This window comes from Typha latifolia, chromosome 1 (assembly GCF_019914945.1).
Source record: "Typha latifolia isolate L0001 chromosome 1, TyphaL0001v2, whole genome shotgun sequence".
Classification (NCBI taxonomy): domain Eukaryota; kingdom Viridiplantae; phylum Streptophyta; class Magnoliopsida; order Poales; family Typhaceae; genus Typha; species Typha latifolia.
In genome coordinates this window covers 22,180,786-22,300,714 of record NC_133086.1, presented here as the reverse complement: position 1 = coordinate 22,300,714, position 119,929 = coordinate 22,180,786, and the positions used below count along the sequence as shown (strand labels likewise).

The window sequence follows — 119,929 nt, the reverse complement described above, 5'->3', positions numbered from 1 at the left end:
GAGGCAGCAAGGAAGAGTAGGAACAATAGATGCCCTCCTTGACTTGAGACAAATAGCTAGGCTGCAAAATATTCCATAGTTTTAAGTCACCATCTTCTCTCTACTCCACCTCCTTTTCCCTCTCGCCACACTCTTCTATGGAGCAGATGGAATAGTGATGGTGATGATGATGGTGATGATGATGATGATGATGATGATGATGATGATGGAGGTGGTGGTGGTGGTGGTGATAGTGGAAGGAAGAGCATCATGAATGATTGATGTTGGCCTTGGAAGGAGGAGAGGGAGAGATCCCAATATGATTTTGGTGGTGGTTGTACTACCTTTGCATCCTCCAGTCACATGGAGAATGATCATGGAACCCATGACAACCTTCTTCTCTCCTCCTCCTCCTCCTCCTCCTCTCCTCCTCTAGGGTTCTCTCATATGATATGAAAGATGCGTTAAGATATTGGTCTTATGATGGCCTGTGGCCAATCCCTAAGAGCACGGGTACTTTCCCCTGGCAAAGTTACAATCTCCTTTAATACACAAAGGTGTTCGTGTATGAGTTGTTATTATGGGAGGCCTAAACAAAACAAAATTCAGAAAAGGGAAAGTAGACAGGTGAAGGGGTGGGAGGGGGCTTCAGGAAAGGAGCCATGTGTCTGGAACTAGAACAGTGATGTAGATTCCTTTGGCTTTTTCTCTGAGACAAAGTGAAAGGGTGTGCTCTGACGAAGAACATCGGGCTAAGTGCTGCAGCGTAGCGTTCAAATTTATCACATGTAACGGCACTTGATTTGTATTAGAAACTCATGCTGCAATTAGTACAAAAAGAGTTTATATATTGAGTCTTATTAGTCTATAATAGAGTTTATATGTTGAAAATGTGAAGACAAATACTAGGAAGAGTTGACCCACTTAAAGTAAGCAGAAGAAAAGCTCCTCAAGCGTGCCTGCCTTTTCTACTTCTTAACCTTTCTCTCTCTCTCCCCCCTCCTTGTGGCTTTGTGTTCGGCCAAGAATAAAGCAGTGGGTGAAGGGGGGTGGAAAGGCACAAGCCCTTGCCCCTTCTCATCATTGTACTAACTACCATGACATTAAAAAAGAAAAGTGAGTTTCTTATCGTCTTTTTATCGATCCTTATAAATGTACTGCGGTAGCCATACGCAGTGGAAAGCAATGAAGCAATGCATGCACCATTATTTGGTCCTTTGCCTTCCTTTTCTTTTTCCTTCTTCAGCACCCGCTAAATAATGCGAAAACGTTTCATATATCATCAGTAAAAGTAATTACAACACAAGCGTGCTCAAAATTTCGCCAGCCTTTGACAGCAGGCCGTATACTGCACCAGTCTTATGGCAAGCAACAGTCATACTGCCACGTCCCTCTTGTTTCTTGCATGCATATTTCTGGGGATATCGAGGACGACGAATTCTTGGTGCATGCCCATCTAAGTGGGTCCGACGTCGAGTCGTAAGAATTGCAGCCGGTGTGACGAACCTGCACAGGATTAGCAAGGTTGTTTCAGGATTATTATGGGTTGATTTACTATTGAGGGAAGTGTTCTTAGGATACGTACCCATCTAATTAGTACCTTATTTTATAGCGCTAAGCATGAAGAGATGGAAAGCCTAATGGCAGTATAAGTTTCTTGTTCTCCTCCCCCTTTTACTGGACGGAGAAGGAGCTCCAATGCAGAGTTATTTTTACAGAGTAGTGGGAGGGCAAGAAAATCTGGCAGGATCCCACAATAAAATGAAGAAAGAGCAAAGCTGAAGGCTAGATTAGTATTCTCAGCAGTATAGGGATCATTAAATCCGACAAATTATTGCTCAGTTAGATTTATCCTCTGTCCGTCTTTAGTATTCTCAGCGTTGCTTTCAAAAACTAGTGTCATGCAACTTTTATTTAATTTAGGTAGATATCTGATTCTTTCAAAGATTCCATTCTAAACGCACTTAAACTAAATTTGAATTAAATTGAAACACAAAACCCAAAGCCCACATCACACAGCGGAAAGCTTAAAGCCCCAAACTCAAAGCCTACAGCCGAAGCCGAAGCCCAAAGCCCGAAGCTCATGTCCCCCAGGCCACATCCACAACCCAGCAGATCACAGATGAAAGACCAAAGCCCATATTCTTAGGCCCGCTGCCGAAAGATCGCAGCCCAAAATCCAAAGCTGTCGGCCCATAGTTCACGGATAGAGATAAAAACGAATTGGATAGTGCTCAATCTATATTCGGATGAATTTAAATAATAAATTTTAAAATTATATTCTAACTAAATAGGATATGAATAATTTTTGGATAGAGTATCAGATCTAAAATTTTAAATAAATTATGATATTTTATTTGGATATAATTAAATTTTTTAAGTTATATTAAGATAGATAGACATTAACTAAAATTGTTGTTCGTTAATTTACTTCCAACTAAGTATTATGTTTGCAAAAACAAACCAAAAAGATCTAATCACGTACTTCTCATACGACTCTGTTCATATAGATTAATTTTAAAGTAAAATTGGTTCAGTTTAAAATAATTACAAAGATCCGAGTGAATCAATCAGATCAGCATGCCCCAAATTAAATTTTTTAAAAGAGTCCCTCCCGTGAGTAGCTGCCACGTCAACAGCAGCACAATTACCCTTCCTACTTCCTTGTTCCTAGTTTGAGTAGTTTCCTACCAACAAAAGTAATCATAGAGAGAGTGATCTTCCTATTTCTTCTTCCCTCCTTCGCGGCCTGCATTCTGTCTTATTATCCCGCCTAACCCACACCTCTCCAGGACTCGCATCTTTCCTTTTCTTCTCCAACCACCATCCATCACCATGCGCTCTCTCATCTGTTATAAGACTCGTCCGAGTCTCTCCTCGATCTCGCTCGCTCGCTCGCCATGTATTCTTCTTCGATCTACCACGGCCGCCTCCTCTTTCTCCTCCTCTTTTGCTTCGCCCTGTGGATGGCCAGCTCGTCCCCGATCGAGTTCTCCCACCTATCTCGCGTTCTTGAAATCCAAGAGCGAGAGCGAGAGACCGCATCCGTCCAAGAAACAGCCGCCCGCGGACTTCTTGATCGACTCCTCCCTTCTCACTCCTCCAGCTTTGAATTCGAGATCATCTCAAAGGTGAGTTGTTTCAATCTTTCTTTGTCGTTATTAATTGATTTTAGGGTCGTGGGGGACGTTCTTCCTAGGGTTTCATGAATTCTTGTTTCGTTGTAGGACGTCTGTGGTGGAAAGGCATGCTTCATCATCAGCAATCATCCGCTAGTGGGCAGAAAAGGGTCTCCGGAAATCATGTATGCTTTACCGGTTTCCTGTGGTTAATTTCAAAATTTTATTTTACTTCCGCCGTTCTTGGATTTTATTTCCTTAGATGATATTTACTCTTTTTAATCTATTTATATTCTAAGATATATTGAAATTTGTTCAGAAATTACCAAAGAGTGATGTATGCTCATTCTCTTGGGTAGTTGGTCAAATCATAGGTTAGAATCTGGATAGTCATGTTTCCTCCCGCCACTTTGATCTGGACATTGTAGAGCCATTAACTCTATTATGTTTTTCCTTGCTCTTCACTGGTTGTCCACTTATAGTGGAGTAAATTTTATAGGTGATCTTACTGTTTCTCAATTTTTGTCTAGAATTCGTGGAGTAACTGCTGTGGAAATTTCAGCTGGTCTTCATTGGTATTTAAAGAACTTTTGTGGGGCACATATTTCTTGGGAGAAAACTGGTGGGGCACAATTATCCTCGGTTCCCAAGCCAGGCTCCCTTCATATTGTTCCTTCTACTGGAATTTTGATTCAAAGACCCATTCAATGGAGCTACTATCAAAATGCAGTTACATCTAGTTGTAAGAAACTAAACTTTGTTTCTTCTTGAACTTTTACTTTCTAAACTTGAAACAATTATTTCTTTGTTGTTCTTGTTCTTTTCATCTTTCATATGGATGCTATCTTCTGCTGTTAATATAGGCCAAATTCATTTGATAGGTATAAATATCTCATATTATGCTACCAAACAATAGCAAGATAACAAAGAGTCAATCATTATATGGTTCACGAAAAATTTATTGTAGACTGGCAGAACACATCACCTATTTTGCTTTCTTCATGAGACATGTATAATGTATTTAGATACTAATAACTCAATCTAGGTTTCATTTGTGGTCCCCTGAGTTATGTCTAATTGTCTATCTATGGCATTTGTTGACCATTTTTAACTATGTATTATTTTATTACATGGAACTACTTGGAGGAAAAAATAGCATAGCAATAAAGGAGCATACCGGGCAATAAGAAAAGTTGTTATAACATAAGATGAGTATTCAAGAAATCTAAGTTGAGGGCATATGGGATTCTCATCCTGTAGCTGCTAAATAATTTTAGATTAATTGCCCTGCAATTAAATGCTCTTTTTTCTTCTTACGATGACCTAAATTTGGTTATTTTTTGTTTTATCTTGTTTGTTAGGTGACGTGTACTTATATCTTTACTTTCTGGGATCAATATCTATAATGTCCTGTGAAGGGATGGCTCATATATTAGGCAGGTTTCATGTTATTTGCCCCAAATTTTCCTTGGTTTGTTTCTAATTCCATTCATACTTTTAAGATTCATTTGCTTGGTGGGATTGGGAAAGGTGGGAGAAAGAAATCGATTGGATGGCTCTTCAAGGTATCAATTTGCCTCTTGCTTTCAGTGGACAAGAGGCAATTTGGCAGAAAGTCTTTCAGGTATTTCTTTTCCTCATTTCCCTACATTAGCATGTTTTCTCTGAATCTGGTCACTTCATTATTTTGTCCGAAGAAGCTGGTGTTGTCATTTCCTGTTATCAGGACAAACCCCTTTCTGTTGGAGATGTAAAGGAAGATGTCTGAGAAAATCATATCGGGTTTCTTTCTTCATATATTTTTCCCTGCTCCTATTTGAATGACGATTAAGTTTGCCTAAGTCTGATGCTTTGATCAGTTGTCTTACAACATCTATCTGTTGTCTATTAAAGCTTTTAGAAATCTCTCTTCTTTTGAATGTATTTTTCAAAATGTTTCTTTCTTTGTACTAATAATGCTTCATTCATGCCGTAGAACAAACTTAATTATGTGTAAACAGGTTTTTTTACCTTGTTTATATGTTGAGTTGTTGACATGTACCACAAATGTAAGTAGTGCTCGTATATGTCTTAGTTGAATTGACAAAGTTTATTCCAAGTGGAAGAGGGGATGCGAGAACAGTACTTCATACAAGGCAAATGTGATTCCACAAGTTTCTTATAAGCCTAAGTTTGAGTTGCATAATTGCATGGCTACTTTTCACAGGAAATGAATGTTGACCACAACTACCATGTCATGGCACGTCCACAATATTTAGTTCTTCAGGCAGATGCTTTATTAGTTTAATGACATTTGCAGGTTTAGTTTTTCTTATATGATGGATAACTTAAATCCTTATTTTGCTTATTATCTGTTGCATTTCTTACTTCTTCAGTAGAAACTCTTCCTAGTATAACTCTCGGCTAATAATGTATAGATAATAAACTATTGAGAATTTTACAAATCACACCTACATTTTTTACCTATTTTATTATTCATATTCCATCTTTGAGGATTCTGTAACCTAACACCTATTTTTTTCCTATAATTTTTGTTTAACACCCTGGATTAACTCAGATAATACTAGCAAAGAAATATTCTGTTATAGTGTATTGAATAATTTATAAATACCTAAATTACTACTGTCTTATTTATCATTTCCTTATCTCCCATCTTCCTCGTCATCCTCACTGCCTCATCATACCCAGGTTGAAGGTTTTGATCTCAAATTAGAGTCGATCAAGATGGTTGGCTTGTTCCATCTTCTCCGGCAAATCTCTGATTGGAGCAAGGATAGGTAGAAAAAGAACAAGAAATAGCAGCAATAGCTTTCGCATGTAGTCACTCACATTATCTGTACTTTACGTAAGCCTGTTAGTGCAGCTCAGTTGGAAGAGATTTTGCTCAACTCTGATGTTGGTGGTTTCGGTTGTAGATATCGATTTTTTGAGAATATGCCGTGATGAAGATGAAGATGATGAAGAAGAAGAAAAGTAAGATGAGGAGGAGAAGGGGGAAGATGAGGGAAGGTGGTGGCGGCGACGACGGTGGGAGGAGGTGATTGAGGAAAGATGGTGGAGGGTTAGAGAGGAGGGGAGGGGGCGGTGGGGATATTTTAGTAATTTAATCAACGTTAGTTAGTTAAAATAACGTTAGGATGTTAAATAAAAATTATAGAGAAAAATTAGGGGTTATGTTATAACATCCTTAAAGATGAGATTTAAATCACAAAATAGGTAAAATGTAGGGTGTAATTTGTAAAATTTTCTAAAATATTTTATGATTGTTGGACTAATGTTGTAACAACCCGACTCTGTCACATGACTCATACCCTTCCTTGTGAGCATCACGTGGAGGTTAGGAGCTCAACAACACGCCACAAAGAACAAAAAGACAAAAAATTAAACAGAAACAAAAAGGGGTTTACAAGCCACAACAAATCCATCCAAATACAATAAAAGGGTGAGAACCCTTATAAGAGTACATGCTCAAAGTAAGATACAATAATGAGATAATAAAATCTCTTAAACATAAGTACGAAAAACATGAAAGGAAATTTCCTATCGCCTTACGAGATAAACTGTTGCCAAGTATTTCGTTAGGGTGTTAGTCAATCTGCATCAAGTATCAGCAAGGAATAAACCTAACGCTCAACAAATGACACTATCACTAGTTAAGCATCATAGATAATAATACACCCAGTATGGAAAAATGCATGTGCAACTATGTAATTGAACATAACGTAAAATGAAACATGCATGTCATGTAATTGGCTAGCATGGGCCAACAAGACTACAACTAGTTTATCCGTCACTTATACATATCACACCTTTCACATAGGCTCTTGGTCACCAACCCATGCTCAACAATCATAGTTGCCCCCCAAGGGAGGGTAGACCCTAGCAGTAGATACGCCTGTTCATTACCCGATGAATAGCATAATCGGTCGTCCACCACTGCAGACTAGGGACCCCGGTCGTAAGCCCACCACATAAGTTAGTATCGCATATCGATATGATTATCTGAGCCCGCGGCTCCACATCATCACACCACCGTGCGAAAACTTATGAGCTGTCGCTCATGGACGCCCTTATCCTACGTTATCGAGTATCGCTAGGTCTACATCATCCTACTCTTACTCTCCATCTTAAGTATCCTAAAGGGGTTGACTCTCGCCAATCAATAGTAAATCACATATCACCCGGTGAAACGACTGCCTGATTGTCTAGGATCCACAGACTAAGACCTCAGGTGTGGGCCCTGCTATGCAATAATATAAATATCCTCTGCCTCTAACCCTGGCTGAGGAGATGCCAGGTACTATCGAGACGAAGAGATCATTCCCTTTATGATGGTGCTCTAGTGCTAATGGCATGATAAGGTAAACATGATTAGCATAACGTAATTGTAAGAAGGGTAATTGTATCTAAGCATGCGGATGAATGCATATCACAATTAAATTTATAAAAGTTGTGTCAGGCAGTATGTTAATCGAACATGTTTTAGTATGATAAACGAATTAGCATATCATAGATACTCATGTTGTCACCTATCACATCAAGCGATAAATACAATAGTTGATAGACCATTTGCATGGATTTGCTAAAATTCCTGGCGATGAGCAATCCCTACTTTAATCATGGTCGGCTCCGGAGTGAGTGCTAGTCCCAGCCTCCCAGGGTGCTCTGCGATAGAATCACCATGTCAGCACCTATTTTTAAATTTAAAAGGTAGTGAAAGAGGGGATAATTAATAATAATAAAAATAACAATAAAGAGAGGAAGAAAAACTGGGCGCAGGCCTTGCCTAACCCAATAATAATAAAACAAAAACAAGAAAAGGCTTAAGCTGACGGGCTCAGGCTAGCTCCACCCACTCCAAGCGTGCAGTCCCCAGCTTGACTGGATAGGGCGCTGCACTAGAGGGGAGGGGCTTACCCTCTCCCCCCCAAGCTTGGCATCGTCCTCACGTGGGGGAGGAGGACCCACGCCGGTGGCCAACTGCTGTTGGACCACCGAAGGCGAAGGGAGGAGGAAGACGCGGCGCCCTAAGCGCCATGCCAACATCGGCTACAAAATGAAGGAGCGTAGGAGGAAAACTCACCGACTTTGATGACTTTACCGGCCCGACCATGACAATGACAACCACAACAATGGTCAGATAGAGGGTGGAAAATAGTGGGATGAGAAGAATGGTGAGGGGAGTGAACCAAGTGGAGGGGAAAAAATAGGAGAGAGAAAAGGGAGGGCGGCGGCTCACTGCCTGAGGCTCGCCTATTGCGCACGCCTCTTCCTCACCCTTGGCTTGACAAAGGAGTTAGGTCGAGCATAGGGGAGGGAATAAAGGGAGGGGTGAGGGTGGGCACATGCAGGGCACGTGCCTCGCCCCTCCCCTGCTCTCTCTCTCTGTATATATATATATATATAGTTTTTGTTTTGGTGTTACAAATGTAAACTTAATTCAAATGATGGATATCAAAACATGTTTAGCTTTGTTAGACAAGAATTATTGTGAGTTCTTAGTCTTTGTGTTTATTGTTTTGTTGTACTATGCTTTTTGTAATTGGTTTTTTGAAGAATACATATATATCTATATTTTATTTAAAAAATTTGAACTAATTAACATGTATGCTAGGAAACTTCATTTTTTATGGAGAACCATTTAGATTGAGAATAAAGAGCAACATTTGCTTATATTACTATAGGCTCATTTTGTATGGAGGACCATATCAATATCTTGTTTGACTATTTATGTTGAGAATAAAGGGCAACATTTGCTTATATTTTCATGTGTTGATAATTCTCATCATTTGATTACCACACTTATACTATATCTATATCTGACTGAATTTTCCCTATTGGTACGCCTTTCCAGAGATTTAATATAAGTGGAACTGATTTGGATGACTTCTTTGGGGGCCCAGGCTTTCTTGCATGGTCACGCATGGCCAACTTGCATGGGTGAGCACTGAATTATTCTTATGTTTGACATTTTGATTTCGTGTAAAAGTCTACACTTTTTGGTTCTTTTATATTTTGCTAAATATATCATGATATGAAATTGGAAATCATGACATGCAATATACTCCAATAGACTTGAGATACATGAAATGTTAACATTAACTTTCCAAAATCCACAATATGAAAGAACTCAATATAAATTAATAACTCCAAGTCAATTAATTAAAACTCTCAAGGTAATAAAGATGCTCAAAGTTAGACAAACAATGCCTTTCAAAATAATATTAGAACAACTGATGTGACTAAAAGAGAAACCAAATACCAAGTATAAGTAAAAAGGTCTTAATGTACAAATTTCATTTGCCACGTTGAACAACATATAAAATATTAAGAGAGTTTTATGAGCGAACAATTTTAGCTCAGTGGGTGAATCTACCGATTAGCAATTGAAAACCATAATTCGTAAACCATGATTGTAAAATCCAAATTTCAATAATTTATAAAACATTGATAATACCAAGCATGCTTATAACAACAATAATAATGCAAATAACAATCGATAACATTTTTAAATTTTATTATTTGTACTTCTCAATTTCAAATAAATGCCATATATCTAATTTTGGGTTTGTTCCCAACTTCCCATAGATCCATGTTAACTAAAGGTTGCCCTTAAGATGACGCTCATATTTTTTTCTCGTAGCTGCTCTGATTAGAATCACTAGGAGATGTCATTGGGAGATGATGCTCACATCTTTTCTTCTAATTATTGAGAAAGAGATTAAAGTCATTGCATGGAGTCTTTTAGTCTAGCTTATGACTATTCTCTAACTCCATTAGAATCATTTAAAAAAAGTCATCGCAGTGATTTAAAATAGGTTTATTTTCTGGACTTCTAGATATAATTGAGTCACTACGGAAAGTGACGGAGCTATTTATATCAGAATTGTTCTCTAGTCCTACTAATATTATAGTTTAAGTTCCGCTAGCTACTGATGATTAATATACTTGCAGCTTGCACAAAAGATAACAATGCACAAAGATAATATGATAGCTTATAATGTAAAAGCATATATAAGTTTTCACAAATACATGATGAAGGAATATATTAGTGAATCCACTCACCCGTGGTCCATGAGAAAAGTGTTAAGATAAAAAATTCTAGGTACGGGGGAGAATCATCATCTTTACTCATAGAAAATAACTATTAATTTTTATTTAATCAAGAGAACTTTCTAATTGGATTTTGGTTAACATTAATTGTAGAAGTCTATTCATAATAGTTCATAACTTGGTTTACTTTGGTTTTGAATCATGTTCAAACTTATTTATGTTTGAATTAGTTTTAAATCTAAATAAATTTTAGACCTGAATTTATCTCAAATATGGACTTAAACTCATACTACATTAACTCTACACCAAATAACTTAATTCAGATCTAGATTAAATATGAATTAATTTTAAGTTGGATTAGATCGAAAAAATTTTAAAACAGAATTTTATCTCATATTGTTTCAGATCTGAAACGATTTCTAATTCTCATTGATTGATTTAATAACATAACCGCAATATAGAGACTGAGTCACTACCTCTCACGCTAAATCAAATTATGATTTGGTTACCTGACAGAGAGATTCTCGAGGTAGAAGATGGGGTCGTTTTCTTATTCGCTTTCTTCGACACTGTACCAAAGCTACAGTGCTGTCACCCTATTATTTCTTTTTCTCTTGACTGCTGTGTAGAGATAAGAAGAAAAAGGAGGGTCCACGACTGATTTTAGAGTGAAGTGATTGGTTTAGGTTTATGAATCCAACTTGAGTGAGACAAGACCTCAAGTTCGATTAGGCTATCTAATTGACCCAAATAGAGTTCGGGTTAAATCATAACTAACATATATGAGCCACAACAACAGAAATTTCTGAATTAGACTCTATTGAACACAACTGAGTGGATGATGCAAAACGTAGCGAAGAAAGATGAAATAGGGAAATAAGAAGGGAAGGAATGAGATTTCACACCTCCACCCTAAGAAATGGTTTCACACCAAAATCCTCTAGAGAATAAATCATATAAACTTTCATTAAGTTCCAAAGAAAATATAACGGGTCTATATATATACCTACAATAGAATTAAGCAAAAAACACCCTACATAGAAAATAAACAAAAGACACCCTAAATAAATAAAAATCAGAACCAGATCCTTATAGGAGGGATCATCAACTGTCGGCGCCTCCTGCGCTGGTACACACGCCATCGTGTCCTATCAGTGATGTCCGCATCATTCTCCCCGGGTGGGAGAGAAGTCGACTCCGTCGAGTGTGCTGCTCTCATACTGCTATAAGGTATCAGGGTGATGCACCTCCAAATCGTGACGATCAAGCCACGTGTCGTCAGATGTAGGCCGTCCTTTCCAACGTACTAGATACCGTTGGGATCCACCTTCTCTAGTTGAAATAATTTCATCATCTAAAATTTTATCAATTTCGTCTGCTGTGTTAGGTGGAATATTGGGAAGTGGAGGTAAAGAAGATCTCTCATAAACAGGCTCATAGGTAGGCTCAGTATCTAGTGGGTTATCTGGAGTAAAATATGGACCTTTATAAGCTACTAGATCCTCAATATTAAAAACAGAACTGATGCCAAAATCACTGGGGAGATCTAGAACATAAGCATTATTATTAATTTTTTTGAGAATTTAAAAAGGTATGACACTTCGTGCATGCAACTTTTTGACAGTTCCAGGTGGAAACCGCTCCGGACGTATCCGGACCATCACAAAGTCTCCAACATTAAATTCTTTGAATCTCCTTCTTAGATCAGCTCGAATTTTATAATTAGTATTATTTTGAGCAATTACATTCTTGATTTCTTTATGCAAGTCATGAATATGTGATGCGAATGCAGATGCAGACTCAGACAACCTATGATAATGGGACATAGGAATGAGATCTATAGGTTGTCTAGGTTTGTAACCATATACTAACTCAGTTGGACTCAGACCCATGGATCTATTAACAGAATTATTATATGTGAATTCAGCAGTTGGCGGTTTTTGATCCCAGTCTCTTAGATTCTCGCCGACAAGAGTTCTCAGTAAGTTACCTAAGTTCCTATTGACTACTTCAGTTTGCCCGTCAGTTTGTGGGTGGAAAGCAGTTGAATACTGAAGCTTAGTTCCCATCTTATGCCATAGGGTTTTCCAAAAATAACTAGTGAATTTTACATCTCTATCTGATACAATAGTTTTTTGTAACCCGTGCAACTTAACGATTTCGTCAAAATAGATTTTAGCAACTCGAGAGGCGTTAAAAGTTCGGGAACAAGGTATAAAGTGGGCCATCTTTGAAAATCGATCCACCACCACAAGAACGAAATCATGCTTTCGGGTAGTCTTTGGAAGTCCAAGTACGAAGACGATACTTAAATTCACCTTTCTTAAGGCATTCTGTTATTTGCTCGTTGTACGCCGGATTTCTTGACGTTCCGTGTTCGTGGAGCGATTGGTCGTGCGAAGAATAAATGTGGAGTGGCGTAGAACCTGAGAGGAGAGACGTCCATAAACTAGTATTCTTCGCTCTGATAGCAAAATGATGCAAAACGTGGTGGAGAAAGATGAAATAGGGAAATAAGAAGGGAAGGAATGAGGTTTCACACCTCCACCCTAAGAAATGGTTTCACACCAAAATCCTCTAGAGAACAAATCATATAAACTTTCATTAAGTTCCAAAGAAAATATAACGAGTCTATATATAGACCTACAATGGAATTAAGCAAAAAAACACCCTACATAGTAAATAAACAAAAGACACCTTAAATGAATCAAAATCAGAACCAGATCCTTATAGGAGGAATCATTAATTGTCGGCGCCTCCTGCGCTGGTACGCACGCCATCGCGTCCTATCAATGATGTCCGCATCAGTGGATCAAATGAATTTTATCTAACTTATGTGGCAAATGGGTATAAGATCTAACCTCATGTTCAAGATTGCGGGGTGACCAATCGAATGGCCAGGACTTCATGTCACTATTTGATTTCCTAATTAAACCTATGTGATGACCCATTTACCCTTATACTAGCATTTAACTAAACAGTAGAAAGATAAATAATTAGTAAACTTATTTAATGTTATGAAGATAAATAATTGGTAAACTTATTTAATGTTATGCTAATAAAAAATAATTCATAATTGAAGAAATTTTTGGTTATTACAGGATAGTCAACGTAGATAGTCTTACTCTTTTTTGTCCTTGTTCCAACTAGATTAATTATGTTGCTTTCTTGTACTAAAGAAAAACAAAAGGATCACAGATTTACAGATAACTTCTTGTGGACATCGAGGTGGATTAGTTACTTTCTTGTCACTAAAGGGCTTTAAGTTCTTTATTCTGGGATCAAGCTACCGTAGATATATGTGAAACACCCTTCGGCAGATAGTAGCAGTGTTTATGCTTGACTCGGGAGTTACGCCCAACGTAACCATTCTATAGTGGAGAAGAAAAAGAGCAAGTTGTCTAGGCTTACCACTTTTAGCTTTAGTATCTACTAGTGATAGGCCCTGTTTGTATGCACAGAATCTAAGAGTGACATTTTTCTTGCACCAACCGTGACTGTTGATGCAATTTGTGTAATATACCAGTTATTTTTTATTTATTACAGTTTGGCAAATATCATTTTTGTTTTCTTTGTCTTGTTGTCCAATGCCCTTGAGCTTATTAGCCTGTAGTTCTATTCTAAGAGTTCTTAATATGATGATAGAATTGCAGGAGCTGCCTAAGTAAATACCTGACGTTCTCATTATCAATGGCAGCTCAACATTTTGTATCATCATAGAATTTATGAGGAAGATGTATTTATGTACTTATGTTTGCATCATAGAGGAATTATTTATATCTTCAGCAAAGATCACATATTTAGTTGCTCTCTCTCTCTCTCTATGTCCAATCTATTCATTTTATGTTTGACATAAACTATAATTTTTTCATTTTATTCAGTTTATTTATCCTAGTACATGTACCTTTTATTTTCGTACTTAATACATAAGATGGTTTATCACAGATGGGGTGGACCACTTCCTCAAAGCTGGCTTGATGATCAACTTTCTCTTCAGAAGAAAATTCTTGCTAGAATGTATGACTTTGGGATGTCTCCAGGTAAAGTTCATGCTACCATTCATTCTTGAGTATAGACATGCAAGAATGCATAATTTTGGATGTTTTAGTAACTTTTGTACTACCATTCCTTCTATAGTGCAGTCATCATGGATTAAAATAGATAGAAATTGACAAAGTGCCACTAAGGATCCCATGCAGGTGGCCTATCAACACAGTATGTGCCAAACACAGTGTTTTGCCTATGTTTGTTAGCAATAACAATATGCTTATTGAAATGACTTAACATGAGTTACTAAATCCATGCAATCGATAAAGATTACTAGTCACTATCCTGGAACATGCTAGTTCCTAACGTATCAAGATAAGTCCACACAGATATAAAGCTTGATACAATCTCTTATTCGTACACATCTCAATCATAGTGTTCACATGTTATGTATAGCAATAAAAGAGTAGTTTAGTTATCTCATGCCTACCAAAGCATTAATCATACTTATCATCGCTCACCGAGCTATTCACCATACAGGATAAATACTCTCAAGAAACAATCATCCATCACATAACTATGCCTTAACCCTGCGTCATCGGGTAACGCTAGAGTTATATCCCCGTCTCACAATCATATTCTTCTATCATCATAATCTAGTCCTGACTATGCAGTATAACTACCTGAATGCCACATAGGCTCCCGACCTCAGGTGTAGGCCGCTAATAGTATAGTCATATAAAATACACTCTACCCTTAACCCTGGGCTGAGTAAGTAAGGGTGCTGCCTAGTCAGAACCCGACTACTAATGATAGGTGGAAGTGGTGCAGTGTCTATGGGTGTATAAAACATGTCATAGTCATCATGATCGTTACATTCTATATTCACAACAGATATATATGCAAGGGTATATCATACAGGATATATGTAGAGCATCATCACACTAATGCTTATGCTACATTAACAATCTCATAATATCATGATGAGCAAAATATCAATAACTGCATATGTAAAAATATAACGTGGTACACTAAATGCATATATTAATACCGACATTTCCTACAGTGTTATGACAGGTATAATGATTGTAATTATATTTATTCTAGATTTGTATAAACTTTACTCGCCTAGGGGGTTTCCACAGTATGCTAAATCTCGTCAGCTAGCTGGCTCTTCCGGAATCCCAAAATCCTCCTCACGCGGTGTTAATCCTATTAATTCACGCAAGTAATGCCATACGTAAGATTAGCGAACTAATAGAATTAATTATCTTATTAGAGAATTTATATTTAGACATATACATGAGTCGGAGGTCTCCTAGGGTGAGTTCTATGTTATCCTAAAATTCACATGATAATGAATTGTCATTACGGGGGTTAGGCTAATTAAATCAGGTGGAAATGGATAAACGGGGTGATAGGGTCCAAATGGGCTAGGCTAGAGGTATTGGGTTAGGCTCAAACCTAACCCAATAGGCAAGAGGGCCTTGGTTAAACAACCCCCCACCCTCCCTCAGTACTTCCCTTCTGAGGGAGGAGACGGAGGGGGAGTGGGAAAGCCCCTGGGGCTGTGGCGCGGCACGAAGCCGACGGTGCCGGCGGCGGCGCAGCACGAGGCCGAGGAGGGTAAGTAAAAGGGGAGAAAAAGGAGAAAGGGAGGAGGGCTTACCGAAGGGGGGGTTGGTCGGCAAGCTCACCGGCTCTCGGTTCGGGGCTTCATCGGCTCCGACATCGGCAACCTGAGAGAGAGAGGAGAGGGAGAGAGGTAGTGAGGGGAGGGGAAGATGGGGATAAATGGAGGTGGGGGGAGGGTAGCGTGCACGACAATGGAAGGGGAAGAAGAAGGAGAAGAGAGGATAGGGCGGTGGCAGGCACCTGTGACGCACGCACTCAGGGAATTTTATTTTTTTAATAAATTGGGGGTGTTGCATTAATTTTCCTGTAGCATTTCTGTCATTGCACAACTATATTTTTCAATGTTGGCTATCCATTTATATCCTTAATTCACTATCTATTCGCATGACTGTATGCCTCAGTTTCCTTTTTTTTCCTGTATTACTATGTAACATGATCCTTAATCAAGGTGCTGTGCTTTTTTTTATTCTTTTTTTTATATATTTCTTTCGGTTTGTTACTTGCTTGACCTTATTTTGATCAAGCTTCTAAAATTTAGTGAGTCCATTTCCTTTTTGGCTTGATATATCTCAATCTTTTCCCCGGAGAGTATACAACACAGTTCCTTAATTTATGTAGAAAAGTAGAGGGGCAGCCTACTGCAGAAGCTGAGCAGAGTATTTTCATTTTTACTTCACAGAAATAATCAGATTCTGTTTGATGTTTTGCTTTTGACCAATTCTATCAATTTAAGTATCTACTCTTTTCAAATTTTGAGTTTCAGCCTTCAAGTACTCCTATATGTATTCCTCTAATTGCTCCTCCAGAGATATTTTACCATTTTTTCCTATATATATATAAGCCTGAAATATGGAAAGCAAATCTGGTCATTTAATGTTCCTTCAGAATTACTTTTTGTTATATATCATTTGGAATGATGTTATATAGTGGCGGATGTGACTGCTCGAACATCCTTTTAAAAAAGATTTATTATGCAGTTCTATATTGCACTACAATAGGTTTCTTATTTATCTTCTGCTTGCAGTTCTTCCAGCCTTCTCTGGAAATGTTCCTTCCGCACTAAAATCCAAATACCCTTCAGCTAAAATTACCCACCTTGGTAATTGGTAAGGGATAAAGTAAATATTTAACTATAACTTCATGAGATTCATATTATTTATCTTTGCATTTTAGTAGATTATGCAATTATAAACCTTGAAATTGTCTTTCAAGACACATAAATTTAACTTAAAATGTATCGGGACAACACTTTAGATCTGCAAATAAGAAAAATAAAGAAAACAAAGTTCTTTATAGTTCAACTTGTATCCTTCTATTCTCTCCTGTAAGGGTCAACCTTCCTCTGGAGGTATCTTGATAGAGCCTTTTTAAAGCTCTCTTCTGATTAGTAAATCCAAGCTTTGGCTTAGTGGCATTGTAACTTCTACTAACTTGTTGGTCCTTGTACCACTATTTTATCTTTACTCGTGATTTGCAATTCCCACTTCCCTATGGAACTTGTCTGCTGGTTAATATCTTACAGTTTGATGCATTTTGAAATAAAATTTTAGCCTTTTATTATTATCTTGTTGAGGTAAGCATAGTGTCTAAAACATGTATGCTGAACTGTTGATGCATGCATTCACAGACTATTGACAAGATTTTGTAAGACCAACTATTTCTAAGATGATATTGTTTTTTCTGTTTTAGATAGCAGCAGTTAACACTCTTTGTGCTTTATTGTATTGAACCAGCAACTATTAGGCAAACGGCGAAACCACTACCACTGGGATGTGACTTCAGTAAAATGTCTAGATATTCATTATTGTGGGAGAGTTTGTCAAACATATCCTTGAGAATGCAATGGAGCAAAATATTAGGCAGATTTTTTCCTCAAAATTTTCTTATTTCAGGTAAAGAGAAGCTGCGTTAGTTTCAGGAGAAACCTTCCTTGATAAAACATTGCTTAGTTACAGTACAAACTCTTTGGTCTTTTGCTTGTGCTCCTCCTATGCTTAAATTAATCATATTAAATATGATGTAAAGTTTAGTGACATAAATCTCTTTGGGAGAACTAATATCTGTGGTTTAGTAATTGAGTCTTATTTTTTATTCATCATGAACACAAATTGACACCTAATTATGTAGTTACATTGTTCTGAATTTTGGTATGTATCATTTCTTCGAGGCTGCTCATGCTTGGGTCATTATATTAGTTATTTTGTTCTGAATTGATTTTATCTAACTTTTCTAAGATATTTTGAATGTCTATGCTTGTCTATAGTATTAAAACTGATAGCTACTTCATATTCTCATTTCATTTGTCTACTTTTCTTTTTTAATGTTTAATGTGCAGGTTCACAGTTCACAGCGATACAAGGTGGTGCTGTACATATCTTCTAGATGCAACCGATCCTTTGTTTATTGAAATTGGGAGATCATTTATAGAACAGCAAATTAAAGGTAGAAGCTCCAATTGCTGCTTATTATCCATTAGTTTCTTGATTCTTGGTATGGAAGATCGAATTTTGATGCTAGAGGTAGATGCTTTCTATTCTTGGAACAGTATATATAATATTTAAGAACAAAATGAACAATTAAAATTTTATTCTTTGTATTAAAAATAGTTTAAAAATTTAGAATTAAGATAACTGTCTATATTTGATGTATATATTATGAGGAGAAATATATACATTATTGTAATTAACTTGTTTTCACCTTAGTCCATGTTACTCTTATTAACCCTCCTTTTTTTTTATTTGGCGCTCCAAACTGGGCCCAAACCACTTCCCCTCAAAAAAGAAAAAAAAGTTTGCATATATACCGTATATAAAGATCTATACAAAGGATAGTTTCATAGTTTGCATTGTCGACGTTTCAGGCTTGAAGTAGATCATGAGAAATGACTGCCAACATGCAGACACACTTGGCTTGCATGTATTAAACTTTTACTGAGGGTCAAGAACAAAGAAAGGTTTCCATCAAGACTAATTATTCAGTTACTATTCACTTAATAGTTATAGTTCTGCATTTAGTGGATGACTCCTTTATCCTATTTCATCCAGTAAGCTAGCTGGATCTTCCTTTCTTGATACTCCTTTTGATCTCAGGCTTTGCATCAGAAATTGTTATGTTGTTCTTGAGGACTGATGCTACACTCATAATGTTAATGGTATGCTCTGGAGTCTGGAGTAGAATTAGTTAATGGAGAACTAGAAAGGGAATTAATAATTGTTAGAAATTAAAGATGTATGACTTTCTGTTAAAATCCAGTTATGTTCAGTTATGATAAAATGGGAGATGTAAGGGATTCTAGTTGTAGGGAATGGAGGATGACTGTTGACTCCTGGTTCTGCCAAAAATGGGAGGATTTAGGTAGTTTTACTTGGCGTGCTTGAGCTTGATGGTAGAAACATAGAACTGAAGAGTGCAGAGACTGCAAGTAGATTTAGAACTTCTGAAAGTAACATGGAAAGGTTTTGAACTTTTGATGGATTTTTATACATTTTAAATTTTCATTTTAATCATGATATACCTATGAAGGTCATTTTTCATTTTCAAGTCAGGTCAGTTCACCTGAGTTTTAAGATTTCTTATTTTGACTTATTGAGAGCTTCATGACAGATATTTTGCCCATCTGAGATTGTACATCTTAATAAAAATCAAGGCAGAGAGATCCATTAACATTTTATAGAAGAACTTATGAAGGTATTTATAGTTTGAACCCTAGATAAAACTGGTAAGTTGCTCTTTTTCTTTCATATTTTGTTCTATCTCTTTGCTTCTACATTATGGTCTAGAAGTTCTTGTACTGTTTAAGCATGGTGACATAAACAGCTTGCTAGTGACTTGCTTGGTATATCCTCTTTCTAGAATATGAATATGCAATCAGTTAGATGTCTAAAAAACCTTTTGTGTTTTATGCAGAATACGGTAGGAGCAGTCACATATACAATTGGTATGGATTTTTACCCTTTTTACTTCAATCCCCATGCAATGTTTTTGCTTACTAATGTTGTACTCTCCTACTTGTCAAAATTGCATAAAAATGGATTTTCGTTGTTTTCAAGATGCTGTTCGCTTTCACCAAATAGATCTAATTCGTTGTCACATGGGAGCTCTATCTCTTTCTTATTTGGCTCTCTTCCCATGACATTATATTTATCTGATAATCTATCTTTTGATTTTTTTTTCTGTAAGATTGGAAGCTGGTTTTTAGCAATTACTTTTTTTCTATAGCTTGAACATATGATACTTTAGGCATGTGGGGCAAGTCTGCAAATATTTCTACACTTGATAATTTTTATGTGTAGGTTTCAACCCACTGAGAAGTGAGAACCATATCAAAATTATCCCAACTTTTTTGAAACATGAATTCATGCAATCCAGAAAGAAATTAATTGGTCACTTGACTATCCGAATGATTTGATCTTGAAAGTACTTGGGCTCTGATACTAATTAAAAGAGCGAGAGAATTTGAAAAGCTCTGATATCAATTGAAAAATTCTCCAAGCCCACTAGATATAATGCGAATTAATCACATATACATAGCGAGTGTGCAAACCTAAAGATTTGTCGATTTCATAAATCACAACTAACAAGAATAATTATGGAACCTATTCATACTAGTTAATAATGATTCATGGAAAGTAACATATGTAAAATCTAAAGCATAGTATGCAAGATAAGGCAACTTTATCAACACAAGAATCACAATGCACACACACCGATTTTTACATGGAAATATCTTCCTCGTAACAGAGAATAAAATCACGGATCCAATCAAACACGGATTAATCTATTGCAATAAATCATAGTTGCAAGAAAACTTACAACCCCCATTGCTAAAATACATGACTATTGATCGAAGTACTTCTTGCTCGCTGGACTCCGTGATGCACCACTCCAATTTCAAATAGATTGACTCCAATTGACATCGCCTGACTTGGATCTCGCACGTCTCGTTGTGTCAAGACACTGAACTCACAACAACTATTGTGGATGATAAAGTTCATTCAAAATTCTGACAATAACCAGCGAAGTAGAAACAATCTTGGACTTTGATCTCCTTACTTAACTTGATAACTCTTTGAGAATACTTGCACTCATGAGATCTACCTTGAAAAGCTTTTAAGGACCCTTAAATAACTGTAGGAGATCATCCTCAATTCGGACCAAAAGATGTACAAAAGGACATACCTGTTGGAAACTAAATATTGCAGCTTCACAAAACTGAAATCTACTATGTCCGAATGCCGAGTATCCTGTTCAAACGACCATAAACGATCCTTTGTAAATCTATGCCAATTTTCAAATGCATTATGTGTCATTCGAACGTTGTAGTGTATTCTCTTTACTTTTGCAACCTAGCGTTCAAAAGCTCTTCAAACACTTTTCAAACAACCATACAACGCATTCTGAAATATCTGTTTGAAACAACGATGGTCGTGCCACAGGCACGTGCCAACCATCGGCCGGCACGGCACCTGCGCGGCACGTGCCGTAGCACTTGTCGGCCGTGCCGTAAGAGAATGAGAGAAAAATGTATGGGATACTCACTTTTGCCTTTGCAGTCGCCATCGCTCGCCGTCACCGATCGCCGCCAGCCGTCGCCATCGCTTCGTCAGGTGCCCTAGCCCACCCGAGAGAGAAGAGAGATCGAGAGAGAGAGAGAGAGAGAGAGAGAGAGGGGGGGTTAAAAACTTCTTATATTTTTACATCTAGGATCCGAACTGTATCATTGATAATAATAGGAACTGAACATTATATTATGGCAAAAAAAGTTTGATTCAGAGGGAGAACAAACAGCAGAAATTGGAACAGAAATATCATTTGATTCGTCGATCCTCAAAAAAAGAAGCAAAGATAGTTGAGTGAAAAATGGGAAATTCATGGAAAATTGCAATCCCCACCACGTAATAGTGCACCGAGCTAACTATCGAGACTTTGGGCTCTCTCTCTCTCTCTCTCTCTCTCTCTCTCTCTCTCTCGGGTGGGCTAGGGCACCCGAAAAAGCGACGGCGACGGCGGGCGGCGATCGTGCCATGTGCTGGTATGCCGCCGGCACGGCCATCCATGGTTTGAAGTCCATTCGAACGCCCTTTGAACACTTTAATCTAGATAAATTGTCAGTGTTTGAATGATCCCTATCTGATAAAACAGTTGAAATGCACTAACTTGACATGTCTTCACTTCTCTGCTGATTTGATCCTAAGTTAGTTTGTGCCTTAACCACATACATGCCATCTAATGCACAACTCAATACAAGTGCTTTTGTTCATGAATTTGCCATTGATACATGAAACTAATGGACCTTGACATTCTGATAATTTTGCTAAGATGTTTCAGTTCCATTAAGAATTCATATGACAGGGAAGATGATAATGTTTGATAACAATTTTGTTTGACTTATAGATTTATAGGACATAAAATTACTTGAAGAGCTGATGAATGCATTTTTCCTCTAATTAGGCCCTAATATTTTGATGGGCTGTATGTCCATCTCCTCAAGCTCTCTTTAGTGCAAGGTTCTCTATCTGTCTATCATATTGAGTGACAGAAGAATTTTTAATTCTAAAATGTTCTTTTGTAGTATTCTCATGCAAAAAGCTGAACTAATTTGAATTGTTCCATTCCACTGTACAGTAATTGTTGTAGTCTACTTATCTGTTTTGTTTCTCATAGTTCATATATATTAGCAAGTTTTTTTGCAACCCACTATGCTTCTAAAACTGATAGAATTGAAGATTACACTGCTAAGATGCTTTCACCTGATTAATTATTTCTTACTTGATACTTGAATTGTATGATGAAGTGATACTTTTGATGAGAACACTCCTCCTACAGAAGACCCAAGGTATATATCTTTATTAGGTGCCGCAATATATAAGGGGATGCAAAGTGGTGATGCTGCTGCAATTTGGTTGATGCAGGTGAGCATGTTGTGAAATGCTCAGTGCCTATGTTTTGTTGAAATTATTGCTCTATGTGGGCTATCATGTTAGGATTAATAATTCAACATTTATCTTGGCCAATAAATATCTGACAGTATACGTGCAACCCGTGCTAATTGGGGTGCACAGGAAAATATCCTTGCAACTTTCTATTGTGGTATCTATCAATCTGCTAGCTATTTGTTGATGTTTGTTTGCTACTGTGCTATATATCATGTGGTTGCAACAAGCCACATGTTTGACATGCCTTTTTGGGGCCTGGTGGGCTTGCCACCTGGGGTACAAGTGAAGCAATAACTCTCAGATGTCTAAGTGTACATGATGTGGAAAAAGGGCATATAGATGACTATCATTTGTTGAACAGTTTTGATGCTTATCAACAATCAACATGTGAACTCGATCAAATATTTATTTGCCCTAGTTCAGGTGGATTACAATCTTTAACTTCCATTGTGATGTTGATAACTTGATATACAACTTTTGTATTCATCTTTTAAAAAAAATATTCTATGTAAACAATGGTTGCTTTTCACTGTGCTGTGACTTCTTATTTTGAAAGCCTGTATTTATGGCAAATGCCAGTGCTTGTTATCAATGCAATTGTTGCTATTTAAATGAGTTATATGCACTTATGGAAACTTGAGGCATTTTTTCCTTATGTCATTTTCTTACTCTTTTTAAGTCTAGCTAAGATTTATAATCTTCTGTAGGGTTGGTTATTCTCCTATGATCCTTTCTGGCAGCCACCACAGATGAAGGTAACACTTCTAGTTGGATTATTTTAAAATCTTTGGTTAATACTTGTCACTTTAAAATAATTGATTTATTTATAATACCTTTTGCATACTATGTTTTGTAATATTATTTGAACTGTCACTGGAGTCTTTGGAAAATCATGGGAAATTTGATTGGATATTTGAAGCCCAAACTTGTGGTCAACTACATGACAATCTACCCTATTACATATAATTTGTGTAAGCAGCCACTCTGGAGTTCCAAATTAACGGGTTTAACAACCACCCACATTCAGTTCTTGTTCACAGGCATATGGTTAGAACAATTATAGATGTTCCAGAAAACACTGCAGTATCTCAACTTTGAAAAATTATAGGAATTATAGGGTGAGGGCTTAGTGATCCTGATGTGGTAGATACAATGTATGTGAGACTTCTTTTAAATCTTTGAATGAAGAAAATGATTATAGGTTTTTTCTTTTACATTATACTTGCATCATTTACCTAAAGAAAAGCTTTTATGGCGGAGTGATATATTTGACTAGGGCAAAATTTAAAATGCTTGTTGTTTTTGGCTCTGGATATGCTTAAACTCTTCGTTGTCCCTTATATTCTTCTTATTGCAGACAAGAGTAAGACTCCATGTTACTTTATGTCTTTACATATATGAGCCTAATTTTTAACTGTTTCATTTATTAAAATATGCTCTTTAATGTTGCTTTCACCCAAGGATTCGAGTTTCGGCCGATCCCGAGTGGGATCGGCCGAAACGGATCGGGATTGGCCCGATCCAGGCCGAAACCACTCGGTTTCGGCCTGCTGCCGCAGTGCTTGCTTGCAGCCCACTGCGATGAGACACTCTTTGCGTCGCAGCGGCTGCAGCAGAGTGCTGTCTGCCGACAACTACTGCCGCTTTGTCGGCCAGCGGCTAGAGAGAGAGGGAGAGAGAGGAAGGGAGAGTGAGGGAGAGAAAAGGAGAGAGAGAGAGGGAAAAAGCAAGAGAGAGTGAGAGAGAGAGAGAAAATGAAAGAGAGAGTGAGGGAGAAGGAAAGATTAAAAAAAAGGGTATGAGAGAGAGGAAAAAAGGAAGAGAGAGTGAGAGAGAGGGAAAAAGCAAGAGAGAGTGAGAGAGAGAGAGAAAATGGAAGAGAGAGTGAGGGAGAATGAAAGATTAAAAAAAAGGGTATGAGAGAGGAAAAAAGGAAGAGAGAGTGAGGGAGAAGGAAAGATTAAAAAAAAAGTTGAGAAAGAGAGAGAAAAAGATAAAAAAAAAAGAATGTGGGAGAAAATAGATACTTTAGACTAACAATTAGAGGGATAGAAAAGAAAAGAGGGAGAAAAAGAGATTTTTACTTTTTAGGCTTTATATGTGAGTAATTATTATTTCTTATTTTTTTATAATTTTTTCTAAATTTTTAGAAATTTCTCTAATATTTTTAATAATATTTAAAATTTTATTTAATTAAAATAGTCCGATCCGATACAGGCGGCCGATACGGCCGATACAGCCGATACGTATCGTTTTTTCGGACGGCCGATCTCGATCCCGATACCGATTTTTGGAACCTTGCTTTCACCTTTGACAATTAGATGATTTAGTTCCCATTTTTATCTTTTTACTTATGATGTCTGTGATATGTAGGCACTCTTGCATTCTATTCCTATTGGTCAAATGATTGTTCTTGATCTATATGCTGAAGTCAAACCAATATGGATCACATCTGAGCAGTTTTACGGTGTTCCATACATATGGAAAGTTCTTCAGTTCTCTACTTCTGGTTTACACACTTCTACTTCCAAAATTGTTTACTATTCTATCTGGCTCGCAGATAAGTTAGTGTTATCAATTAATTTGCAGGTGCATGCTACATAATTTTGCTGGAAACATTGAGATGTATGGCATTTTAGATGCTATTGCATATGGACCTGTTGAAGCTCGGTTAAGTGATAATTCAACAATGGTAAGCAGCAGATAATTTGGTCTTTCAGAAAGTACATACTGTTCTCCTACACAAGTAGTTGACCAAATGAACTTGTAGGGATGAACCCGTGACACGAGTGTGTAATGAACAATGGGACATTACTAGGGCTTTTGGTTTTAGTGTGTGTTCCTCATAAATGATTTAGGTGCCTCATTGTCAGGATTTAGGGTCATAGAAATTTAGGTGCATGTGTTGTATGCATTTATTTGTACATATTAATATCTATATATTAAACTTAAAAGTATATTAAATGGAGAACTTGCATGATGGTATCTTAACTAGAGACTCCATAAATATTTCCTGTGTTTATGCATATTTCACCATATATTAACATTTTCTACCATCAATTTCTTTAACAATTCTGTTCAAAAGTCAAAACTATTACATCTCTTGTAAATAATTATCACAAGTTCATAAATTGAAGTGTTCTGTTCTCTTCTAAGTTCCTTTTCATGGCTCTATGGCTGGATAAATTATCAATCAAGTAGAATATATCTTAGTTCTTGTTTTGAGAATTTGAGTGGACTCCATTAAAGTCAATAGCTTAGTTCTTGTTTCTGTTTATCTAACATATGTATCTATTCTAGTAAATATATCTTGCATCGACTTTTTTGTTGGAATGTTCTAACACCATTGTCATATCATAGTTCTTACATAGGCATGTTATTCTCTTGAGAGATTCTGAAGAATTCTAATTATGTGCTATCAATGTGCTGCATTTACAAACTTATTTCTTTGTTTGAACATTGAAGGTTGGTGTTGGGATGTGTATGGAAGGCATTGAGCAAAATCCCATTGTTTATGATCTCATGTCTGAAATGGCGTTTCGTCATGAGCAAATAGATGTCAAGGTAACAAGAAGTTACTCATAGATATCCAATATATTTAATTTCCCCATATTTTGATTTTGTTTCTTTCACTAGCTTGATTCCTCTTCACGTAGCAATGAGCTATGAAGGCATGAACTTATAGGCTGGACTTCTTTCATCAAGTTTGAGGTCACCAAATTGGTTTACTTGATCATTATCCATTCCTTTAGCATTACATTGTTATTTACATCATAAGGGAATCAATAAAAGACCTTTCTATTGTCAAATTCATGAAAATAGGATTTATGTTGTCCGAACTTATTTTAAGTTTGAAACTCATTATGGACACCAAAAGCTTTCAGGCTGGATTACCGGAAAGACTAGGATGTGAATCATGTTTGACAAGTATGCTGATCAATTTGGTGTAAGATAAGTGAGAAAAAATTTCAAACCAAATTACTTCTAGTAATTACAAAATTATGAAGATCATTATCATCCAAATTTCAATCATATTCTATAATCAGAATATAATCTTATGCTGCATATATACAAAAGTACATTTGTAGAAGTAGAGCCAAGTGCTATTGCAACAACAGTAATTCCAGTTGACTACATCAAAAACATATCAATGCATGCACTTAATATGTTTATAGTAGTAAAAATAATCTGTAGAGCTCAACAAGTAACCAGTTTGTTAAATAAGAATCTTTGCTATTAACCAATTATCTATGAGTTATGGGCTTATGGCAATGAAGGTAACAATGAAAGCTATAAGTTATGATAGTGAAGGCTATTCTGCAGGACAAGGTGTTGTTTATAGATTGAATTTTATGAAAGATTTAAAAGAAAGAAAATAAAAAGAAGCAATTGTGCTTCTGGAGAGAAAGATTGTAATGTTCCTACATTTCATCTTTTATATAGATGCTGAGGTAGATGAACAATCACATTAGTTTGAAAGAACTACATATGTTGCCATCTTAATATGATCGCGTGATATTGATCATTAGTGGACTACCCATTTTTTATGAGTTTTGGCTTGTATATATTTGAGAGGGTGTGAGTACTTGTCAATTTGAGCAAAGCACCTCAAGGTGAGGCTGCATTGCAAGCTAGTCGGACTTAAAAAAATCTGGAGTACAGTGGATACATATAATTACAGAGATAACGAAACAAGTGCATGCTTCTTTTCTTCATTTCTTAATGATATCTTTAATACTTTTCAGATGTGGGTTGATGTCTATGCAACAAGGAGATATGGAAAGCATATTAAAGGATTGCAAGATGCATGGAGAATATTATACCATACTCTCTATAATTGCACTGATGGTGCATATGTAAGTTGTGAATTTACTAAATATAATTGTCATATAACAGGTGCAATCTCGATGAGTATTCTCACACAGTTCTACTTCTATAGTTTTGTCTTGTACTTCTTAATCTTTTCTATCATTCCCTAGTGTTAGATGCAGAATCCTAGAGGAGGAGAATAAATGTACTCATCAAATATCTTAATCAGAAACAAGTCAGTCAATCACCACACAAACTTTCATGCAAGTAAAGTAAATCAGAGGATCCTGTGTAAAATAATCTGTTCACTAGACTAAAGAAGTTTACATGCTGTTAGCCTGTTACTGAATGAATCACAAACTCTTCAACTCAAATGCAAGAATTCTTGAAGCTGAAACCCTGCTTCTGATATGTAGCAAGTTGCCTAAACTGATGTATTGACTCATGTTTAGTGGTCCATAGATATTAGATCACCTCATGTTTGCATGCATGAAGTTTGAATCCACTAACAGAGGTAAGAATTTTTTTCAATAGTGGTCATTTGAGAAATCTCTTATATGAATTCACATGGAACAAACTATAAAAGACTCAATGTCATTTGTTTGGATATCCTTCCAGATATGCTATCTCAAAGTTGTACACTTTTTATCAATGATGGCCATGCCACCGTCGGCATGCCCCCGCGTGCCAGTGCACGCATCTATAATATTTGTAATAAAATATTTAAAATATTTAGAGATGTTTTTAGGTTTTCGGCATGCTAATCTTTATTTTTGATTAAATATGTCACGACCCAAAATAGAAATCATGACTGGCCATGCATCTCAATATACTTGAGATGCACGAAGTCTTATTAATACTCTCTACGTGTACGATGGCAAAATAAATAAACAAAATGAAAATATGCTTTATTAAATTTTATAACTAATTGCAATAAAGATAAAACAATGTTAAAGTTTTTGAGTCTCTAAACTAAATGAATAAAACTTCTATTCTAAAGCATAAAATCTAAAAGAGCGGAAAGGTAAATAGGTGAATCTTAAGTGGAGGTGGAGTCCGGATACATCTCGCTCAGTCGCCCCGCTGACTATTACCTGAAATAGATAAACAAATACAAAAACAATAGAACCATGAGCCAACAATTATAGCTCAGTGAGTGGAATCCACTCGAAAACCAAATAATTTTTAATTCATATTAATGCTGAATAAATTAAACTAAAAGCAACAATATCTATAACAATATGCAATAGGCATGCTCTCTAAATAATAACAATGATAACAATAGAGAGATGTCACAATTTGTAACCTTGCACATTTTCAACATATTAACATCTTTTGATATTTATACTGTCATGTGTCTCAATGGGTCTAAATCCCGTGGATCCACATCAACTAGAAGTCACCTCGAGATGACGGTCGGGACTTTTCTTTATAGCTGATCCGGTTAGGGTCATCAGAGGGTATCACCTTGTGATAAACACACTCTGTCTTTTTCTCTAACCGTTGAGAAAATTTAGTCACCTAAGAAATTTTTTCATTCATCCTAGGACTGTTTTCTAACCCCGCCAGAGTCACCTAAAAAAGTCACCGCAGTGATCTAATTTAGGACTTTCCCCTGGACTTCCAGATAGACTTGAGTCACCACGGAAAATCACAAACGATTTATACCGGGACTGTTCTCTAAGTTGTACCAATACTAGTCTTATTTTTTTTTTCACAAATTTCAATATTTGCACGAAGAATGGTGATGCACTGAATATAATATTTAAATGCACACAGAAAATATAACAATTAAATTTTCGCACGTAAAGATGAAATAAATAGATTTTCACACAGAAATTGCAACAATTTAATTTTTACACGTAAGGGTGAAATAAATAAATTGCACAGAAAATTTACATGGTTTGACTAAGATACGAAATACAATAAAATAAACATGTGAGTGATCCCACTCACCTGAGTATAGGTAAGACAACCGAAATCTCAAATCTCTAGCTCACGTACTAAAAATCACCACAATAATAAATAATAATAAAAATTTTAATTTGAATAATAATAATATTTTTAAAATTTAAAAACCAAAAAGAATAAAATGGGTTTAAATTTACCTATTGGATTGGGCTGGGCTACTGCTGGCTCGGCCCATTCCAAAAATGAAGCTAATCGGGCTGGGCCAAAGCTTAGCCAAAAGAAACTAATCGGGCTAGGCCAAGGCCTAGCTGAGAAAATGGATTGGGCTGCGGTTTAGCCCGCAGCCCATCCAATTTAATTGGTTCGGGTCGGGTCTGTGGATCTGAAATCCAAACCCGAACCCGAACCCAACCTGAATTTAAAAGAAAAAGGGGGTTGGCTTGGGTTAAACCCGAGCCCAACCCACCCCTTCTTCTCTCTCTCGCGCGTCCGACACGAGGAAGGGAGAAAACTAGAGAGAGTGGTCGCCGGTGACTCTGCCGGCGGCGGGTTACAACCGGCTCCCTCTCTCTCTCTCTCTCTCTCTCTCTCTCTACTTCGTCGTCCTCACGAGGTGGAGAACTCACCACCGACGGCCGAAATCGAAGTCGACGTCAATCGGAGCCATGAGGGCTCCCTAGAAGACATCACCGACACCGGCTTGGAGCACGAAGCTTCCGGTGACGATGCGGTTGCGACCCGAAGCCGCCGGCCGGCCAAATTTGCCGACGAGGCCGAATTCCGCGAATTAGGTATTTCTGATTTACCTATTTAAATTTAAATTAAACTAGAGGGATGAGAGAGGGCTCACCGGGAAGGAGTGTGGTGGTCCTAAAATCCTCCGGCGATGCTCCGGCGATCTAATCCCACAGCGACGACTCCGACGGAGAGAAGAGAAAGAAAACGATGGAGGAAAAGAAGGCTGGGGGAGGAGTTGAGGAGAGAGAGGATTAGGGTTTAATTTATAGATTAGAAGATGATCAAATCTAATCCGATTTAGATTAGATGAAATCCCCCCTTATCAGCGCCTCGTCGCGTGTCGGAGAGGGAGAGGGGAGGGGCTGCATGTGCAGAGCACGTGCACCCTCCCCTCTCAACCCCTAATTTTTTTTTTCTGATTCTGACAAAATATATGTATTAAAATCTATATTATAGTGTTTTATCTTTGGATTGTTTTTGTGAATGACCTAATTTATTAAAGATAAAATAATAGTTAAATATAATTATTATTCAACACATAATATAATTGAATACATGAATATATTTATTAAAGGTAATATTAATGATTGAACACTTTATAATCTGATTGAGTACTTCATAATATAATTGAACATATAATAACATTCAATACATAATATTAATTGATAATTATTCAATAATTAAAACTAATATCTAGTTGAACGTAGCATAATGAGAAGGATTAAAGACTTCATTTGCCGGCATTAGAATTACACAAGAATGTCGCACTAAATACTATCGGTAATCTTCCGAACTCATTTACTGATAGCATTGTTTATTGTAACGTCTCACATAGTTTTAATACAAATAGAGATTTTATAATTCTCATATGATATGATATAAATATTGAATATGTATGGAAATTAAAATTAATTTGATGATGATTGATGAAAATTTTAAAAAAAAGCTCTATATGCCGTGTTGGACGCACACAGGCGTGTTGACCGGCACTGCCATCCTTACTTTTTATTACTTCATGGCAATTTATAGATAAAAATTGGTCAATGTAGAAATCTGGAGTGGAGGGACTTGAATAGTCAAACTTTGCATGTGAAAATCTTCAAAAGGTCAAAGATGAGTTTGACTGTTTAGCGCCTCCACTTCTTAGTTTTGCTAGTTCAACCTTAAATTATCCTTGTTAAGGTAGTTTAGTTCAATATAGTGTTGGATTCCAAGCTCAATACCATTCTCGGAATCTCCATTTGAAATAGTTGACCAAAGAAGTAATTCATGTTCATGGAAAGGCTGTCAAGTCTATTTTTGGCATATGAAGGAAGGGTTCTAAGAGATTAACCACTCTCAGACTGGGATTTGAGCTGAATTAGCCCATAGGTTTGATTAAAGACCATGATCTCCTTAATGCTTACTTATTAGCATATTTTATTTATTTGAAGATTATGTACTTTTGATCATTATACTCGTTCCATCTTCTGTTGTGTGCTATACATTTGTAGATATTTGCTCTGTTTGACTAATATGTGAGCTTCAAGATAAACATTTATTATCATATCACCTTTCAATTCTCTTCTATATTCTCTGGTGAAAATTACTCAACTTTTCCTTTTTCACTGTTTTTTTTTCTCCCTTGAAGCACATCTTTTTCATAACAACCTGCCTGAAATATTATGTGTGAAACTGATGACTGAATTACCAGGTTTCAATCGAAGCTTGTATGCGTGCATGCGTGCGTGCGTGCATGAATTAGAGGAGGCATTTCAGATTGTCTCTGTTGCATAATCTTTTTATGAGAAGATCTAAATAAGTTCCTAATTCAATACTTTTTTGATTTGAAACTTTGTAACAGGATAAAAACCGAGATATCATATTAGCATTTCCAGATGTTAATCCTTTCATCATTTCAGTGCCAAAATTACATAAAGGTGCAATGTATCCTCATTCTAATCAACAGTTATCAGAAAGATACTACTTGAAGGACCTGTCTGATCAATATGAACAGCCACATCTGTGGTATTCAACGAGTGATGTCATACATGCATTACAACTTTTTCTTGAAAATGGAGATGAAATGTCTGAGAAGAGCACTTTCAGGTGAGGTGAAAGATTTATTCAAGCATATCTTTAAAATATGTTTTAGTTGTTTGTTTACGATTAGTTTTTTAGTTATAAGTCATGTCTCAGATTTACATTCTGTACATTTCAAAATTGTCCCATTAGTATGCTATTTTCAGACAACTTGTCAGCTCAGCCATCTGTGCATTAATTGCCTTAGGGACATTGGATTTTATTGCCATCCACAGGTATGATCTTGTGGATCTAACTCGACAAGCTCTCGCAAAGTATGCAAACCAGGTTTTCTTGAAGGCAATAGAAGGCTATAAATTCAACGATGTCAACCAAGTTAGTTTCCACACACAGCACTTTCTTGATCTTGTCAGAGACTTGGACATGCTTTTGGCCTGCCACGAGGGCTTTTTGCTTGGGCCTTGGTTAGAGAGTGCTAAGAGCCTTGCAAAAGGTCTGAAACAGGAGAAGCAGGTATTGCCATTATTTGTGCACTTTGACCCCTCAGAATTTGCAAATCACCCTAGTAGTGTTATCGCTAATTTACAATTATCACATTTTGCAGTTTGAGTGGAATGCGAGAACTCAAATAACAATGTGGTTTGACAATACAGAGACAGAAGCAAGTCTATTACGTGATTACGGTGGGTGCTATATTTCACAGTTTGATACTCATTTTGGTGCAATACTATTAATAACAAGTTGCACTGCAGGAAACAAGTACTGGAGTGGTCTTCTACAAGACTACTATGGGCCACGGGCAGCTGTTTACTTCAAATACCTGCTGGAAAGCATGGTGAAAGGGGAGAGCTTCCCATTAGAGGATTGGCGGAGAGACTGGATTCATCTTACCAATAAATGGCAGAGCAGTAGGAATATCTTCACAGTTAAAGCCACTGGTGATGCTTTAAACATCTCAAGATGGTTGTATGACAAGTACCTGCGGAATGCTGATTCACGCCCAGAATACAAGATTGTAGACTTCATTGCTAGATCAGCAGACATCTAGGCTCCATATTTTCATGAAATCATCATGTCTTTCTATCAGATTATACTTGACACATCGTTGTAGATTGTAGTTTCGTACAGTGAGTTTTGATATCCTTCTTGTCATATTGAAAAAAATGCTACTTCAATGGCTTTTCTTCTATGTCAAACAGATTGCTTTTTCCAAACAAGACAGCTGAGAAATTCTTCACTATAATGGATGAAGTTGTTTGAACCATATCGCATTTCTGGAGGTTCTTCGTCCTCGGGCAGAATTCTAGAAGCTTCTAGGCCTTCTAGAATAGCTGAGCGCGATAAATGATGGCCAGACATGACAGGTTATCTAGTCGACTAAGGAGAAATTTTTTCCAGAAGCAACCTCGAAAGTCCACCAAACACACGTATATGATGGTTTTCTTCTTGCGAGAATATCATGCAAGTTAAATTAGGATTTTGAAGAAGTCATCAAAGGTTTCCTTTCGTCATATTGTTATCCCTATTCGAAGAATGGTCAAAGTAAATAACTTTTAGCTCTATTAGCCCAGTTTTTTAGCCAGAAGAAAAGAAAAGAAAAGGAGTTAGATATTAACTACTTATATGTTAGTTTGCTGACTGCATCCTATGTGTTGGTATGTAGACTTTTCCTTATGGTGTTCAGTGGTCCAACATAGACAGCGCAAGCAATGAGCGAATCAAAACATTTAATATACACATAGCAACCGATCATCCTTACCTTCAAATTGATCGTACTTCTTTATCACCTCTATTCTCTATTCCAACTCTTCCTCTCGTCAAAGTACGCGCATCTACGACGAACCCCTCTAGCCTCATCTCTATAAGGTTCCCTGCTGGCTATCTCCTGTCTGGATAGTTGTAAACGGGCATAACGTCTAACTTTTAATTGGAAAGAAAGCTCAACTAGAAGTAAGCCAGCTTTCTCATTAATGGAGAGGAGCAGCTCGGTTGGTACGTCGTGGGCAGATCAATGGGACTACAGCGGCGATCCCATGCCGGTGTCGGGGAAGAAGACCAGTCATGATAAGACGAGGGCCATGGAGAAGACCAAGGCTATTGCTTCCACTGGAATTAAGAAGGTGAAGGAAGGCACTACTAATGGCCTCCAGTGGATCAAGGAGAAGTATCGGAAGAAGACCCGGAAGTAGCAGAGCATGTCCTCTGTTATTTCTCTTTGTTTTTCTTCTTTGTTGTTTGTGTGTGAGAAAAAAATTAATAGAAATTGCTAGGTGTCTTGATTAGCTTTATTATCTTTTGGGCTGTTTCATATCTAGTTCTGTGTTGATTGATTCTTTTCACGTTATGTAGATGAATATAGAAGTATAAATTATGTGGATAACTGGTCGTGATGTAAGTGTTTATGGATAAGTTGCATCAGCATTTCAGCTTTATGTATTGTTTCTGTGAAATAATTATACAGCACAGTACTCTCTAGTTCTTGTTATAACCGGAATAACTGTTGAGCTATTTATCCTAATAGACTCGTTGGTCTATTCGAAAGAGATTACCATCCACCAAAATAGATTCCTTCTGCTTTATTCGAAAGAGATTGCAACTTTTCCTTGACAGTCTTCCTTGGAGAGCAGAAATAACAATTCAACTGTGGCATGGAAGTATGATCCAGCATGCTGTACTGAGAGATTTGTATCAATACTGATTCAGAGGATTTGCAACTTTACTGGACGATCTGATACTGGTTTGCAATAAATTCACTTTCTAGTGATCCAGAGCACTGTACAGATTGGATTGAACTTGAGCTGAATTAATGCATTGGGTGTCATCTTGCTTAATCATTCACACTATCATAAAATCTACGCAAGTATGCAAAGATCAGAAAACTGATAGAGCCTAGCAGAGCCAGAAACCAATAGTAGTTATCAAGCCGAGATTCCCTTGGATCATCAGAGAACCAACTGTGTTCTTTGCCATATTTACCTGTGATCATCTCCACAACTGAGATCATCAGAGCACTAACAAAGCTTCCCACGCCGAAGACACTTAGGTAGAGCGCTATGCCGATGGTTCTCATTGTGTTAGGCACTTGAGTGTAAAAGAATTCTTGCATTCCAACAACTGTGAAGACATCAGAAATCCCCAAAAGAATGTACTGAGGCAGCAACCAGAAGATGCTCAGTTGTGTCTTTGGCAATAGCGGTTCAAAGGATTCTTCTTTCCTAATTATATCAAGCCTTGTTGATTCGACTACTGCCGCAACAACCATGGCTATGATCGACAGAATCATACCTATACCAATCCGTTGGAGCACAGTAATTCCCTTCTCATCTCGAGTAAGAACACGCAAGAACGGTATAATGAGCTTATCATACAGAGGCATCAGCATTATTATCGAAATAGTAATCGCGCTTTGAAGTGTAGCTGGAGGGACCACAAAGCTTCTCCCAATGGTATGGTCCATTGTCATGCCTTGCTTTGTGAAGAAAGTTGCTGGTTGCTGAAAGATGACTGCAAACATTAAGAGCATTGTCCAAATTGGCAAAAGCCTCAATATTGTTTTGGCGACTCCAGGCGGCTCATCAACATTGATGAAGTTTCCTTCAACGCCTTTAAAATCATTGAAGTCATCTCTAAGAGGCTTCTCCTCCTGTAACCTGCATATAAGTAAGAATAAAACTAGTAGATTAATTTCTAGTAGAACTATTAGATGCTTGTTAACTATAACTTTTTTCAATCCAGAGAGCTCACTCAAGCTCCATAGCATCCTCATCTCTTGATGGCAAGCGGACCTTTCGTGTCATAATATTTCTGACAGCATCCTTGAGGGCTTGGATGGTGCTCTCTGTGTGCTCATTATGGATCCTGAGTTGCTTGTGCACATAAAAACGAGTTCCACACAAGAAGGATGCCACAGACAATGCCATCACACCAGTGGGGATGCCAAATCCTAGTCCCCAGCCAACTGTATCTTGGATATAAGACATGATAGAGTTCCCCAAAAGACTGCCAGTGCATATACCAAAGTACCACCATTGGAAGAATAAACTCTTGGTCTTCGTTTGCTCTTCCCCTTTGCCGCAAGGCAAGTCGTCTTCGAGCTCCAATTGGTCTGCTCCAAATGCTTGCAAGGATGGATTGTATCCACCCTGCCCTATGGAGATTAAGTAGAGGGGAAGAAACAATGAAGAGCATGGCATCCATGCATGAAGTAAAGCCCATGAAGTTAGTCCCACAAGGCCCTGATAGGAAGAAAGAAAACTAGTTATAGAGAGAACAATTGTTGATATGAACATGGTGATTGAAATGTTTTTTATGTAGCCTGATAGAGTACAAATTGCAGTAACAGGAGTAAAACTCATATATTTAGTACTTGGTTGCTTGTAAGAAATATTCAACTCTTTATTTATGTATGTCTCTATTGACCAAAGCCCAAAGAAAATGCTGATAAACTTTGTAATCAGGTACAACAGTGCAGAAACTTCATCCCACTTAACCTCACATAGTCATATCTAGCAGAAGAAACGAGCAAAGAGAGCATAGACATTTATAGATTCTTCTGCACTTGATTTGAAAAAAATGGACTATGATATAAAATTGAGATATATGCCAGGAGTAAAAAAAAAGTTGACCATATTTCGAGCCTGGATTCTGTTTAGCTCATCCTTCCAGGGGGAAAAAACAAAGAGATTGAAAAATGGTTTGACATCACACTCCAAATCATCATCACCTAAATGGATTGAAGTTCCAAAATCTCATGCTTGAGAACAATTACAACAGTTCATCAGATTTGCAGTATTCATGCAGTCATAGAAGCATTTGTATTACTACGTTAAACAAATTTTGCCATCAAAAAGTAATTCTGCTAGGAATAATCTCAAATTGGTTCATCAAGAAATATACCACGACATATAGAAAGGAAGATGCCATTATGGTGGAATAGCGATCCCAGTATGAATCAGCAAATATCGCGCTTACAAGAGGAAGCATGGAAGTGACACCATTCCAAGCGCTAACACTCTTCGCAGCCGAAGACGTGCTCATCTTCACAACATCTGTGAGATAAGTAACCAAGTTGGAAGCCACTCCCTTATATGCAAATCTTTCCGCACTAGCCACCACTGCATCAGATGAATAACTTTAGATTAGTGTTACTTCTTTGGACATTTGATTACCACAACTAACAACAAATCCAAGACAAAGAATGATGCCTTTTGACATTCTATTGCACAAGAGATAGATATGAAAGAAGCATTACCAATGATAAGAATGCATGATCTACTTAGGCCTGTTGGTTTCTTTTCCACAGCCATGAGGAGGACAAGTAGAGAGATTCAAGGATTTCACGACTGTTTCATAACCTGCAAGTCTAAGATTATTCAGCTCACTACCCCTCTTTTTATGAATCAGATCAGGAATTAAAAATAGAAAACTTAACCAATACATACCTTCCAATCTCCAGCATGATGCTTTCACTAGTATGTTCTCATTGTGGAGCTACCATCGAACCACTTTCCATATCAGAAGTGCATCTTTCCCTTAGTGGACTCTGATGAGCCATCGCAAGAACTTGTTTATTAGCTAATTTTTGTCCTAACTATAGCTAACAATGCTATTCTGTTTCTCTTCTGAAAAGGAAAGGCTCTCCTTTTGGTTTCTGGTATCTAAACATCGGTTACGTAAAGGAATTTGATTAGCTCTAACATTATATTAATAGCAAGAGACATGTACATATGCTCTCTTTTTTTCCCGGGCTTCAGGGATCTTATCTAAGAATCCTTGCCAAACGCTAGCTTCTGGACCCACAAAGGATCCTCCTGTGTGATTCTTGGAGGGCTCTTGCAGAAGAACTCTTTTGGTTAAAGAATCAAACTACACAGTGGAATTAAATTACCATACCATATTCTTGTTTTAAAATTGTACAAATGGACAGTAGAAGAGATGCTTCCTGAGACCAAGCATAACTGATGACAGAAAAGCTCGGAAAGAAGCACTTCTTATTGCCGCATCTTATCCAGTGATCTAGGTAAAGAGAATGATAAATGTTTGCCTTTGCTGAGTAAAGAAGCTTGGAAATATTTATAATATGTCTTAAATCTATAGCAGAATATAAATATAGTGAGTTACTTCATATTATATATGTCTCAACATTACCTACAAAACTGGTAGATTTGTAGCATATTCTGAAGAAAAGTATGGATTAATAATAATAATTAAAACAGAAGCTGCAAGGGCGAATAGAAAAGAAACACCATTTAAGCACCAAAGAAAGAAGAGAAACTTGGAAATCTATAAAGTGGAGCACTATGCCTCTGCAGAGCAAAAGGATAAGTTTTCAATGCTAATCTAGGTGGACACCAATTTGAGCAGGAAGATAGTAGACAGGCAAAGATAAAGAGAATGAGCACAAGATGTGCTCATTCTTTCTCCCAGCTCTGTAGTTTTGCCGAGGTGGACTACACTCGCTCTGCAAGCAGCTTTCTTTGTACTATTTTTTCTCTTTTAAAAGTACACTTAAGTTGCCTTTCGCAATATAATTATATCTTGTTTTTTAATTAATATATATATTGTTTGTATTTATTACAGTAAAATATGCATTGATTATAAAAAATATATATGCACACTTCATTTTCAAAAGTTCAATCTTGACAACTGAAAAAAAAAACACTGCAATTAAATTGTAAAAGTTTAGAAAGAAATCAAGCAAGATAAGATATTTGTTTGGAGAAGAAGCATTATGCTTGCATGCCCTTGTCATGAACCCCTTTATCCAAAGCTTTCAATGAATAGATTATAGATTTTAGAGGACATCAACTATCCATGCATTTGTCATGACCCAAAAGATTTTCTGACAGATTGGTAAAGAACCAATTAATCTTCCCACTATTAAGCAATCACAACTTCTTCTTCATCCATATTAAGATAATTGGGGATGACAGGAATTGGAGTTCTGATGTACTTCTGGCAACTCGAAAACTAAAGATATCATAATATTATGTGAGAGTATAATTGCCCCTCAGTATAGTTGTCTATCCGAGGAGATAATGATTCTATTAAGTTAACTTAAGCAGAAGTATTATGGCGATTATGCATAATATAAGCATAGTGTTGCAAATCTCAATACAAACAAAATACAGGGGTTGGTTTACTGATAACACCCATATGGTAGGGAGTTAATAAAATTAAGCAAAATTGATAAAAAAAAAACACTCTACATATTGTCTTTATATAATTCACACCATTCAATTCATGCATTTTGCTTAAAATATCTTAAAAAGATTATGCGATTAATTTTCTTAACAATTAATTACCATATAAATAAGTTCAATGTACAATGACCTTAATGCCGTGGACTCAAGGTTCATATTCTACAGGTCAAAGAGCAACTCCTGAATGAGGAAAATGAGGAAAATTGGGAGAGTAAAAGCCACTCAAATAAATCCTCTTAGATTAAGACAAGAATAAATGAAAGACTAGATTTTAAGGTAGATGAGGGGGTATTTTAATTTTTAATTAAGGGTTTTTTGAGATATAATAATAATAATAGAAAACAGGTAGATGTTTATGATAAATTTATCTAAAAATTAAAATGTAGAATTAATTTTCTTTTTGTTTGTAAAATTTCTGATAAAAATGCAACACAAATAAAAAAACTAGGCCTGAGGCTTGATTGGGCTTAGGCCTTGGAGTCGGTAATTGGTATTGGGCCTTTGTTGGGCTTGGTATTGGGCCTTGGACTTGGAGTTGGAAAGTTTATAGGCCAGTCCGGCCTAAGTCCATAAAATTGCAGCCCGGACTGGACGTCGAAGTCTCATCTCGGCTAATCGGTAATTGGTCAAAACCCCGAGCTGGAAACTGGAACTGGGAAGGCGGAAGCCAAGTCCCGAAGTGTACTTCCCATGGCTTCCGACGACTCCTCTCTACCTCCGTCCTCCACCTTCGAATCCCTCCTACAACTGGAAGATGAACCCCTCGATTCCTCTTCGAGGTCTTCCATCTTCCACTCTCGATCCCATTCCACCACACCGAGAAGCCGCCCGAGCTCGCCTCGCCCCCTCTCCTTTGGATCCCCCTCGCCGTCGCGATCTAATCCGCTCTTCCCCTCGCCCGGGGGTTTATACGGATCTCTGAGGTCGCTTAGGCCGAAGCATTTGGGGAGGAGGAAGAAGGGATCGCAGGGTAGGAGGAGGACGAGGGGGATCTTGATGTGGTCCGGAGTGGTCGCATTCTTCTTCCTCATGAACTGGTGGATGTTCTCGCGGCTTCAAGATCCGGCCTTGCGCCCTAGCGGCAAAGACTCCGCGTTCTTGAACAGGACGGCGACAGCGCAAACTTATCTGGTTGGTTTCGTGGGATTTTACGATATATTTATATTTTAGTAATTTGGAATAGTATGTGCATTGTTTCAAATACTCTGTTATTCTTTTTTATGACACTCTCATTAGTCGCTGTTTACTTCTTCATCTTCTTTTCTCTCTTTAGTTCACTCACGCAGGCTAGTAATTGTGATGCACACCATACGTAGAAATGAGAATTTTGGGATCTAGGAGGTATCATTAGAAGATGGAATGACAAATTATAGTATGTAGGCTAAATGAGGATAAGATATGAAAGAATAAAATATAGGCTGCGCTTGGAAGGAGTTACCGAATCAGGGTTGTTAAGGCGCAAGGAAGATGAAAACAAGACTTAAATAGAGATATGGGCGAACTATGTTGCAAAAGACTAGAAAAACTCAAATTTGCAATTTTCGGAGCTCCTTTTGAATCAATTTATTCAACTTGAACACACCGGCTTGGGTGCTAGGGCTCTTCTTTGTCACACTTTAGAGGTAAAATTTATATCGATATAATTTACTCTAGATCATGGATTCATGTGTCTGCTTGTGTGATAGAGGTCTTAATTTGCAGCTATCGAAGATATATAAGCTAGGATCCCAAAAAATTCTTGTACTTATTCACCATCGTAGAGTTCCTTCTGTTGTTCCTTGGACATAGGATGTTAGCATAGCCACCAAGCAGCATATTATTCTGGTTTTCAGTTGCTTTTCTTTTCTGTTTTCCTGTCCAGCTGGCTGCCAAAATTATCTAGTTTGGGCTGCTTTCTTTAACAAGTTCCACCCGGTTGGAACATAATGATACAACCTCTATCATCTATGACATAACAGTCTTAACCTCTATTATTGCCGTATTTTTTACTGTAAAGAAGTCCATTGGCCCTTTTCCAATTCCACCTCATTTAAAGTTACCAGCTTTTGTACAATGTGTTTATTGTGTTACAATAGTTTCTTACCTGACTCATGTTTTTATTTATTCAAATGCTTGAAGGACAACGGAAGTAGTAATGGGAAAAGGAAAAGAGTTCATAGAGTCATGTTCACCAGACTACTTGCTTTGGCAGCACATGCATTAGCAGAGGTAAGATTCTCAATTTATAAGAGATGCCTCTATGTAGTCCACATATCTCTTCATTTTGATTTTGTGTTTTCATTACCGATGATATAAAAATACATAGGCAGAGAGCAGGCCAGAGCCTCAAGATCTATGGGAGGAACCCTTAGATTCTGCTGTTTCATGGAAGCCTTGTGCTGACCAACGAAATTGGGAAGCTAGTGGTAACATCAGTTTTATATTCTTTGCTATTCCATAGGTACATATGTAAGACATATATCTTCCACACTTGGCGATTGTTGGCTGAACATGTCAATTCTTTGACACTTTGTTAAGGCAACTAAACCCAGTTATTTTTCATCCCTAAAGTTGAGTTCTTTTCCTCTTTGCTTTTATTTTTTTATGTAGAGGGAAAGAATGGTTACATCATAATAAGTGCAAATGGAGGCATAAACCAGCAGCGAGTGGCTGTAAGCATTTATCCTGGAAGAAGTCCTACTGCTATGATGTTCTCTTTTGCTACTGGTGATCGTACAGTGCCTAGTATTATGGAGCCCTGATTATATTCTTCTTTATCACTTATGAAGAATGTGAAATTGTCAAATTATGGATTATCTATCTTGGCCTCTTCTAAGAATTTGCACTTTGAATATATATCTACTTATTTTCCACAGTGATTTGCCTCATGCTGCTAACATTGCAATCTTAATTTTGATTTTAGAATCTTATATAGTAATATATTTGTTGTTTGGGGGGATTCCTTTTAATTTTTAGTAATCTGAATATGTTTTGATTCCTATAAGTGCATTTCCTTCTTTAAATAGGCCAATCAAAATATTGATGAGAAATAGTTAGAGTTTCTAGTGCCTGGTTATGTACAAGGATAACAAGGTATATAATATAAACATTTTGACTAGTGCATAGATTTTGCTTTCTTCATGCTAGCAGTTAGGAGTTAGGGCAAGTCTCCGGAGAGTTGATCTTAGGTTGATAGCTAGTTGCAAAATTTTGCCAAGGGAAAAGAGAATAATTTTGCTCTACTTGATATTTGAATAAATTTTCTTTTCCTTTTGTGCATTAGCATTTATTCAATTATTCAATTTTGACTAGTGCATAGATTTTGCTTTCTTCGTGTTAGCAGTTAGGAGTTAGAGCAAGTCTCCGGAGAGTTGATCTTAGGTTGCCAAGGGAAAAGAGAATAATTTTGCACTACTTGATATTTGAATAAATTTTCTTTTCCTTTTTGTGCATTAGCATTTATTCAATTATTCGGGCTTAGATTAGTCTTACATGATAATAGATTTTGAAAGTGGACGTTGGATTCATGGTAGACGACTCTAGATACTAATCAGTGAGGTTTGCGAAGCTGTAAATAGACGATATAAAAATTCTTTATTAGTCGATGAAATTTCTTGAGTAGCTTAAAATTGCTGAAAATCATCTATATTAGCTAGACCCTTTTTGATGTAATCATATTTTGCGTTGTAGCAACCTCGATAACTATATTGAACAGAAATATAAACGTTCTCTCTGTTTTAGTTTTCTGAAACAGAAAAAAAAAATATTTTGGGTTTTGACCTTTGATCTCTACCAGTTCATGCCTTATAACTTTGTCATTGTTTTGACTTTAACAGATCTGCAATGCTGTTGCTATTACTCGTTTGCTCAATGCAACCCTTGTCGTCCCAAAATTTTTGTACAATAGTGTCTGGAGGGATACAAGGTATGCATGTTTCCTTGTAATGTGTTCAGTTTATTCTTTCATTCTGTAGAGGCTTATTTTCAATTTTTATAGTTAGCAATTTGTTACTTTAGCAGCCATATTAGAAATGTCACGTGCTAGTATGTTGCCCCAATCTCCTAGAAAACCAAACTAGAAGTTTGTTATTATTTCAGTGGCATGTTAGAATGCAATTAGATGTAAATTAAATGACAATTAGTTTAGTAGATGTAAACTCAGTAATCAAATTTGACTTTTATGGGCGAAACAACTTTCCAGTGTTATATTCATTTTAACAAATGATAGATGTCTCAACACAGAGAAGACACCATGTATTCAATAATCTTGTTCTCCACAAGATGCCACATAAGCTACTTAAATTACCGCATAGCTCTGTTTCCAAGGATCCAGTATATTTGCATGAAAATCATAATTATTTCACTGCAATTTTGTGAATCCATGAGCAACACATAAAATGTTTGCTATAAGGTGTTTGCACTTTACTGGCAGGTATATGTATTACTACATTCTCAGCAATAAGCTGCAATAAATTGTCAGCTTTGAAATGCCAAAAAGATAATGAATTAGAAGGAAAGACAGTGTGAAATAAAATGCCGTCTGGATTTCTACAGTATTTATGATAAAGTTATATCACTTTCAATCTACTAATTTTTTTGTTCGCTGACACTTTCTTTACTATGTTCATATATCTGCTTCAGTTTGCTACTTTGTAACACCGGTGAATATATCTATTGCCTGATTATTTATATATTAATTTTTCTGGCATTAAGTTTTGTTATACATTAAGCTAATAGATTTTCCACCATGTGAAAGCTGGATAGTGCATTAAGTTATTCATAATCAGAGTTGGAGTCGAAGGATATTAGTAATAGCTTCTCTGGTACGAGCTTACAGTCAGCGATATAAATTTCTAACAATTCATTATAGTTCCTGACTAGCATATGGTTCCATCTTAATTATCTATTGTGTTGCTACGATGCTCTTGCTCAAAAATAGTCTGCAATATGTGATAAAAAGTTAGAGAAAATAACATCATTCAGTTCTATTTCTAGCCAGTTCAGCGATATATATCAGGAGGAACATTTTATCAATGACTTGAAAGCTGATATTCCGATTGTGAAGGAGCTTCCTGTGGAACTACAATCATTAGACTTGGAGGCAATGAGTAGCCTCGTAAGTGTATATCTCAAAGATGTCTTAAATAAATAATAAGGAAGGTAAATTTGACTTTATGAATTGGTTATCAGGTGACTGATGCTGAGGTCATGAAAGAGTCAAAACCAAGTTTCTATGTGAAAAAGGTGTTGCCAATCCTACTGAAAAATAGGGTCATTCATTTTGTTGGGTTTGGAAATCGGCTAGCTTTTGACCCCATACCATTTGAGCTGCAGGTATGCTAAAGTTTATAATGCTTACTGAAGTCTATCTGAGCAATTACACTTTTGACCTGCTATGCTAATATGGTTGAAATTGCAGACGCAATTATTGGTGTTTAAGAACTTATCTAGCAATCCTGTCATTTCCACCACAGGCACAAAAATGCTAACAAACTTTCTAATTTAAACTTTTTAATGGACCCAATTTTAAGTTTTATTTTCATGGTCATATCACAGAGATTCCCTGGGCTTTGCAGAGGGAATGATTTATTGAGGGCATTCCATAGAATGGAATGGTGCAAAAGACCTGGCTAGAATGTCGGATTAGGGACAAGGTTCTGATAATTTTCTTTTCTTTTTATGTTTGTTCGTTGGTGGTTTTGTGGAGCGGTTATCTCTCTGGAAGTAGGTTGATCAACCAAAATTATTGTGTTTCGTCATGTTTCTTGATCATCAGGATGAGTTTGAAGGTTGTTAACCCCTTATGTGAAATGCCAATTCATAGCAGGGGAGTAAATCTTGGTGTTCTTCATGTTGTGGAATCTGACTAACAGGTGGAAACAACCTTGCCAATTAATGCTCTTTATAATTCTATCAGCCGAAAGGATGTTGTTGCATAAATGGTTGACATATATGATAAAAGCTCTTTCTAGGCTTTTATCTTTTTCATCGGGGTAGCCATAACATTAACATTTAATAAGAAACAAATCTAGAAATGCCACCGTTACACAAATTGTACCTACTTCCTCTTGGTACTAGGAATACCAAGGAGTTCCATGTGCCATCATCTACATTGTGGTGTATCGGAGTAATATGACTGTACTGACCAACTCCTGCAAAGTATATTAGGTGCTGCAGTATCCCTTATGTATTTTTGGACGAGCTTATGTTATTGCGCCATTTAGATGAACTACTGAGGCATAAGGATGTTTGCACTATTAGATATGTACTAGGATAAAGGAACAACTCCATGTTTCAATCTTATACCTCCATAAAGATTTTAGTTTGGCAAAGAAGTATATAATTAAATCCATTTGACACAGTGTTCTCTTTTTTTTCACAATGATCTCTTAAAGTAGTTATTTTTGTTCTCAAATAAAAGTATCAAATCCATGGTGAATATGTTGGCACATGGGAATCACTTTAATATTCTGGTGGGCCTTCAAATCCACATAACAAAATGAAGTTTATATGCTATCTCTGGCTTTATTCTTTCTGAAAAAATTTCACCACCCAATAGAAGGTAGGCTTTCATTAATTGTGTTTGGGGTAGCAATAAATGCAAGTCTACATGTAGTCCCAACTCCCAAGGATGCTGCAAACTTTACCGACCTACAGTGTCCGTAAGAGATACTCATCTTTTTCTTTGATCAGACAAAGAAAGAACTATCATTCTAATCTCCTCCCTAGTTTTAAGGAGTTATCAGTTATACAATGGAAGCTGTAATCCATTAGTGGCAGGTGCTTTAGTTACATTTGTTTATTAGAAACAAATTGCTGATAAATGGTTAATGATAATTTGCTTTGGAACTCGACTACTTTCTCATATGTGACAAAATGCTTCTTGCACATATTTCTAACAAAAGGAATATTCAGAGGCTGCGGTGCAGATGCAACTTTCATGCTCTCCGATTTGTTCATAAAATACAAGAAACTGGTGCTTTGCTTGTACAGAGGATGCAACATCATAGGCCATATTCAACACCTTTGGAACATAATCTCCTTGGTCAATTTACAGATAAAGCAGTTCCGGATGGGAAAAAGATGGTTCCTGCAAAATACTTAGCTTTGCACCTCAGGTTTGAAATTGACATGGCGGCATACTCAATGTGTTATTTTGGTGGTGGCAAGGATGAGGAAGAAGAGTTAGAAGCATTCCGAGCTGTCCACTTTCCTGCATTGACACTTCTTAGGAAGACCACAAAGTATGAATGATAATCAAATTTAAACTTTATTGGCTGCGGCAGTATTTATGTCATTGTATTTTAGTACATGTGTGCACTTTTTATGTCTTGAATGTCTATTGCCTTAATACTTTGACTATTTTTCCTATTAATTCAGGGTGCCTTCGGCTGGATTTTTGAGATCTGAAGGCAAATGTCCTCTGACACCTGAAGAATCAGTACTTATGCTTGCTGCCCTTGGTTTCAAACGTAGCACACGCATATATATTGCAGGTGCCGAAATATATGGAGGAAAGTTGAGAATGGCGGCTATAAGTCGTTTGTATCCAAATATAGCAACTAAAGAAAGTCTTCTTTCTTCATCTGAAATTGAACCCTTCCGAAATTATTCATCTCAGGTAAATTGACTGATATCTAATCATTGTTATTTTAAGTAGTTAACCTTTAAAGATTGCATATACTTGCCTGTTAGTTATGGAAATATATAGGAGCACGCAGGTGATGACGTATCCATCTAATATATGTGCATATGAATGCTTGTGTAATATACACAAGTGGATATATCCATATAGGTAATATATTAACATCAAAAACTTTCAGCAAGAAATACTCAATGTGCTTTACTCTTCTTAAGAACTGTTTCTTGGTTATTAGAGTGATATTTCTGGATGTCTGATTTACTAATTCATCTTATTGGATGCATTAGTTTAAGACATGTATTTGTAAGATACAGAGTTGGATAATATCATAAAGCGCACTGATATCCAAAATTTAATGGCACACAGACACACACACACACACACACAAAGTGATAGGTTCATCTTATAATTTTTTGAATTTAATAGCTAGTAAAAATTTATGACTCTCTTTCAGCAGCTTGTTGTTAATACTCTATGTTTCACCAGCTTTCATGTATGATTATTGGCAGAGTAAACAATCTCAGCTTTATTAATTTAATTGAACTTGAATCAAAACAAAGATAAAATAACTAATATATCAGTTTAACAAACCTTAGAATTCAGATGTTGAATATTATTTGAGACATCATATCACTCTTTTTTCTTTTGTTGGGATGTGGGGGTGAGAAAATGACATTCAAGTTAGCAGACAAGTAAGATGAATTCTCATGTCAGTTGTTCTTTGCAGTTAGCTGCCTTGGACTTCATCATGTGTGCTGCTGCAGATGCATTTGCTATGACAGATTCAGGGAGCCAGTTATCATCTCTTGTTTCAGGATATCGTATGTATTACGGTGGAGGAAAACTTCCAACAATTAGGCCGAACAAGCGTCGGCTAGCAAGTATCTTCTCAAAGAATGGTACAATAGAGTGGAAGGAGTTTGAGGATAGAGTGAGGAAGACTATAAGACAGACTAAGCAGGTTCATGAAAGGCCAATTGCAAGGAGTATATACAGACATCCACGATGTCCTGAATGCATGTGCAGGATTGAATAGCTAGGTTTATTTTTCCTTCAATAATGTGTCAGTGTCACCGAAGTCGATCACAGTAATCCATCCAGTATAACATGGAGTGAAGGAAACTGAGTCCCTCATCAGAAAATGCAAACTTAAGACAACTTTGGGTAGCCTAGATTAACTGCTGATATATGAAGTTGGAAGATGTCTTGCCTTGGATCAGATCTCCATGTTTCTCAATTTTCCTGGGCCACTGGTATGCAATTTTTTGATGGAAGAATGCAGTAAATTTTTAGGTTGGACAAGATTATTTTAGGAGCAAGTGAAATTTACTGGAAGAAGAGTATCACGAGGTTACCCTGCGGGCAGCTTTTACTTCCAGAAAGTAGATCTGTATAGATTTATTTAAGGCGCACTGATTCATTCCTTTGTGTTTATCAATTGTTGTTACCTGGATGTTATTCTGGTGTTCTGTTGAAGTATGTGATACAAGATTGCATGCAAATTGAAAGTGATTGAGAAGTATAGCTTATGAAACCTCACATTCCAGTGCAATAAATCGTTCTTTCATTTCTTTGCCATCGGAATCTGAAGGTCCTTAAATCAAGGTAACTGAAACAATTTACTTTTGATTTAATTATGATTCTTAGATCTAACTAATCCTCCATCGTTTTAGTAAGAAAACGTCTTAGAAAAAAGACGTCAGTCTTAATTAATTGAAAAGCTATGCCTGTCTGATGAATTGCAGATTAAACTTGAGCTTCAATACCTGCAACTGGATATGCACGCGGATATTGGATTAGGTATAATAATTAGCGACAGGAAAGAAAGAAACCCCCTACCAACTTGGATATGCATCATAGGAGTTTATTTCTTATTTCAACCTCAAACAATTTGGTTAAATTCTTCGCTGGATCTCTGTTCCAAATGATTCTGGACAAATTTGTCAAGAAAAATAATTAAAGAACAAGGTATTACACGAGGTTGTTTCTCTCCCAGAAGAAAAGAAAAGAAATGAAATGGTGAAACACGAGGTAGGTGGAATATAAAGCTCATATGGTGATGCTATTAGATGGGCAGTTAGTCGATGCAGTCAATTGATTAAGGTACAGTTGTTGGCTGCCATATTGTTTATTAATTCTAATTGATTTTAATTAAGAGAAGTGTAACCATCACTGAGCTGGAAAAGTAGAATAAGACCGCAGCAAAACAACAAGATAAACAACCACCTCTTGCCGTTGTCTACGTAGCCAATAAATCAAACCTAAAACTCATCTGGTAAGAATCTCCTACAAACCCGAGTGGGGTATCCGAGGAGAATTCTGCCCACAATTAGTCTACAGTTTAATACCAAAATTAATAGAGTTTGATTACTGGAAATACCGATCAACCTACAATTTGGGTTTTTGTTTACTCTTAATAAGAGTCGTCTAATGGTAATATTGGCGTTTTGAGCCGTTCGATTCAATTCGAGATGAACCCTTATGGTTGTCGAGCAATTTCATGCATAAAGAATACTTATTCTAGATTAGATCATTCTTAAATATATTTTGTAATTAAGATATATATAATTTGGTTAAATTTTGTATAAGATAAATTATGTGATAAGTTATGGGTGTAATAAAATTATACATTTTTTTTAGTAAGATCTATATTATAATTAACATAGGTATTCGTATTTTAATAATCAAACACAAATTCTAACATAAATTTGTTCAAGTTAATTATTATATTTTACAATCAAATAATAAAATACGACTAAAATTATAGATATACCTGATTCATATTTAAGATGTATGTATAAAACTATCCTTAAAATATCTTAATACAAAAACCAAAAGAAACCTTTAGAATAAGTAAAATCTAGCTAATTACATTGAAGCCCACCAGGCGTTTCAATCTAATCACCTGGTAATATATAAAAAAAATGTTAAATTCATATTATTGGAAACAACAAAAAGGACGTATATAGGACGACGAATAATACAAAAGAATACAACCTCGTATATTTAATATCAAGACTTTATATTATACTCTACTTATTAAAAGGGCTTTTGACCATAAATATTACAGCTAACTGCTGATAAAGATGATAGGAATCTCCTACAAACCCGAGCACGTGGCATAGATTATTAGATTACTCGATTAATTAATTACCAAGCTGTTGGGTTTGATTCTTTCTATTCGATTAAGCACATAGCAGCCATGCCACGTTCACTCGGCCAGAGAAAACTTATTAAGCTAACACGTTTACTTAATTATTGTTAATTAAGAACGCCTTATTAATTATTTACCTTGGTGGATCGTAACAAAGCTATAGTGCTCGGTTGTCTCTTCGAAATAATACTGGCGAAAGCGATGCACATTATTGCATATGCATTCCAGTTTCCAAGTCAACATATAGGTTCCGTTAACGTGCAAGCTCGTCCCAGTTAGTCCCCACTAGTTGGTGAGAGAGCCTTTTCTTCTATTTATCTCTTTAATTCTCTTTCTCTTCTCATAGAATTAAAGGAAACAGCTGAAACATTCTAGGAAATCTAAAGCTTTACTTCTTGAGATCAATTACAACGCAACTACATTGAAACCAAAGCTGCGTTTGGGAGTCAGTGTGCATGTGTGTAACGATGGAGTCAGTGTAGCTGTGGACTTGTCTGTTTCTGATTGGCTGTAAATCTTAGTAGCCAATCATGAGCTGGCAAGTAAGTCAATGCAAGAAACTCATGCACTCAAGAGGAATCGACATACAATGTTCTACCTCGATCTACGTTATTTACGTACGTACGTACGTACGTACGTGGATTTCTCCTCTTTTCACCCCAAGTTTAGGAAAAGAGTTTTTTTTTATTTATTTTTATTTTTTAAGTACAGGCATAGAACTCGACCCCAGATGAAGAACATATGAATCACTTTAATAACAGAGTCGTTGGCACCGAACGAATCATATGAACTATAAAGTAAGCAGTGTTGGTGACGTCTCACCCGCTCTCAAATCCATCACTTTCCTCCTTCGCTTTCTTTCTCCTGCTCATTATTCTCTTCTTCTTCCTTCGCTCTTCTCACACCCTATTCCTCAGCAATGAAATGATCATATATTTGCCACTCAACACTTAATACTAAGCCAAGGGCCAAGAAGTTGTAGTTATATACTACGCCATGTCCGGCGCCTCTCCGTCTTATATCTCTGTCATCCAGAAACCCATCCATCTCAAACTGAAACATCCCAAGTCTTTGCCTCCATGCAAACTCCTCCTCCCCAGCCCTCGCCGCGCCGGCCGGTACTTCCTTCCCTTATTCGCCTTCTTCGCCTTTATCAACATCTCCCAAGTGCTCCTCCCCCCTCTCGCTTGCACGAAGTACCTTCACCGCCTCGGCCCGAGATCGCATGCGCCGCCCCTCGGCGAGTTCTGGACGTGGGCGCGGTCTGGGGTGCCGCGAGTCCGACCATGCATACAGTTCAGTGACTCGTACCGCAACTCGTCGGAGGGAAAGGTAAAGAAGTACATGATGGCGGTGGTGTCGGGCGGCCTGAACCAGCAGCGCCAGCAGATCATCGACGCGGTCATCGTGGCGCGGATTCTGAGGGCCGTGCTCATCGTCCCGGTGCTTCAGGTCAACCAGATATGGGGAGATGAGAGGTGGTGTACGTTTGATATTTAGAACTGAGTTTCGTTCCAATGGCGATCGATCGGCTCTTCTCAATTCTCACTTGGGGAGATGTTTGTTTAGTGCAGTGAATTTGGTGACATATTTGACGTGGGGCATTTCAAGAAGACGCTGAAGGATGACGTGGCAGTGGTGTCCTCGCTGCCGGCGACTCACCTTATGAGGCGGCGGGTGAGAGCGCCGGCGATGCCCTTCAATGCCGGTGAGGAGTGGGTGAGGCACAACTACGTGCACAAGGTTTGATTCTTTTCCAATTTCTTTTTTTCTTTTTCTTGAGCTAGTTTATTAGGATTTGGGTTCAAGGATCCAGAACCGTCCATGCTCGACTTTCTTAGTTTAGATCAAGGATAGTGACATTAACAGACGTCCTATATGCATTATTTTCATCAGAAAGTAGCTACGGTTGCTATCTTTGACCAATGGGAAGACAAAGTAGCAATCATCTATCTGGTCCAGTGTCTCTAGCAGCTTGAGTTATCAAATCGAAACACTGAGATAGCCTGGCAGCACTACATTGGACCTTTTGTTTTCAACGAAAAATTTAACACCAAATGGTTCATCCATTTAGATTCCACCCATAAATGCACCATCATCCTCAAAAACAGCCAACCACTGTAACTATAGACAATTTGGATCAGTCCAAACACAGCTTGCGCAGTGGGTTTACCAACAAAGGACTTCACTGCAAACACTAGGCATTGTCATAGAAATAATAAATTACTTTCAAAGATTCTCGCTATCAGATACAATTAGTATGTGATTGCTGGATTCCAGAGAATGTGATCACATGCGACAACTACACATAACCTACAAAATATGCATTTCACAAGACTTATTGGCATCAAGTAGCATGGCCATGGTATCATTAGAAAGAACCATAGTAAAAGTTGTACCTATAAACCTTGAGGAGCTGTTCGTCCTGCATTTCTGGTACAGAAACTGAAGAGGCATATGCGACGATCTGATATACTGCAGAGAATTATGTTCTATTAACCGGGATACAAAAATGATCATAATATTTCTGTTATTTATATAATACAGAAAATTATTTTGACTTTCTTACTGCTTGAATTCTTAAAAGTGGAAGCCAATATACTCGATTCTTTTTAAAACAACTAGTAGAGAGTTCTAGAGTACTTCTACATTGCCAATAATCTTAGATCTCAATGAAGTTATGTGTTGGCTTAGTATCGTTGGGTGGCAAAGTTAATGCAACTGAACAACAACAAGACAAGTAATTCAGCAACAGGGAGAAATTCTTGGTCCTTATTTAGCTTCTAAATTTAAGAACCATCGAAAAAGATTCTTAACAAAAGTATGATATAATAGGAATTCCTGTACTAATTAAAGACGAAAAATGGAGAATACCCCTAGGCATATTTTTGTAACACTCAAAATGGATTTTAAACAGAGCTATTAACTACAGAGGTGTATATGCAATAATAAAGAACAAAGACTTGCATGCAAATTAAATAGAGTTCAGGTACAACAGACTTTTCATAACAAATATTTATCTGTTGCCCTCCCAATGTTTTAGCATCTAAAACAGTGATCTGCTCATGTCAAGAGAAATTACTCCTACTTCATTTCAGAAAATATTAAAGTTTCTTCAGTAATACGTACCTAATATGTACTTAATTATCTATTCTTGCTTATACTGAGTGAGGAGAAAACAACTTCTACAGAGATGTATACGGTATCATACTACAGCATATTTCCCAAATCTAACCTATGAATATATGGTATGTGTACGGCAGCTTAGCAGGGACAGCATCTTGCTTCTGAAAGCTTTTGACTCAAGACTGGCAAACAATCTTACCTCTGATTTACAAAAGCTAAGGTGCAAGGTAAGTCCTTTCATGGTTCTTGGAGCCACTTCAGACTTCAGAGTGAATATATGGATTAATTAGATAACTTCTATAGGTGGCTTTTGAGGCTTTAAAGTTCCAACCATGGATTCATGAGCTTGCAGACAGATTCGTCAAGAGGATGTCAGAAGAGGGACCATACATGGCCTTGCACCTAAGGCTAGAAAAGGATGTCTGGGTAAGAACTGGTTGCAGCTCAGGCTTGGGTAAAAAAGCAGACCTTGTAATTGCTGATGAACGAGCCTCCAAGCCCCAATTCCTCACATCCCGCACTAAGCTCACAGCTCAAGAGCGCTATCATGCTGGGCTATGCCCCCTAAATGCCAAGGAAATTTCCAGGTGCACACCATAGACATTTTTTTCTTCCTCTAACCACTGACTAGTATAGTATCTGCCTATCTGGTGGGAATTCACCATTGTGGATTAGCAATTCATTTGTTTCACAAAATAAGTTTCATACCCAATAGCAAAAAAGCCAGCAATGGTCACTACAGAAAGATATAATGCCACCTGTATGTGATAAATGAGCTAGGGATAAAAGAAGCTGAGGATGGGTCAAAACAGAAGTACCAAATGGTCAATATGAAGAATACTCCCTTGAAATCTACCAATACCAATTTGTTAGAAACCTCAATGAGCACTAACAGATTATGCAACAAGCAAGATTCAAATTATTAGCAGGAAATTTCTATCTAATGTGGAGTATCTACATTGAGAGATCACCCAAAACTCCAGAAGTCCTTTCCTATGGCCAAGTCAACAAGTTTTCATCTTCATCCTTTAACTTCATTTGTAAGTGGACATTCCTCCATTTTCGGGTAGCCAAGGTTCAACATGTAAAATTTTGATACATTCAATGCTAGCATGCACATTACCTAACTTCAATAGTCTTGTCTAGCTCAAATATATTAATATTATTGCAACTAAAATTTTGCAAATGTCACTTTAGTACGGACTCTTTAATCCAGAGGACTGGACCTTGGATTAGATTCTTCCAAGATAGATTTATCTTAGCCTTCGCCAATGGTTGTAAACTGCAACAATTGAGATTTTGTATAACTGACAACAAGAACTTCTGAAGCCAAATCGGGCAACAACTACTTCAAGCCAACATGTTGAGATAAAGTCTTCGTCCTAAGAAATGTCATATACTATTAAAGTTCCAACTGAAAATGGTGTCACATTCATGGAAAAGGAATCCTAATCCTAATGCTGATCACCTCATATATAACATATTCTCTAGCCTTTTGAATATTGTAAATTGAATGCGGATATTCCATTTATGAAAAAATGTTGGCATTAGATAGGATATATGCTTGCACAGAGATTTTCTTCTTTGGAATGCAGCCTAAGGATATAATAGAAACCATATTCAAGGATTCATAAATTTCCTACCAGTATCCTAAGTATTGTTCCATGATGTAGCATCAGCACTGCATCATAGCTATATCACTTGATGTAGGATGCATGGGGTATATGATGAAAACGGGTAGGAGTAAATCCAACCCAATCCAGTTCCGTATCTGAGTTTTGCTGGAAATGGGTTGAGTTTTTTTATCCCTCATGATATACAAATTCATATCTATGTCGTGATATCCAAATTCATATCTATATCTGAATAGTCTATGCAGATTTGGATATGAGTTGAAAAATAATATTCAAATCAATATCCGTATATTATTTAATTTAAAATTTTAGGAAAATAATGATATAAAAACTTTTTGTATACTTTAATATAAATCTCTAATCTAGTTTCACATATATTTACTTTTTGTCAATAGATTTCAATAATTATATCACAAATTTTTATACACTCAGAAAATAAATACAGATATATCCAATATCCAGTCCGTATTTATAGCTGTACTTAGCCAATGTGGTAATTAAGGTCACTCTTCGTTCAATATCCAATCCGTATATGTATCCGCAAAAAAAATATGGATACAGATATGATTTACCACTATCTGATTCATATTCAATTCAGTTTCACCCCCTAATGGGATAACATGCAGCTTAAGAGCACCGTTGGGGGATCATAATGTGAGATAATTAGTCGAGTGACCCTAGATAGTATTGGAATTTGTTGATCATTCTTAGAATGAATACTGCTTTGCTAGTGCAATTTCTCTTTGCTAATAAAGAGACAAAAAAGTTATATAAGTAATACTTAGATACAAGACAAAATAGTTAATGGAAACTTACTATACATATGCAGCAATTCTGTTTATCCTACATCTTTAGGTGGTTATGTGTTTCCAATTCATGGCTAAATTTCCATCACATACAAATAGCTTTATCTAACAATTGTCAATCTCAACAAAAAGCATAGTTACTCATTATTTGTCTACTTTCAGGATGCTCAAAGGACTTGGTGCCTCTAAAAATACAAGGATTTACTGGGCTGGGGGTGAACCATTTGGAGGCCAAAAAGCACTTGAACCGCTAAAATCCCAATTTCCCCAATTATTCAATAAATGGAACCTAGCAAGACCTGGTGAACTTGATAGTCTTCAACAGAAACCATCTGTTCTTGCCGCACTAGATTATGAGGTCTGCCTCAAGAGTCAGTTCTTCATGGCAAGCCATGGAGGAAACATGGCAAGTTCCTTACAGGTACATATCAATTTTAATGGAACAAAACAATCTATAGATTAGCAGGAAAAGTGGATATTTCAGTTTTACTAATCCTATTTATCTAATTATTGAGCAGGGTCATCGGACTTATATGGGTTATGGAAAGCATATCAGGCCAAACAAGAAACTTTTGGTGCATTTATTCTTGAACAGGACCCTAAGTGATGGTGAAATAAGGAAGAAAATAATGGAAATACATACAGAGTCTTCAGATTCTACTTCATCATTGTATATTAATCAAAACAGAGATGTAGTTGCTTTTCCGATACCACATTGCATGTGTTTAAAAGAAGCATAAGTTTAAGTTGAAAAGTTTTCTAACATTAGTTTGCACATGCAGTAAGCACATTGCGAGGTTGAGAATGTACTCAAATTTCCAGAGTTGTCGGTGAATTACCTGCGGAAGTTACCTTTTACTAAAGACGGTTACATTACAAAGATTATTCACTCAAGAATAATTTTGGCGGTGATCCACTGTCTGTCCAGAGTACCAACAAAAAGAAAAGGAGAAAGGGAGAATCAAATCAAGAAGTTCCACAAACAATTAAAGGCATACATAGGACTTTCCGACTATAAAGATGTGATAGTATCAAACGGTAGATTGCACTAAGAAAAATCAAGGAAAGAGAATTGAATCACATACAGATATACAATCTTGTTCTAGTATTAGATCATAAGCAATGGATGATTTCAGTACAACCATCTTTACATAGAGAAAGTAGAGGCAGTAGGACAATGATTCAGAGATCTCGTTCTGGTACAGTTCACTGACATCTATCAGCTTTGGCTTCATATCTATTATTAGTTTTTCTGTCTTAGTTGTTACAGTTTGATTTATTTCTGTGAGGATGATGTTAAATCTCTTGAAAATGTATTTTGCATGTCAGAAGTTCTAGAAATGTAAGAATTAAAATAATGGATGGTGCTTAACTATGAAGCTAATCATTTTCAAATTCTTCAGCAACCTACCATGTGAAAGGTTGGCAGTTTGCATGTGACATTGACAGGAGAAACCAAAAGATGATTCTATATCTCCTATATTTCCTTCAGTTAAAAATTTAGGACACTTCATCTCTTGGGCTTTGGATCCTCTCCAGTTCTCCCATTTAAGTTTTCTTGAATCTTGCTACAACTCACTAGAAGCAAGACAAAACAACATATCATCATGTTGTTGACAGGTATCTTAGTTGTTCAGAAACCCTTATTTCTTGTTGAGATGTTAAAAGTTTGACTCATCTAAATGGTAATTTGCTGTTTAAATGGAATGTTATAAGTACTTACAATTGTCCCAAAAAATAAAGCACATCTCATTATCCAAATGAACCCCAGATGGTGTAAAGATGAAATTCAAAAAAAAAAAAACTAGAGCTCCAGATCTTCCGTTTGCTATGATCCAGGGTTTTACAAACAGGATTAGAACAATCGAGGGTCATAAGTTCCCCATCTCATGTGCTAATTCAGGTCAGGGTCAATCTTGGGACAACTTGTAACATTTTCAGGCTCGGTCCCTGGTAGAGGAATTACCTGGCTTGGCCCGTACAGGCCATCAGTGGTCCTAGCGGCATGCGCAAGGTTCGGTTAATAGAGTAATCCTCCATAGTCTAAGGGGGAGTAGGAAAGATTCAAGAAATAAAATAAGTTTAAGATAAAAATGATTGGTAACTATTTACTTACAGTTGTTGAAAAATAAACTGGTTGATGCTTATATTGAAAATTTCTCTCGTTGATGCCATTCAGTCCTTGTAATCTAAACCAGCTCCATACTTCCATGCTTCCATGTACCGTCTCCATTCATATTTGTTCTTTCCTGGAAGGTATTCCACCCATGGCCTTGGAGGAAAAAAAAACAAGTGATGTATCAGAGGAAGGGCTCTTCGAAGGTCATGTGGTAAGCAACACCAAAATGTAGCAGCCGCATATAACTAGATATACCATATAAAGGGTAGATACTTTACGTCTTTACCTAATGATGGGATCGATGAAGCTTGAAAGAAATGTGTAATGGCCAAGCATCACAAAATGAACAAACCAGTCAAGGATCACACCAACTCCAACCTAAATAAAGCATAAAGAAAGAAAGATTTTCACAAGCATATATGGTAAACAAAATATGAACCATTCATTTGATGATTTGATCATTACATACCCCTTAAATTAAGAATGTATTTTGTATGACAGCTAAAAACATAGAACCCTTTATGGTTCAAGAAATTGGGTTATTAGTAAAAATAAATTCTCTCAAAGATGAACAAGGGGAAGTGGTACATGGCTACACAAAAAAATAAAACTTGCCTCTTACACAAAAAAGAACTTGCTTATACAAACAAAAGGCAACAATTATTATCAGTCAAAGACAACACATGACACATCTCTGTGCGCCGTGACAGGGTGTTAGCACTCATCAGGAGGTTCATTGTGCCACATTGTCCTATGCTAGACATAAAAACATGGTTTCACAATAGTATTTTAAAGAATGCTGCTCTTTAAGTGAGTGGATACCAACTTTCAAAAAAGAAATCAGACCACCAACATTACTAAGAGTGACTTGCTAACAAAAAGTCAAACAAAGCAAGAAAAGGAAGAAAGTGCAACAAATATAACCATTAATTTACCTGCCTAAATATTGAAGGTAAGATCAGAGGTTGGGCTAGCATCACTAAACCCAAAGTCTTCACTAAAGGCCCAAATTGGATTACATCCTACAAAGGCACAGTTATATCAATTTACATTTGCCTTGTGCTACAGGAGATCATGCATATCATAGGATAAATAATTTCAGTAGTTTTGGAACTAGAGACATGAGAAAATCAGAAAAAAGAAAAAAATCAAAGTTGGTTTTCTCAACTACAAACCTGAAGAAATGGCCGAAGTACTGAACCCCCAAGCTTCTGATGAAATATTATTGAGATTAGACAAAACACTTACGGATATAGACTTAAAGGAATTTTAAGCAAAAAATGCTAATTTACCTTCATGGACTGAAAATTCACATAAAGAAGTTCATTGATAAAAGTTGATGAAACATTGGCGTCTGGCCTTGCTGACATTGCTCTCTGGAACAACCATGATGCACTTAAATTTGGCTGCAACAAGGAGAATTTATAATAAGGTCTATGCATCAGAGTAGATTAGTCAAATTATTGGAATACTAACCATGTAAGGATTTAGCAAGCACAAACTTTGCGCATCCAGGAAGTCTCCTGCCATTGCTTCATATATACCTTAATATCCAACAAACCAAGAGGAATGTTAGCCTGTCCAGCAGTCTTAAGTGCAACTTTTATGATCATTGAAACAATTGTATACATCTAGTACACCCTAAATATATAAGCACATGTTTGGATACTTTGTTTTTCCTTTTCATTTAGAGTTTTTTCTTCATTGATATGAGATATGAGGTTTAGAATCAGCTCTGCCTTCTCTGTTTCGAAATAACATCAGCTTGATTGTTGCTTTCTATTAGATGAATTTCTAACTAATACTGCAAAAAATAACTGAGGGAAGCCACCAAAAGTTTCTCAGTAGGGTGAAATTGGACAACAGACTTAATCTCTGGTCGGATTATTTCAAAGCAATGGGATCATTAAATCGATTCTAAAAGTGCAAAAGTCTTTGGGGAAGCCACCGCTGTAAAACATCGTCACCACCCAAGGCCCCTCTGGTTGAATTATTTTTCATTTAATGAGTGTACACCTATACCTATGCAAGCTTTGAGCAGACCTGTTCCTCCATTATTATTCAGGAACCAAACAGAATATAAGTAATTTATTTGACCTCATCTCATTACAAGGTTCCTAAGGGAACCTTTTTAATGGGCCAAGTCCAATAAAGCTAGATAACTGGTTAACAAGGCAGCCGGCTTGAGCTAGGCTCTTCTTTATCAATGAGTTTTTAGTCCATTAAAACACAAAGTTATCTCATTTCCTTGATTTAATCCCTCTAACAAGTAACAACAGAGTCACAACTTTACTTCTCAATAGAAGTGAATCTCTATTGTTATTAGGGATAGATTACCTATTACTTCATTTTTCTGAAAGAGTCAGTTACAGACTCTTAATGTTTGAATTTCTCTATGAGATCTACAATGTACACATTTACTACATGTATCTTCTAATTGAGTGACATTTGCACAAGGGAACTAACATTTGAAGGATCCTTATAGAGTCTAGATCATTTTAAGTTATAATTAGAGAAGACTGTTTTAGACTCTGAAATAAAAGAACCCTCTAAGGAAACCTCTGGATTCATATTTGCATCTCCAAATATGATTTGGCACTTCTTGTATAACTAAATTGTGAATCAGTGAAGCCCTAAGAGGTTAAATGATAGGATAATACTTATTTGGTTTTTTACAGATCCTGTAGAAGTCAAGAACTAGTTAGACCATAATATATACTCTGCAATTGCTTGTGCTCCAAGTTAAACGTGGATTACAATTACATTATAATGACTGAAGGTGTAAACCACAGCCATCTGCTACCTTCTGATAAATCTGGATCTAAATAAATTTTGGCCTGAAGGGACACATATGACCTTACTTTAGGTTGTAAACATAAAATGATGCTTCTGAATTTACTGACACATATGACCCACCAGATATTTTCTGCATCCAATTTCCAAGTAAGAAAGAGAACGAACACAAACATTGAAGATATTGACTTAATTAGCCTTATGTACCAGTTGACAACCGGTCTAGGTGTCTTGTCATGCTACCGAAACCTCCAAAAGAAACAGGTGACTGGATTCCACTGGCATCACCGACCTGCAGTACTATTCTTGAGAAGTAGTTACAGGGTAAGGAATACTGAGTATATAGGAAACATCATCATATACCTGTAAGATACGATCAAATGCTGCAGGCAAGGGGCTGTAAAAATATGACAAGAGAGAGAGGTTTCAGATACAATAAGCATCAAGCATATTCTCATGTTGCAATAGATTAGCAGCTCTGATCATCACGATAGATGAACAATAAAGTAATAAACAATTGAACACCCAATACTAAAGCTTTCAACATTACGAAATAGATGGATAAATTTTAACTTTTCTGTATTAAACAATTGAACACTCAATACTTAAGGTTTCAACATTACAAAATAGCGGATAAATTTAACTTTATTTGTATCAACAGTTATTCCACTATGTGACAAATAAACCATTTTATTGAATGTATTCAACTTAAATGTTTTCTTGTGGCATTTGGACTAATGTTAAAAAGTTTTAGGAGTCTTCTTATAAGACCTCAAGTAGCACAGAGCTTGTAAAAGAAGCAAGGCTTATAAATACAGTACTTGCTTCAGTAAAAAAAGTCAACGTTTACTACCTTCAAGACAAGGTAGACTACTCAAAAACCCTTTTCCATATAGGAGAATCAGAGCTTGCAGATTATCAGATCATAAAAAAAAAAGAACTTTAAGTAAATATTAAAACAGATTTTGGTTAAGAGTGGCTAAAAGTAATGGTACGTCCACTTCATTAAAGAAATATAGGCACTAATCCTATTGCGAGAAAATTAAGGTGACTAGAAGTCCCCTTGGAGTCAAGTGTACTAGGTTAAGATGATCGCAAATGATTTGATCTTGAACACTATTACTAGATAGAAGTTTACTATCTGAGGATGGCTAATCTTGTTAAGAGATATCCTGAAACCAATAAAAGGGCTGCAATAAGATTTTCATACAATATCTCTAATGAGTGCTAAAATTGCTGCTAGCCTGCAAGTACTCCAAGTCTTTTCCATTGACCAACAACACCGAATAGCATCTCTTACAGAGCAGCATTGATTTTCACAAGTTGCTAATATACAAGTTCGATGTATATATCATCATATCAAACCTATGATTCATTCTCTGGAGAGCCAAGAACTTTTAACTAAAAACTAAGGTTGTCATACCAAGGTAGTGGAAAATTGATAAAACCTTGCAGTTAATAATTAATATCATAATGTACTCAGCTTTTTCAGCGATAAGTTTGGAACAAGAACCTGAATAAGTGCAGGAATAACAGAGAGAATATTTCTACACATCAAGGTATATTTGACATTAGTAATGTCCAAATAAGAAGCAAAAGGAAAAGAAAAGTTCATTCCAATATAAAGTTGCCACCACATTACCTATCACGATAAGTAGGAAAAATTCCAAAAATGACTCTTAGTATTTCCAATTTTTCGAGGGAGGTTCCCTATAGACAATAACATTGTAATAAATCACTTAAATGTCATTGAGACTATATAAGGAGAATAGTAAGTGGAAATGTAATAGCGGAAATGTAATAATCTAAAAATAAAATAAAATGGAGTCAGTTTTCAAGTCGAATATGATGATGACAAGATGATATTGTTATATGATGTATAACTTGTGATGAAATATCACCAGTCACAGGGAATATTGCCCATATTTGCCAGAGTTGAGAAGGCAAGGGAGAGGTCAGAGGCCTGTCTCGTGCACATGTGTGTGTATGAGTAAGTGAGAGAGAGAGAGAGTAAGCATGTCTGACTGTCTGTGTATGAAAGTGTATGATTGAAGGAAGGAAACGGAGTTATAAGAAAATCTGGTGTATTGACTTGAATTCGAGCCATATCCAATCTGCAATGTGACTAACGGTTTGGGCCCTCTTGGCTTACTATTTCCTCCAGAACAATCCAACTTACTAATTTTGGTGTGCTTTCAGATCATCCATAACTGAGATGGATCATTTGGGACTGAAAGTTGTATATTGCTAGTATCTATAATAAAAACTCTGACATCTTGCGCGTTGTCACATTTTCCTGAGAACTTTACGAGGCATATAATATTACAGGAAACATTATGAAGTGTGTGTACTCCTTTAAATATTTGCAAAGCCCTGCCAGCTTCCATCTCTGCAAATGTATTTTCCATCTTAAGATGCTTTGAAGTTTGAACTAGTGTTCTCCTTTCACAAGGCATCATCTAACAAATCACCTCTTAAGACAAAGTCCGTCTTTTATTAACACACTATATGGCAACTTTGCAAACCTGCAACTACAATTGTATATACGGCCAGGGGAAACAATATTTTTTCCGCAAGAACATTACATCACAGAATTGTTTTTACTACATTCATATCTTTGTTTTTGTTAACTGAAATTTCATGAAACACAGATCCCTCTAAGTACAAATTGTAGATCAAACCTTCACCAGATCTGCTTAGAATGTGAACTTAAAGACTACCATCATGAACCTAACTTATACAATAATGGGATTCTAAAAGCTAAATTTCCAAAATAGTCTAGCAGTGTACAGAAATAATTAGAAACATACTGCAAGGGATATAACAAAGACTGAGCACTAACCTGATAAGCTGGCATAAGATCCCAATACTCCTCTAAAAGCTCTTCCAATTTTGGCCCTCCAAGTTGTGCATCCACATAAGTGAACATATAAGTAGTTCGATCTGTTGGACCAGTACCAGCAGGAAATGCCTAGAAGACATTCAGATTAGACCAACAATGAGATATTTAGATATACCCATTTTATGCAAGAAAAGGATGTTGCTAAAATACAATTGAAAAAAGGCATGGCATAGTGAATAAATTTATTTCAAGGAAAAACCATTCCTTCAGCAAATTCATCGGAGCGGATGGAATCACAAATTCATGAATATGATGCATGTACCAATGATCAATTTGTTGTTTAGTTAATGAATGAATAAGTGATTCTGAATGAACATTGTATTCAATTTTCATGGATAACCTTAAACCCTTCTAAATTATATATTCTACATATAAAATATATTTTACATTACAAAAATAATTAAGTATATGGGTAAATTGTATATAATTTTATTATTATAAAGAAGAGATGTGAATGCATTCTAATATATTATTTAAATCAATAAAAATATATGACTATAATTTGAATATATTTTAATTATATAAAGTATTGTTTTATTAATATTCATACTTTTCTACATTTAATCCTACATACTTAGTGCTTATAATTTTACGCAATTGAAAATTTCGATACAATCCAAGCGAACGATACAGCTGATACGACCGATTTGGCCAATACAAATCGTTTTTTTTTTTTAAGGCTGACCCTGATCCTGATTTTTTGAACCTATTGGTTTAAATAGTAAAAGTATTATTTTATCTTTGAATAAAATTTTAATTAGATAAAATATTGCTTTATTAATATTATACTTTCAATGTTATTAATATGAAAATAATTTTAAATATTAAGATATTCTATAAATATATTTTTATTATATCCAATAAAAAATTAGATTATTAAATAATTTTAATATATATATGTTTAAGTATTTAGGATAAAATAATATTTAATAATAATACTTTTTAAAATGTACTTATTTTCATGGAATATTAAATTATTGATATTTATACCTTTTAAGTTAATTATTTCTTTAGTGTAAAACACAAAATTATTATAAATATTATTTAATTATAGATATGTCTTTATTATGTCCAATTAAATATTATTAAGCAATTTTTCATATATATACTTATGTTTAATAATTTATGTTTAAGAATATATAATTAAAAATATTAATAATAATAAGTTATTGGGCAATTTGTCCCGCTCAATACATTTGCTAACTAAACAAGAGATTGATGGTTGATTCCACTCAATTTCTGATGATACAATCCAATGCATGATAACCAAGGAGGCCCTAAAGAAAAGGATGACCATAGTACTACAGTAGTAAACATTATCTGCATTTAAATAGCATCAGCTTTAGGGCACAATACAATGAATAAGGTCACAATCAAGAAAATAGATAGCACATTTCTACTGTTCATGTACTAAGTTAATGTTAGAACTTACAACTGAACTACAAATAAAAGATTACCTAAAAGACAAAGATGACTATACTATAGTAGTACAAAATCGCCTGAATTTAAATATTGTCAGCTTTAGGACACATAAGAAGCAAGAGATTACCTCCCAAAAGTACTGCACCTCTGAACTTCCAACTCTCTTCACAGATGAGCTACTAAAAACAATATCACTTGTTGTGTTCTCACTGAAACCACGAGAGCATGAGCCAACAACAAGGCATACTCCATCTGGTTTTCTACCACGGCGTATCTTTTTTTTGGGGGGTGGGGGGGAGACAAGAGAAAAATATTTGAATTAGAACTTCATTGAGCATGAAAAGATAAAATCAGAAATAAATGAAATTTGGCACACATTATATAATGTACTTGATCTGTTATCATAATTGTAATAAGTTCACAATTTGATCTTGCCTTGCTTCTTATGGTCCAGTACATAAAAAAAATAAAAATAAAGTGTAGCATCTACAAATTCTTTATTATGTTCAAATTGATGATTTGTCAATTGTACTTGCCTACATAGGATCAGACAACCAAGTAAACAGCTTGCTCTATTAATTGCTGCTCCATCTCCCTTTTTGACTTACATGAACAAGTAGCATGAATCTAGCAGCAATTTAGTTAACTAATATTGTTACTTTCCTCCACAAGCAGTGGCCTTTGTTTATGCTTGGTTTCACACTGATTCAGTGATTTGACTTCCAATCTTGATACTGTTAAGATGTATATTAAAAATATTCACTTATATATGACAAGGGATGAGTTTTCCTGCTTGTTAACCTTATTCCTTGTTGACAAACATTTATAAATTTATCAGTGTCATCCATCTATCAAACTGCTATCATTTAAGAGATTTGGTATTTTGATAAAAATGGAGATAATAATTTGGAGATGATTCCTCTTGTTTGGTTAGTGCATTAGGCACTTTTCCTCTTAAATTCTGCAACTGTCTGATACTCCTAGCTATATACACATACATCTAGATTCTCAAAGCTTCATAAACCGGTGGGATTTCTATGTGTCAGTAGGCATTTAGAACCATGTTTCCTGTTAGCTATTCAAACTTTGGATTCTCATTCCACATATAGATAATAAGACTCACAGCTCTTATCATAAGGTCCATAGAATCAAAACTATTAGATGATTCCAAAAGGTAGCTTGAGGCAAACAAGCGATTGGTGACTCTAAGATTTCCTGATCCTTCAGGGAGCAGACAGATTAATGTTGGCAATTGTATACAAGGATTCATTTCAAAACCTCGTAAAGTATTGTGTTTGACTAAGACACAAGGAAGAAAGTACATAAAAGGCATGAATGAATATGCAAGCAACATGAAAAGATATACCTGTCTAACAACTGGAGAGAAATTGCCCATACAATCAACAACTAAGCGACAAGGCAAAACCTCACCATCATTCAGTTGCAAAATCTGGGGAATACAATGAACATATTACCGTCTGACGTCTAAATGGTGCACTTGTAATTTGCAAAGCATCACGGATGAAGTGCAAGATGAACAAATTATTTGATCCATATATTAGGATTTTAGGAACTCCAAAGATAATTAATACAGGAAAGTAATGTTCACAATTTTGAAAGATGTAGGTGTCACAATTAGTACTTGCAACTCACAAGTCTTGACATACGAGTGACAAGGAGTTATATTAGTACCTCAGACTAATTCATGACACTATAGTAACCCAGATATAAGTCCATTCATAAGGTTTTCTTCTACAATAAGAAATTTGGTTATTTATAAAAATAATCTAAAGATAAAATATTGTAATGTAGATTTTAAATTTTAATACATATATTTAGACAAAAAATCAAATATTGACATACCAAAGACCAAAAAATATCTCTAAATATCCTAAAAAATTTATTAAAAATATTATAAATGTGTGCCACTGGCACAGGGGGCGTGCCACTGGCGCATGGCCGTCACTGCTACTATGTTCTTTTTCTCACAACTCATCAATTTCCATTTTTTTAGTATTATCCATTTTTCGCTCTGCGACACCATTTGTACAACTGTCAACCCGCCCATCAAATACATACATCTATCTTGAAGTAAAAATAATCACTTTTGTCCACCTTTATGAAGTACTGCACCAAGGCTGTGCCCCTCCAAGGCTCTAGCCATTTGCTAAATATCCCATGAGAGACAATTTTGCCACTCATATTTTTTTGTCATTTCAATCATACCCAGTTTCTCTTGATCCTATTTGGTTCATGGTTCCAATTCTACACTAAAATTTTGGGTGTTCTCACTATCTTTTCATGGCATGAATGCTTTCAAGCTGCAGTGTGGCAATTTAGGCCTTGTTTGCTTTGAGTTTAGGAACTCCTCTGAACTGATTCAGTAACTAAATATATTTTTATCTTTTTCATATCTAATCAAGTTTACTCTTAAAAAAATTAAGACTAAAAAATGAGACTAACTAATCGAGTTCAGGGCTTAATCTTAAACCAAACAAGGCTTTAGGATCTAAAAGGAAAAGTTCTAATGGATAAGGAACTTTAGCAATTGTATTGGAACTTTTCTCTTCTCTTGTAGAGTACCTTATTAGCTATACTTTGCATTGGTTCCTTAGAAAACACGGCTTTTCGACACTTCATTGGTCTAGACTAATTCCATTCTTATGGAAATTTCTGGGGCTTTCCCCTCATTGCATGAGCTTAAAGTATGTCTAATATGGTATAGCAACTTGTAAGCAAACTAGTTGAATAAAATGTAGTACCTCTTGCCAAAATTGGCCCTTGCTAGGAGATTGTTCACCAATTTTTGGAGTTACTTAGGTGATTAGGTGGTCAACAGTCAGTAATAAATAGTTATCAACTCAAACTTTTGCCATCTTGATAATAACAGTGAATATGATAATAAAAAGAGCAAAGTTATGTAAGATGCCCCATAGACATGTCCTTCTATTCTCAAAAAGTGATAAAGAATCTAGTGAATTCACTAAATTAACAAGAATCATGTGATGAGAGCATGCATTCTACTTTGCATATTTGTGTTACTTAAAGTACATGTATATATCATGTAGCCAAAAAAAGGTGTTTTAGGAGCCTACAATCGGAATAAGAAATTTGACATATGAAGAGCTCAAAAGCAAGGATAGCCGTGCCGGCAGCGTACCGGCACGTGGCAGGAGGGGTGCCACACGGCACCCCTCCTAATAGCTTCGCCATCGACCTCGTCGTCGAGCTTGCTGTCGCCGCTTGCCGACGCCGCTCCCGGTCGCCGTCGCCTCCGCAACTTAAGTTTTTAACCGATAAACCCCTCTCTCTCTCTCTCTCTCTCTCTCTCTCTCTCTCTCTCTCTCTCTCTCTCTCTCTCTCTCTCGATCTTTTTCTTCCCCTCCCTCAACTAGGGCACCCGACGCGAGCTCGGGAGAGCGGCGACGGCGACCAGGAGCAGCGACGGCGAAGGCCAGCGACAGCCAAGGTGGTACATTTTTCTATCCTTTTCTTACGGCACGTGCCGTGCCGTGTCGTGCCGACCGGCGGTCGGCACGGCCATCGTTGCTCAAAAGAAAACTTTTCTTGAGCATAGAAGGTAAAATGGAGCTAAATACACTAAAACTAGTAGAGGTGAAATGCTTCCCAGATTGCCGTAACGAATGCAATATCAGAATTTGAGATGAGAATTCTGCATGGTCTGAATTTCTTGCACTTAATATTTAGTGGATCACAGACAGCATTACAATCAGAATTAACATGAGGTGGTTGACTTACAGTGATGTCATCATAAACAGATATGCTAGACAAACTTTTTCCCTCAAATACTGTTCCACCTGAGGAAATAAATCGGTTCTTCATAATCTCCAAAAGTTTAGCTGGTCTGCATGGACAGAGTGATTCATGTGTTATATATAAGTCATAATTATTTTTAAGAGCAGACTGAACATCCCCTCCAGTTAAAGAAAGGAGAAAGATATCCCTGGGAAACAGGGACTAAACATTAAAAAGCAGAAATATCTTGGACAAGATTCTGATTTCCCAAACTTAATATCCTAGGATTTTTACTGAGCTGTATGAGTCTTTGAGATGAATGGTATGGAGATAATCCTACTCTAACCTAGTAGTTTTGTATTGCATGCTTCCAGACAAGAGATCAAGATGTTTCAGGCAATATCTGATGCAGATATATCAAACAGACAGTGTCAGGGCTATAATAAATGGAGGGAGAGCAGAAGTGGTGTGCTCAAGTATTTTTCACCAAATCTTTCTCTAGAATTATCTTCAGAGTTCAGATATGTTGGTTCTCGTAAGAGAATTAAAATTCTATAATTGGAGAGGAGGAAATTTTCATGTAAGAGAAGTGTTGAGAAATCTTACAACCATTATATAACTGTCCTTGTTGCTCTTATGTAGCTGCTTTAGTAATTTTAATGGTTATATCATACAGTTACAAGAGGATAACTCACGAAACTCCAAGATTAAGAATGTTCTCCACCCAAATGTCGCCTTTCTTCTCAAACCCACATCTATTCTGCAAAGGAAGCAAAATAGGGAGAAGAAAATGAAGAAGATAACTTGCTTGTATGAGTTGCATGTTATCATAGGTAAAACAGTAAAAATGCATGAATAAAGACATAAAGTTCCGAAGAATTTACAGGATTGAACTTAATTGAGGTAATCTGTTCAATTTCTTCTTCTGAGAGAATGCCAACTTGGACAAGTTCCATAAGCTCTTTTCTTGAGATATTCCAGTCTTGTTCTCTCTGTTTAACAGCATAGCAACACACATTTAATAAAAAGTAATGAAGATTACATCAGACAAACAAGCCAGGAATGCTCTAAGGACCTAAATACCCCTTTAAGGATGTTTCTTTCAACAACCCCAACCCGAAGACCTTTGAAACTCAGTGCTGTAGCAACAAATATACCCAAAGTGCCACCACAAACTAACACATCAAAGACACTTCTAGCTTTGCCACCCAGGTCTGAATAATTTGATGAACCAGAAACCCGAGAAACAACTTCATCAATTTCCTCTGAATCTGAAAATCCAAACTTATAGTAGTTAAGACTGTTTAGAATTCACACATTTAATTGGATGTATCATGAAAGGAAAATATAGAAGACAACTAAATTAACTGTTGTACAGGTCTAATGTGAAACTAACACCATGCTGGCAATTTTATAGTCGCATTTCTTTTACTCTGATTAGTGAACAGATAATAGAATTTTGATATGCTTTTTAGGCTGGTTTTGGATATGTAACAATATTAAGCCTTTGTTTGATCAGGATACAGAATCATCTGATTGATGGGCAGATTTGGCAGTTTGTGTCCTTTTGTAAGTTTTAAATCATTGGAAAATCAGAGATACAGCATATGCAACACACTACTTTATACAACATTGTTGTAAATTTCTTGCACATGACGAAGAATAAGTAATACAAAAGTTTTATCTGTAAGAATATAGGATTCAAAATTCGATTTCGAAGGTAAGAAGATAAGATTGCATCAAACAATGTTTGCATCAGCTTTTATGAAGCTGGTGATAAAATGATTTAGATCTATAAAATAGAGAAGCAGAATCAAGTATCATATATGCTATTCAGTAGACATATAAAAATTAAAGAAGCAAAGTGGCTCATTGCCTGGCTGTCTGCTTTTGTTACTGTCAATCAAAGCATGCTGGTTTCCAAAAAATGGTTAATGAGTTTGAAAAAGTTAAGCAAGGATGCTAAATTGAATGAAGGAAACTAGTTGCTCTGAGGAGTTCAAAATAATTGATACTTTGATAGTATTAAGTTAGTTATTTCAAAAAGTAGATCTCCTTTGACCCCAAATATGGAACCTCACGAGGCTTTTAGATGAATTTAGGAATTAGTAAATTTTGTTACCTACTTCCTAACTACAAGCTTAATATTTCCCTATACGTATTGGCAAAAAAAAAAATCTGAATCCATTATTGGCCAACTTTAGCTAAAACAAAGAGATGTAGTTACCACTACTGAATCATATCAACAACTACCTCAACATTAGCCAAAAAGGGAAAAGAAAAAAGATTTAAGAAGATTTTACACCTACTACCAAGTTATTAAAACTTGTAGCAATCATTAGAAAGTGTATGAGCATGGATTTTCATAATTTGTTTATTTAATCTACCACAAATTGTGTACTTAGCATAAATTGGAAGTTCAACCATAAAAAATTACATCCTGTATTATGAATCAGACTGACAATGACAAAAAAACAGAATGTTGACAATACAACTAAATAGTTCTTTCATTGGCAAATATTGACAAAAGTAGAATATAACTAATAATGTACCCACATCAACCTCCTCAATAATCATTACAATTGAAAGGAAAACTATCTAAGACATTCTAAAAATATTGAGGTTAAAATTATATAAATCTAGCAAGTCTTTAGGAAGTCTAGAGATGTTAGATGTTGATTTACTTCACTTGTGATTACAGCAGGAATGTGATTTTAGTTGTTACAAAAGACAATTGAAGAATGCAATGCATGCTACAATGCCAAATATATAAGGAAACTATTGCTGGAGATTTGATCGACATTAAGGTGAAATAACTATACAAATACTCAGCAGAAGAACATTCACCAATTCTGTAAAACATCATTAAAAGTATCTTAAACTATTCATATCTTAACAAGGTGGAGAGTAACTATAAATGGAGAAATCTTAAATAAGCAAGAAACACTAAACATTTTTACTATCATATATCTAGTCTTCAAACCTCTGGGAGTTGCACAAATACTGGACCATAATTTATCTAATCTTTTCAAAGCATTGTATGAATAAGCCCCTCCAGCACCACCAACTTCATCACTGTTGGAAATCCGTTCCATTATTCTCTACAAAATTGTGCAGTGTTTATATCCAGGTACACATGTTAGAAATGAGTAAGATGAAAAGGACATATTGGAAGAGCTGTAAACTATTAATGACTTTCATTATGCATATCAGTCAAATGAGGATATACACCTAAGAAGAAAACCAAATTCATTAAATGATTAAATCTATAAGGCCAAAAAGGTAGTGTAAGCTTAAATTCGTAAAATAACATTGTAATGTTATCATGCAAATCCCTTTTTCACTGCCAGACATGTTATTTCTTATGTATCTAGCAAAAAGAATTTAGCAACATTTATCACCATACACCAATGTCATCCCAATCTTGGGTTTCCTATTTATTCAGCTATTCGTCTATCAGATAATCTAATTCAAAATCAAGAAGGCTCAAATACTTTTTATATTGCTGACCGCTGAATAGTTCAAGTCCAACCAACAGTAAGCCATGGCATCACATAATAAGAGGACATCTGAAGTTCCAAACATGCTCAATTTGAGATCCATGTTTTAAAAAATCAACATAAAGAGATGATAACAAGCAAAAATTCCAAGCATGCTCTAATTTTGGGCTGATTTCTTTGATTTTTTTCCCCTTTCGCTCCTCTTCTGAAGCTAAAACTTCTAAAATTGGTGAAATAAAAACAAGCATTATTGTCAAGATATTGCGTAATAGTCATATCATCTCCTTTCCTTCCATCCTCAAACCCATCACACTTCACAGAGAGAGAGAGAGAGAGAGAGAGCAACTTGCGAGATCGATAGTACAACAGAGATGGAGCCCGGCAAGCGCAATTTTCTTGGAGGTCAAATCCAACAGACGAGAACATAGTTCTCGATCAACGATTAAAGAGAAAAACTTACCTGGGTTCTCGACGGGACCACAGAAGCTCTCGGAATCCGATAAAAGGATCGTTTGTTGGCCGCAATGGCTACTCTCCTCCTTTCTTGGGGGTTGAAAAGCGGAGGGAGACGATGGAATCGAAGCCCGGTTTGCTGGAGGTGGAGCAGCATGGCGACAGAGGGAAAAAAAAAAGGATTTGTCTCTCTTCCTCTTTCTTTATTGGCTTTTTAAATCCCCAACGGAAGACGATGTACGTCTGGAAGCGCGCCACATGAACGATTATTGATTTTGGTTGGGGGGGTGGCCGGGTGGCGGGGTGGGGTAGTGATTTATTGGATTCGGGTGCTTCTGCCTGGATCCAAGTTCGACCCAAACTTGAGAGGCTTGGGTTTGGATCAGGAGTGCTCAACTGGCCCGCCAACCCGAACCCCGACTGGATCCGGCCCGTAATTTTCTCACGCACCAATTTCTTAACCTCGTTGAAATCTTTGGACATGCTTTTGGCCACGGTTGATTTGGGGACATACTATATTTTTATTTTTATAAGTCAAATTTCTTCTTCTTCTTTTTCCTTTTTTTCTTTCAAATTTGACTTTTGTCACTTGAGTTTAAAAATAAAATAAAAAGTTAGTATATACATTAGGTATTTATACATGAGTAGAAATTCAAATTTAAGAATAAAAAAGTGTCATTTATTTTGTTAATTAACATCTCTCCCCAGTTGTGTATAGGAGGCATTCTATAATAAACTCTACATTCTAATCTCTTGCTTTCCTTCGTTTCTTTTTATTAGTAATATTCATTATGTTCAATTAGAGTACGAAATATATGATTTTAATATAAAATATGTTGTAATCGAACTAATATTCATGTGTCTAATTAAAATGTATTACATAATTCAACTACAAAATGCATAATTTAAATATGAAATAAGTAACTTTAGTATGTAAGACTTAATTGAACTAATGGAGGCATCCTTATGTAAGTTGACAACTATCTAGTTTCAGCTTAGAGCAACAATCGCTTAGCTCAGCCAATATCATATCTCTAATATATTAAATTAGTAAAAAAGACCCAAAATTATAATGGAGAACTTTGTTTTCTAATTAAAAAACTTTTTGCTTTAAATCGCCATTTGTTTAACTCTAATCAATTAGATAGGCACGAATATCCACTGGTTTTGGCGATTTATTGGATTCGGGTGCTTGGCCTTAATCCAAGTTCGACCCAAACTTCGGAGACTTCGATTAAAATAATTTTCGGGCCAAGGCCTGATCCGAATCCGAACTTGGCCCCACCCTCTTTTTTTATATAAAGAAAAACTCTAATAATTCCCCCACCTTCGTTCCTCCTCAGCAGTCGCCTCTTCTTCTTTCTCCCCTCTCCGCCACCGCCCTCCTCCCTCCTCCCTCCTCCCTCGTAGGGTAATTGTTGCATTTAACTGTTCTTGATTACGAGTTACGTCCAACATGAAGGAGGAGCAAGATGGCGAGATGGTTCCAACCAACACATTCGATAATGCCGCAGTCAAGGTCAAGAAGGAAAAGCGAGAAGACGAAGTCGGCGATGGACTCAATTCCCACAAGATCCTAGAAGAAGGAGAAGGGGAAGAGCCGTCCAAGATCAGGCCCTCGGAGGAGGCGATGAGGCCACGATACGGATCGTACAGGGGAGCTTTAAGACACATCGCCTCGGAGCCCACCCTCGCCGTTAACCGCCGTCGACTGGGACGCCTTTTGCAACGCCTCGTGAGGGCCCACAACTGGAAGGAGGCAAGTGGAGTCTTGAGCGTCCTGCTTAAAGGGACTCCTCGTGGGAGTTCCTTGTCGGAGGATCGAAGGAATTTCTTGGTGAGCGATTCAAGAACGTGGTTTTGGCATATTTGTTATTGGTTTCTTGGTAGAGTTTGATGCAGTTGAGGTGTTTGTTGATAGGTCGCAATGGAAATCCAGAAGCGGCTCGGAGGAGGGAGTTACTACCAAACGAAGATAAAGAAGATGTATGAGGTCTGGATGAGCAAGCTCGCGTGGACGAAGAAGTGCTCCAGGAAGGTATACGTGATTTATGACCGTTTATTTTATTTTTGAAGGATTTAAATATTGGTGGTTTGGAATCTTTTCTTTTCCAGTTTGTTTTTGAAGTACTTAGATATTGCAATAAGTTCGCCAATATACATGCCTGTGCAAGTTGTTATTTGTCACCACTTCTCAGCGTTGAGTTTATATTCTCTAGTCTTTCGACCAGCTTCAAGTTTTATGGACTCTGGATAACCATTAATGTTGGATCGTATCATGTGAGGCTACTAATTCCTCAATTTAATGATCTTTTCTTTCATCTAATGTCAAAATATTTATGTTCCACTTCTTTTTCCTAATCAACGAAAGATAATTAAGCAAATGTTACCGAGCATGTCAGATCTTTTCCGAAAGTGGTACGAGCGAGCTTTCTTAATTAAGCTTTATTGGGGTGCAGAATCCTACCTTTCTTTAAGAAGATAATTCCTCTATTTAGTGTTGACGATGATATGTCCAATTGATTATTTATATTTTTCATGTCCTTATTCTGTGTAAATCTTGAGCAGAGGCACTTGATTCAGCTGGAGCTAGCTCTTTTCTATCTTAAGCAAGGGAATGTTCAAGAGGCATATAATACTACAAAATTGTATGTTCTTACTCTTAACCATTGTTTACTTATTTAATTAAGCATATTGTGATAAGTGATTACACAAAATTTTATTGATAGTTATTTGATGCTCATGGCGCGTTCAATAGTGTTTAAATAATTGGTTTATTGTCTTGATCTGTCTATCCTTCTATTGACGTCTTGTCCGATTGATTGATTGCCCTTGATCTGTCAAACCCTAATTGAAATATTGAATGAGTCCGTCAGAATTTTCAGTTGTTTTGACAGGCTACTTCCAATGTTTCAGAACTTGACCCAAGCGACCCTGTAAGAACCATTCAAGGTCTAGGTCTATCAAGACATGTTCTTGATCAGTTTGAGTCCTAAATCAACTTCAATAACTTTCAAATATAAAATCTGAATGAATAGAGACTTTGCAGAAAAATCCTTTGTACATAACAGCTTCGTTAACATCAAATATACATTTTTCTCTTTTGTCAAAAGCATAAAATCCATCAATTCATATAAAATGCTCTCCAGTAAGTAACATCAGTTGTCTTTTCCTGACTGCCCCTATCCTTTGTGATTCCCACCTATTCAGCAGCGCAATGAACTAATATCTAACTGCAACAATTTTTTTTTTTTTTTTTTGAAAGAGAATGATAGAAAAGGTATATAATATAGGATCCACCAGTTGGAACTATGTGGAAGTATAATTTCCAATTCACAAATGAAATCCTAGAAGAAAATAAATAAAAAAAATGAAATGGTTGTGAGAAGTGAGCGGCTTTTCTCACTTCACTTCCCTCTTATTGGGTGAGGGCCCCACATGGAAATTATGCCAAGACCTGCAAGCAATTCAGATTTCTTTACTCCTGTTGATATAATTAACTTCCTGAAAGTTTTTGATGTAGCAAATTATTATGTGAACACGATCGCCCTTCCAAATGCCTATTGAATTCTCTTTGACTTATGGTCTATCAAGATAAAAAGCTTACTCTTGATTTGAATGACTCTTGAGGCTTTGGGCTAAGTAATTTTCATTGCTCAAAAAAATTATTTGAATGACTCTTGAGGCTTTCAACTCATTTCAACTAGACCAAACTTCTCCATCTTACATAAGTTGGTGATTAATTTTTACGAACAATTATGTTTTCCTCATGGATGGCCGTGCCGGTGGTGTATCGGCTTGTGGCACAAGGGGTGATACACGGCACCCCTTCTAATAGCTTTACTGCTCATCATCGACCTCGCTGTCGAGCTATCCGTCGCTGATCGCCGCTCGCTTTTATCTTCGCTATCGCTTCGTCGGGTGCCCTAGCTAGAGAAAAAGAGAGAGAGAGAGAGTGAGAGTGAGAGGGGGGGGGGTTAAAAAACTTAAGTTGCAGATCAACAACGAGCGATAGCGACAACGACTGCGAAGGTGAAGGTAGTATCCCTTACCTTTTTCTTTTCTTCTCTTATGACACCGGCCGGTACAGTCCGTGCCACCAACTTGCATGGTTTGTGCCTGTGGCATGACCATCATTGGTACTTTTTCTTAGATGATAATTGCTCATATTACTTACTCATTAATGTGACTTTGATTCTCTTTTAGTCTTGTTCAGGATCGTGATTCTGCAACTGAGCCAGTTGTAAACCTTATGCACGGGCTGATCCTTTATCATCTTTGGTATTCGGGACTCCCAGAAGAGATGCAAATTAAGGGCTTTGACATTCGTATTACCTCTGAGACAGCACAGATGGTATTTAATGATGGTTATGAAGAAACTGGCATGCTAGAGAGTTCGGATGATCATAACGCAGTCAACATTGAAAATGCCACAGTTTCTTCTCAATTGGAATCAGAAAGCTCAGTTGGCAATAACAAGGATGCTTTCATGGAGTACAAAAGTGAGGTGCCAAGGAAGCAACCAGATGTTTCTCGTCCTGCACACGATTTTTATCTAAGTGGATCAGAGAAGAATGATGAGAGAGCTACTTCTACTAATCTCCACGTCAACTTCCAAAACAGCTCCATTTTTCTCGCCCGTGGTAGGTATACATGCTCTCCATTATGTTTATTTTTTCATATTATATATTTGTATATCTTTTTGTTATGATTAGGATCATGTCTTTCTTTAATTCAAAATACTTTTTGACCCTCCAAATTAATAGTGTCAGAGGGTAAAGTGGTCTAATGGCTTAAGAGTATCTGTCAGCGTAATTATGATTATGTATTTTACCTTCTTTTTTAGTTGATTTGCTTTCTGAAACATCATAAAGAATTTATACTGTACTTTGTTTGATAGTTATTGGTTTTGAATTTTTGACATGAGCATAATTGATGATTTCAGTATAACTTACATGTTAGGGTTGGACACAAGTTTGTTGCCGATAAAGTTGAAGCACCACCTTGCTGGTGACTTAGAGCAATCTATATATCTACATAGGAGATTGGCTGATGAAAATTACAGAGATGCTGTCAGACATTTGAGGCTTGCTCTTTATTCTTCGACACCACCATTAATGGCATCCTTATTACCATTAATACAGGTAATGGTCCATTATTCACATTCCTTTATTTTGTTCAAGCTAGGAGTTGTCAAGATTTACCTATTAACGGTATATATTTTAACTGAATTTTTATTTCTCTCTCTCCCTTCTGCAAAATATTGCCATTAATACCTGGAACAATATTCCGGCTGCAAAATATAAATTTTGCATGCCATCCTTTTGTTCAAGAGATTCTGAGTTAATGGATCATGGAGAATGTTGTTGCTTTTGTTTTTACTATCTTTTTAAAGTTCCTGCTGCCCGTTGTATTGAGTTTCTGAATGTGAAATAAAAAACTTTTCTCTTTTGATCTCTTTTGATTAACCGAATGAAAGTTTTTTCTTTCTCTTTCTTGTTCAAAGCAATTGTATTTTCAGGCCTGATTTTTTACTAATTAATTAAATGATTTAGTGATGCATGTTTTAACTTCATAGATTTTATGCAAACCTATTCATATAATCTTACAAGTAAGTCTACTAGCTAATGGTTCTTTATGTTTGTGCATTGAATCTATATTTTTTGAAGACATATTTACTCTTTGTAGTATTCATGTGTAATGTTAGGTTTTATTTTTCAACTCACTTTTTAATTTCTGTCTTCTGCTTTTTCATTATAGCTTTTGCTGCTTGGTGACAACGTCGAAGAAGCATTAATCGAGCTTGAGAAATCCTGCCTTAATTCCAGCAGAGCACTTCCTTTCAGGTTCTTTAGACTGGCATGACCTGATCATGCTTATTCCCACATGGAATTTGGCCTTTTTTATGATTTATTTTACTTTTAAACTTAAGTACTGTTGAAAAGAATGTTTCATTTAGGCTTTTTTTTTCTGCTATAAAGCGAAGTAGTATATGCTCCAAGGTTTTTTTATTAATGTTGTCTGGCATTATGTGTGCATGATAGCATGTCTCATAGCAGTTTCCCAGTATGAATTGGTGCCATAACTTAGTATGTCAGCTAGAAAGATAGAAGAGAAACGAGAAGGCAGGTGAAGGTGCGGCATAGTGAGGGGAGGAGAGGGGTTAACGCCTCTTGGAGTCCTTCCTAATGAATGTTTTCCATTTTTTAAGACTGCAATAGCTTGCTTCTTGTTCTGGTTGAGAATGTTGCATATTTGAAAGAGACTACCCTACAATGCAAATCCTAGTTCATTTGCTAATTGGCTCAAAAAGTTAGGTCTATATGAAGTTTTTTACAACCTGTCAGCTGTCGGGTCATTTGATTTAGGTGGTGTCAGCAGTAACTACTTTTGGTAGGAGTCCGATCTGGTAAGATCTAAATTTGCATTCGGCAACTCCCATATCCATGGTAATATATAAAAGAGAATAAATGTCAAAATCTTAAACAATAGAGATCATGAGGCTATTATAAGCAGCAAATGATCGTTATAAACTTAAAACGAGTTCTTTTAGCTTAGATATATTTTGAGTTATGAGATACTTGTCCATATGAAGGACCTCTTGTTGTGCATAGTATTATTAGGTCTTTAAACAATATTATTCAATATTATGCCCTCCTACCAATCTGGAGAGATTTACATTTTATACACCATAAGAAGGAAAAAGCGAAAAAGGAGATGTGTGTATTATTTTTTTTCATGAATTAGGTTCCTTGCTTTGGGTTGTATCTGGCTGAATCAATGGGATTCTTTTTCATTTTATCGTACACTGTTTTGAGAACACAGCCATAACCATGCTTGTTAGGCTGGACCTTTCTAGGATGCTTACAGACAGCTAGTTGTTTCCCTTAGTATTTTATATGAATGATCATATTAAGTGTGGATGTCCCCAAATTGATGAATCTTTTGGCTTGCTATGTTTGTACTTTTTGTAACTAATCATTTTCTCTGGGTTTTATCCAATAGTCTTAGACTTTTAATTCCTACATTACTTCTGGACACTTTCATAGCTCTAAGGCATTAAAAAGTCCCTTTACACTTGTCTAGTAGTCTCTTTTAGACTTTGTTATCATGCTGAACTCCCAAAGCTTGTTGAATCTCCTTAAATTTCCATGATATGTTTTTATTATCTGCAAATGCTGAACTCCAACTATAACAGTTCTTTAACTTGTTACGATGCACACTTATCCTGCAGACTAAGGGCTAGACTACTAGAGTGTTTCCACGGCAATCAAGCCACAACTATCTCTAGTTGCTATGAGGATGCTTTGAAAAGGGATCCTACAGAAATCTACTCATTGGAAAGGCTAGTCAAAATGCACAGAAGTGGTTTGTCCCTAAAGCATATTTTTGATTTTCTGACATGTTTTGGATGATTTTTACAGATGTATTGTCATATTACAGAATACTACACATCTTGATTCTACTAGAACTATTAGAAAGTCTATTAAATAATAATTTATTTCAATTGAGTACATTTTCTAATCATTAATCAAAGTGAATCATTTTTAAGCCTTCAATTAATTCTAATATTACATTGCATATTAGTTCTAACTGGTGTTCATGTCTTCCGGTACATTTAAAAAGATAAGGTTCAAGACTACTGGTGCAGAATGTGATGTGTTGATTCTGGTACATTTAAAAGAAAATTTGCATGCACAAGACTACTGGTGCAGAATGTGATGTGTTGATTTACTTCTAGTTCGGAGCGGTATGTAGGTCTACCCAATGTGTGATTGTTTAATAAGATGGTTTGTATATGTCATTACTCATTACACGGGGACAAGAGAAACCACAAGGGACTGGGAGAGGATCAATGAGAGAAAAAGTGGTGGCTCAGAATTCGGAGGGTTTATATGTCATTACTCATTACACAGGGACAAGAGAAACCACAAGGGACTGGGAGAGGATCAATGAGAGAAAAAGTGGTGGCTCAGAATTCGGAGGGTGTTCAAGATAGAGCTAGAGTGAAGGGACTGCATAGAAGAGCTTAGTTAAGACTTTGTTTGTTCTTGATGTCTATAGGCAAGAGAGGGGCTGCAGTGAATCCGGCAGACTAGAAACATTTGGAAGACCTATCTCTCTAGTTGCAGATTAGCTTCATGGAAACCCCCAGAATTACCTGCCATTTGATCTCATTGCATCTCCTTTCTGGTGTTGAACGTTGTGGTTCTTTTCTCCATGGAAAACAAGACTAGGTTGTATCATATTGGCCTAACGACACAAGCTTTTCGTCAATGAAAAGTCATAAATTGGAACAAGGTATAGACATTAATCCCTTCTATGACCTTCCAAACATTCTCGGAGTTGATTTTAAAAGAGGGTCAACACGTGGAGATATGCATTTCTCAGAATTATTGTATTGGATCTGACCATAGAAGCATAGAGTATGACAGTTCAAAAGTAACAGAACAGATAGGTTTCCAGTTTTTCTCTCGTGCGCATCAATTATATTTTTTAGTTTATACTTTCTTTCTTTAGATTCTATCTTTTGCATCTCTGAATATATTTTGTAGATGTACTAACTTTTGCACCCTCGCAAATGCCCCAAATATATTCAAGGTACAAAGTGTTTGTCATAACGTAGCAATGGTAAATGCAGTAAAGAAAGGCTGTTTTGAATGGTTCATGCAAATGGCATATATTCGCTTATGCAGATATATTGGGACATTATTGTTGCTTTTTGGTTCCATGATCTTGAACCACATTATGGCTCGTTTTTAAATATTTTGGATATTTAAAATCATGTGTAAGGGCATTATATCTTGTGACTAAGCTGACGCAGTTTGTTGAATTTTCTCTTTATCAATGTACTTGTTACAGAATTGTACTATCTGTAGTAGTAGAACATGATCACTGTGATAGTTTAGTTCAATTCTGCCAGCCTTCTCCTTACATGCTTGGCACGCCTTCTTTATCAGGAAATTACAGTACTATGCAGTTATTGGAGATGATAACTTTGCATTTGGATTCTACGGATGCAAAATCTAGTGTATGGGAAGAGTTTGCTTCTTGTTTCCTTAAGATTCGAACTTCTGGAATATCTGACTATGAAGATCGAATCTCTGCGAATGTACAAGGTGGTCTGACTGGCATTATTTCTTCTAGCAAAATCCCTGAATTCTTTGGGCATAAAAAAGATACATGGCAGCTTCGCTGTAGGTGGTGGGTAAATCGCCATTTCAGCAAGAATTCTTTTCTGACAGAAATTGAAGCTGGTGAGTTGGTATGTTTTGGCAATAATAGTTCAGATATGCAATTGTTCTTTCCATAATTATTCTTGATATCTTGAGGAACCTTCATGATTGAACATGATTACTTTATAATTGCATGATACCGAAAAATAGGAAATGATGCCAGTATTGGTGGCAAATGCTTCATGATAACTGTCTAATCATGACATTTTGGCCACTGACAGAATCAAGTCTAGAGTGAGAGTTGGTAACTTGGTATACTTAATCTGCTCTTTTCAACTAAGTTGTCTCACTCCAAAATTAATTGTATTTGGAAAAGATGTTAGTTTTGCAGTACTGCTTTCTGAGCAATATATTGTCATAAATTGGACGATAATTGAAAGGAGTGTATTTATTATCCTAATTAGGTTTAAAGGATGTCATTAAAATGAGAACTTATTTCCTTATTGCTTTTGTTACAGGTGATTGGAAGCTTTTAACTTCTAAAGCAGCTTGTGCATCCCATCTCTATGGTCCCAAGTTTGAGTATGTCAAAGCTGTCGTTAGCAGCCTTGGAAAGGAAGGTAACAATGATCAGATCACTTTCCTACGTAGACACATGCAAAGTTCATTGAAATTACACCAACATCTGGATGGAGCCAGTTCAATATAGTGATGGTTGTCAGAAGACTACCTTCCCTCTTATTAGAGGGTGACAGAAAAACGCAGGCCTATTACTTTGCTCGTATGAGGCGGATTGTTTATTGTTTTGAGAAAACAGGTAAAACAAGATAAAGGCAGGTTTTATGCATATTCTTATGGTGATATTCTGAGGAAAGTCCCCTGAGCCGAGTGTATGGAAATATTCCAAATGAAATAGTTCAAGTTGATCTTTCTCAATCGTAATCGCATTTCTGTAGACCATCCACTGTTACACAATTTTATAACGTGTCTTAGTGGAACAAATAGCTTTTTCTTCTCAGGGTTTATGACTTTTTCACAGTTATATCATTCAAAAACAAAAGGACCCAAGCAAGGCATGTCAGAATAAGTTGGAAATTATTGTTAGGGCTCTGAAATGGCTAGAAATTAACATTGATGTGGAATTGTTGATGGGAGTTACTTTCTCAACTATCCTCATTTTCTAGTTCCCGTCCTAATACTGCAGTTCCAAAAGCTCTTCATGGAATTTGAATTCTACATTGTTCAATATCTGATTACTTTTGCTCTTTTCCCTTTTTTGGTGGTTTGTGTAATGGCTGTTCTCTCAATTATAAGAATCGAATAAGGGCTTCGCTCACAAAAGCAAAGTTGTTCGTAGGAAACTACATCCATTTCCAAAATTGAATGGAAAGCCAGTCAGTTCATAATGATGTGCTAGTGGTCTTGCTGTATCGGATACGTGATAATTGTAAACATGGTAATTTTCATAATTTTATGTATGATATGGAGGTATTTGCAGTATAATTTTATAAATTATGTATCAAAAGTTACTAGCTATCATGCAGGATTACCCATTATGCACTCATTTTTATGGAGGAAATGGAAGCCCTACTTTCCTCCCAAGAGTTTAATCTTGATCTTTACTCCATGTAATCCCTCTTCTTTCTTACCCCCTATTCTTCCCCTTTGTATATTGCTTCGTTCTTAATATAATCGGGTTCTACCCTTTCTTTAAAATAAAAAAGAACATAGATTAGAGGAGAATAAATAACTTGATACAGAAGTTATCGACATGTTTTGCAATCTGCTGGCCGCAACATCTCCAGCTCTCTGGCCATCTATCCACCATACTCGAATATTATACATTTATAGCGACAAACTTACAATGGAAGATAATAGAATTCTATACCAAGTGTCCAAGGCCATTTCACAGAATCCAGTAAAAGCTACAGACGAAAATGTCTTTCCAATCAAAGCAAACTTATAGACAAACTAGAAATGTTAGGGACTGAAGAAAACAAATTCCAATCATAGACAGAGATGAAGAATAACCTGATAAAAGGATACAAGCTGACTACAAAACAGACTAGCTCGTAACCTGATCAAGTAAGTTACAAATGGGCCATGCATGTGTTGATTCAATTCCCTTCAAGGATGATGACGTGTTCTACAGCTGCTGGCAATAGTGTCTCCAACTAGAAATTGCAAATGCAGCAACCTAACAGCTGATAAATTCACGCGTGTCAGGCAGATTAAGCTGCCATCCAGAATAGGCTGGCACTGGAAATCTATAAGAGCTTTGGATCGTAAAAGGCCATCTGAAGTTGCTTTACTAGGTTGACCCAGGCGCCGACACTTTGACCATCAACAGTTACCCAGTCCACAGCTGTTGCTGCTGGTTGTTCCCACCACTCATCAACCTGCATGGAACAAAATATTATGCATATTATTTTTGTTAACCAGCACATCCTGAACATACTCAGTGAGGCAAGATGCCATTGCACCCATCCTATATATGGTTTTAACATCTTTCACATGTAGCAAATATGACATTCTATATCATACAACATCAAACAGTCAGAATTGTAGTATTACAAGATAGTGACATAGAGGACCAAAGTACTGATTTCAGGTTACTTACTAAGCCCCTCACACGATGGCAATCTAGCAAGCATCTTTGAGCATCTATAACTGCATTTCTGAGTTCTGGCATCCATCTTTCTGTGACGACCTTCTCTTGTTCACCAGCCAACTTCAGACAATAATTGGCCATCCTGCAAAATGGTTTAAAGAAAGTTATATCACTACCGTGCCACTAGAAAAAAGAATGCAAATTGCGCAAACGCAGCTAAAAAATGAGGCAGCTTCATTGGTGAATGGATAGTTCTTCATTATTACATTAACTCACACTCTGACATTAGCCTTCATAAATGATCACACATGCCAATCTGCCAGTCCATGTGGACAGTATAATAGTCATGTCATGTGTTGCAGAACAGTGTGCATGCTGTTGGCAATTCTGCATTGTGATGTTTATTTACCATCATGGAGCCACGTGAATACGGTAAGGCATGGTCGGCACAAGGAATAGTGCTTTTACCAAGATAGATAAAAGGAGGAGCCAAGCAAAACATCTAATAAGCTTAACTTCTGTGCAGAACATAACATTGCTCTAGTAAAAATAATCACTACAAAACAAGTAAACCCATAAACTACACTAAAATTCCCAAGAATCATATGTGCTAGTGGAATAACTTAGAGTAGTATATTCAAAAGCTTTAGAATTCAAATTTTGAAATACTGACACTGAATAAATAATCAAATGTTTTACCTGTCATATTCTTGTTGCACACGGTGTGCATGGTTTAGTAAAACACGATCATTCTCGACAAGGTTTCTCTGCATATGAACCAGGGTAATTGCTTTGGACAAATCCTCTAATATGCTAGCCTCAGAACCACGAGGTTTCAGGCAGAACTCAAGCGACTCTAAAACTGATACCAGGCCAGCATCTGCACCTTCTGTTCCTAGTGAAATAGTTAATACAATTAAACTAATTCACATTACCATAGATATGGACAATTGTTTTACAACTATATAACTGGGATGACAAACACAAATCTGAACTAGGTATTTTGCCATGAATCTTCCAAAAAGCAAGAAAGCTAGAAAAAGAATAACTGAAGCATTTAAGTACCATGTAAACATGTCAAACCAAGAAGAATTATATAGATGAAATACAATGCCGAATTTCGTTTCAAAGCATCTTAGATTGCTTGTCCTTCTCTTCTTTTCCTATTTTAACTATGTACTCTGGAATTTCAAGTTCAAATGTTCCAGAAGGCAGTTCTCTATTTGCCTAGAGGGTAAAAGTTAGAGAATTACAAGCTAGGAGAATTTTCATTCAGTAAGACCTATGCAAGAAGATATATTTGAAACAAATTATCTGTTTTCCCAGCATATATAGAAGCAAACTGACCAGAAGTACACTGAAGAGCAGCAGAGACACGACATATAGAAGGAATTGCAGATGGATCTCTAGCGCCAGCTCTTGAAGTCAATATAGCAGCATTCTTTTCTGCAGCTGCAAGTGCTTCTGCTCCTGTAGCACCATTAGCACCCACAGCTTCCAAAAGTGCCTGTTTAGACAAAAGCAAGAAATAGTATCAAATAATTCAATTCTTAAAGTTCCAATATATTACAACATATGTTGTCCTCTACAAGAAAATGCATTCTGCAAATAAGATGATTATGATTGATTTTAGGAAAAAGAAAACAATCAAGAACTTTTCATAATTAATATTCTTCCTAAGAAGGTCTAGAGTAATTACATGCAACAAAAAAGAGGACCACAAGTTTCAAATAAAAATCAACGTATGCAACTAGTGTCAAAACTAAGATGAATTTGCTGCCGAGATCTATTTTTGACAAATTTTGTCTAGAGCCTAGAGCTTAGAGCCTAGAGCTATGCAGAAAGGGGGAAAGAAAGTCATCTCTTCAATCAGTCTTTTTCTAGGTCAGCTAGAATGCAACTCAAAGTTGGAAGTGCTAAAGAAAGATTGACAGGATTATCTGAACCCCTCTAACTCACATAATCACTCTTGAATTGATGCATCTTTTCCAGCCAAAGCAAAATCAGATAAGAGAGGCTTGCCATAAACACTATCATGCCATTTGGCTTGTAATTTATTGACTTTCTTTCTTGCAATTAAGGCTCATGCAACTCAAGAGTAATGCACTGTAAATTCCTCTTTAAGAAAATAGTTGAGACAAGGAAAACAAAAGGAAATTCTTTGTTATTTCCTTAAAAGCTTCACAATGCATTCATAATATTTACAACATTATAGGCAACAATAACACAAAAAAGCCTTTCGAGGGAACTAAGCTACTTGTCTCACTGGAAGGATTACCAACCTGTGGACTTGCCGGCAACATGTATAAGCTGTTATCCAGACTTTGATAGAAGGCAGATAGTTCTTTCTCTATCAGATCCTTTGAGCTGGTCGACATGTCCGCCACAGCAGTGCATGCTGGAATTATAGTCCTTGATGCATATTCTCTTGCAGCTAATGGTTGCTGGTCCCAAAATGCCGACGCATCCTAAAGAGTGAACAGTTCACTGTAAGTTTCTTAAATGGGCATAAGTAATTACTGCAATATTTGACTGCTATCTACTGACAAAGTGACAATGATAGCAACTTTATCTACATAATGATTCATAAAAATGTCCTGCAAGGAATAAAACCATCTATAAATGGAATATAAGCACAACAGTAATTTAAGGTAGATAAATGTGAGTACTGGCCTTGAATGATAATGAAGCCTTTGATCTCCAACATAATAAAGAAGTGAAATTTTATCAGATGAAAACCATTAATATTCAACTAATTTTGGAAAGGAAGAATCTAACCCTATTAGCTCGAAGAAGAGCACTATAAATGCATTCAAGCTCTGATCTACGAGCATCAAATTCTTCAATTTTCTTCCACTTCTTCTTCAATGAGTCTTCTGCTTCTTTCCACTCTGCACACAATTTATTTAAGCGTTGCACCTCAGATGTTAATGTACTCAAGCTTGCCCTCAGCCCAGCAACTTCTCTTTCCCTGGCCCAGACATCTAGCTGCGTACAAGGTAGAAAATATAAAGCATGTCAAGCACAGAAGATAGGTATTTTAAATACATATAAGGGAATCCACATGTTGGGCATTTATAACAGTATGCAAAGTAAGTCTACATGCAGCCACAACTTGCCCCACAATATGCTAAATATCAACTAAAAAGAACAAAAAATATAAGTTAAGTACAAATACATAATTATAGGCATCAGAGCAAGTGACAAGAGGCACTCACTCATATGCAGGTAATGAAACGAGTTAAAAGAAAACAGATGCATGTTCATAGTGAAAGAATTGAACATAAAAATGCATCACAGGTAACATGTAAAGAAGCATGCATATGTAATTGAGAGTAACATCTAAAGAAGTATGGCGCAAGAAAAAATCTTATACTTCAAACTTTTGAAGAATCTTATGGATTTCTATGAATTGTCATACGATGAAAGCATTTTGAACAATACCTCAATATGCCGGCTATTGCCTTGTGAAGTGTTTCCAGCAGGAAGCTTCTGAGAAGTAACCATGTCGCTGGCCCCATGCAAGCGTTTCAACAGCTTTTGACACAAGGCCTTAGCTTCTGCAGCCTTGTTTAATGCATCTTCAGTAGCTACAAACTGTTGCACATGTGCTTTCTGTAAAGCAACAGAATTACGATGTTAGTTCAACAACAACATGCTTCAGTGAAGCAAAGGTCCATAAGATGCCTGTCAAGATAACTAACTACAACCATTGCCTAAAAACTGTGACACACTCTAAAAGGTAAAAACCTATTATAATAAATTGGCATCTAGTAGATCTGAAACTTCATGGTTGATATCACTAGGCTTTCACAACAAATGCAACTAGGAACAGTTGAGAAGGAAGCATAACTCTTCACTTTTCCAGATAAGTCTAGAATTAACAAATTACTGTATGGGTACTGATGTTCATCTAACCTTTTAAGATGATACCTGAGGTTTCAAATGAAAAATGAATATGTAGAACGAGTAAATGACCACCTAGTTTAGATGGCTGGCAGTTAAAATTTCGCGAGTACATTCAAGGCGTAAGAGTTTCATAACAGGACAAATGACTGTATTGACAGCAGCTTTTCCCAACAAAATAAAAAATGCCAGTATCATATTTCTCATGTTCGGATTTCGGAAATAATTATAATTGAAGGTCTGACAAACAAGCATAACAAACATTGTCAAAACATAGAGGGCACCTGTCTTTCAAGAAGCTGATTATAAGTTCCTTTAGTTGATATATCTGATCCAGTCTTCTCAGTACCATATACCTGGTATGGTAAGGGTGAGCTAGCATCAGCAGAAGCAGCATCAACTACTCGATCATTCTCATATCTATATCTGCACACAAAAAAGGTGGTGCTGTGATAATTATTATCGAGATGAAAAACCGGTGGAAAATCGTGCACTCACTAAACAGGCAATCTGACAAAAAGGGGATCTTCACAAGCTAATATTCAGGCATGTTACCTAATTGAACAAGCTATAGGAAGTTGAACACTAATATCAGTAAAAACCACAACATAAATTTTTTACATCATAAAGTATATATGTCGAAGTACTGTAATCCAAGTCTTCCTGGGGTTCTGTCATAGTAAATCTTAGTTTAGAAGCCCCTCATCAATTTGGTTATTCTTATTCTAGGTTAGCGGGAGTTTATAGTTGGGAACTATTTTATTATCTCGCAAAATTGCATTTTATAACAAAACACTGAACATCAAATGTCCTTGATGCAACAACCATAAGAAATTCTCAGTATCATACTGTCATCTGTATTTCACCTAATTTTCTCTGTCTACATGGATGTCATGTCCCATTGACTAATTCTAAGACAAATTTGCTTTCTTAGAAGCCCCTCATCAATTTGGTTATTCTTATTCTAGGTTAGGGGGAGTTTATAGTTGGGAACTATTTTATTATCTCGCAAAATTGCATTTTATAACAAAACACTGAACATCAAATGTCCTTGATGCAACAACCGTAAGAAATTCTCAGTATCATACTGTCATCTGTATTTCACCTAATTTTCTCTGTCCACATGGATGTCATGTCCCATTGACTAATTCTAAGACAAATTTGCTTTCTTAGACACATAACCAATAAAGAGCAGCAAAAAGCAAGAGATCATTCGAGATTTATTTTTTCCTTGATTTTCTAGACTGTAAACCATTTCATGGCTAAAAGGCTTTACTTAACAACAAGATATTAACCTGATACAAGTACCACTTCCTATTTTAAAATACTAGAAAAACAATAGATACTGGAGATGCGATAACATCACAAGTAAATTGCATAAGTATCACACTTGGTGTTTTTCTAATATTTTAAAATAGGAAAAGTAAGGCTTGATTGAGACTAGGAATGGCCCATGATTTGGTGATGACTGATGAGTAATTGGATGGAGATTGTTTCTACTTTCTAAGATCTATTTCTTTTAATTGCAGGAATCTAGCCTTTTCATGGCTAAAAGGCTGATATTAACCTGATACAAGTACCATTTCCTGTTTTAAAATACTAGAAAAACAATAAATACGGGAGATGCGATAACATCACAAGTAAATTGCATAAGTATCACACTTGGTGTTAGATGCCTGCAATTAAAAGAAACAGATCTTAGAAAGTAGAAACAATCTCTATCCAATTACTCATCACCAAATCATGGGCCATTCCTAGTCTCAATCAAGCCTTACTTTTCCATAGCTGCAAAGAGCCAAAGATTTGCAAAACATTACTAGGAGAAGAAGAAAAGGACGTTCCCAATTGAATTAGTGAGATTATATTCTCTAGAAACAGGATGACAAAGTGGAATTCTTCTTTCAAGGAACTATAATTTGGGAAGAAAAAAATAGAAGTGACCCTTTTAGCACAGAGAACCCACTCTCACAGCATAAACTAAGTATCAGATTGACTGTTTGCTTATCTGCAGTTATAGGATTGAGATTGTCATGTACATCTTACTTGAGCCATTATATCAATGATATAGCCCATCTAATGGATGACCAGAATTTCCATGAGTGCCACAAAAGAATACTACATATAACTTCATCATATATGATCACATTGTCGTGCCGGATAATATTCTTCAATGAATTTCATAAGGTTCTAACTGAAGAATCTTCAACATGAAGGTAACTGGAAATGGTAAGACATGATGACGAAAAGGGACTTTGTTTAGTAGTACCTTAAAAGTTCGGCATCAGCTCTAATGTCAATCTTTTCAGTTTCCCTATGAATATGTGTTCTGACACGCAATGTGTAAGTAGTAATTGCCTGAAGCAGCAGAGAGGGATTTTTTAGAACATCAATTGCTATCACTTTGACATCTTCAGGTACTTCACCATCCAAATCAAGGCCCAATTTTGCACCATCCAACTGGGAGTTCACATTAACACCGCTCCCATCATATGCCGGGAAAGTACTATGGATTCTTTCAATCATATCAGCAGCAAGAGTTTCACATGCCCTCCGTATGGTTTTTTCTCGCGAGGTCTCGATAAGGACGGTATCATCTGATGACTTGTTGCCCTTGACAGTGGAGTAAACTTCTTCTTTCTCACAATGTGCTTGGAGATCCTCAGCTGCATCTTCTGTACTGGTGCTCAATCTCCGTATGTCCCTTGCTTGATCAACATACTGATGAAGACGCCTTTGGTATTCTGCAAATATTTTAGCTGCCTCATCACATTGCTGGTTGTATGTCTCCAGCATAACCTGCTTGTGCCTAATATTAAAAGGATAATTTGATCAACAATACAAACGACATATCATAACCTCATATTACAATGCACTTGTTAAAGATCACAACTTCCATAGGTCAAACACTAAATCAACGGATATGAACAACTCTTAGTGATGAAAGGAATCCAGATACCAGAAAAAGGAAAGAAATAAACAAACCTCTTACTTCCGTTATGACGATTTTGCAATTCCTACAACATATGTAATTCAGGAAGAAAGAAGAGGAATCTTTCTTCCGTTCTCACTTCTAGCCACCAAAACTAAGGAAAACTCAATAAAAGACTGGAATTCAAACCAGACAATTACCTAATACGTAATTTGCAAAGTTCCCCAAAATCAAAAGAAGTGAACTACTAAGAACGCTAGATCTCATCATTTACCTCGCATTAGACCTCTCATCAAGCATCCGCTTCCGCTCGGCCTCCTCCCTCGCGACCTCCGCCATCCGCGCCCTCAGCTCCTTCCGCTGCCTCCTCACCACGCTCCGTAGCCTCTCCGCTTCCTCTTCAGCCAGATCCCTCTCCCTCACCGCCGTCTCCCTCGCCTCCTCCTCGAACCCCCCGCCCTTGGCTGCCTTCTCCCTCCTACTCCGCCTCCCCAAACCCGACTCCTCCACCGCCACTCCGTGGACAAGGATGTTTCGCCGCGCCGTGGCCACCGTCTTCTCCGAACGGACTCGCCGGAGGAGGAAGCTCCACAAGGGAACCATGTTGCCGCGGCAGATCTTGCGGAGCTGGTCAGCGGAGGGCGGCGGCGAGGGGTACCCCATCTCATGGAGCCAGTCTAAGATTGCTTCCGGCCGCGGCGGCGAGGAGGCACCGCCGGAGACCTGCATTGCCACCGGCGGGAAAGGAGACCCTAGGGATCTTAGATGGGGGAATACGAGAGCGGGAAACCCTAGGTGATTCGATCGAGGGTTTTGGAGGGAGTGTGATGTGATCGCGAGTCTTTCGAGTGGATCTGTTTCTCTACCATTGGTCTTTTGGTGGACGGACGGCTGTTCTGAGAGCGAAGAGGGAGTAGGGAAAGAAGAACGAAACGATACCGATATGCCGGCCGAAAAAAATAACGTTACATTTGAACTACTACTGCTCCTTTTCACATAAAATTCTTATTTTTTATATTTATTTATATTTAGGTCTCATTTAGTTCGTATTTAATATTTTTTTAAGAATAAGTTTATACATAAATTAGGTGCATATATAATTTTACTCATATTTTATTATTTAATTAGAAAACATAATAATTAATTTAAACAAGTATATATAAAAATTTGTGTTTGTAATATTAAATTATAAATAAGTATGTGGACTATAATAAAAAGTTTGCTTACTAAATATGAATAACTTTACTGCGCTCTTCTACTTGTGAAAATTTCTTTTGCATAAATTTATCATGTAAGTTATCTTATATAATATTTAATAAAAATATTTAGCTGTAAAATATATTTAGGTAAAACTGAATTTATAAATAGAGACTTTTTATGTATGAATTAAACGCTATCTTACTATTCTCAACTCTAAGTATTGCATCTCCAATGGTGTAGGTGAAAACATGAACCCATTTGGCCTTAATTTTTCTCTCCTTCTATTATGCAAAACAAAATTAAAGTAATTCTTCTCTCAACAAAAATAGTAATAATTAAACAACTAATGAAAGGAGCAAAACTCCCTCACCTCATCTATCATTTTCACCCCCTTTAAATAAATAAAAAAGTGGATAGATATACCCCCAAAACTTTTTCTTAAAAAAAAAAATACTAAGCCCCTCCATTAGTATTCCATTAGAAATTCTAATACAAACACTCTTACAATTTTGACTAACTGAATAGATGATAAAAAAAATATCCACATCTTCCTTGTATATCCTTCCATCTTCTCTTTATAATTGTCTCCATAACAACTTCTCCAAATACTTATATTTAAGATACTGGACCAATAATTTATATTCAAAATTTGTCGTCTGACTTATATTTATAATTTGTCACTTCAATGAGCGATTTTATAACTCACTTAATTCCAATTACTCATTTTGTTCTTCTTCATGGTTTTTCAATTCCAAGCCGTCCTAGAACTTGAGTTCGGATTTCCCACTCCAAAGCCCAGTCTGCCTCAGAAGGGCGTTCGGTTTAGACATAGGTCAGGCCTTGGCCTAAAGTCCGATCGATAAACTTCTCCAAATACTTATATTAAAGATACTAGACTAGTGATTTATATTTAAAGTTGTCATTCCCGTCAACGATTTCACAATCAATCATCGAGTTATAGTTAAAAATTGTTACTCCAATCAGCGATTTCATAACTCACCTACTTCCAATCGCTCTCTCCTTTTCTTCTCCTTCTGGGTTTTTCAATTCCAAGCCGGCCAAGAAATTGAGCCCGGATTTCCCACTCCAAAGCCCAGTCCGCCCCCGAAGGGCCTTCGGTGGCCGGCCCATGACCGCCCTTCCTTTTAAAAACAACTCTCAATAGTCAAACAGAGCATGTCACAGGACAACATCTAGCTTGTGACTTACACAATCCATGAGGTTCTTACGACATAATTATGAAGATAGATGCACGCAAACCGTAAAGTGGATCAAGAGATAGCTTGAAAGAAAACATGATGGTATGCAAGATGAAGGTGCTTAGTGGATATAGAAGGACAATTGATTGCACTCATACCTTGCACTCACAGGTAATATAATAATTATTATTATTATAACCGCTTGCTGATGTGGCACCCAATCAGGTCGAGTTTTTAATCAAACTAGACCCACTTTATATTTTTTTTATAGAAATAAACTTTCGCTTAAATTTATTATTAAATAATATATATATATAATGCTGATCAGTATTTATGTCTAGAAAAAAGTATTAGTTAATTCAGTATTTTTATTATAGCTATAATAAATTAGATTTTATTTAGTAATAAATTTAAAGAGCGGTTAATTTTCATTAAAAAAAAAAAGAGAGGGTAGTTTGGGTCAAAAAACTATCAGATCTGGGTGTGCCAGGTAACCAATTGCTGCTTTCCTCCCTTTACCGTCTAAGGGTAATGATAGCTCATCTCCATTAAAGTTCTTTTTAATGTACTCAGTGTACCATCCCATCGCCATGGTATCCTACGACATGGGAAGCTCTAATGTCCATCAAAATATGGGCCCATACGACACGTGGCATGGGAAGGAGGAGAAATGTGTGGGAGCATGTGGAGCAGCACGTGACCGACTAGTAGTTGGCTTGCTTGATAGCCGATAAAACCTATCCACATGCAATCACGTAGTGGAGAATATAGAGCACCATGCACGTGTACCGGTAGTAGAAGAAATTAAAGGTAAACGTGAGAGGAACTAATACTTCTTGATATACATATATAGGATAGATAATTAAGTTAATCTTTTTTAAATAAATAAAAAACGAATCACAACAAATTCAAATTATGTATATATAATATTTATTAAATATTAATTAGGAGTCAAAGTGACATGTTATGGATTACGATGACTCATAGGTAACAAAAGTAGATTCTCTTGATAAAATGCAGTTATACCACGTTGGAAGGCAGTGGCACATGCAGTCAGTACCAGGAAATTGCAGGGAATGGAAGCTGAAGGGATCAAACAAAAACAAAAGCATGGCATCTCTAAGAAGAAATCCTTATCCCTGGGGACGATAAAAACATCTGTCATCTTGTATATAATTTTAAATAATTATTATAAAAATAAACCCTTTGATGGACTTTAGTAGCTTTTATTTTAGAGTAATAGCTCAGTGATACACAACATGATATTTTATCTAAGTATAATCTGATAAAAAAAATTAGAAAAAAAAAAACCTCGGAAAGGCATTGCTGGAAAGAAATAAATGGCATGGACGGTGGGTAACAAAATTCACTCACTCTCATGATATTATTTAATGTGACAAGGCTCACAGGCGCTACTGTGGAATGTAAGCACTAGTTTCAAGCTGGGTGGGGGACCTTCACATTTATAGCATCGTATTCATAGTCATTTTCGTAGAATATGTTTGTGCCATAACACTTCAGGCATCTCTATCGATCCACCACCTTCCCTTCGGAGCCTTAAATGTAATCCAAAACCGAGGAGGGAACCATTTATGAGAGTATTAATTTGGTACAAAATCTCATGGCCAGGTTTGGTTCTCATATACCCACAAAATTAATCTCTATTGAAGAATCTACCCAAAAAAAAAAAATTTAGTAGCTTAGTGGTCAAATTCCAGTCGCGTATGATAAGGTAGGATTAATTTAATTTTTTAATCTATATATGAAAATGGATTAGTTTATTTGTCTAACTTAAAGGTAAACTATTGTTCCACGATCTAAAGGAAAGAAGAATCCTGGAAGGAAACTAAAATCTACGGTGCATATCATGAAACTTGTGATATTTGCGTAAGGAAAGAAAAAGCTATTCATAAGGAGGGACATTGGAATTACACCATTGATATCATTCTCCTGATGGTAGGTGACCAACATTTATAATTTCTATCACTATCATATCATATACCAACTCAACTGCAACAATTAAGAGAATTAATTATGTATAAACTACTGCATTTCTTTTAAAAATATTAAGATTAATATTTAATAAATTTTCTAACAGAGCGTTGTATGAACAAGATTATGACCAACCTAGTCTAGGTCGGTTGTTTAATACAAAAACTAATCATGCTAATTATGAGGCAAATTATTATTAGATTATCTATACTGGCAGTGGAAATTCGATGTTCCAAATTATAAGCTTGTTATCATAACAACAACTTCATTACTTGTAAATGCCACTACCATTAAATTTCTTATTAATTATCAGTATAATAGCTCACAAAAGTAATGAAGTTGCTAAGTAAGTCACTACACCAACTACTACTAATAACTCCTCGTAGTTGTTAACCCAACACTCTGCACCTGCACTCTCCCTCAAGTCACTTCCCACCTCCTCCACTTTCCCTCCTCGGCTTCCTTCTCCGCCAATGTAGTTATAAACAACACAAACATCATCGAGCAAAGGACACAAGAAATGGCTTCTAAACCGCACAGTAATCCTGGCGAGGGGATAAAGCAGCGAATAAACCGCTGCCTGAATAAGCTATCGGACCGGGACACAGAGGCAATGGCGGTGGCAGAACTGGAATCGATAGCCTTATCCCTGACCCCGGAGTTATTCACCCCTTTCCTATCCGCGATCTCGGATACGCGACCCACGGATAAGACCCCTCTCCGCCGGCACTCCCTTCGTCTCCTCTCCTTGCTCTCCGCCTTCCACCCCTACTCCTCCCTCGCTCCCCACCTCTCCCGCATGCTTTCGGCCGCCCTTCGTCGCCTCCGAGACCCCGACTCGTCCGTCCGCGCTTCCTGCGTCGACGCCGTTCGATCCATCTCGGCACTCTCCGCCGGCGGAGGCTGTGGCTCAGCCGTCCTTCTCCGACCCCTCGCCGACGCTCTCCTCCACGAGCAGGACTACAACGCCCAGATCGCCTCGGCTCTCTGCCTCGCGGCCGCAGTCGACGCCGCCTCGTCCGCCGGCGATCCAAGATCGGATCTCGCCAGCCATCTCCAGCGCATCCTCCCTCGTTTTTTAAAGCTTCTCCGGAGCAATGCTTTCAAGGCTAAGCCCGCATTGCTCTCGCTCATCGGGAGCGTCGCCGCCGCCGGAGGCGCCCATTCTCCGGCGCTTGTCGGGATCCTCGTACCTTGCCTCGGGGAATTCCTCTACAGCGAGGACTGGGCGGCGAGGAAGGCTGCTGCGGAAGCGCTCACGTTGGTGGCGATCTCCGAGAAGGATCTCTTGGCCGGGTTTAAGACCTCTTGCCTCTCGTCCTTCGAGTCCCGGAGGTTTGATAAGGTCTGGTTCTTGAGTTATTCTTTTATGCATTGCAGTACTGGTTGGATCTATGAACTCACTTGTGATTCCTGAGATGCAGGTGAAGATTGTTCGTGATTCAATGAGTCGGATGCTGGAAGTGTGGAAGGAGATTCCTGCAACTGTTGATGGCGACTCCAATGCTGTGCCGCCATCCAAGTCGCAGTCCAATCCTTCACCTAGAGGTGATGGAGATATCTTTTCTTCTCATTCACAGTAGGCATTTCTATCCTTGTCAAGTGGAGCACCTCCAATTGTGTAGGAGATTTCGTAGTGTTAAAGATTAAATAATTATCATGAGTGTAATTATTCCTGATGTCTTTCTCCTGTTTCGGGAGTTAAAAGTAAGATTTTGCATTATTATTGATTGGTATTGTTCTTTTTTCGCTTTTAGCAAGTCGCTCATTTCTAGTTATATTCCAGAAACATGCATTTCAAACCAGATGGCTATGATGATGTTCTGCTGTTCCATGCTAATTTTTAGTGATATGTTTAGCTTTCTGCTCATGATACTTATATGCCTAATTATTTTCTTCTCTACTTGTATTTTGTGTGAAACAGAAAGGAAGAACAGATTTTTATCAAGCAGGTCTCCTCCACCGGATGCCTCACCAATTGTCACATCTAGAAAGAACATTCCTTCCATTGGGAATAAGAAATTATCACCGCCTTTGTCCCGTAAGACGACGGGCAGTGTAAAATCTTCTGACTGGAAAGTTGAAGTTGCCGTTCTTACTCCTCCAGTAAAAATTGTGACTGAGGAGAAGCTTCAGCAAGATTGGGAGCAAGGAGGAGCGGAGAGCAATGATACATCCAGGTTAAAAGCAAGAGGGATGCTGTTTGAACATAAATATGAAGAGAAGGGGAACAAGTTTGTTGGGATGAAGGCAGGATCACGTGAGGTGCCACTTCAAGAGAATGGGAGGTTGGAATTAATTGCAGGAAATGACAGTACAATAGACGAGATTAATGCAGGTCACAAGGATAGTGAGCTGTCTCTGATTCGGATGCAGTTGGTTCAGATTGAGAACCGACAATCCAGTCTATTAGACCTTCTCCAGGTAATGTCTTTTGCCATGGCAAATTTGTCTTCTTCTCTACCAAATTAGCTTTTCAAGTTGCATTTCAAACTTTGCCTAAGTCAGTTACTGTATTTTGATGCAGATGTCATAAAATACATTCTCTTTGTCTTTATCCTTTTAAATGACATGCTGTCATTACTTATTTGGTGATCTAATACTCATTTATATGCTTAGCACTATATGCTTGTAATGCATATTCGTGCCAGATAGTCTTGACATTTTAAAATTTTGAGATTGTAAACTTTCATTGATTTGTTGTAATACCTTCTTATTGGAAATGACCAAACCAGGATCCTAGATTTTTAAATGAGAGCATTTATATAACACGGATACTTCGTTACCCAGGTCTCAGCTAGCTGTTATCCCACTGTTTTATTAGCTGATGAAACCCTTAGGAGACTTGATCTTGACTCGAGTAGTTCTTCCAATCACTCTCTTAAGATTATTTTAGTACCTATTTGCAAGGGCAGAACAATACCATATCAGGCTAAATGATGAAAGAAAGGTAGGCTAACTGACAAATGCTTTCTTCCATCTTTCCTTATATAATTTAGCACATTGCTATTAACTTATCAGAAACATATGATGCCAAAAAATTGGTAGCTAAAAGACAGAAGGATCTCCTTATAAGAGTCATAGAGTTGATGGTTAGTCATGCTCACAAGACATTTCTCTGTATGAATCAACATTGTGAAAACTGAACAGCCTAAGTAGTCTATTTGTAGTTCCATACCTTCTATAGTGACTCTGCTATAAAAATGAATCACTAATCTAATTTGAGCATCAAGATATTATATGTAATTCCCCTGTCCCTGTTGTTCTGTGCCCAACGATCAGGTGTTGCTTTTCATAAATGTTATTTTTCAGGAAAGTGATCTTGTAGGTTGAGGTTTTCACCTATAGTGTACATTTGTTGCAGCTTCAAGTGGTCGGACTAGAACTAAAAAATAAAAATCATCACAAAATAAAGATGGTATTATAGTTTGATAGCATGTAGCACTTCATGTGCCAGATATCAGCATCTTTCTTGACCTTCTATAGTATCTCATTCATCCTACACATTTGGCGGTTTAGCTTGTTTACTGCATCGTGATCTGGGTTTTGCTTGAGATGCAAAAGCTGACCAAAGGTTATTCCTTTGTTTATCTTCTCTGAGATCTTAGACTTTTCAATCTCTGCTCTGCAAATGCATCTGATGGTTTGTTATTCTACTTCCTCTTTTATGTTACCAGAGATTCATTGGGAGCTCGCAGAATGGTATACATTCCCTGGAGACACGAGTACATGGATTGGAGATGGCAGTGGATGGAATTTCTCGCGATTTAACTCTCTATTCTGGAAGGATGTTGAACGATGATGAAGTAAACACATGCTGCAGATTTCCAGGAACAGAATTTCTGAGCTCAAAACTCTGGAGAAGACAGGAAGGCAAATACTCTGCTAGATTCTCCATTTCTGACTTACAGAATCTTTCTGTGGAGAGCAGAGCTCCTTATAAATGGGATAAGCAGAGGTTTGGACGTCAGGGTGGATTTGTCATCAACCCATTAGCAGATATTAATCCTCACCCAAGAGGGAGCATAGAGAATTCTTCACATAAAATTGTAAAAGGTGCAATTCATGACACAGTAATCTCACATACTCGAAATGGCAAGCAAGATGCGGTTTTAGAGAATATGAGGTATATTTGACTTCTCATTATACTCCAAATTTTATGTCTTGTTCTAGATTCAAAAGTGTCGTGTACTAGCATGCATAATCAAGTAACGACATTACTTTGTCTTTATAACACTAGTCTTGATATGTTTGAATGGTGGGCCAGAACTAGGTAAACGACATCTTTCTCAGCTGGTTTTGGGGATTAATTGGGCTTCATGTCCCTATATATTCATCTTGCATCATATCTCCTTTCTTTTGTGTTCAACATTCATTAATATCTTTGGTACTGAATGAATTCCCTTTATCTATCTCAGAACTACGTAGATAAATGCACAAGGAATCGTCATGCATACAATCAAGTCACTAAGTGAGCAGAGCAGCTATAAAATTCTCTCCTTTTTGCATCCAAATTCTCTCGCCAAAGCTGCAAGCATGATATACGAGGCCTTTTAAGTTGAAGCTGAATCTCTGATATGCAAAAAGGATTTGTTGCTAGGTAGTCCTGTATTCAGCAGTAATTCTTTATCTTTCTCCGTTATGTTGCTTGTCCAGAGATCAAAATGTCAACGAGCATGGCATCATACTACCTTGTAGACATTGCATACCAAGGATAAATCATAAATACTTTGTCTGCAACTCATCCAAAATATATGGTATTTTTTTGAGAGAAAAGCGATCGTTATGGTATTATAACTACAAAAAGAATAATGGGGTAGAGATTTAACTCCTCTTCTGATGAGGTAAAAGAAAAGGAATTCTCTATAGTGTCAGGTTTATACAATTTCCTGTCAATAGTAAACTCCGGGAATTCCTGCTGCTCGGTCTGCAGGAAATCTACCCTCTCGTTCTTTACTTTCAGATATCTAACTTGTAGATCTTCTATTAAAAAGTTGGTAATTACTTCATTGTAGACTTGATTTTAATTTTAAATAATTATTATAGAAAAATTTATTTGAGGGTTTTGTAGATTAGAGAGGAGCAACTTGATAACACAATGACTTAAAATAATGTGATGCATACGGGTTGAAATCTAGACTAGGCGATTTAGTGTGTTGACTAGAACTCGATAGAGCCTAAATATTTCTATATCTAAAGAGGGTCGTTCATCTATCAAGCCCGTATCAAATCTTTCAACTGGGCTCCTTAAAAAATAAATAATAATCTTTGAATGTAGATGACTATACCATAAGCACTAGTATTAATGCTTTGGCTAGATATAAGAACGCCAAATAAAAACATATTACTAAGAGACTAGATGCATGCCCTAAATACTATATATCAATTGGTTAAAAGTATTTACTAGTTTGGTGGAACGCTGCATCATGAGCTACAGAATTTTGTATTCTGCCACTATACCTCGTGTGCATATTCTAAGTAAACGTTTCGCACAGAACAGGGAAGTAGGTACACTGCAGTGGCCACTAAACTAGATAACATTATCTGATAAGTTAATTAAGAAAGCCCTATTAAGAAAGAAAGGCTTTTATGGGAAACCAAAGGTTACTAAAATAACCACTCTCCATAAAACTGGCATCCATTTTTCACACGTTTAAATATATTTTACTCTCCGTATTTATACTTAAAATTATTTTTTTATTATATAATTTATTTTACTTACTAAAACAATAGTGTTATAGTTTCTAACTAGGAGTGATACTGATCGAATTTAATTAAACCTTCTACCTGATCCAATTCGAAGCGAATATAAACAAAAAATATCCACATAATTTGTAAATTATATATTCAAATTCGTATCCAATATCTATCCCCTTATATGACAGATTAGTAAAATGCCCAAATTATTTTTCTCTCCAATGGGACGAAAATTTTAACAGTTTTGACATTACTTAAAGGACTACTAGACTAGTTTGATAGTAAAAAAACTCAACGTGATATATTATATCTAAAATGATAGACGAAAATTTTGGACAGTTTTTTTACAAGATGATAGTAAAAAATCTTAAGGTTCAATTAAGTTTTGATCAAATTATTATATATATATATTTTCATCTTCATCGTGATATATTATATCTAAAATGGACTATCAATTAAAAAGTTATGATAAGTATTTTAACGAGGTGTTATATAATTTATTATTTTTAACAATAAAATTAACTCTTTGGCATTATATATATATATTATAATATTCCAATAAAGTGCTAAATTATTTAGCATTTTTTTAGTAAAAAATGCTGATTATACATATTAATGTTTTATTTAAAAAAAGCAGGTGATGATCAGTGATTTATTTTTGGCGGGATAAAATATTTAACAGTTTAACATTTTACTTTATGACTAGGGTTAAATATATATATATATATATATTTAAAAATAGATTATTTTTTTAATATTAAGCAGTGTCGATAAATAACATTAAAAATAGTTCTAATTTGGTCAAAGAACTTCCCATCTATGTACAGCATAAGATAAGTATGCGCATTAGTCGCACAAAAATATAATAATATCCCTCTTTCTTTTTATAGGCATACGTTTATATGATGTTATAACAACACTCCTCTGTCGTCTTCTGACTGCTTTATTTCGCTCTTTTTGCTCGTCTCACTTCTTGAATCTTGGTCTCGGCCATGGCATTGCCCGTGGAAATCCCTCGTCGCCAACTCTTCATCGATGGAGAATGGAGAGAGCCGGTTCACAAGAAGCGGATCCCCGTCATAAACCCCGCAACCGAGGCCCCCATAGGTCGGTTAGTCGGCTCCTATCTTGCTTAGGTTCTCGGTTCTTGATCTGATGTTAGCCTTATCCTCCATTGTTCTTCCTTTATACGTGAAGGGGATATCCCCGCGGGAACAGCGGAGGACGTAGATTTGGCGGTGGATGCAGCGCGGAGGGCTTTTACGAGGAACAGAGGCAAGGACTGGGCTCGAGCCCCGGGCGCCGTTCGAGCCAAGTACCTCCGTGCCATCGCCGCCAAGGTTCTTCCTCTCTTTTTTTCGCTTTATTTTCCTCTCATTGATTCTTGAATCGTTGTTGTAGAGGCAATTTCAAACGCAGATGAGTTCTAGATTGCTTCTTGGATGACTAATGTGTTAATTGATATTTATTTCATGTGATTTTTTATGACCCAATGTAAGATAATAAAGTACGACTAGAATCAACAATCTGAGTACAGTAAGTTGTAAGTTTCACAAAATAATAAAAAAGAATCACAATAAGTTTTACCTACAAAAATGATATTTTTTATGATCTAATGTAATATGAATTACATGTTTTTACTAATATGCACATAGATTGTTTTGGCGTGTTTGCTGCTTCATTCTTGAATGACTTGTCGAATTAACTTTATTTTGTTCACACACTAAAAATTTGTAGAGGAACATGCACCTTTCATTTTATGTTTGAATTCATAGGACCAGTGCTTCTTGTTCTCAGATTGTTTTGGTCTTTTTTACCCATTTACAAATGGATCTTGGCCAATTTTCACAATATTGTCATCTTAAGCTTTCTGATTCTGGAGTTTGGTATGTGCAGATAATTGAGAGGAAATCTGAGCTGGCTAAGCTAGAGGCACTCGATTGTGGGAAGCCTCTAGATGAAGCAGCGTGGGACATGGTACATCTTGTTTTTAAAAATGTTCCCCTTTTATTAAGAACATTATTATTGATGCTTCTTTGCTGCTATTTTTTTTTCTTCTCCTAGGATGATGTTGCGGGGTGCTTTGAGTACTATGCAGATCTTGGAGAAGCCTTAGATGGGAAACAGAAGGCTCCAATCTCTCTTCCTATGGAAACATTTAAGTGTTACATTCTCAAAGAACCTATTGGAGTTGTTGGATTAATCACTCCCTGGTACATGATCATGCATTTTGTTATCATATGACTCCTATCATCTTTATGGTCCTCTTCCTGATGATTCTGCTTATTTTAACTGGTTTAGAAGCTCTACTTTTCTTCCTGTAATCTTCCGTGGTATACTTCCTTTCAAATATCATTTTACCATATGGCAAAACTGAATTTTGAAGAATGTGTCAAGAGAAATGAACCTTGTTGTCAAGTAGAATATTGTTCCTAATTGTGAATAGATAAAGTTATCCGAGATGACAGGTCAAAGTTAGCGAGTTGGTATTTAGGGGGTGACATTAAGGCTGTAATTGCATATTCATCCCCTAACTGTTTTGATGATTGTGTGATTGCTTAGCCAGTCAATCATGTCTGCAATCAAATCTAGAGCTCAGAGAGGTTAAAGATTCTAGCATTAGCATTATCTTTGCTCAAATATAATATCAAAATTTCCACTTAAATAAGCACAAGCATAGAAAGCATGAATTGATAGATAGTTAAAGTTGATATCCATAAACATTATTTCATCATTTTAGTTGGAATAACTAAGTTTCAAAAGCAACAAAAATCGTACATTACAAACAAAAAGCTGAACATGTAGTGTTTACTAAATATGATCCTAACTGCATAATCTCAAACTCATTTGGCCATTCTTCTATTCTAACAACACAGTTCTTCTTTCTGGCCAAAAGAATGAGAAAAGACTAATACGTTGGGTGTATAAAAGGATGGAAATTTGATATCAACATTGGGTGTGGAAATGTACATCTTCTTTTCCTATAAGTGCAGGAACTATCCTCTGTTAATGGCTACATGGAAGGTTGCACCTGCCTTGGCTGCTGGGTGTACAGCTGTACTAAAGCCATCTGAATTGGCTTCTGTGTAAGATCCAAAGAATTGAGGTGCTTTGATTTCCTTATGCTAGTATTGTATTACCTACAATTTTTTTTTATTTTATCAACAGGACTTGTTTAGAGCTTGCTGAAGTGTGTAGAGAAGTAGGACTTCCTCCTGGTGTATTGAACATTGTAACTGGGTTGGGTCCCGAAGCTGGTGCTCCTATAGCATCACACCCTCATGTGGACAAGGTTTGGTATCTTGTTTCATGTATATAAATAGCAAACAGTGTAGTGTCTGTATTGTTTTATTCAAAGTAGAAATGATGAACCTCTAAGAGCCTGAGCTAAATAGTTCTAATTGTGTAGATTGCTTTCACTGGCAGTACTGAGACTGGTAGAAGAATTATGACTGCTGCAGCCCAATTGGTCAAGGTTTGTTACAATCGTGCAAATATTAGATCATCTTGCTTGGTCTATTATTGACTTGCCTTCAGTACTCATTTGTTTTAATTTGTTGTGATTTTTATTTAGTTTTGTGGTGGTTGTGAACTTGTAGTATTTTCTCTTATTTTGTGCAAAACTCTTCTTTTTGGTCAGCCTGTTTCATTGGAGCTTGGTGGCAAAAGTCCTCTTATTGTATTTGATGATGTGGACATCGATAAGGGTTTGTCTCAAATCTCTCTCTCTCTCTCTCTCTCTCTCTCTCCCCTGTTTGTATGTGTTAGGGGTGTAAATGAGCTGAGCTTAGGTTAGATTGGCTCAGCTCGAAATTAATAAAACTTGAGGTCAAGCTTGAGACAAACTCAATGATACAAGCTCGGCCCAGCACGCTTAAATATCGAGCTAGCTCAAATCGACTTGACTACAAGTCTACAACTTGATCTAAAACCATCAATTCTATCTTTCTAATCCACTAAGCCATTTTAATCTTTTAGAGGGAAGGATACCTAGAAGGGCAGATTTACCTTTACTAACTTTCTGATATTGGACTAAAGATTTTTATAGAAAAATAGCAAATAAATGTAGTCGGTTGGGAATCAAACCCATGTAGGCTGGTTAAAATAGAACAACCTTAATCGGTTGTGCTGCTGAAAACTTATACACCTTATTTCTTCTAAATATGTATAATATTATCTCATATATATATATATATATATATATATAACTCAAATGAGTTGACTCTGGCTCGACTCGATTAAAATTTTAAATTCAAAAACCCAGTTCGACCCATTTATAGCTCGACGAGGTCACAAACCTTGCAATCTGGCGAGCTTTTTTGATAGCCCTAATGTGCAGTGTGCTTATGCACATGTGGTTATGTTTGAAAATGAACAACACTTCTCTTCATTTTCATGTTATTTACAATGGACTATGAGATGCTCCATATTCTTCTTCGGGCAATATTATGTGTACGCTTAATATTGGAAATATATCATAGGAAACACTGTTTTCTGGATCTCCCCTCTCAAAGGTGAACTATAAGGTCATGTGCTGGACACTGGAGGCTAGCTCTTCCCTTGTGTTGGGCCAAGTGCCCAACCGTTGGGAGCACCACTGAACTCACTGCATATGATATGCATGCACACCCACATAGACGCACAATATCTTCCCCAAACACATAAAATCAGGTTGTTACAAGAATCTTGAGTATTTGAAGCACCAAATACTCCTAGTATCCAGAAAATGAGGAATCCAACACACAGGGGCTCTTGATTACCCATGACCTATTCCCTACATTCACTAAAGACCAGAACCTGTCACTAAGATGGACGACCCAACTATGTTGAGGAGAGGAAAAAACTGCAAGACAAGTCTACTAAAGAAACCAAAATAACTAAGGAAAGAAATGGGAAAGAACAGAACACCCCAAAATGGAGGATGTCTCCCATAACTTTCTGTTCATCAAAATCAGGTACCACCTCTGATGGCTAATCAGTAATCACCATTATGAACAAGGTTCAGAAAGTGACACATATTAATTGTTCTATGTGTATTCTTTCTCTGATATTTGATAAAGTTCTCATCTATACAGCTGTTGAATGGTCTCTATTTGGGTGCTTCTGGACAAATGGTCAAATTTGCAGTGCAACTTCTCGCCTTCTCATACATGTAAGTATATGATTGGTGGTGTCACTTATTTTGGCATATCATCTAGCTTTTGTTAATCATTAAAACATTAATATGTATCGTTCTTTCCTATTTCCTCTCGGTTATAGCTTAAGATTTTTAATTGTTTTCTTGGATTGAATGGTATTATGTGGACTGTTTAAGATTGAACCCAGAATTGTCAATATTCAACTACTGTAGTTTTCTTGAAGTGCTGTTCAATACTTTGGGCTTGCAACGGCATTATATCTTCTACATTTGTCCAATCATCCTTCTTTGCATATGTAGCCTATAACTTTGGATTTTTTTTTCCCTCTTATTAGCTTCATTAGGTCCAAAATTCTTTTAAAAAGACTATTTGGTAACATCTACCCAGCTGGTAATTTTTTCCTCAGGAGTGCAACTTGGTCAGGTTGAATCAGGTCAATTAAGGATAATCCTTATTCAACAAAATATCTAAATTGTCCAGTGTTTTATCCTATTGAAGTAGATTTGACTGATTGAAGTTAAGTTAGCTTAGCTCAGATTGTGTTAGGTTAGTTAGGACAAGATGACACTTGCGCAATATCTTAAAACAAATTAAAGTAGTTGTATAGGAATGATCATGTGGCCCATCTTTGTGATCATTCATTAATACACTAGGATTGGGTGGGATTATGGGTTGATAGAATTATGGAGACAAAAGATGCAAACTTCTGCGGAGGGAGAGCTTAGGAAGAGGATATATGACTCTGCTAGTCCATTTCTCATTACTTTTTTGCATAAATTTTGAGATGATAAATGGCAGAAAATAGTATTTTGATTGTCCTGACATGTTATCCCCAGAGTAACTTCAACAGAGCATTTCACAGTTATAATTTGGCGATTATGGAGCCAGTGAAGAAAATGTTTACCATATTGAAAATCCAAAGTTTAACACAAATATTTGCACGTTGTATCCATACAGGAAGCCATGTAACATAACTTTATTTTACTTGGTGTTACTTTCAATCAAGATTACTTGACCAACAACAACGGTAGTAGAGTTTGACTCCGTGTCTAGCATTGCTTAAGAGTTCTCTTTCTTTCCTCTCTTTCAAAATGTTAATATTGGTGAAGTATATTTTCTTGGGGAGTTATTCTGCTTTGGTTACATAATTAATTTTTGATAATTAATTAAGCTTCTTTTTTTCTTGAAGGAAAAAATAGCGAAAGAATTCTTAGAGAGACTTGTTGCATGGGCCAAAAGTATTAAAATCTCAGATCCATTGGAAGAAGGTTGCAGGCTTGGGCCAGTTGTCAGTGAAGGGCAGGTATGAGATGTTACTGATCATGTTATTTTATGGTTTTTGCTTGCCTCTGGTTTATTCATCCATTAATTATTTTACATTCCAAAAGGGAAGTGAATAGTGACAACATGGTCTATCCTACTAAATCAGAAAAGGCTCCACATTGCCAACCCCACATAGTTGGCGCTAGCCATTTATTATTTTTTTGTAAAAGTTTCCAGTACCATTCAAATATCAGTAGACAGAATTAACAGTGTTTTCTTTGTCTTATCTGTAATTCCATGTTTATAAGATCCTATAGATCAGTAAAATGAAGACACTGATTCAGACATGCAGAGTTCAGTAAATGGGATATACAATTCTGATCGATATGATTGCTTGGTGAACTGTATGCCTTGTTTCAGTATGAGAAGATCAAAAAGATCATTTCAACAGCCAAAAGTGAAGGTGCAACTATTTTATCAGGAGGTGTGCGGCCACAGGTAAATTATTCTCTTAGCTTAATCATATACTTGGCTCCTAAATTCATATATATATATATATATATTTACTGCTTTTACAAGTGGCAGCATCTCGAAAAAGGGTTCTTTATTGAACCAACAATCATAACTGATGTGAACACGTCAATGCAAATTTGGAGAGATGAAGTTTTTGGGCCAGTCATCTGTGTCAAAGTATTTAGCTCTGAAGAAGAAGCAATAGAACTTGCAAATGATACTCAGTAAGCTACTTGTGATGTCATATCAATAGTACATCTAAGATTACAAATGGCAAAAAAAGGTGTGCTATATATTCTTCCTTTTTCTCAGTTATGGCTTAGCCGGTGCAGTGATTTCGAATGACTTGGAGCGATGTGAGCGAGTATCTGAGGTATGCCTAACTGTGATTTGTTGACTCTGCCATCTTGTCTAAAAGATTAAGCTGATAAATAGATGAGGTTTTATTCCTTTATACTCTTAACACTCTCCCTCATCAGGACTCTAGACATTGTAATAGGCCCAAGGTATGTACTTTAAAATATATGGGTAGGGATCTAGAATTTAATTGTAAATAGGCCTGGCGGGATTCAAACTCAATACATTAAGCTGATAGGGTGGTTTATTCCTTTGTACTATGAAAACATTGTTGATACTTGATATTATTTATGGCCTTCATAGTCGACAAGTAACATTCATCCAAATGACTTGCGCTAATTTCTATGGTTCCTTCAATTGTTAAGTATCCATGTTAATAGTTTTATATCAATGTCAGACCACTTGAACATGGTTCATTTAAGAAGATATGATTGCCTGGAATTTTATTCATAGAAGAGAGAACAAAATGTTGAGAAATTGGAAGCTCATATTTGGAAGCATCTATTGGCTTTCCCCTGCTTTTAGATTTTAAGTGCGGAAAAGACAAACTTGATAAAGGGCTAGGCATTCATAGGCATTCATATCAACACTTATAGGATAGACAAATAACTCTTCAAATGAGTACAGAATTGGCAAACTTTTAGATACAATATTGATGGAACAAGTATGTAGTCTGGAAAGGTAATATCTAATTGATTCCCCCAAATACCTATCTTTATTTCTTCTAAATTGTGCTGGTTTCTGAGTCGACTGTTTTCATTTTTGTCTGCTATATAAATCGCATGGAAAGAAATTGATGATGCAAAAACATGGAAAGAATGATGACACAAAAGGTTTTCTCATGTGCTCTTCAGGCTATTCAAGCAGGGATTATTTGGATAAACTGCTCACAGCCTTGCTTTTGTCAAGCTCCTTGGGGAGGAAACAAGCGAAGTGGCTTTGGACGTGAACTTGGAGAAGGGTGAGTGCTTTTAAGAACTTTATTTTGTTGAACGTGAATAATTAAGTACTTTTCCAGCTATATCGAGATTACATCTTGCTCCTTTTCTTCCAGGGGACTTGACAACTACCTAAGTGTGAAGCAAGTGACTAAATATACATCGGATGAACCCTGGGGTTGGTATCAATCTCCTTCGAAACTATAGACATGCCGAGAAGAGTAGATCTGGACAATGAGAGAGCAATGCAATTTACAATCGAATAAACTTGAGAATGTATGGTACGTACACTGGAGCTGAAAATAAATGATTAGATTGGGGAGGCTTGAACTTAGCTGGTATGTATTAGATTGGAAAAGATTAAATATGGTCTCGGAGACATCCTCTTGGGCAATCATGGCTTCAAAGTGGTGATTACAAAGCTTGTGAGACAATTGATGAACCTGTTAGGATGCAACCGTGAAATATTATAATGCCTGTGGTGTTATTTATTTACAATTATTTCTCATTTTAAAGTCTCACCGTATTAGTTAATCAAGTCATTGGAACTCAAGTGCTGATTCATGTAAGCAGCCATTAGTCTCTCAAATTATATACCTTTTATCTAACGAGATCTTGGTGGTGTAAGACAGTAAGAGAAAACAGCGAGGGAGAGAGATCTTGGCGGTGTGTATGTTGGTTCTAATCCCATGATGTAATTGGTTTAGAATGTAGATAATCTTCTCTTCGAATTAATGTTCCAAATCATAATTCTCTCTCACAAAAAATATATATCTAAATCATGAAATTAACTCTACTTATCAATGATGTCATCTGATATATTAACAAACATACGTCTCTATGTAGCGTAATACATATATATATATATATATATATATATACCCTTCGTTTTACCATCGACTCTTCTCCCTCTCTCCCAGAAACACTTGAGCATAGCTCGGATGGGGGATTGCAAATGCGTCTTCTCTACTGCCTTCGATTCCTTTCCTTCCATTCTCCATCAAAATACTCTCTCCTCCTTCGTCCAACCTCTCTCTTCTCCCACACCTCTACCCTTTCCCTTTCCTCGTCTCCGCCTTTCCACCTCATCCTCTCGTCGTCCTCCTCCCAAACCTTCACCCTCCAATCCATCCTCCGCCACCATGCCCTTATCATCACCTCCGGTAACTCCACCAACCGCTTCTTCGCCGCTAAGCTCATCTCCCTCTATTCCTCCTCCCACCGCCCCGACCTCTCTACCCGAGTCTTCCTCGATTCTGTCCCGAGTAATCCACTCGACACTTTCCTTTGGAACTCTGCGATCAAGACCCACTTTGCCAATTCCAATTTTCCTCTTGCTATCCAATTCTACCGCCGAATGCTTTTCTCCGGCGCGCTGCCGAACCAGTTTAGCATCCCCATGGTTGTCTCCGCCTGCGCCGAGTTGCTTGAGCTGGGAATTGGATCTTGCGTACATGGTAATTCGATAAAGTTTGGTCTTTTTAATGGAGATTCAGTTGGTGCTGGGTCGTCTTTAGTGTATTTTTATTCGAAGTGTGGGGTTATTGACGATGCTTTTAGGGTGTTTGATGAAATGCCGGTTAAGGATGTGGTTTCATGGACTGCTCTTATTGCTGGATATGTGAGGAATGGGGAACCGAAATTGGGTTTGGTTTGTCTCAGTGGGATGGTCCGTCTTGGTGATCATGGAGGGGCAAGGCCCAATTCACGAACCTTAGAAGCTGGTTTGCAAGCTTGTGGTAGCTTGGGGACGTTGGAGGCTGGAAGGTCTCTGCATGGACATTCGGTGAAAAGTGGCATTGGGCATTTCCTTTGTGTACAATCATCACTTCTTTCGATGTACTCAAAATGTGAGAGCTCGGAAGATTCTTTTCTTCTACTTCATGAGTTGCCAGAGAAAGATCTTGTCTCATGGACTGCTATAATTGGAGTTTATTGTAGGAAAGGCCTTATCCTGGAGGCTTTGGAATTGTTTCTTTTGATGCAGGACGCAGGGCTGGAGCCTGATGGAGTTCTTATTAGTTGTATACTTATGGGTGTTGTGAATAGTGGCAATATTTATGGAGGTAGGGCCTTTCATGGGTTTATATTGAGGAGAAACTTAGAACTTGGCGTGTCTGTTTCCAATGCTTTAATATCAATGTACAGTAAATTAGATTTATTGGACATTGCAGAAAAGATTTTTAATGTGATGGATGAATGGGATTCTGAATCGTGGAATTTGATGGTATCTGGATATGGCAGGGTGGGATTGGATGTCAAATGCTTGGATAGTTACAGGAAAATGCAGTTTCTCAATTCAGACTTAATTTGTGATATCAATAGTTTGGTTTCTGTGATCTCTTCATGTTCCAGATTAGGGGAACTATGTTTAGGCCAATCAGTACACTGTTTTTCAATAAAGAATATGATTGACGGAGAAATTTCAATTGCAAATGCACATATTGGGATGTATGGACGATGTGGAAAACTTGAGCTCGCGAAGACAATATTTGAACATGCAACAAAAGATGTTGTTACCTGGAATGCTTTGATTGCAGCTTATGCTCATTCAGGACATTCTAATTATGCTTTATCACTTCTTGAAGAGATGCTTGCTGAAGACGTGAAACCCAACTCTGCGACTTTGGTGAGTGTTCTTTCAGCTTGTTCAGATCTGGCTGCTCTGGACCGTGGAAAGTGGATAGACAATTACATCAAAGAAATGAGACTAGATTCTGACATATCTCTTTCCACATCACTTGTTGACATGTATGCGAAATGTGGGCAGCTTGAAACTTCCAGAGCAGTTTTTGATTCTATGCCTGATAAAGATGTTATTTCTTGGAATGTGATGATTTCAGGGTATGGAATCCATGGCTATGCAAAGGGAGCATTGGATTTGTTTGCTGAGATGGAGAAAGGAGGACCTGCCCCTAATGGAGTGACTTTTCTTGCAGTTCTTTCAGCTTGTAGCCATGCAGGGTTCGTTGATGAGGGGAAAAGACTCTTTGGTAGAATGGATATGTATTCTATTAGACCTACACTGAAGCATTATGCTTGTATGGTGGATCTCCTAGGAAAATCTGGACATTTATCCGACGCTGAAGGCATGGTTCTCACAATGCCAATGGAACCTGATGGAGGAATTTGGGGAGCCTTGCTTGGTGCTTGCAAAATACATAATAATGTTGAAATGGGAGAGCGTGTTGCAAGAAAGGCCTTTGAGCTAGACCCTGAAAATGATGGATACCACGTCTTGATGTCCAACATGTTTGGCGATGCAGGAAGGTGGGACGATGTAGAGATGCTTAGAGCGACAATGAAGAACAATGGGTTGAAAAAAAGAGCAGGTTGGAGTTCAGTTGAGATCAGTGGGAAAATTCATCTCTTCATTGCAGGAGATAGATCACATGAACAATCTGAAGATATTTACAAGATGCTGGAAGTTTCAACCAGGCAGATGGAGGTATCTATGCTATGTGCAACAGGGTAAAGCACAAAGAGAAGTAATACAAGCGTGTGAATTCCCAGATGCTAAGAAGGCATATGTTTATCTTATCGGGCATTTGGAGAACTTGTATTGATGCTCGCAAATTTACAAGCCAGAATCCCGGTTTCACCAGTCTACACCGCTGTTGCAGGGAAGGAGTTTCCAAGTGGATTTGAAAGGAGGAACCAAGAATTAAGCAATAAGATCTGCTCACAGCTGTTCATTATTAGTCCAGGCCAAGTCCAGTACGTGTACAAATTTCGCTCCACATAGAGTAGGTTTGGATGCCATGGAACTGGATGCGAGAGGTCTCAAAATCTCGTTCAAACTCTAGCTGCCATGGGGTCCAAAGCCCATCACGACTTGAAACCCTTTCTGTACCGAGTCAACTTGGTATGTTCAATATTTCAGGTTCATCATCAGCCAAGATATATAATTACGTTACATGTCCAAATCTGTTGCTTTAATTGCTTTTCGTCCTCCTTTTGTAATAAATTCCACTCTACTTCCTATTGGGAGTAGAGATGGCTATCGTTTATGAATTCTAACCTTAAACTGAGATGAGATTACTGTGGAGCACTCGCTGATGCAGCAAAAATACTTAGTAATAGAGATAGTTGCGGTTGTGGCACTACCGTCAGACTTGGCTCCTATGTGATGATTAGTTCATGATGAGACTCTGGTGGCAAAATAATGGTCATTGAATGCGGAATACTCCGTCTCTTAAGAGTCATATATGATTGTTAAACTTAGAAAGCCTTCATTGCGTCTCTTTTACCCCTTCTGTTTCTTAAGTTGAGCCATAACCGCTAGGCTACAACCCAATGCTTCTATATTCTATCGGAGTTTTTTTTTTTAAATATTCTGGCGGATATTGCTGGAAACGAATGGTGGGCATTCCTAACACTATTACCGGGTGCAAGTGCTAACCGATCCGTGTTTACAAATGGACAGAATTCCTGTAACGTACGTGACTAATTCGATTTGAATTACTAGCATCAGTTAAAGTTTCTCGCAATACCCAGTTATTATCTGAAGACAAATTAATCCAAACACAAAGAAAGAAATAGAAAGAAAACACCAGCATCAAGACAGGTCGAGAGCCAACGCTCAAATTCACTGTTCGCTGTATCAAGACGAAGTAATAAGTTATTGCACTACTTCAAAAAGTACTCATACTCAGCTACAATCATAGGTTTAGGAAGAAAAGGAGATAATTATTGTAAGAAAAACCTGGTTGCAGACACACGAAGTGGCAACATACGGAATTATTGGTAAATTAGTGAATTGTAAGTAGTTCTCATAAGCCAAATCCATAGCCATATGTGCGTACAGTTGGCCTTAACTCTCGTATGCATAAATTGATATAATAATGCATTAACACAGGCAACTTTCAACGGATACAGAGCAAAACTACACAAGCAAGGTACGACCTGAATCATACGGAACAGCAAAATTATTATCCTGAGATTCTCAGGTGATCACCATACTCTTACACTGCAAGAAAATTATGTCGAGAAATGAAATTTAGGAGTCTCAAATCGTGGAAGTTGAGAAACAAAGTCTAGTTCTTGTGTCTTTCACATTTGAAGGTGTGGAGAATGTTGGTCAGTCAGTGAAGCTGTCATGAACTGCAATATTATCATACCTTCCTACATGGCTCCACCAAGCGAATAGAAGCAGATCTCCTTTACCCTCAGACCATAGCCTCTTTCCACCTAGTGTCTCTTCCTCCATGGAACCTTTACAGTGGTATAAAGCTGTTGTACATTAAACCAAATAACAATGAGACGTTATGAATACATTACACATAAGAGATTCATAGCAATGATATACTAGTTACCAGCAATAAAACACACAATAGTGATGATGAAAATCCCAATTTCTGTCTCGCCTTGGGAAGGCTTGGTGATGTGAGGAAACAATATACAATTGTTCCGGATGTTAGTCATATCAGATGTACCCACAATTCCATGTCCAGCTATAGTAAAAATCACTGGTATTGACTCGACCAAGATCAAAAACACTGAACAACTATGAATTGTTCAGATCCAGGCCAAAGCACCAAGAGTTGAAGAATATAGAGGCTTTTTATATGCATAAACAACAATCCCAAGGGTATAATGCAGTATAATTGACAAAAGGTATCACTACCGCTGCAAAGATTATTTGCTGCTTATCTGCAACCATAACTGTAGTCAACAGATAAGCTCAAAATTTGTTCTCCAGTGTATTCAAGGGTCACTAATTAGTCAGTGATAAAAGCATACTATCACAAGAAAGAGCTAGCAAGTTTTCAAACCCAGAAGGGACCAAGTGATCTGGTAGACTCTTCAGGCTGGTCGCCTGAAGAAGAGCAATTCTGAAAAAGAAAAGAAGTGAAACGAATGGTTCTGAAAAGGAGCACATCAGTGCACAAGACTCTCCTACACATGGTAAGGTAAGATCTGTATAGCCTTACCCGCACTTCCGGAGGATGTTTCCAAGATTCAAACATCACCTCACAGTGTTACCAAATGAGGCCCCGAGCAAACTATACTTCTCATTTAACCCAACCCATGTGTAATCACAGTCAACTTACATTAACCCCAAAGTGAGATGCAATAAGTGATATGTTAGCTCTACTTGTACCTTATATTCTTTCACATATGTATTTTTCTCTAAATTTTGGTACTCAATATTTAGTCTTCATGCATGGTTTAACTGCAAACGAGCATATTGGTGTGCAGGTCATACAAATAACAGAGCTAGCAGGTGAGCATGCAAAAGTATACTCCGTAGTAACAGAATACATAAAACGCTAACCAAACAATAAAATCAGTTCAATATTTAGCTTCTCATTGTGCCAGTAATCTCCAATTGTTCAACTATCATGTGATATAAAACTACTATTAAAACCTCAAGTCTATCTCTGGTCGCATACTTAAGTTTTACTACCGAATTGCTAAAACTCTTGTATAATACTCTTCCAGTGAGAGGTGTAACTGCATTGACAACCCATTATATATGCAAGCAATGAAGTTGAAAGGTAAACAGAACAGATGCAGTCTCCTTGGTATTCAGTATGATAGATGCAGTTTGCAAATTACCCAGAAAAGAGAAGGCATGTTTACCACCATCCTCCCTCATATTTACAAATGCAAAGTTCTAATAACTTAAGCTGGATAGTTTGCAATCACGGAAGGAATTGAATCTTGAATTTTCCTTCTGACAAAAAAAAATGACGAGATTTCCATGCCACATGCAACCAAATAACAACTAATTTATTCCTCCTGCTCAGAGAAAATGAAAAGGGTACCTAAGGTAGATAGAGAACACCTAGATATTCGTGTATCCGCCATTAATAGTACCACGAAGCAAAGTTACTGGAGGTCAGGAAACAAGCTTGAGCCTACAATAAGTGGCAAACTAGCAAAGCGCATCATTAGTTACTACTCCAGAAATGACACCTATAGAATATAGACCACAGGCTCTGTCACCGAGTATATATTCAATGAGAAAGAAGTTTGTGGCAGGACTAGAGGCAAAGGAACACATAAGCCAGAGGTATGCTGCATGCACCACCCTAGCAATTGAGCAAGGTGGAGCCAAGATGTTTATGTCAAGGGAAAGGTCCCCTTGTCATTTGATGTAAGGAGACCAGAAGACGGTTATCTGAACTCAACCATGACACTAGCATTGACATTTATTTCAGCAAAAAGACTTCACTATGAACTACTCTACATCTTCAGAAGTTTGTATATATGATCCGTCGATTATTGATGGAGCCAACATTCTTTCTAGAGTAGGTGCTAAAACTATCATTCTACTGGACCCTTATTCAGCTATGGAGGATATCCACAGAGAAAAGGCACTTGAAGTAGCCGCCATTCCAATTGGAAGAGCCAGTGCCACCTTGAAATTTAAAAGAGCACTCCAGACCAATGGATAGCAAGAATTCATGAAAGGTAATAATAAATTTATTGTTGAATCAAGCCACAACAGAGCAATATATTGGTAACTCTAACAAAATTTAATATTCAATATTTAATTCTTGAAGTTGCTAATATATAGATGGCCAATCTCTAAGCAGTTAATATTTGGTTCTATGACTCAAAACACATAGTACCATAGTGCAATGTTACTGTCACATCAGGTGATGCCATGCTAATATAAAAGACGGCAATAAAGCATTTATAATATTTGATCGTTACACTGCAATATTTCAGATGATTAATTGTCAGTCCTACAGCCCTATTTTTTCTTTCACAATATGATCAGTAGTATAATAAATTACAGCACAGAATCAAGCAAGACAGATGCTTCTACATGTATCATTATATGACTATTGTCTTCCAGATACTAATTGCCAAAAGCTTGTGACACGAACATGATTAGAAGCTGAATAGAGAAGATTACCACCATTATGACCTAAGCAATTTTTCTTTTATCACGATGTTCATGTAACCAACAGAATTTGACCTAAGCAATTTTTCTTTTATCACGATGTTCATGTACCCAACAGAATTTTGCAATCTTCAAAGAAAATGTGCAGGACAGTGTACAAGTAAGTAAGATCACTCCCTCTAATTAATTAGTTCGAGCCATTAAAGACAATTGCATGTTCTCTTATTCTAATTATCACGATATTCATATATGACCAACAGAATTTGCAATCTCCAAAGAAAATATGCAGGACAGTGAACCAAGCAAGTAAAATCCCTCCCTCTAATCACTTAGGCCTCGTTTACATGTGAAATAGGGCTGAAATATGAATAGCTATTCCTACGTTATTATAAAAATAAGAAATTTATTCTAAGAATAACTATTCCTATGTTCACTAGCATTCTAAAATAAGATACTTTTGATGTAATATAAACTGAAAAAAAATATTAAAAAAATATTTTATTTTTTATAAAATTATAATAAATATTCTTTAATTTAATATAAAGTACATTAATGTGATAGATATTAAGGATAAATTAGTAACTGAGTTAGTGTATGGTATAAGATGTAATTTGAATAAATAGTGTTTGTATTATCACAATGTCTAGTTATTTAGGAACAAGTTCTATTCTAGAATTTTTTCAAAAAAAAATTCTTAAAATGAACGGGGGCTTAGAGTCGTTAGAGACAATTATTTGTTTTTTTATTCTAGTTTGATTGTACTTGATCTATAGAAGATAGTCCCTGAATTACTCCATAATTTATGGAGTTATTATCAACACAATTGTCTTCAAAACGTTCAATTGAAATAAGTGTGATCAAACACAAAAGTTAGAACACTTTCATTTGCTCAGTAATTAATAAATTGCAAAATCACCAACAAAATGAAGCCATCTTGGCAGTTCCAAGCTCTTTCCTAGTTGCTTTCAGTGGATTCATTACAGAAGATTAGAACTGCCATTCATACGTGGAATGCGGGCTGCAAAGGGCAGACAAGAGAATACAGGTTGCAAACTTCTTTTTTTATTCCTTCTTATTCAAAGGACCCCTAAACTGACCTTCTAACCCTAATAATATGCTGGATAATGATACAATATACAACCCTCATTCTTAAAGATACTATTCAAAGGAACCCCTCTTTAGATGTGCCACACTCATATTAAACCAGCACTAGTTGAGGTACATTTATGAACTTGTAATCTCAAAACTCTGACCTGGGCTGCTTAAAATTATCTTCCTATCCATAAAATGTTGCTTAGAACTAGATTCCACTTCCTCTTTAACCTCCTTTCCTGTATATGTGACTGCATCTCAGTACTGACCCCTTCAAGAAACCTCTCATAGGGGATTGCCGAGTACCAGAAGCCCATATGAAATACTCTAAGAATATCATTTGTGTAATGTAATAATGTATCACTTGCCACATTGCATCACGTGTGTGCGACCAGTTGTACATATCAAAGTATAAGTGCATGATGTTAGAAAAATTAACAGAATACAATTATCATGTCTATGGCAAATCGATTTCTCCATTCCTAACAAAATTAAGATACAAATTTCTTTTGATCAGATATGATATTTACCCATAGTAATTAGCACCGAGCTGTTTGTCAGAAGCTCAAACTTATTTTCAAGTAATTACCACCTTTATTGTAGTTAATGTCTGATAATTCACTAAGTACCTAACTACATATGCATACATTTGGGACTTGCACTCCCAGTAGAAAACACAAATGACATACCAAGACTTTCAACAGTAAATTATACCAATAATATTATCCTCATCAATCATCATTATATCAGAACCGCCCAAGAAATATAGAAAATGGAATGTAAATTCATTATGTCAAAAGTGCATACCTAGTAACTGCCAGTATCTTCTTTCCAACTTCATATATGCACCAGCGTTATATGGTAAAATTTTCAAACTGTGATGAAATTTTCTATCAGGTGCTCCTGTTAAGAAGAAAATTATCTAAGACAGTGATACAAAATATTCATTCAGGTGTATTTTCTTGTAATTTATGAGAACAAATGATGCAAAAGATGACCCGAACCTCCTATTTGTTGCTTCACAATGATGTAAATCATTCATTATCCTTTTCATCATCTTCTGTATATATTTTTTCAAAAAAAACTTATTAATTGACATATACAACTTTGGCACCTTCAACCAACTAGCCGCATACTTGAGATAGTCCAATCTAAGATATGTTTCTTACAAAGGACTCTTTTAAATATATAGCTTAATTACATCGTGATACGGTTGCTATATGTCCTAACAATTTGAAACCTCAAAGCTTCTCTGCTCCATACATCTCAGGTTTTCCCGCTTGTTATGGCTTCCACACACAAGTCTCACATGTCATTTGATCATTGCTACTGCTGTCCTTTTGATTCTGTTTTGCTGCCTTAGCATCACCAGTGATTGAAACAA

At 36.7% G+C, this 119,929-nt stretch overlaps 10 protein-coding genes across 21 annotated transcripts; 7 read left to right on the top strand and 3 right to left on the bottom strand.

Annotated features, from left to right (window-relative positions):
* The first annotated feature begins 2,684 nt into the window (after nucleotides 1-2,684).
* On the top strand, nucleotides 2,685-33,452 carry LOC140783464 (alpha-N-acetylglucosaminidase-like). Its single transcript, XM_073130358.1, has 19 exons — nucleotides 2,685-3,110; nucleotides 3,207-3,283; nucleotides 3,629-3,840; nucleotides 4,601-4,722; nucleotides 8,953-9,038; nucleotides 14,097-14,191; nucleotides 16,798-16,879; nucleotides 18,109-18,215; nucleotides 19,680-19,710; nucleotides 22,567-22,684; nucleotides 23,416-23,463; nucleotides 25,082-25,192; nucleotides 25,299-25,400; nucleotides 26,174-26,272; nucleotides 27,454-27,564; nucleotides 32,010-32,254; nucleotides 32,464-32,701; nucleotides 32,793-32,871; nucleotides 32,941-33,452. Exons 1-19 carry the CDS (start codon nucleotides 2,880-2,882, stop codon nucleotides 33,234-33,236), a joined length of 2,490 nt encoding a protein of 829 aa, XP_072986459.1. The 5' UTR covers nucleotides 2,685-2,879; the 3' UTR covers nucleotides 33,237-33,452.
* Nucleotides 33,453-34,584: 1,132 nt separating this feature from the next.
* Nucleotides 34,585-37,765, bottom strand: LOC140783472 (protein NRT1/ PTR FAMILY 5.8-like). 2 transcript variants are annotated; one of them, XM_073130378.1, is made up of 5 exons: nucleotides 37,630-37,765; nucleotides 37,440-37,542; nucleotides 37,085-37,302; nucleotides 35,933-36,423; nucleotides 34,585-35,838 (listed from the first exon to the last, which is right to left on the bottom strand). In XM_073130378.1, the coding sequence occupies exons 2-5, from the start codon at nucleotides 37,492-37,494 to the stop codon at nucleotides 35,016-35,018; spliced, it is 1,587 nt and encodes a 528-aa protein (XP_072986479.1). In that variant the 5' UTR covers nucleotides 37,495-37,542; nucleotides 37,630-37,765; the 3' UTR covers nucleotides 34,585-35,015. The 2 variants fall into 2 exon arrangements, with proteins under 2 accessions (XP_072986479.1, XP_072986471.1); XM_073130370.1 differs by lacking the exon at nucleotides 37,630-37,765 and having other exon boundaries at nucleotides 37,440-37,623.
* Nucleotides 37,766-39,853: 2,088 nt separating this feature from the next.
* Nucleotides 39,854-48,589, top strand: LOC140799415 (O-fucosyltransferase 2-like). Of its 2 annotated transcripts, XM_073153758.1 has the most exons (10): nucleotides 39,854-40,521; nucleotides 41,509-41,598; nucleotides 41,696-41,795; nucleotides 41,980-42,041; nucleotides 43,206-43,294; nucleotides 44,365-44,485; nucleotides 44,560-44,703; nucleotides 46,285-46,613; nucleotides 46,750-46,990; nucleotides 47,739-48,589. In XM_073153758.1, the coding sequence occupies exons 1-10, from the start codon at nucleotides 40,081-40,083 to the stop codon at nucleotides 48,045-48,047; spliced, it is 1,926 nt and encodes a 641-aa protein (XP_073009859.1). In that variant the 5' UTR covers nucleotides 39,854-40,080; the 3' UTR covers nucleotides 48,048-48,589. The 2 variants fall into 2 exon arrangements, with proteins under 2 accessions (XP_073009859.1, XP_073009868.1); XM_073153767.1 differs by lacking the exons at nucleotides 41,696-41,795; nucleotides 41,980-42,041.
* Nucleotides 48,590-50,848: 2,259 nt separating this feature from the next.
* On the top strand, nucleotides 50,849-57,126 carry LOC140789556 (O-fucosyltransferase 24-like). Of its 3 annotated transcripts, none has more exons than XM_073139308.1 (7): nucleotides 50,849-51,643; nucleotides 51,740-51,908; nucleotides 53,429-53,518; nucleotides 53,595-53,878; nucleotides 55,894-56,152; nucleotides 56,250-56,401; nucleotides 56,514-57,126. In XM_073139308.1, the coding sequence occupies exons 1-7, from the start codon at nucleotides 51,162-51,164 to the stop codon at nucleotides 56,563-56,565; spliced, it is 1,488 nt and encodes a 495-aa protein (XP_072995409.1). In that variant the 5' UTR covers nucleotides 50,849-51,161; the 3' UTR covers nucleotides 56,566-57,126. The 3 variants fall into 3 exon arrangements, with proteins under 3 accessions (XP_072995409.1, XP_072995418.1, XP_072995400.1); XM_073139317.1 differs by having other exon boundaries at nucleotides 56,250-56,423; XM_073139299.1 differs by having other exon boundaries at nucleotides 56,250-56,678.
* On the bottom strand, nucleotides 52,370-72,907 carry LOC140789531 (uncharacterized). 4 transcript variants are annotated; one of them, XM_073139262.1, is made up of 22 exons: nucleotides 72,684-72,907; nucleotides 71,707-71,824; nucleotides 69,807-69,994; nucleotides 69,608-69,715; nucleotides 69,419-69,483; nucleotides 69,070-69,126; nucleotides 68,727-68,832; nucleotides 66,334-66,417; nucleotides 65,095-65,241; nucleotides 63,486-63,614; nucleotides 62,286-62,353; nucleotides 61,007-61,040; nucleotides 60,851-60,935; nucleotides 59,327-59,394; nucleotides 59,143-59,256; nucleotides 59,026-59,061; nucleotides 58,786-58,872; nucleotides 58,137-58,228; nucleotides 57,848-58,003; nucleotides 56,571-56,651; nucleotides 52,565-52,640; nucleotides 52,370-52,478 (listed from the first exon to the last, which is right to left on the bottom strand). In XM_073139262.1, the coding sequence occupies exons 1-19, from the start codon at nucleotides 72,831-72,833 to the stop codon at nucleotides 57,907-57,909; spliced, it is 1,833 nt and encodes a 610-aa protein (XP_072995363.1). In that variant the 5' UTR covers nucleotides 72,834-72,907; the 3' UTR covers nucleotides 52,370-52,478; nucleotides 52,565-52,640; nucleotides 56,571-56,651; nucleotides 57,848-57,906. The 4 variants fall into 4 exon arrangements, with proteins under 4 accessions (XP_072995363.1, XP_072995371.1, XP_072995386.1 ...); XM_073139270.1 differs by lacking the exon at nucleotides 56,571-56,651; XM_073139285.1 differs by lacking the exon at nucleotides 69,070-69,126.
* A 1,094-nt stretch (nucleotides 72,908-74,001) lies between these two features.
* LOC140780620 (uncharacterized) lies at nucleotides 74,002-83,100 on the top strand. Of its 3 annotated transcripts, none has more exons than XM_073126284.1 (9): nucleotides 74,002-74,513; nucleotides 74,598-74,714; nucleotides 75,245-75,324; nucleotides 76,883-77,319; nucleotides 77,639-77,820; nucleotides 78,437-78,522; nucleotides 79,911-80,044; nucleotides 81,637-81,933; nucleotides 82,371-83,100. In XM_073126284.1, the coding sequence occupies exons 1-9, from the start codon at nucleotides 74,133-74,135 to the stop codon at nucleotides 82,559-82,561; spliced, it is 1,905 nt and encodes a 634-aa protein (XP_072982385.1). In that variant the 5' UTR covers nucleotides 74,002-74,132; the 3' UTR covers nucleotides 82,562-83,100. The 3 variants fall into 3 exon arrangements, with proteins under 3 accessions (XP_072982385.1, XP_072982387.1, XP_072982386.1); XM_073126286.1 differs by having other exon boundaries at nucleotides 74,018-74,513; nucleotides 81,637-81,941; nucleotides 82,371-82,950; XM_073126285.1 differs by lacking the exon at nucleotides 75,245-75,324 and having other exon boundaries at nucleotides 74,018-74,513; nucleotides 76,893-77,319.
* A 570-nt stretch (nucleotides 83,101-83,670) lies between these two features.
* Nucleotides 83,671-92,257, bottom strand: LOC140802775 (AUGMIN subunit 5). 2 transcript variants are annotated; one of them, XM_073158383.1, is made up of 10 exons: nucleotides 91,573-92,256; nucleotides 90,636-91,175; nucleotides 88,654-88,795; nucleotides 87,908-88,078; nucleotides 87,242-87,451; nucleotides 86,746-86,931; nucleotides 85,811-85,970; nucleotides 85,163-85,352; nucleotides 84,473-84,605; nucleotides 83,671-84,251 (listed from the first exon to the last, which is right to left on the bottom strand). In XM_073158383.1, the coding sequence occupies exons 1-10, from the start codon at nucleotides 92,025-92,027 to the stop codon at nucleotides 84,120-84,122; spliced, it is 2,319 nt and encodes a 772-aa protein (XP_073014484.1). In that variant the 5' UTR covers nucleotides 92,028-92,256; the 3' UTR covers nucleotides 83,671-84,119. The 2 variants fall into 2 exon arrangements, with proteins under 2 accessions (XP_073014484.1, XP_073014485.1); XM_073158384.1 differs by having other exon boundaries at nucleotides 83,712-84,251; nucleotides 85,163-85,358; nucleotides 91,573-92,257.
* Nucleotides 92,258-96,069: 3,812 nt separating this feature from the next.
* Nucleotides 96,070-100,440, top strand: LOC140780538 (TORTIFOLIA1-like protein 5). The gene is made up of 5 exons (XM_073126164.1): nucleotides 96,070-97,034; nucleotides 97,114-97,237; nucleotides 97,614-98,113; nucleotides 99,367-99,815; nucleotides 100,108-100,440. The coding sequence occupies exons 1-5, from the start codon at nucleotides 96,210-96,212 to the stop codon at nucleotides 100,115-100,117; spliced, it is 1,908 nt and encodes a 635-aa protein (XP_072982265.1). The 5' UTR covers nucleotides 96,070-96,209; the 3' UTR covers nucleotides 100,118-100,440.
* A 1,838-nt stretch (nucleotides 100,441-102,278) lies between these two features.
* LOC140781795 (betaine aldehyde dehydrogenase 2) lies at nucleotides 102,279-110,103 on the top strand. 2 transcript variants are annotated; one of them, XM_073129175.1, is made up of 15 exons: nucleotides 102,279-102,493; nucleotides 102,584-102,726; nucleotides 103,283-103,363; nucleotides 103,451-103,599; nucleotides 104,380-104,472; nucleotides 104,555-104,678; nucleotides 104,796-104,861; nucleotides 105,027-105,093; nucleotides 106,462-106,538; nucleotides 107,714-107,827; nucleotides 108,208-108,285; nucleotides 108,373-108,524; nucleotides 108,613-108,673; nucleotides 109,512-109,618; nucleotides 109,712-110,103. In XM_073129175.1, the coding sequence occupies exons 1-15, from the start codon at nucleotides 102,379-102,381 to the stop codon at nucleotides 109,800-109,802; spliced, it is 1,518 nt and encodes a 505-aa protein (XP_072985276.1). In that variant the 5' UTR covers nucleotides 102,279-102,378; the 3' UTR covers nucleotides 109,803-110,103. The 2 variants fall into 2 exon arrangements, with proteins under 2 accessions (XP_072985276.1, XP_072984481.1); XM_073128380.1 differs by having other exon boundaries at nucleotides 102,297-102,493; nucleotides 108,367-108,524.
* Nucleotides 110,104-110,499: 396 nt separating this feature from the next.
* LOC140780278 (pentatricopeptide repeat-containing protein At4g39952, mitochondrial) lies at nucleotides 110,500-113,626 on the top strand. The gene has a single exon (XM_073125710.1). The coding sequence runs from the start codon at nucleotides 110,551-110,553 to the stop codon at nucleotides 113,068-113,070; it is 2,520 nt and encodes an 839-aa protein (XP_072981811.1). The 5' UTR covers nucleotides 110,500-110,550; the 3' UTR covers nucleotides 113,071-113,626.
* The last annotated feature ends 6,303 nt before the right edge of the window (nucleotides 113,627-119,929 follow it).

Bases quoted from the DNA above. Each gene is read 5' to 3' on its own strand.
- LOC140783464 (XM_073130358.1), top strand. From the start codon at position 2,880: ATGTATTCTTCTTCGATCTACCACGGCCGCCTCCTCTTTCTCCTCCTC. The intron at 32,255-32,463 runs GTGAGGTGAAAG...TGCCATCCACAG, and splicing joins TCTGAGAAGAGCACTTTCAG to GTATGATCTTGTGGATCTAA. The intron at 32,702-32,792 runs GTATTGCCATTA...CACATTTTGCAG, and splicing joins GTCTGAAACAGGAGAAGCAG to TTTGAGTGGAATGCGAGAAC.
- LOC140783472 (XM_073130378.1), bottom strand. From the start codon at position 37,494: ATGGCTGTGGAAAAGAAACCAACAGGCCTAAGTAGATCATGCATTCTT. The intron at 37,303-37,439 runs GTAATGCTTCTT...CATCTGATGCAG, and splicing joins ATCATGCATTCTTATCATTG to TGGTGGCTAGTGCGGAAAGA. The intron at 36,424-37,084 runs GTATATTTCTTG...TCTTCCTATCAG, and splicing joins CTTCCTTTCTATATGTCGTG to GGCCTTGTGGGACTAACTTC.
- LOC140799415 (XM_073153758.1), top strand. From the start codon at position 40,081: ATGGCTTCCGACGACTCCTCTCTACCTCCGTCCTCCACCTTCGAATCC. The intron at 41,796-41,979 runs GTAACATCAGTT...TTTTTTATGTAG, and splicing joins ACGAAATTGGGAAGCTAGTG to AGGGAAAGAATGGTTACATC. The intron at 44,486-44,559 runs GTAAGTGTATAT...ATTGGTTATCAG, and splicing joins TGGAGGCAATGAGTAGCCTC to GTGACTGATGCTGAGGTCAT.
- LOC140789556 (XM_073139299.1), top strand. From the start codon at position 51,162: ATGTCCGGCGCCTCTCCGTCTTATATCTCTGTCATCCAGAAACCCATC. The intron at 51,644-51,739 runs GTGGTGTACGTT...TGTTTAGTGCAG, and splicing joins CAGATATGGGGAGATGAGAG to TGAATTTGGTGACATATTTG. The intron at 53,519-53,594 runs GTAAGTCCTTTC...TAACTTCTATAG, and splicing joins TACAAAAGCTAAGGTGCAAG to GTGGCTTTTGAGGCTTTAAA.
- LOC140789531 (XM_073139262.1), bottom strand. From the start codon at position 72,833: ATGCTGCTCCACCTCCAGCAAACCGGGCTTCGATTCCATCGTCTCCCT. The intron at 66,418-68,726 runs GTAAGTCAACCA...TGTATTCCCCAG, and splicing joins CTGTTTATGATGACATCACT to ATTTTGCAACTGAATGATGG. The intron at 59,062-59,142 runs GTAAATTAGCAT...ATATTTCATCAG, and splicing joins TGAATTTTCAGTCCATGAAG to AAGCTTGGGGGTTCAGTACT.
- LOC140780620 (XM_073126284.1), top strand. From the start codon at position 74,133: ATGAAGGAGGAGCAAGATGGCGAGATGGTTCCAACCAACACATTCGAT. The intron at 75,325-76,882 runs GTATGTTCTTAC...ATTCTCTTTTAG, and splicing joins GCATATAATACTACAAAATT to TCTTGTTCAGGATCGTGATT. The intron at 81,934-82,370 runs GTGAGTTGGTAT...CTTTTGTTACAG, and splicing joins TCTGACAGAAATTGAAGCTG to GTGATTGGAAGCTTTTAACT.
- LOC140802775 (XM_073158384.1), bottom strand. From the start codon at position 92,027: ATGCAGGTCTCCGGCGGTGCCTCCTCGCCGCCGCGGCCGGAAGCAATC. The intron at 86,932-87,241 runs GTTAGATTCTTC...TTCACTCTTTAG, and splicing joins CTCTTCTTCGAGCTAATAGG to GATGCGTCGGCATTTTGGGA. The intron at 85,359-85,810 runs GTCAGTTTGCTT...CTATTTCACTAG, and splicing joins TGCTCTTCAGTGTACTTCTG to GAACAGAAGGTGCAGATGCT.
- LOC140780538 (XM_073126164.1), top strand. From the start codon at position 96,210: ATGGCTTCTAAACCGCACAGTAATCCTGGCGAGGGGATAAAGCAGCGA. The intron at 97,035-97,113 runs GTCTGGTTCTTG...CCTGAGATGCAG, and splicing joins AGTCCCGGAGGTTTGATAAG to GTGAAGATTGTTCGTGATTC. The intron at 98,114-99,366 runs GTAATGTCTTTT...TTATGTTACCAG, and splicing joins GTCTATTAGACCTTCTCCAG to AGATTCATTGGGAGCTCGCA.
- LOC140781795 (XM_073128380.1), top strand. From the start codon at position 102,379: ATGGCATTGCCCGTGGAAATCCCTCGTCGCCAACTCTTCATCGATGGA. The intron at 108,286-108,366 runs GTAAATTATTCT...TGCTTTTACAAG, and splicing joins CAGGAGGTGTGCGGCCACAG to TGGCAGCATCTCGAAAAAGG. The intron at 108,674-109,511 runs GTATGCCTAACT...TGTGCTCTTCAG, and splicing joins GATGTGAGCGAGTATCTGAG to GCTATTCAAGCAGGGATTAT.
- LOC140780278 (XM_073125710.1), top strand. From the start codon at position 110,551: ATGCGTCTTCTCTACTGCCTTCGATTCCTTTCCTTCCATTCTCCATCA.